Source organism: Lytechinus pictus, chromosome 18 (genome assembly GCF_037042905.1).
Source record: "Lytechinus pictus isolate F3 Inbred chromosome 18, Lp3.0, whole genome shotgun sequence".
In the NCBI taxonomy this organism is placed as follows: domain Eukaryota; kingdom Metazoa; phylum Echinodermata; class Echinoidea; order Temnopleuroida; family Toxopneustidae; genus Lytechinus; species Lytechinus pictus.
The window spans coordinates 1,508,961-1,653,139 of record NC_087262.1 but is presented as its reverse complement, the minus strand read 5'-3'; the positions used below and the strand labels follow the sequence as shown (position 1 = coordinate 1,653,139).

The 144,179-nt window shown below is 36.0% G+C and overlaps 2 protein-coding genes across 2 annotated transcripts; one reads left to right on the top strand and one right to left on the bottom strand.

The window, feature by feature from the left end:
• The first annotated feature begins 26,941 nt into the window (after window positions 1-26,941).
• On the top strand, window positions 26,942-45,818 carry LOC129281783 (S-adenosylmethionine synthase-like). Its single transcript, XM_054917706.2, has 8 exons — window positions 26,942-27,176; window positions 32,520-32,597; window positions 35,699-35,821; window positions 37,472-37,584; window positions 38,413-38,553; window positions 39,630-40,031; window positions 40,768-40,901; window positions 41,853-45,818. The coding sequence occupies exons 1-8, from the start codon at window positions 27,092-27,094 to the stop codon at window positions 41,953-41,955; spliced, it is 1,179 nt and encodes a 392-aa protein (XP_054773681.1). The 5' UTR covers window positions 26,942-27,091; the 3' UTR covers window positions 41,956-45,818.
• A 5,075-nt stretch (window positions 45,819-50,893) lies between these two features.
• On the bottom strand, window positions 50,894-126,485 carry LOC129281713 (extracellular matrix organizing protein FRAS1-like). The gene is made up of 60 exons (XM_064113368.1): window positions 125,107-126,485; window positions 124,670-124,916; window positions 123,954-124,037; window positions 122,169-122,273; window positions 121,004-121,061; window positions 118,587-118,720; window positions 113,893-113,982; window positions 113,302-113,449; window positions 112,708-112,845; window positions 111,633-111,773; window positions 106,853-106,996; window positions 106,363-106,503; window positions 105,672-105,812; window positions 104,859-105,032; window positions 103,026-103,166; window positions 101,909-102,052; window positions 100,558-100,722; window positions 99,813-99,956; window positions 99,028-99,171; window positions 98,137-98,277; window positions 97,458-97,598; window positions 96,470-96,610; window positions 95,333-96,012; window positions 94,347-94,506; window positions 93,048-93,226; window positions 92,182-92,304; window positions 90,550-90,805; window positions 89,554-89,823; window positions 88,567-88,966; window positions 87,529-87,824; window positions 86,848-87,038; window positions 86,014-86,250; window positions 85,165-85,345; window positions 84,077-84,265; window positions 83,159-83,278; window positions 81,900-82,204; window positions 81,209-81,349; window positions 80,222-80,470; window positions 79,546-79,638; window positions 78,194-78,344; window positions 76,752-76,978; window positions 75,414-75,681; window positions 74,638-74,718; window positions 73,866-74,035; window positions 73,175-73,298; window positions 72,088-72,299; window positions 68,438-68,585; window positions 67,798-68,003; window positions 67,377-67,533; window positions 66,931-67,131; window positions 66,338-66,525; window positions 65,558-65,641; window positions 63,013-63,932; window positions 61,879-62,006; window positions 60,829-60,989; window positions 60,137-60,249; window positions 59,495-59,661; window positions 57,355-57,560; window positions 56,540-56,686; window positions 50,894-56,022 (listed from the first exon to the last, which is right to left on the bottom strand). The coding sequence occupies exons 2-60, from the start codon at window positions 124,835-124,837 to the stop codon at window positions 55,462-55,464; spliced, it is 11,517 nt and encodes a 3,838-aa protein (XP_063969438.1). The 5' UTR covers window positions 124,838-124,916; window positions 125,107-126,485; the 3' UTR covers window positions 50,894-55,461.
• Between the last annotated feature and the right edge of the window lie 17,694 nt (window positions 126,486-144,179).

Sequence of the window (144,179 nt, the reverse complement as noted above, 5' to 3'; positions counted from 1 at the left end):
TCCCATCATGCTTTTGCATTACATAGGCCTATTTCGGAATGATAACAAAAAAGAATTACACTGATCCGAGGAAGGAGAGAATTGACTAAAAACATATATATATATTTCCCGGCGAAGGATAAGTTGCCTGAAAGGGGAAGAAATTTCGTTATAAAGGGCAAGCGATCAAAGCGAGCGAGCCAAAATGTTGTCCCCTTAAAAATGCAAATCTCAATTTGTAATAGATGTATACATGATATTCAGAAAATACTACTGCACTTTTTATTTGCTTTTCATGTTTTTTTCTTGGGTGTGAAAGATTTCGGGGTGCCATGATCCGGTTTTTTTACACCTTGAAACCTGGAGGGAAGATTGTAGACAGCAACCCTCCCCAACCGGAAAGTTTGGGGATGATTTGACACAGCACCCCCAACCGGAAGTTGTAGATGCACCCCACCCCCACCCACTTGTTATTAATACTATTTTTTTTAATCTCCCATTAAGCCCAAAAGCCTATGTGAAGGGCGCGCGCTTGCGAGAAGTACAAGCGCAAAGCAAGAGCGATTTGTCTGGAATTGTTAAGGTGGCGCTATTCATCACCCGATTTTATCCACATCAATTTTCTGCACTCATTCGAGTCGAGGTGAATGTGTACTTGGACCTTCTAAAATGTGTACCACTTGATCTATAAATACAGTGCCTTCTCGCAGAATTTTGCTTTGGCGCCCATAATTAGTGACATTATAATATCATGTATCCTGTATCAAATACAGTATAGAATTATATCGGTTCTAGGACAACTACCCCCTGGACAATCACCCCCCGGACAACTACCCCCCGGACAATTACTCCCCGAGGACAATTACCCCCCGGACAATTACCCCCCGGACAATTACCCCCCGAGGACAACTACCCCCCGAGGACAATTACCCCCCGGACAATTACCCCCCGGACAATTACCCCCCGGACAACTACCCCCGGACAATTACCCTCCGGACAATTACCCCCCGGACAACTACCCCCCGGACAACTACCCCCCGGACAACTACCCCCCGGACAATTACCCCCCGGACAATTACCCCCCGGACAACTACCCCCCGGACAATTACCCCCCGGACAACTACCCCCCGGACAATTACCTTCAGAAAATCCCCCCTTCTCTCCAGCATCAATGTTAGAATAAGGCGGGACCCATTGTAAGTTTTGGTTGGTGGCACAGGTTTCCGAAATATTTTCTACTTTATCTTACTTTAATAACTTTTTATTTCTCTTTTATGTTGCTCTTTCTCCTGTTTTCTCACTTTCTTCTTTTTTCCTTTTTTGTTTTTGTTTAGCGGCGCCTTCTGCATCATGAAAAATGGGGGGGGGGGCTTGCACCCGAAACCTCCCGTTTGGCTATGCATATATACATCAGAAAATTTGTAAACTGGCCCTCATTCTAAGTTTTCATAGAACAATTGAACACGATTATTCATAATAATCACATATGCTGAATATCCCTGATTCCAACTGATCTGATTTTTTATAATATTTATTTTGGGTTTAATTTCAGGTAAGAAATCAGGCAAATAGATAAAACGTAAAAAAAACACCTTAATAGGTAGAAAAATTGAAAGTCGATAACGCAACTATGAACACTAACACTGTCAAGTAGACCTATAAATCTGTTTTTTTAACAGTTCAACTAACAAGAAGCTAAGAATTATGAAACAATTGGTGCACATTCCAGATTAAGATGTGGCTTTATAACTTAATACAGTTAGCTAAAAAACTTTATGCAAAGATAATACACACAAGAACACCTTGTAAATTACAAGGTGTGTTTGTGTGTATTATTCTTGGGTGAAAGCAATTAAACATTAAAGAAGGAAATTAAGTACCAAATTTACTAAATTGTAAACAATATGACATAATCAAATACAGTGTTTTTTCTATACAAATTGGCAATCATGATAGTATACAATTCGTTTAAGGTGCATTTTAAGGACGGTTTGTAAGAATTTATAAAGAAGTAGGCCTATGCAAATCAAATAATGCGACCGAGCACCGTGAGCTGAAAATATTAATATTTAGACCATAAAACGGACATTTTACAGAGCACTTGAAAAATCAATTTGTAAATTAAAAAATTAATGAAAGCTCGATATCCGAGATGAAATATGTTTTGTATATTGACTTCGAAACTTGATATTTTAAGTTCCATATCAGCCTACATTGAGCATGATATTAATCTCATCGAAAAAGCAATGCGAGCGCGAAGCGCGAGCGGAAAATACTTGATATTCCGGTATGAAAATGGTGAATTTGAGCACTATCTAAAGCATTGTGTATGGAAATTGTGAAGTGGATGTGGAAAGCACTTAATAAATGATGCGAGTGTGAAGCGCGAGCTGATATCTTCATTATTATTTTGACCTAGGACCTGGATATTCTAGGTCTAAGGACATTTTGTCATCATATGAAAATGATGACAACTTTCTTATTCCTCTTCCTGAGCGCGATATGAAACATATGAAACTGTGATATTGTCGATATTCTTTTCTGAAAAGGGACAATTTAGTCATTAAGAATTCATGAAAATTTTATTATCATACTTATTAATGTAATAAGCCTAAATGAGTGAGTAAAATGTGTTGACACTGAGGCCTGAAAACTGGATATTTTAAGCATTTTTGTAATCATGAATAGGATATGTGAGTTGATATATTTTTAACAAAAATGCGAGCGCAAATCGTAAGACGAAATTTTTGGTAAACTGTCATAAAAGGGGGGTTTTAAGTAGTTTGTTATATAATTTGGCAAATCAAATAATGCGAGCGCATAGCGCAAGCTGCAAGTTATATTCACACCATAAAACGGACATTTAACAGAGCACTTAAAAATCAGTTTGTAAATCAAACAAAATTATGAATAATGTCCGAGCTGAAATATGCTTTGTAAAATCGACTTCAAAACTTGACATTTTAAGCTACATATCAGCCTATTTAGCAAGATGTGTATCACATCGAACAGGCTATGCGAGTCCGAAGCGCGAGCGATAAAATTAATATAGTGACATGAAATATATTTTTTTATCATTTTCCAAGTCATCCCCTGACCTTTTTTTTTTCACTCGTCTCCCTCTTATTTTAACTCTTATTTTTCCTCCTTTCTTTCCCCTTCTTTTTCTTTTTTCTTTCTTTCCCCCTTTTTTCTTCATTTGTTTTGCTCTGCCGATAGGGGGGGCGGGCCCCTCGCCCCCCCTGGATCCGCCTATGGATGGAGCTCAATTTTACAGCTTTCCTACGGCGTACGTTTGATTCCAAGATACTCGAGAATGCCTTGAGTACTTCTTACGTCAAACGTACGGCCGACGTATGACTCTGTGCACTCCCTTTGTCTATATAGGGGGTAATTGTCCGGGGGGTAGTTGTCCGGGGGGTAATTGTCCGGGGGGTAGTTGTACGGGGGGTAGTTGTCCGGGGGGTAATTGTCCGGGGGGTAGTTGTCCGGGGGGTAATTGTCCGGGGGGTAGTTGTCCGGGGGGTAGTTGTCCGGGGGGTAATTGTCCGGGGGGTAGTTGTCCGGGGGGTAGTTGTACGGGGGGTAATTGTCCGGGGGGTAGTTGCCCGGGGGGTAATTGTCCGGGGGGTAGTTGTCCGGCGGGTAGTTGTCCGGGGGGTAATTGTCCGGGGGGTAATTGTCCTCGGGGGGTAGTTGTCCTCAGGGGGTAATTGTCCGGGGGGTAATTGTCCGGGGGGTAATTGTCCTAGGGGGGTAATTGTCCGGGGGGTAATTGTCCGGGGGGTAGTTGTCCGGGGGGTGATTGTCCAGGGGGTAGTTGTCCTGATACCAATTATATCATGTATTCAAGGGATGGTCCGGACGGAAATTATTTACATCTAAATAAATAGAGTAAAATTCACAGAGCACAATGCTGAAATTTTCATCAAAATCGGATAACAAATAACGAAGTTATTGAATTTTAAAGTTTATCAATATTTTGTGAAAACTGTTATATGCACATTGTCATGAATGTTCATTAGGTGGGCTGATGATGTCACATCCCAACTTTTTTTTCTTATGTTATTACATGAAATCATAGATGTTTAATTTTTCATACATTTTGTAAATTATGTGTCTCCGTTATGATGAAATAAGTTGCGGCAATAAATACCTAATGCACTTAATCAGTTGTCAATCCAATTGTTTTAGTTCTTGGTAGAAAATTTGTGAATAAACCTAATTTCATATAATAAATACAAAAGAAAAGTGGGGATATGACATCATCAACTCACCTAATGAATATTCATGATGACATGCCTAGAACTGTTTCACCGGAATAGTGCAAACCTTTGTAATTCAATAACTTTGTTATTTGTTATCCGATTTTGATCACATTTTCAGCATTTTACTTTGTGAATTTTACTCTATTTATTGAGATAGAAATATCTCCAGCCTGGAGCATCCCTTTAAATGCAGTATAGATTATTATAATTATCACGTATCTATGAGGCGCCGAATGTACCAATATTATATAGAACAATTATTTGTTATATAATCATTATTTATTAAATAATAACTATTATTTATATATAATTTACATTTTATTTGTAAATAACTACTATTATATAAAATATCATTTCTAATTATTTATATATAATTCCAAGTAATACTTCATTATTTGTAAATAATAATAGTTCGACATTCCATTATTTATAAATAATGATTATTTGTTTTTCATTATTTATAAATAATGATTATTTGTTTTTCATTATTTATAAATAATGATTATTTGTTTTTCATTATTTACAAATAATGATTATTTGTTTTTCATTATTTATAAATAATGATTATTTGTTTTTCATTATTTATAAATAATGATTATTTGTTTTTCATTATTTACAAATAATGATTATTTGTTTTTCATTATTTATAAATAATGATTATTTGTTTTTCATTATTTACAAATAATGATTATTTGTTTTTCATTATTTATAAATAATGATTATTTGTTTTTCATTATTTATAAATAATTTGTTGAGTTTTCCATTATTTATAAATAATGATTATTTGTTAAATAATGAAAACGTCTACTTCATTATTTATAAATAATTTTTTCGAGTGCACCATTATTCTCATTATTTATAAATAATCATTATTTAATGTTCGAGTTTTCCATTATTTATAAATAAAGATTATTTGTTAAATAATGAAATATCTACTTCATTATTTATAAATAATAATTTTGTTTCAATATCCCATTATTTATAAATAATCATTATTTATAAACAATTTTTACAGTTTGCCATTATATACAAATAATCATTATTTATATACAAATAACCATTATTTATTAAATAATGCCATTATTTATTAAATAATGCCATTATTTATTAAATAATGCCATTATTTATTAAATAATGGAAAACTCGCTATAACATGCAAATGTGGGACCGCCCATGATATGAATATTCATGATGCGATTTCCTTTTTCGTGATTTTTCTTCACAAATTTTTGTCCATTTCCTCTTCATAATGACATTTCTTGAAGCAATTTTCTAGGGATATGGTCTGATTGTAATATTCTTCATTTTCTATAACTTCGTCTTCGTAGAAATATAAAAAAGTGTAATTTTATACGATTTTTCCTACAGTTCACAATCCCCATAGGCGCGCGTGTATCGTAGGGACAACCGGTGAATCGACGGAGTGCTCTTCATCGAAATACTACGTTGGTTGGTCCCCGGAAGTGGCGGGCGGAATTTAGCCCGAATCCTCGATGGAAGTCGATCAAGTGCATATGAGCTGAGAGAGTGAAATATCAGTGTACTTGTACAGGCCCTTCTACTTTTTATAAATATTTCTTGTTGCTTTTTTTGTTAAGTTAATTTTTCCTGGTGTAGAGATAAGTTTCAGTTCTAATAATGCACTTCAAATACATTTTGGAGTGTCTGTTTGAGGCGTTTGGGGCGATTTCACCCTGGCCCCAAAATGCTCGCAACGACAATACGGGGGCATGATGACCCCTAAATTTTTAAAAACTTATTTTTCTATTGAAAATTATCACAAAATTCACCAAAAGTGTGCACGAAAGCCTTCGTATTTCACTTTTAAAACTCCAAAAAGTGCTCAAATGACAAGCTTGGTCGCTTCGCTGTGTCGCTTTCAACTTGAGAAAGTTTACGCGTCTGCTCCCCCCCCCCCCCCCCTCTCCTCCGAAAGAAGCCTGGCACATTGATTTATGTATACTTCATTTTCATTATTTTTATCTCATTATCATGGCCTTACGCAGAATTTTTACCGGGGGGGGGGGGGGAGCAGCTAGGACGCGCGTAAAGTTTCTCAAAAAAAATCTTGAAAGCGAGACAGCGACGCGACCAAGCTCAAATGACAAGCTTGGTCGCTTCGCTTTTTCAAGATTTTTATGAGAAAAAAAAAATTCTGCGTAAGGCCATGATAATGAGATAAAAATAATGAAAATGAAGTATACATAAATCAATGTGCCAGGCTTCTTTCGGAGGAGGGGGGGGGGGAAGCAGACGCGTAAACTTTCTCAAGTTGAAAGCGACACAGCGAAGCGACCAAGCTTGTCATTTGGGCTTGGTCCCGTGGCTGTCTCGCTTTCAAGATTTTTTTGAGAAAGTTTACGCGCGTCATGCTCCGGCCCCGGCCCCCCTGGAAAAAATTCTGCGTAAGGCCATGTTGATAATGAGATGAAAATAATGAAAATGAAAGTATACATAAATCAATGTGCCAATGTGCATGGCCGTATACAGAATTTCTTTCGGAGGAAGGGGGGGGGGAAGCAGACGCGTAAACGTTCTCAAGTTGAAAGCGACACAGCGAAGCGACCAAGCTTGTCATTTGGGCACTTTTTGGAGTTTTAAAAGTGAAATACGAAGGCTTTCGTGCACACTTTTGGTGAATTTTGTGATAATTTTCAATAGAAAAACAAGTTTTTAAAAATTTAGGGGTCATCATGCCCCTGTAATTGTCGTTGCGAGCATTTTGGGGCCAGGGTGAAATCGCCCCAAACGCCTCAAACAGACACTCCAAAATGTATTTGAAGTGCATTATTAGAACTGAAACTTATCTCTACACCAGGAAAAATTAACTTAACAAAAAAAGCAACAAGAAATATTTATAAAAAGTAGAAGGGCCTGTACAAGTACACTGATATTTCACTCTCTCAGCTCATATGCACTTGATCGACTTCCACGGGCTAAATTCCGCCCGCCACTTCCGGGGACCAACCAACGTAGTATTTCGATGAAGAGCACTCCGTCGATTCACCGGTTGTCCCTACGATACACGCGCGCCTATGGGGATTGTGAACTGCAGGAAAAATCGTATAAAATTACACTTTTTGATATTTCTACGAAGACGAAGTTATATAGAAAATGAAGAATATTACAATCAGACCATATCCCTAGAAAATTGCTTCAAGAAATGTCATTATGAAGAGGAAATGGACAAAAATTTGTGAAGAAAAATCACGAAAAAGGAAATCGCATCATGAATATTCATATCATGGGCGGTCCCACATTTGCATGTTATAGCGAGTTTTCCATTATTTAATAAATAATGGCATTATTTAATAAATAATGGCATTATTTAATAAATAATGGCATTATTTAATAAATAATGGTTATTTGTATATAAATAATGATTATTTGTATATAATGGCAAACTGTAAAAATTGTTTATAAATAATGATTATTTATAAATAATGGGATATTGAAACAAAATTATTATTTATAAATAATGAAGTAGATATTTCATTATTTAACAAATAATCTTTATTTATAAATAATGGAAAACTCGAACATTAAATAATGATTATTTATAAATAATGAGAATAATGGTGCACTCGAAAAAATTATTTATAAATAATGAAGTAGACGTTTTCATTATTTAACAAATAATCATTATTTATAAATAATGAAAAACTCAACAAATTATTTATAAATAATGAAAAACAAATAATCATTATTTACAAATAATGAAAAACAAATAATCATTATTTGTAAATAATGAAAAACAAATAATCATTATTTATAAATAATGAAAAACAAATAATCATTATTTGTAAATAATGAAAAACAAATAATCATTATTTATAAATAATGAAAAACAAATAATCATTATTTATAAATAATGAAAAACAAATAATCATTATTTGTAAATAATGAAAAACAAATAATCATTATTTATAAATAATGAAAAACAAATAATCATTATTTATAAATAATGAAAAACAAATAATCATTATTTATAAATAATGGAATGTCGAACTATTATTATTTACAAATAATGAAGTATTACTTGGAATTATATATAAATAATTAGAAATGATATTTTATATAATAGTAGTTATTTACAAATAAAATGTAAATTATATATAAATAATAGTTATTATTTAATAAATAATGATTATATAACAAATAATTGTTCTATATAATATTGGTACATTCGGCGCCTCATACGTATCACATACATGTACAGTTGAGTATAATACCGTATATTGTAATACATCATTATAGCAGCTGCGCTATAAAGGGCGTTTCTAAAAAAAAAAAAAGGTAACCGAAGTTCAAAGGTCGGCTTTATCACGAATACATGATTAAATCTTGTAATTTCTATTCTACATGACTAAGTAACTCATCAAGTTTAATTTGACACCTTCCTTGCGTCATAATTGTCACGGGATATAGAGTTATGGTCAATCGAAGACGAAGGGTAGAAACCCACTTTTATCATGCACTGGGGGTATAATGTACAAGTACAAAACCAACATTGTTGTAAGGTTTTGGTTTCATGAGAGATTATCCCTGCAAAATTCAGGGATAAATGTCGAAATTTTATATTTATGATATAAATTCAGCAAAATTATATAACTTTATATAGATTTAAACTCTGTAACCCGAATGTATATTTATATGCAAATTACATATTGGCTTTAAAATAATAAACACTACCGTGGATAAGTATAAAGTTCATAAGATAATTGATCAAATCGGTAAGAATTCAGGACAATGTTTTTTATTAGTAATTTAAATCGATTCAGATTAGCTGCCTCTTTTATTACTCTGTCCAGAGAATTCTAGATTTTGGGTTCTGTGAAAAATACAGTTTCAATGCTATAAAAAAATACTGTTCTGCTTTTAGGTAAATGATAGTCATTTGACTGTCTATAGTATTATAAGAGTGCAAAGTATTAATTCTCACAAATTTATTTTGTATGACCTTAGGTACACTAGTTCTATCCAGCTGATACATGAATTGAAATAGTTGTATGGTACAGGTCACTGATTATATGGATACGTTTTGACGAAACAAACCATCCGTATGAGCTCTAAAGGGCATTTTGACTACCATTCTCAGTACTTTGTTCTGGAGTAGAAACACTTTGTTATGTCTCGTTTGAGAGGCATTTCCCCATGCCAGAATCCAATAATGAAGATATGGTAGAATTATTGCACAATGTAACATGGATAGTGCCTGTACTGGAAGAAAGTTTTTAAGCTTGTTGATGACTCCAATATTTCTCGCCACAGTAATGTTTCGCAAATATTGTTGATAAATTATGAGCATTTCACGTATTGTTATCAATAGTAAGACCTAAAAATACCGTAATTTATTAGCTTATATAAATGTATTATTATCATTATTGTAATTATTATTATAACTATCATTATTATAATTAATATTACTATTATCATTATTATTATTTTAAAAAGTAGCGGTGGTACTAATCGTTGTGGTAAGCATTTCTTAAAATATGAATAGAAAGGACGTAAAAAAACAGGTATAGGTTCTATATGTACTTTAATGATATATCAATAAAGTACATATATAACCTATACCTGTTTTTTTTTTTGTTGAAATAATGATAAAGAGTCAGATAACGAACGTTCATGTAATATAAAGCAAAATAGAAAATGCTATAAATGCAAGTGAGAATTATATGAGCAATTGAGAATTATAGGGTAAGGAAATAAAAGAATTGAGAGTCGGCATGGAGGAAGTATGTCACGGAGAGAGATAATTGCAGTGCTTTTGGTATGTTTACATAGTAAAAGAAAAATACTGAATGTCATTCTTACACTAAATAAAACGATATCATCACGAGAAGAAAAATGGGATTGGAAGAGGAAGAAAACTGAGGGGAAAAGAAAGGAGGATGAAGAAAACTGAGGGAAGAACAAAATTGAGGGGGAGGAAATTGATGGGAAGAAGAAAAGGAAGACTGAGGGGTAGAAAAAGAAGAAGAGAAAGAAAGGGAAAACTGAGGGGAAGAAGAAAAGATGAAAATTGAGGGAAGAAGAAGAAAAGGAGAAGAAAGAAGAAGGGAAGAAACAGAAGCAGGAGATAAAAAGGGAAGACTGAGGGGAATAAGAAGAGTCGACAATAAACAAATAAACAATAAGAAAGGTACTTGGCTAACGTGTGTGCTGAACATAATATATATATTTCTAATAATATCATTTGTTTAAAAGGAATGTACCAAGATTTGTGTGACCTCATACTATGAACTTTCAGTACGAGATATACCAACACTAGAGCTTGGCAAGTTGATCTTGTACTTTCCATCCCAACAAGCAGTTTGTGAAAACTGGTCACTTCTTGGCCTCCAAAAACATTCTAACCAATTTGCAGCGACTGTTAGCAGACGTCTACTTACAGCTGATGCGACTGGCAGTAGTTCTTGGGAAAGGAGGCTCAGTGAACAACATAACTACTTGTTGAAATCGAACGTTATAACACTAACAGTATACGTTGAAATATAACACAGATACCCTATACATATTTGAACATGTAGGGCTATGGGAAATTCTCAAGGCATACCGTGCGAGATTAGTACGTCAAATCCGACCGACTTAGCTATAGAGGGTAGTCCAGCTTTTTGCGCACTTGACACAACGTAAGTAAACTTGATGTTTGTAGAAAGGCAGATGAAAAACTACAAACAATGCACAAATTTACGAATAAAAAACCATAGGGTTAGAAAATGCGATCCTCCATGAACGCAATATCCTCTATCGCTGGCATTAGACTACCACGCGTCACGTACACACGTACAGTACAACACTACGTAGTGGTATAGTTCAGTGCATACATGTACCATTGTAGTATCTTTGACAGTATTTGATAAAAGCGACCAATTATTGTGTCCCCAAAAAGTCCAAATGGAAACAGATTTTAAATGATTTATAAAGGAAATAAGGAAATAATAATACATGGTTTAGTTCCATAAGGGAATTAAGAAGGTAAATCACCAAAATGTTGAACTAACTACGCAAATCTAATTGTTCTGATTATAAAATTTGAAATAGCTATGCGGTATATAGTATAAGACTTCTAAATATGGAAACAAATAAATATAAAATTCGCGTGATATATATATATATATATATCTTTTATTCATGTTTTTATCAATAAATTTCATATACTTAGCTGATAACCGAAATAGAAAGATTAAGTATTCAAATTTTACAAGGTATAAGTCGTTATGTGGAAACAGCATGTGATCTTCAGGGGCGGATCCAGCTTCTGCATATCAGTTTTCCCCCGATCGGCCGCTCAATAAAGTTGATTTTTGTTTTTTTCCTTGAAGGGGTTGCCCCAGTGGTGTAATGATCTCCAAAGTTGGATGGGGCTCGATACGGCGTATCGTGTAAAATTAATAAAAAGTTGCGAGCGAGCGAACAAAAATTTTGATATTTTTATTACAAAAATCAAAGTTTGTGATAGATTTTGACATAAGATTTGTAAAATAATAGGCCTATATTTCACTCTTATCCCTTTCCCTTTTTTTTCTTGGTCGAGAAAAATTGGGGGGGGGGGCAAAACGCCCATTTCCTACAAGTCATTTCTTAGTTTTATTCTTTTAAATCAACGTAAAAGTGTAATAATCTCATTAGCTCTATTTAAATACTGCGAGCGCGAAGCGCGAGCTAAATATTTTTGGAATTTCATGTATTTTGTCCTGAAAATTGAACATTCTGGGCAATGTTTGTGAAGCTGAACAAGATGCGTATGTAACTAGATAATTACTGCAAGCGCGAAGCGCAAACATAAATTTTTGATATGGGTTCTTGCTTGATCGAAAAGGGACCTGTTAAAGGAGAATGAAACCCTTGAAACCAGCTGAATCCATATCAAAGAGAAAAATCAAAGAAACATATTGTTGAAAGTTTGAGGAAGATTGAATGAATAATAAGAAAGTTATGAGCATTTGAATATTGAGATCACTAATGCCATGTAGATCCTCCCATTGGCAATGCGACCAAGATCCGTGATGTCACACACGTACAACTCCCTCATTACTTTAGTACTTATTTCACTTATATATTCTCACTTTTATAGAGTCTATCACAAGGTGAGGTGTCCTCTTTATGAGAGGACAAGTACAGAGGTTTCACAACATTATATCATTGATGAATCGTTTGTCATATGATTAGAATGAGCAAAAAGAAATGTTTTGGGGTATATTTTCAGTGTCCAAAACTGGACAACTCTCCCCTTTTGGACACTGAAAATGTACCCCAAAACATCTCTTTTTGCTCATTCTAATCATATGACAAACGATTCATCATTGATATAATGTTGTGAAACGTCTGTACTTGTCCTCTCATAAAGAGAACACCTCACCTTGTGATAGACTCTATAAAAGTGAGAATATAAGTGAAATAAGTACTAAAGTAATGAGGGAGTTGTACGTGTGTGACATCACAGATCGTGGTTGCATTGCCAATGGGAGGATCTACATGGCATTAGTGATCTCAATTTTCAAATGCTCATAACTTTCTTATTATTCATTCAATCTTCCTCAAACTTTCAACAATATGTTTCTTTGATTTTTCTCTTTGATATGGATTCAGCTGGTTTCAAGGGTTTCATTCTCCTTTAAGGACGTTTTGCAGTTAGCCATTAAGACGATACATATTTCAACTATTCAATAATGCGGCGCGAAGCGCGAGCTGAAAATTTTTGACATTCTGACAACTGACATTCTAAGCACTTTATGTAAGCATTAACTGTATAGGTCGATTGATGCGAGCGCGAAGCGCGAACCGAAAAAAAATTGAGATTTCAGAACTTAAAATGCGATACTCTATTCATGTTTTGTAAATCATGAAAAAAGACGGATACTTTGGTATCTTCCTGAATTATAAAAATGCGAGCGCAAATCGCGAGCAGAAAATTGTTGATATTTTTATCTGAAACTGGATAATTTTAGCACTTTTGAATAAAGAACAAGCTGCGTATCTCAATAAACATATGTGCGCGTGTTTTAGAGTTAGACATAATCTGGGCATTTTGAATACATTTCATTTTTTATAATGAAAATCAATAATGCGAGCGCGAAGTGCGATTGGAAAATATTTGATATACCGGTATGAAAAGGGTGAATTTAAGCCCAATCTAAAGCAGCTGTGTAGGGTAATTGTATTATAAAGTGGATGTGGATATCACTTAATAAAATGATTCGAGTGTGAAGCGCGAGCTGTTTTATTCTTATTTTGACCTAGGACCTGGACATTCTAGGTCTAAGGATATTTTGTTATCATAATGAAAATGATGACTCTCGTCCTATTCCTCTTCGTAAGCACGATATGAAACTTGTCGATATTCCTTTCTGAAAAGGGGACAATTTAGTTATTAGGAATTCATGAAAATGTTATTATCATATTTATTAATGTAATAAGCCTAATGAGTGCATGAGTGAAATTTGTTGACATTGAGTCCTGAAAACTGGATATTAAGCACTTTTGTAATCATGAATAGGATTCATGAGTTGATATATTTTTACCTGAAAAAGGCATTCTTTTTACGTGTTTTTTGGTCGCGCATGGTATCCACTCGTCAATGTAAGTGGCCCCCGGGTATATTTTTAACAATTAATGCGAGCGCAAATCGGGATCGAGACGAAATTTTTGATAACCTGTCATAGAGGGGGATTTTAAGTAGTTTGTTATAGAATTAATATATAAAGAATCTTATGGAATAAACAAAGACAAAATGTAGAGTCTAGACCTACTTGGCAAATCAAATAACGTGAGCGCACAGCGCAAAAAGCTGCATATTATATTCACACCATAAAACGGACTCGACATTTTACAGAGCACTTAAAAAAACAATTTGTGAATCAAACAAAATAATGAAAGCTTGATGTCCGAGCTGAAATATGTTTTGTATATTGACTTCAAAACTTGATATTTTAAGCTACATTGAGCAAGATGTATCTCATCGAACAGGCTATGCGAACGCGAAGCGCGAGCGAAAATTTAATATAGTGACTTTTTTTTTTTCATTTTCCAAGTCTTCCCCTGACCTTATTTTATTCACTCGTCTCCCTCCTCTTATTTTTTCTCTTTTTTTCTCCTTTCTTTCCCCATTTTTTTCATAGTTTTTTGCTCCGCCAGTAGGGGGAAGGGGGGGGCTGGATCCGCCTATGATCTTTATCCACGGGCGGAACACCCTATACCTTTCGCATTGGCATGGAATGCATAGGCGGATCCGGGGGGAGAGGGGCCTGCCCCCCTCCCCCCCCCCCCCCCCCTATTGGCGGAGCAAGAAAAAAGGGGGAAAAGAAAGAAAAAAAGGAAGGGAAAAGAGAGGAGAAAAAAGAAGTGGAAATATAAAAGGAGGAAGACGAGAGAATAAAATAAGATGAGGGAAGATTGGAATATGATAACAAAAAAATCTGTCATGTCACTATATAAAATTTTCGCTCGCGCTTCGCGCTCGCATCGCCTTTTACCCAATTTACATATCTTGCTCAATATGGAGCTTAAAATATCAAATTTTGAAGTCAATTATATAAAACATATTTAAGCACAGAAATCGAACTTTCATTACTTTGTTTGATTTACAAATTGATTTTTAAAAAGTGCTCTGTAAAAAAATTTGTTTTATGGTCTGAATGTTATCAATTTCTACTCGCGCTGCGCGCTCGCAAGATTTGATTTGTCAGGTACCATTATTTTCCTGTATTCAATAAAGTTCTAAAAATATCCCTATTCAGGTCAGCTGTAAAAAACGTATTAGCTAGCGCTGCATGCTCGCATTTTGATCAATGATTTATGTATATCTCAATTAAAATATTTAATTCTATAACAAACTACTTAAATCCCCATTTCATGACAGTTTATCAAAAATTTCGGCTCGCGATTTGCGCTTGCATTGATGTCGATTGTTGAAAATATAACTATTGAATCTTATTCATAATTACAAAAGTGCTTTAACTATCCAGTTTTAGGCCATAATATTAACAGATTTTGCGCTCTCATTAGGCTACTAAATTAATAAATACGATATAATCAAATTGTCCCTTTTTTAGAATGGAATATCGACAAGTTTCATATCGCGCTTAGGATGAGAAATAGGAAGATAATCATCATTTTATAGTTTATGATATTGATATTCATGATCATATTCTGACTGCCGAAAAATTAAATGATTACTTTGTTAATATAGGACCCCAGTTAGCAAATTCAACTATAGAGCCCACAGTTAATTCCGATCTTACGTATTCTTTCCATTATTTGCCTCAAAATATACAGTTTCATTTCACACTGGTAAATGAAAGTGAGGTATATAGGTATATTTTAAATTTACCAAATGATTAAAGCTATGGGGTCCGATTTCTTACCCGCTAAATTGATCAAATTAGCTGCCGAATATATCACTCAGCCCTTAACACATATAATAAACTTGTCTTTTATATTCGGTGAAGTTCCCGAAATGTGGAAAAATGCCATCGTGACTGCATTACACATAGGAGGCTCATAATGAACTTAATAATTTCAGACCGATTTCTATTTTACCGATCTTATCAAAGATCTTAGAAAGAAATTTTTTTTACCAATTGTACAATTACTTTAATTCTAATCATCTCTTGAATGCTTCCCAATCAGGCTTTAGGCCCCTTCATTCAACCATGACAACACTTCTTTCAATCACCGATGATTGGTTTAATGAATTTGATAACGGGAATATTGTATGTGCTGTAATGCTTGATCTGCGCAAAGCGTTTGACACTTGTAAGTCACGAATTGTTAATCAATAAATTATGTCAGTATGGTCTGGATAGAGTGTCAATAAACTGGTTCACGAATTATTTGAAAGGGAGGGGGCAGGTTACAATAGTCAGTGGCCATATATCACAAACTCGCCTTATCCTGGGTGGCAGTGGCGTACCATGGGTCACGGCATTGGGGGGCACCAGCAAAATTTTTGAGTCACTTAGTAAGCGCGCGAAGCGCGCTCAGTTGCCAGATATACTGACCTAATAGAGGCATTTTAAGGACAGTGCCATTAAACGGATATGTATCTCACTGATCAAATAATGCGAGCGTGAAGCGCGAGCTGAAAATTTGTGATATTCAGACCTAAAAAAAGGACACTATAAGCATTTTTTGTAATCATGATACGTACCTGTCTCGCTAAACAAACAATGCGAGCGCAAAGTGCGAGCTGAAATTTTTGTACTTGACCCCAAACAGGGACATTTTAAGGACTATATTTTAGAAATGGGAGTATACATATCTCACCATAGTCATCAAATGCGAGTGCCAATCGCTAGCTGATTTTGTTAGAATTACATCTAAACACACGAAGCACTTTTTGAAGTCATTGTAATCATGATTTTCATACGCATCTCAATATCGCGAGCGCGAAGCGCGAGCTGAAAAGTTAGGAAATTCAGAACTGAAGAGGGGCATTCTAAGCTAGCTTGTTTGTAGGAATTCACTAAGACCATAAGTAATTCATTAACCAAATGATGCGAGTGCGAAGCGGGAGCTGAAAATTTTTTATATTCAGATCAGAAAAAGGGACATTTTAAGGACTGATTTTAGTATTCATGAAGAGCAGACATATCTCACTAATGCGAACGTAAGCACGAACAGGAAATGTTTTATATTAAGTCCTTAAAATGGGGCAATCATTTTAAGAAGTCATGAAAAAGAAGCATATGTCACTACCATGACTACATAAAACAACAATAACTCGAGGTGCGAGAATTGACTTGAAAACGGGAGGTTTTAGTACAACAGGATTATATATCTCGTTTAAACAGACAATGCGAGCACCATGAACAATAAAGACATATGCCCTGAGCAAATTATGTTTCATAAAGTTAAAGGAGAATGAAACCCTTGAAACCAGCTGAATCCATATCAAAGATAAAAATCAAAGAAACATATTGTTGAAAGTTTGAGGAAGATTGAATGAATAATAAGAAAGTTATGAGCATTTGAATATTGAGATCACTAATGCCATGTAGATCACCCCATTGGCAATGCGACCAAGATCTGTGATGTCACACACGTACAACTCCCTCATTACTTTAGTACTTATTTCACTTATATTCTCACTTTTATAGAGTCTATCACAAGGTGAGGTGTTCTCTTTTTGAGAGGACAAGTACAGAGGTTTCACAACATTATATCATTGATGAATCGTTTGTCATATGATTAGAATGAGCAAAAAGATATGTTTTGGGGTATATTTTCAGTGTCCAAAAGGGGAGAGTTGTTCATCTGTGACATCATAGATCTTGGTCGCATTGCCAATAGGAGGATCTCCATAGCATTAGTGATCTCGACATTCAAATGCTCATAACTCTTCTATTGCTATAGTCCTATTTTACTCAAACTTTTGTTGATATTATTCTTTGATTTTTCTGCTTTTACAATAGCTAACTTGCTCCAAGAGTTTCATTCTCCTTTAAGAAAAAAAATGTTTCCTATGTATAACACAACATAATTATATCATAATATAGTATAACATTATGATGAACAATAATTCTTCTTTCCCACTAATGTTTCTCTTCCTTTCTTCCTCTTTTTCTCCCTTTTCCCCGTTTTTTTTTGGCCAGTCGATTGGGGGGCACGTGCCCCCCCATGCCCCCCGTAGTTACGCCACTGCTGGATGGTATTCCCCAATATGACGGAATTAGTGTTTATTTGCTTAAACAAATTATTCATTACATTGCTCATCCACTATCCAATATATTTAATCTCTCTCTTTCAACAGGCAAATGCCCGGATTCCCTGAAACTCGCAAAAGTAATACCAATTTATAGAAAAGAAGATTCCTCCTTAATCAGCAATTACAGGCCCATATCTTTACTACCATCAATATCTAAAATTATTGAAAAAATTATTTATAAACGACTCTTTACTTTTCTGAAAAACAATGATATTTTTATTCCTAATCAGTTCGGTTTTAGAGAAGGACACTCAACAGATTATGCCTTATTATATATGTACGACAAAATTATTGAAGCTTTCACCAGAAAGGAACATTCGATTGGAATTTACATGGATCTTTCGAAAGCTTTCGATACAATCGACCACAAAATATTAATTCATAAATTAAAGTCATATGGAATAAGGGGACAAGCACTATCCTGGTTTGAAGACTATTTACATAATCGACAACAATACGTACATTTCCAATCTCAAAACTCACAAAAACAAAATATCAAGTGCGGCGTACCACAGGGATCAATTCTGGGACCCCTACTTTTTATTATCTATATTAATGATATCATAAATTCATCCCCAATTCTAAATTTCATAATTTTTGCCGACGATACCAGTATTTTCTATTCCCATGCTAATTTAGATACTCTAACTCATATTCTTAATTCAGAACTCTCTAAAATATCCCAATGGTTTAAAACAAACAAACTTTCACTTAATATAAGCAAAACCAATTTTATACACTTTCGAGAAGCTAATCCACACTTACCAGCTCCCAATTTATCAATTGACGGTTTACCTCTTACTGAAAAGCACTCTACCAAATTCTTGGGAGTAACAATTGACTCCAATCTAACGTGGAATGAACACATACACAATGTACATACATCTATATCAAGAAACATAGGAATAATTTACAAATTAAAAGACTTTCTTTCTGAAAAATCATTATTGGTTCTATACAACTCCCTAGTACTTTCACATATGATGTATTGCAATATTGTATGGGGTAACTGTAGTATAACGAAAATAAACTCTCTTCTACTTCTCCAAAAACGAGCAATTCGTAACGTTACTCATTCGCATTATATTTCCCACACAGAACCTCTATTTCAGCGTTTAAATGCACTTAAAATACAGGATATTCACACTCTACAAACAGGTATATTTATGTTTAGATACACTTACAATAATCTTCCATCATTATTCCAAAATCTATTCAATTTAAATTCAAATATACATGCATATCCAACTCGCCACTCTTCTGATTATCATCTACACAACCCCAAACTTATTCTTGCTCAAAAATCAGTTCGCCATCATGGACCAGATACCTGGAATTCCTTACCACAATACTTAAAACAATGTCCCTCTCTTAACTCATTCAAATCATCCTTTAAAACATTTATGACACGCAAATACAATTCTGAATAATTTATGCATATATATAAAAAGAGTTCTACGGGTCTTGGTCAATTTTCAATTTTCTTGGTAAATTTTTAATTTCTATCTGATCTCATAAACTGTTACATCAGAAAATGAAAAAAGTTAAGTCATAGTATCAAACTTTTCTATCATTTCAAGCTGTATCCTGGAACCATTCAATAATTCCTAATTAATACTACCCCACACCCTCATATACCGACACACATACACGCACGCCCACTCTCAACACACACACACACTTATACAGTGGCGTAACTACGGGGGGGCATGGGGGGGCACGTGCCCCCCCAATCGGCTGACAAAAAAAAAAAAAAAAAAAAAACGGGGAAAAGGAGAAAAAGAGGGAGAAAGAAAGAGAAACGTAGTGGGAAAGAATACATTATTGTTCATTATAATGTTATATTATATCATAATTATGTATAAGAAACATTTTTTTTTCATAACTTTATGAAACATAATTTGCTCAGGGCCTATGTCTTCATTGTTCCTGGTGCTCGCATTGTCTGTTTACCGAGATATACTAAAACCTCCCGTTTTCAAGTCAATATACACCAAACTACCAAAAATATTTCCTCGCACTTCGAGTTATTATTGTTTTATGTACAATAGTATGCTTCTTTTTCATGACTACTTAAAGTGATTGCCCCATTTTAAGGTCTTAATATAAAAAATTTCCTGTCCGTGCTTACGTTCGCAGTAGTGGATTGGTGAAATATGTTTGCTCTCCATGAATTCCTAGAATCAGTCCTTAAAATGTCTCTTTTTCTGATCTATATATCAAACATTTTCAGCTCGCGCTTCGCGCTCGCATCATTTGGTTAGTGAACTACATATTGTCTTCGTGAATTCCAAAAAAAAAGCCTTAAAATGCCCCTCTTCAAGTCTGAATTTCCTAAATTTTCAGCTCGCGCATCGCGCTCGCAAGATTTAATTAGTAAAATGGGTATGTTAATCATGATTACAAGTGCTTTATGTGCATGTATAGATGTAATTCTAACAAAATCACCAAGCGCTTATGCATTCGCATTAGATGACTATGGTGAGATGTGTATACTCTTAATGGATTCCTAAAATATAGTCCTTAAAATCTTCCTGTTTGGGGGTCAATATTTACAAAAATTTCAGCTCGCGCTTCGCGCTCGCATTATTTAGCGAGACAGGTACGTATCATGATTACAAAAGATTTATTAAAATGTCCCTTTTTAGGTCTGAATATAGAAAATTTTAAGCTCGCGCTTCGCGCTCGCATTATTTGACCAGTGAGTTACATATCTGCTTAATGGCACTGTCCTTAAAATGTCTCTATTGGGTCAGTATACCTGGCAACTGGGCGCGCTTCGCGCGCTCATTAAGTGACTCAAAATTTTTGCTGGTGCCCCCCCAATGCCGTGACCCACGGTACGCCACTGCACTTATACATACACATAAAATTTTAAATATACATTTGCACACGCGCACACGTTTGCACATGCACAAACACATGCAAATACGTCAAATGTGCACATAATATCAGGCATACAAGGTTCTTGCATGTAAATATCGTATTAATAATATGTGTTTATAATTAATTTAAGTCAATGCTTGATTTGTACTTCGTTCTTTTTTGTCTATTTCGCTAATACGTTTTGAGGCCGCTACCCTAGTCAAGCACTGCTTATGGTAGCGGTCTCCAGCATTTTTTTTGTCTACTCAACAAAGTACAACTTATAATATTGCAAACTAATACTATCTATATACATTTTTGCAAATGAATGATTATTTGTATTTTTTTTTTTTTTTACAAAGAAATGTATCACTATTTTTTTCTTTATGTTGTACTTTATGTTTGTTAATTATTTCTGTTGGAAAAATGCTGAAATAAAATCAAATCAAAATCAAATATTGGGACCCCTACTTTTTATCATATTCGTTAATGATCTACCATCCATTTTAAAACATTGTAAAATTAGCTTGTATGCAGATGATACAATGGTTTATTGCTCAGGCAAAAGCCCCACTGAAATATGTTTAATAAGATTAATGAAGATCTAGAAAACATAAGAAAATTGCTGATTAAAACTAAACTACATTTAAACATCGATAATAGCGAGTACATTATACTAGGTACCAAACAAAGGCTCTGTAAAATTGAAAATGCTATGTTTCAGATAGAAATTGATAATACTCCATTACGTAAGGTAGATGAATGTAAATATTTAGGTGTTATTCTTGATTCTAATTTAACATGGCAAAACCATATTAATCATGCTAAAGTCTACAAAGAACTTCGTTGACGAAAAGGATATGATCATTGTTTATAATTCCCTGATAATGTCACAATTTTAACTTTTGTGATGTTGTATGGGGTAACTGCGGGTTAATTAATCAGAAAGTTCTTCAAAAGCTTCAAAATAGGTCTGCCCGAATAATAAATCGATCTCCATGGTATTCATCTTCCAAAGAAAATTTAAATAAATTAAAATGGGTAACACTACAAGAAAACAGAAGTGACAACATTGCTATAATGATGTATGACAGGACAAGCACCGACATATCTAATTGAAAGATTTTCATTTTCTAGGCATACATATAATACACGGTCAGGTCCACTAACTTTAAATATCCCCCAAGCAAAAACCGAATCTGGTAAGAAAACTTTCACGTTCAGGGGGGCTCAATGCTGAAACTCACTACCTATATTCATATGCAACAATGTAATACCACTACCAGTTTCAAAAGGGCTTTAGCTAATGTAAGGAAGTGAATCACAAAGGGATGGGTTGGTGGAGGGGGGAGGGGTATCTCGCCTTAGTTTGGATTTTTTTAAATCCTTTACATGATTTTCCACCCTTTATACCTGTATGCGTTATAACATATGACTTTTTTTTTTTTCAATCTTTATTGATCAAAAAATAAATCACAGTACAAATCAAACAAATCAACAAGCTATTTACATGATTAAACAGAGCAGCACTCACGTACATGTAGGTATATACTTGTCAAGACAGATACATAAAACAAATTAGATATCAAATCTCCACTTTTTAAAATGTACAGGTAATTTACCATTTTTCTTCGCCAAAACATATTCAATATCCTTAATACCTTTGATACGAGCTTTGAATTCCACAATATTGGGGTTTTTGTTATTAAATTTACAAAAGTGAACATAGTATTTGAAAGCAAGGAAAATGAATGTTAGATAATTATCACCTTGAATACCAAAAACCTTTACAAAGGGGGAAAGGATAATATTCGAATGTTGTTTTTGGTTTATTATAGATAAAAGATCATCCCATACAATGTTAACCACCGGACAATCACAAAATATATGTACAATTGTTTCAGGGTCTCTTTTACAGAATGAACAGTTTGGGGAATCTTTTCTCTTGATTTTAAATAAAAATGCATTAAGGGCAATTGTCTTATGAAACACCTTGAAATAAAATGATCTTAGGCGGCTATCAATAGTACTCTTAAAATTCAGCATATGTATTTTCTCCCAGTCTACTTTGTCGTTAGAAGGGCACGACTCTTCCCAAAAGGAAATACAATTATCTGGGAGACATTGATCGAAAAATATCGAGTATGTATAACTGCTAACTTTCCTTTTCTCTAATAATTTATCTACAACTTCGGAATGGATATCTAAATCTGGATTATTATGCCATTATAACATATGACTTAATGATGACGGGTGTTTGGAAGGGTGTATGGCGTGTATCTGTTTGTGTGTAAGGGTGAGTGTGCAGTGTTGTTATACAGGGTTTATCTCAGTAATTCAAATTAATCAATTTATAATGATCTATCTGAGTAGTATTTCACCATATAATAATGTTATATTTTCTGTATTATGCATTCATACTGAAGATATTCTGTATATTTTCTACTTCAATTATTTGTATCAACTTACCTTTTTGTATCATCACCTGGTAAGAATTACGATTATTGTGTTTTATATGTTATTCATGTATATTAAGATTGGGTGCCTTTTACTTTGTACATTTTATTCATGGCACGGCCCAAATGCAAATCAGACTCTGTATCTGTTTGGGTTTTTTACCGTGTGAAAATAAAATTTATCTATCTATCTAACTAGCTAGCTATTTTTCATATGATGACATAATGTTCTTAGAATGTCCCGGTCCTAAGTCAAAACTCAAAGTAATAATAATGAAGCTTATCAGCTTTTTTAAAGTGTGATCCATGTCCACCTCACTATTTTCCTACAAAGTGCTTGAAATACAGAGCTTATATTTACCCTTTTTCAGATCGCAATATCAAATATTTTACTAATCGCGCTTCGCGCTCGCCTTGTTGATTTCATGATAAACAAAAGGTATTTAGAATGCCCAGATTATAGGCGAAATCTGAAACACGCGTGCGCATGTTTATTCAGATATACGCAGCTTGTTCTCTATTTAAAATAAATGATTATCCAGTTTCAGATCACAATATCAAAAATTTTGTGCTCGCACTTTGCGCTCGCATTATTAATGAAGGAAGATTTCCAATTACTCATCCTTTTCATGATTTACAAAACATGAATAGAGTGTCCCATTTTTAGGTGTAAATCTCGTATTCTTCCGCTCGCGCTTCTCGCTCGCATCAATTGTTAAGTTATATTTTTATCCTTTTCACGATTACAAAAAGTGATTAGAATTTTTCATTCTTCAGGTAGAAATGTAAAAATTGTCAGCTCGCGCTTCGCGCTCGCATTATTTGATTGTTGAAATTACGTAACTTCTTCATGGCTAACTGCAAGCAGTCGTTAACAGATCCTTTTTTGATCAGATCAAAACGTATATTGAAAACTTCTGCGGAGCGCGAAAGTATTTTTTTCGTCGGATACGTACACATCTCGTTCAGGATCATTATACATTGTCCAGAATGTTAAAATTTTAGGACAAAATACATGAAATTAAAAAATAGCTTGCGCTTCGCGCTCGCACTTTTTAAAGCTTAGAAGTGACTAATAGGACTACCCCTTCAAAGAAAAAAAATCCACTTCGAGCGGCCAATCGTGGTCAATGGTGATCTTTTTCGCCCTTGGAAGTCATTATGAAGAGTGCAAGCACAAAAAAAACAAAAACAAACAAAACAAAACAAAATCCTCATTTTCAAGGGGTGGGGCACGGGCCGGATCCGCCACTGATGTCCACCATAACTCAAAGTCATATAAAAATTCACACAAAATTTGAACATGAACAGAATATATAAAAAGATGAAATATAATTCAGCTTTGATTTGCGGCGATTTTGGCACCTCTTTATCGAATCGGCGCCCCTATGTCAAAGTTGGTGCCCCCTAATATTAAGACCAATTTGGCACCCATCATTTTCGCTTCAACTTGATGCCCACTCTATAATTCAACATAAATTCGATGCCCCTAAGAATAATATCACTGATAGGCCTATCTATACAGACTAGTTTGGTAGCCCTGGCCCCCGGGGTCACTTTTGCATAAATAATTTACCGTTCCTGGGTCTCGTTATATTAATCCCGCAGTCAGTGCAAATATAGGCCTACCCTATTCTCGTTTCCGTGATTTGAGGGCTTATATTTCTTATTTTAGATGGCTTTGGTGGGACTCTATTCGTGTCCGCGCGTTCCGCGCTTATACCCACCCCCCAAATACGTACCTTTTTCAACAATTTACCAGGATGCTGTTGATCACTCTTCAGTCGCAGTAACCCCCCCCCCCCCCCGGCGGCTTGGGCCCCTGCATGGGTGCGATCCACTTGCACTTTATATTCGATCATTAGGGGGTGGCGCTTTGTATTATTACGTAGTCAGACGAATAGAACTTTCTGCGGATCGACACCATTGGGCCTCTGATTCCCTGAATCTAGATCCAATTTGCTCCCCCAACTTGACCGGGTAGATTCGGTATTTTCAGATTTAAAAAAAAATGGGGCGCTTACCTAATTCAGATAATGTACGTGGCCACACTCAATTTTGAAATTATAGTTTGACTCCCTTTACATGCTTTAGGTCAATTGGCGCCCCCTTATTTAATATAGGTCAATACCACATTTCCATAATTTGAACCTCCTACCCCCATAAAAATAGCCACCCCCCCCCCCCCCTCTCTCTCTCTCTCTCAATCTTTGGGGGTTAACATTTGATGCCTCCATGTTATTAAAACATCATACAGTTTGGCACCCCTCCCGTGCACAAGCTGAACATCAATATCCACTCGACGCCGCTATTTGAGTCCTCCACCCCCCCCCTTGTCTTCCTTTGACCGAGGCTCATTCTCCCGCTCATGCTTTTCCCCTCCTGAGTATTCCCAAGCCCAACCCAACCCCCCATAATGTAGAGATCGAAGGACGGGGTATGAGAGAGAGAGAGAGAGAGAGAGAGAGAGGGGGGCGATAGATGGAGATTCATGAATAAGATCAAAATGTCATTCATCCTCGAAGCCTCTAGCCAAGAAGTTTTTCCAAAACAGTGTACAAAAACGTAAAAATTAACATTATGATTGTGATTTTTTGCATGGTCAGCCCCCCCCCCCCCCCACTTTGAGAACCGGTCCGCGGCCCTATGATGAGCTCATGATAACGAAGGAGATCAAGACGTTATTTGAAAAAGAAATACAGGATTATTAAAGAAGCCACAAGAAGCCTTTATACTCGCACGATTTCACATCTTGTTTTATAAATTATATTTCTATTTTATGATTTCTATCTTGAATATATATATCATATATTTTTCTTCTTTTTTATAAAGACGTAATATTTATTTCTGCCTTTATTACGTATCATAATCCCCGCAAATTGTCATTGTATTTTTCTTTTCTTCATGCTATATTTTTACCAGTATTCCCAGTGCATCGGTTGGTTGGGCGGAGGGACCATCAGGTCACAGTGATTAATTTTACTCTCCTCTTCCCTGGCCACCAACTGATGCACTGGGCAAACTGCTATCGAATATTGCACGTACCTGTATAATTTTTATGTCATTTTATGTAATGATTGATATTGCTTTTGTAATCTTGAATGTTTGAAGTGCCGAATAAATAATAAATACATAAATAAAGCAAAACAAGTCATATCGTCCTCATCTAACTAAGCGCAATTATAAGGGCACTCCAACCTCGGGATCCAACTTATCATGCACAAAAGTGCTATATATCGGCGCCGCTAAAAGCTGATTTATCTTATATAATCTTATTTTTGAGGGGATGGTCCTATAATACTGAATTTCTAGTTATATATTTTCCTCTTTGTTCTTTTGTTTTGGGTCGCCATGGGGGGATCCCCACTTCGCCCCTGGATCCGACCGCCCACCTGCACATCCCCGGTCCGGTCCCCACCCGGGTCCCACCGGTCCCCCGAAGTTTGTTTTGTTAATTTTGTGAGAATTTCATCTCTATAGCATTGAGGCATTCCATGATTCTGTCAAAATTATTATTGATTTTATAAACTCTAGTCTCTATCTGTTTCTTCCTTCGACTTCACAATCAATATGCACCACTGCGCTGAGATTGTGCATGGGTAGCCTTGCCTGTCGACTATACCGTATACTGCATTGTGAGAATCGCATCCAATCACCAGTCTGTATTCAAGTCAGGTGACAGGCACAACACAGCTAAATGGTCGCGCGATTCTGTGACAGTCCTCTTTCACACGATTGCCTTCACCGTGAGAGGACACGCTCGCGCTTCACCTTTTTACCACAACAAGTCCTTCTTGTTATTAACGAAAATGGCTCAAGAAAATCATGTTTCATCTGTAGCTGAGGGAGACACCTTTCTCTTCACATCAGAATCCGTTGGAGAGGGACATCCAGGTAAGTGAGCCACCAAAACTCAAATATTTTTCATTAGATGATTTGCGCTGGAGCTTGGAAAATTGGTCATCCAAATTTCCCGGCTGGATCCGGGAGCGAAGTGCAACAATGGCCTGGCGCCGGTCGCTTCCCGGCGACGGACGTGTGATTGCCCTCGGCCTTGCAGCTTGCCTGGCCTTGAAATTATAGGCTTAGCTTGGTTTAAATTCAATCCAAATTTGTGCAGATTATTGTAAATTAGTATGCTTTATCAGCATGATCAGGCATGTCAGGTGTACCTTACTCAAGTTACTGTGTCTAGGATTAATAGTAGGAAAGCTTCAATTTCGATCGTGTCAATCTGCATTCTGCGATTCCCATCACATCACATTCACACTCACAGTGACAAACAAAGAGCAGAAGTCGGATAAAAACTTTCTGTTCTCAGACCTTCACTTCAGTCACAGCACTCATTCAATGAACAAGGTTATGAAATATAAATGTAACAGCCGGCAGGCCAGTCAGTTTGGGGTGGGGGGGGGGGAGCTCAAGAGTTTGGTAGGCCTAACAAGTTAGTTAGATCTAGATTCAATATAATGCTTTTTGCAACATTTCTTATTCTATCTTACTCCTTAAACTTAATTTCACAAAATAATATTTCAGCAATAGAATTGTACAATATATTTGCCTAATTTTGATTTAATTTTGCCATGTTGAGTTTTGTACTAGCTTGATAAATTATTTTATTAGATCTAGATCTAGAATCTAGACCTGTACTAAATTATCATGTTCATTGCCGTATTTCTTGCCCTTAATTCGAGGTTCCCTGCCCTTTATTCATCAATGCTGTCTATCTGTTAATGCCCACAATCATTATATTGATTATTATGGAAATTGAACTTTAAGATTGACTTGAACTGAAGATCTTTGCTGGGACAGGCAGATGCAGTACAACGGGTGAACACCCTACTCTTTGACAAATAGTGTATTGGTTTTAACATGCAGAGGTTGTGACTAGCCTAGAGGACTCTGTGATGATATTTTTTAATGATATTTTTATATTGTCCTTATATCACAGAGCCTAGACATGCATATGCCAAGTGAACTTAATACACAAGAAGGGAATTCCCTTCATATCACATTGTAACCATCCAAATGATCCAACAAATTCTTAACTGAAATTTTATGAAATTGCATACTTTATAACACCTAATGCTTATAAAGGTATGACAGTTTCCCCCCAAAAATAAGAAAAATTAGAGGTTTCTTACAAGACCGATCTCGTGTATCTATTCGTAAATACTGCAAATACTATAGGCTTGACGCTTGAACCACTTTGATATGATGTAGCTCTGATGATAACTAAGTGCCATTTTGAAGAACAATTCATAGATTAATTTAAAATTATGTTTTATTAAATAATGAAATTTTAATTTCAATTTTTAAGCAATTGTTAATGCAGGATTAGTTCTAATGTGGAAAAGAAACATGAGTTTCTGCATGCTGCTCTGATTGAGATGGAATCCATGTTTAGATTTATATTTCAACTTAAATGTACATATCAAATGGAGCCGAGCATTCCACCAGCTATGCTATGGGAAAATTGCATTATGATTTATGTTTGAACATTTGTACAGAAGAGGCAAGGGGTGTGATTTGGGCCTCTTTACTGATTATTAAAGCATCCCACATTCCCACACACAGTTTCATTCATTCATTAGAATTTGTTACAAATGAAAAATCAGATATTTCCACTCATAAAATGTTGCACTATGCCCTACTTTTTTTATTGACATTGTAAAATAAGGTCATGTGACATTTTCAGTTTAAAAAAGGTGCTTTTCTATTGCTAAAGCTATAAATATTTTTTGGAGTTATGTTTTTTGACAACACAAATGGGGTGAGTTCAAACATGGCTCGATGGACTTTTGGCAGAACTGCCCTAAGATCTGCCATAATAGTAGGCTTCAAGTAGATGAGCAAACACAGTGAATGATCATTGTTTGCTATGATGGCAAGATAAATCAATCTGGTTTAAAGCAGTTCTTAGTGACCTTTGACCCCTTAATCATGTGTCTGAAATCAACAATGCAGCACATTTTAATCCACATTTATGCTTTGAATTCATGCTGGAGGCCTTCAGTACAAAGACACCTTCTACCCAGTTCAAACACAACATCTGTGCATTGTTTTTAGCTGGGGTTACTTATTAGGATCAAAATGATAATATGTCCTTCCAAATTTTTGCTGGCTCAGCAGATATGTACATCTGTTTGTTTTGTGGTTAGTAAAGTTTGCAGCATACCAAGTACTATTTAAAGAAAAGTGGGTGGTTTATTTGCAGATTGTGACTGAAATTATGTAAGATGAATTCAGAATGGCCTCGTTAAAAACAAAGAAGTTAATCAAGCGGCTGTCAGTGTCGCACCTTGGTCCCATTGTATTTGTCATTCAATGGTAACTGCCATGACAACAATGCTCAACAACCAATCAAAATCAAGCATTCCATGGAAAGATACTATTGACTTCAAAGTTATAGTAACCTTTATTCAACAGGGCCCGGGTGATTCTAGCCAGTGTATGTTGATGTACATGTACGTATGGAAAGTAGTTTCCTCATTATCCTCGTTCTTGATCTAGCATTCTAGTCTTGATGGCGGTGTCAAGAATATATATGTTTCAAGAAATCATATATAGAGTAAAATTAGAAAACTGCTAATGGGGAAAACTGCTAACATTTGGTATGTCCTCAAACCCTGGCTTAAACATTCAGACCATATTGAAGCCTATGTTTGAGGACATCCCCTTAGGATTTAGATAAGAAAGATCTCCCTCTTTGTGTACCCTCTATATGGGTTTTGAACATGTACTTTCATTCATTGAATAAAAGCAACCAGAGCCATTGTACTTGTAATAGAGAGAGTTCAGCCAACCAGGTTTCAAGGGGAATACTAACATGGTGCAATTTCTTGTGAATTGGACTTGCCTAACAAAGCATTATGCGCCATGTTGGTAACCTATTGAAACCGGTCTTGCCCAAATTCTGAGAGCAACACATCTCCAGCAGTAACCTCTATGGGACTGCATACCAAGGAAGGTAGAAGTAGAACAGGGATGGGGATCAGTTTGTTCTTGCTGTCATAAGTGACCAATTACTTCTGTCCATTACAAATCAATATATTTGCTATTAAATGATGTGAACCTTCGTCATTCATGAATTCACTCTTTTCATCTTCGAATACAACAGGTATGGTCTTTAGGGTCACATGCAACGTTGAGCTCTTCTCTGCTTTTGTTGGCCATCTGCCAAGTTGGCATTGCAAAAATGTCAAAATTGTTCCTTTGATCTGTACAATTAGGTTGAGCCCCCGAAAGGAGTAGTGTGTAGAAAATACAAATAATCCATAAACTTTTCAATAATAATAGCCACTTCAACGTGGACATTGGACCTACTACGTTCAAGAAATGCTGAGTAAGCGAAGTCATGCATTGTTTTGAAAGCCTTTTTTTATCTTGTATAGTTGTATTGGTTCCTCTGCAGATGGCATTGACAGTGTGAAATAATTAAGTGAATATTAATAGATGTTTTATTTTAATGTATCCCATGCACCCATCATGCCTAAATCACTATCAGACTTGTCAATATAATAATCGGAAAGTCAACACCACTGGTATATTGAATATCTTGCCTCTAAATCACTTACATCTGTAAAAAAATTGACTATATTGAAAACAGGGGAGGCTGCCAGGTGCGTTGTATTCGTTTGATGGTGTTGGATTAGTGGATTAATTCATAAGAGCATTAAAAAAATTAACAGGGTAGCGTAAAGATTTTAACCAAGGAAAGGTAAAGAGATAAGTTACTTCAGAAGAATTGAAATTACATTTCGCTAGGCATTCATATATGTATGGATGGATCTAGTATAGAAACATCTTATGGGTTTTTCAGGTTCCAACTGTCAAGAAATGACATTGGAATTTGAATACTCCAAGGGACTCAAGTACTGCACTAGGAGTTAATACAATGGGTAAATAGTAGGCATGGCAAGGGAGGATCTTGTGTACACAAAGGTTTCAACTGTTTGATATACACCTATTTACATTTTCTTTTTCGTACTGATTATTCCACCAAATTGTGGAGTCATTGTTTAAGTTCTTTCTTGCGCAGCACAGTGACTATGTAGCTTACCATTACATGGCAGTTTCTACAACCAACTGCAAGAAATGAACTACATCTACATGTAAATGTAACTGAATTATTGGCATGAAATCTTTTTAATTTAGGCACACTATAAGGTTGCTTTCTTACAATTCTGTTCAATAGTTTACCATGGAATTTGATATGTATGTGCTGGTAACTGATGCCTTGATAAGTTTGATTAATAAGGCAGATCTGTCAACCAGTACGTTTTGGGCGTATTTAGTATTTTTTTGCAACCAAAATACGATAGTACGTTTTTTTTTTGTTTTTTTTATCGTAATTTATTGAGAAAAATCATCTCTATATGTCTCTTTTTCATAAAACTTACACAAATATGGTCATAAGATCAATGTAATTTCATGTAACTTGTTTTTTTTCCAATCATTTTGTTAAAAACAAGGTGGGATATACACATGTTTCAATGTTGTTGTTTTTTTATCTGCAAGAGCAGTGCACATTTTAGCTTGCATGCAGCTTGAGCGCCACGATGAGCGCGTGTGCCACACATTTTATTATGAAATACACTTTTTTGGGGAAAAGGACAGTTTTTATTATCACAGAATACAATTTTTCATTCCCAGAGGTTGGCAGGTCTGATAAGGCTGCTGTGTTGATGTCCATGCTTTAGGCAAGCACAGGGAGAGTTCCAAAATCATTTTGACGTTGAGATTGATTTCAAAGTTTTAGCATAATTTTTTTTGTGGTTCAATTTATTAACCATTTGGCAAGTTGACCCCAAATGGAATGAAGGCCAATGATGTCCTGATTACCAATCTGCTCGTCTCCTTGAGTACTTGATATGGAGCGTCCTCTTTCTGGAACTTCACTTCCAATTGACCTCTCCTGCCAGGCCTCCACATAAGCAGTATGCTGCTGCTAATGAACTTTCCAGATATTCCCACCATTGAGAAGCCATGATTAGCTCGGCAATTAAATGTTCCACTCTGAGCATTGTGGTCATAAGATAAAAGGAAACATTTTAGCTAACCAGTGGGCTCTTTCTTTTTTAAATTTGGTCTCGGCCTCTCTGGCTTTATTCCTTGATACCCAAACAGTCCAATCACAGACCAGGGAAGAACAATGCTTAATTCCACTTTAATTCATCAGTTGAAACAATAAAACCTTCACTTCTTCATGGTTTTTTTTTTTTTTTTTTTTTTCAGACAAAATCTGTGATCAAGTGAGTGATGCGGTTCTTGACGCTCATCTTGCTATTGACCCTAACGCAAAGGTCGCCTGTGGTAAGTAATACTTCATTTACAGAGTTACTATTTGTTAACAAAATATGACAGGAATGCAAAAGTTGAAAGGGGCAATTAAAAGGTATGAATTCAAGGCTGAAAAGAGATAAGGAAAAAAGAGGGGGCAAAAGAGCTACATGTACACTTTAATCATGGCTCAAATTTAGCAGTGGCCCGGGGCAACCAATAATGAGAGTCGGGCCACCAAATTTGCTTGGCGGGCCACCAAAAATATGAAATTGATGATATTGGTAGACCGATCAGGCCGGCGAGAAAAAAAGTTAGTGTGGAGCCTTGCTTGAAAAACCTAATATTGTATGTAGCTGAAGAGTAAAATAGTTGTATATTTGGTGCTGTAAGAGAGTGGTCTGTGAGTCATGATAGTAACCATTGTAAAAACCATTTTGATTTAGAAAACATGAGTTTAATTTGACTAATAACATTTTGAAGGTGCAAATTAAATTTTTTGGTAATAAGGTGAGTGTATTTAATGCCCTGACTCTATTTTCCTGTACACTTCAGTGCATCTGCTTGGATTTGGTGGTATGCCTGTCTGATTTTTCACAATAGATGTGTTCCAAGTCAATATGTTTCTTTGAGTGTACTCCACCAGTTAATATTCAAAGCTACACTTCCAACAGATGAATTGAATTCACATTAGGAGTGGAACTCAAGCAGTACATATTATCATTATGCTGTAAATTAAATCCACGATATTAGCAACAGCTGTTGCACTCACGAGAGCATTATAGATAAATTCATCCAATATAGATGGTTTAGCAGATAAATGAATAAATAACTTTAGAGCGATTTCTTAGGAAGAGTCCTTCCCACCAAACAATGTATTCAGGCCTGATGTATTTGTTTACATCCAAATACTGTGAATGATAGAATTATATGAAAATTTGCCAAGTCATGCAATGCATGTAGACCAATGCTAATACCATACTAAACTTTATTTCAAGTAAACATTGTTCCAAATATTTGCGCTGTACTAAATTGCAATGTCATGTCTGTTAACTCCAGTTTTCTATTAAATGTGTACTCATTTACTAGGCTTTTCACACTTGTTTTTTGTTTCTTACTCTTTAATATCCTTTGTCCTTCACAATTTCACTTTCTCACATTCATATACATGTAGAATTATTAGTCCTGTTCTAATGGCTTTATTAACCAGTGATAAGAAATTTCCTTTTTTTTTTCCATTTGAGCGTGCCTTGGCTTGGATGCGGCTATTCAATATGTCATGAATACTGCAGTTTGGATGTTGCATTTATGCCTTTATTGTTTTCTCTGCTTCCCACTAGCCCTGTTCTTTCTCTTTCCGCTTTGCACCGTAATTGTGGTGCTAACCCCCCACCCCCTCCTTAGCCCCTTCATATTTCCCGGGACTAAACAGGATTTTGCCTGTCTGAAAACCATGCTGGTATTTTTTTTATCAATATCATGAAGCAGTGATTGTTCACTTATTAACCCTCTAGCACCTACAGATTCCTATGCATAATGGCAATTACTCACTGGAGGAAACAATAAAACTGGTAATAAGTAGGCATTATTCCAAACAAATTGAAATATTTTTTTATAAATTTACTTTTGTTCATTACAAGTTATATTTATTTTGTAGCATAGGACCTGTTGAATAGAATGGTACATGACAAAGTTCAATCAGATGTACGAATATTGACCTTTGACAATCGTTTGCAGAGCGAGAAGAAAAAAAACAAAGTTCGGGTTTCAGCCGCCCCAGTCCCACGTCTTCAAAAAAATGTAAAGTATCACTGACAGAATACTAAAGTTTTCGCCAAATATTGGATCAAATATGTCAAAAATTAATTCCAACTCACATCTAGATGTCACTCTGTGTGATATCCAACGTTTTGATGAACATATAGCAAGGCCCGAGCTTCTTCGGCGAAGTAAGTGGTTTTCCGAGACATGGACGCAGCCATCTTTGCTGAGATTGACTGCGCAACGGTCTGGAACTTGCTACACACCGATGCATGTCAATCGGTTTTTCTCTATTATACTCAATAGGAGCATACACTTTTCTATGCAGATCTATGTAGCAGCCAACCTATACGATATGCACACGCAATATTACCACGGTAAATCATAGACAAGAGATACTATAGCGCAAAGAAAACGTACGGACGGTTAAGGGCGGTTCAGTGTGAAATAGGAAGGGCGGTCTCAGGCGGTTCAGGTGCTAAAGGGTTAAGGTCATGACATATATCTAGAATTTTTCACAGGTTGATATTTTATACTGGGTGTAGTATTGGCAACATATGGTTAGCCAGATGGTAGGATTCCTCGCATCCATGTATTACTGATTTCATCATCTTTCAAAATATTGTTTACAGTAGATTCTGAATGCTGATGCAATGTCTGATCCTTGTTCATATTTTCCATATGGAGTGCATGAAAACTAATATTTCATTCCTTTTTTTAGATTCTGAACATGACTCGTTAATTTCTTAGATTTCAGGTTGGCTTTCATGCCTTATCTACATGTATGATGAAATTATGATAATTAAAATTTTTCCAGCTTCCCATTTTCTGCTCTCCTCTCATTTGTAGTTCATTATGTTATTGTTCCAGTGAGGATCTAGCTCTGTTTCATGAAACATATCAGCGATTTTCACTTGCAAATTTGCTCTGAGCCAATCAGATGCAAGGATTTCAGCTATTATGATAGATATTCAGTGAATATCATAGGGTTTTTTGTTTTGTGAACATGTCAATAGGCATGACACTCCCCAGAACAAAGACACAAAATTTGACTGAGGAAATTCTAGGCTTTGCAATGATTCAGCATTTATCAAAAGAAGAAAGAAAAGATTGTGTTTGATTATTGGTGGGTCATCTCTATAATTTTCTAAAACAAGTGCCCTCCAATATGGCTCTAATCCAGACCGGGCGGTGAACTGATTAATAGTTATATGTCAGAATAATTAAAATAATTATTTAGTGAATTCATAAAAGCTGCTTATACATGTACATACACTGTAGTAAAAAAAAGGTTCAGTGTAAATATTCTGAATAACTAGATGTGATTTGTGAAAATGTTTATTATTTTTTTCAATTTTGTTTGTTTTGTTTAGAATGTGCCTCAAAGACCGGTATGATCATGGTGTTTGGTGAGGTGACGTCTAACGCCCATGTGGACTACCAATCGTGTGTAAGGAATGCCATTAAAGCCATAGGATATGATGACTCGTCTCAAGGTAAGATATACAATACTACTACTGGATATCAAATTTAAAAACAAAACTTAAATCTATTTGATAAGGAAAAATACTTATTATTACTACTGTTAGCAGATGTAATGGCTCAAATATTAATTGATATGAATGGATTTCAAAGGGCCTAAAAAGATCAGTTAAGTACGAATTAATCATCCTGAATTCACAACTCTTCCATTACTTCAATGAGAATGAAAATCCATGGCTCAAGTTAGCTTTTATGAGTTCAGAACATTCAAAGAATAAGATCGATGAAAGGTAAAGAACAATACGAAAGTAAAGAGCATCGGCATTAAAATCATGAGTGTTATGTAGATCTCCCATTGGCAAAGCGACCAAGATTTGTCATGTAACAGAATTACATCTCTCCCATTTGTACACTGAAAACATACCCCAAAACATCTATTTTTCCTCATTCTTATATAGAACAAACCCTTTGTCCATGATATATGTCATGGAAGCCCTATGACATCTCTTATGAAAAAAAGTGATCTATAGGCTTGATATAAGTCGCAATATAAATAAGATATGAAGGCAAGAATTCGTGGAGTTGTACCGCTCTGACATAACACATGTTGGTTGCATTGCAAATGGGAGGATGTCTACATTGATTAGTGATGTTAACACTCTTATTTGTTCTCAATATTTCATTCTCCTTTAGAGGTCAAGTCCACCCCAGGAAAATGCTGAAATGAATATAGAGAAAAATCAAACTAGCATAGTGCTGAAAATTTTATCAAAATCAATGTAAAATAAGAAATGACTTTTTAAAGTTTCGCTTATTTTTCACAAAACAGTGATATGTACAACTAGGTGAGTCAGTCGATGATGTCCATCACTCACTATTTCTTTTGTTTTTTATTGTTTGAACTTTTTATAGAGTTGACAATAAGGACCAACTTGACTGAACCATATATTATTAAACAATGCTAATTCCACATGTTCAGGGAGGAATTAATCGTATCACTTGACAATGAGGAGAAAATTAGAATATTTCATATAATAAAATACTTAAGAAATAGTGAGTGGATGACGTCATAGTCTCCTCATTTGCATACCAGCCAGGATGTGCAAAATTTAAGCGAAACTTTAAAATGTCATAACTTTCTTATTTTACATCCGATTTTGATGAAATTTTCAGTGTTATGTTTGTTGGATTTTTCTCTTTTTATTCAAATCAACTTTTTGTTGGAGTGGACTTGTCCTTTAATATTCAGGAATTTGTGTTTTTTCCTCAAGTCCTTTTACATTGTGACAGTTAAGAAAGTGTAACATAGAAGGCATAGACATATAATGGTAAATGTGTATTGTGTTGACAGAAGGAAAATATTGTTCCAAGTAAAGCTTTTGAAAAGGATTATATTTGAGTCATTTTGTGTATTGGAGCACATGGAGAAGTTATCATACAACATGACATTATACATGAAGCCAATTGGAAATCCACATTGGTAGAGCGATTGCAAAACATCTTTAATTAAAAAAAATCATGAATTTCTTATTGTTTATAAAATTTTGTTTAAAATTGTTTTCTATCTGCTTCTCTGATTTTCCTTTAATGTATCAGAACAACTTTTCATTTGTGTTGGATTACCTAATCTCTAAAACCCAAGTTTGTTTGGTTTGTACCATCAGGTTTTGACTATGATACCTGTAATGTGTTAGTGGCCATTGAGCAGCAAGTACGTGAGATTGCACAATCAGTTCACGTAGGAAAGGCTGAAGATGATATAGGTGCCGGTGATCAGGTAATAACACACAAGGTTGCATGAATTTTGGGGTGGGGTTGAAGTACTGCAGACCTGCCAACCAGTACGTTTTAGCCATATTTTATAGTACGTTTTTTTTTTTTTTACTAAATCGTAATTTATTGAGAAAAATAATCTCTATATGTCTCTATTTCATAAAACGTACACAAATATGGTTATTAGATCAATGTAATTTCAGGTAACTTGGTTTTTTTTTCAATCATTTTGTTAAAACCAGGGTGAAGATATACACATGTTTTAAGGTTTTTTTTCATCTGCAAGAGCAGTGTGCATTTTAGTGTGCATTTTAGCTTGCATGCAGCTTGAGCTCCGCGATGAGCGAGTGCGCCAAGCATTTTATTATGAAATACAGTTTTTTTATCACAGAATAGTTTTTCATTCCCAGAGGTTGGCAGGTCTGGAACTGAGTAAGCATTGATTTATAGGGTAATTAAATGGTTCTGTGGGGGGGGGGGGTAGCTGGAAAAGTATCCCAAGTTTCATTTTCATGGGTGTAACTGAAAATACTTCAGACTTCAGTGGTTTGTTTCAGTGATTCTATTTAACTTGTCTTTGAATTATCAATTGGCATGAAATGTATTTTACACTTGAAAGAATGACCAATTTGTGTTGGCTTCAGAATGTGAGTCTGTCCCACATATACAAATAAATGTCGGTAGTCTTGTCTAGATAGAGATCCATCTGTTGGAGACAAGAATGGAACAGTCCTCATTTTCATGGACAATATATTAGCAATTCGTTTATGTGAATGTTGAGACATAATTGTTGTAAGCGAAGATTATTCATTTAAATTTTTTTTTTCTTCAGGGATTAATGTTTGGTTATGCCAGTGATGAGACAGAGGAGTGCATGCCTCTGACTGTAGTGTTAGCCCATGCTCTTACACGTAAAATGGCTGAAATCAGACATGGAGGAGACAGAAGGCTTCGACCTGACTGTAAATCACAGGTGAGTTGAAAACTAGTCATTTATTGGTCAGTTTGACTTAGCTGTTTAGTTTACATCTGATTGCTCTACTTTGCGTTTGATCTCGTCCCACATTGTCTAATCCTACATTGTCTACAACTAGTTCAGTCCACTAACCATTTGGTCTAATTACCATTTAGCCTATCCACCAGTTGGGCTATAGGCCTACCCATTTCGTCTAATACCCACTTGGTCTAACACCACTTACTGTATATGGTTAGATAATTTATGATCCAAACTTTAATTTGACAAAGTGAAAAATAATGAGTAGACAAAGTGGAAATGTAGTGTAGACCAAATGGCAATTAGACCAAGTGAATAGTAGACCAAATGGGTTAGATCCATGTTGTATTAGACTATCTAAGAAGTAGACCAACGGAATAATAAATCTGTGAACAGCTTAGAAGAATAAAGTGCCCATGACTTCATCTCGTACATCAGTGCTAAGTATTTTTATTCTTAGAACTCTACATGTCATATCATCTTCTTATATTACAGCTGAATTTCTATTTCTTTACAAATGTTTTGTGTATTAAATTTGACATTTTTTACAGTTCATCAACTTTTTGAATAACGAATCCACCAGATCACATTAATCAATATTTTGACATGAGATTGATTTAACAGATCAAATTTTGACATTACTTTTTTCTAATGGCTACATCTGCAAAAAAGCCAGTTTTGAAGCTTGTCACCAGCTTTTACATGGACGTACAGTATATGCACAAGATTCTTGTCAGCCTGTGTAACAGAAAAGAACACATTTAGCATATGAAGTGTACTGCAATCTTCCCTGTGCTGAAGACAGTGTCAAGTATATCCCATCAACTCTAGTCATAAACTCAAGAAAACGATGGGAACCTGGTCATTTACAGAAAATTATGTACTTGAAAACATTCCAGCGAATACAATGCTCAAAAGATCTTGGTTGTTAAAGCCAAGTTCTATACCCTTCATAATAAATTAAGAGATTTATGTGTTTAAAGTATTAGTTGGAATAAAGATGTATAATGAAATGTTTTGATATGTTATATTTTTCATATTTTTTGTTCAAACAGGTTACCGTAGAATATAAGATGGACAGGGGAGCTTGTGTACCTCTACGTGTCCACACCATCGTTATCTCCACCCAGCATTCACCCGACATCACTCTACCAGACCTTCAGAAACTTCTCAGGGAACAGGTCATCGATGTCGTCATCCCAAAGAAATACCTTGACGAGAACACCGTCTACCATCTGAACCCCTCAGGGTCTTTCATCGTCGGCGGCCCCAAGGGTGATGCCGGCCTTACTGGAAGGAAGATCATCGTTGATACCTACGGAGGGTGGGGCGCCCATGGCGGAGGTGCCTTCTCTGGCAAGGACTTCTCCAAGGTGGATAGGTCCGCAGCCTATGCTGCTCGCTGGGTAGCCAAGTCTCTGGTCAAGGCAGGACTTTGCAAGCGTGTTTTAGTTCAGGTACATGTTACAAAAGGCTTCTGGATTACCCTACTCTACTACCTTTTGGGATTTGATAAAAGAGGCTGTCACCCGCTGGGTGTTTCTTAAAGCTCTTTGTAAAGTTATGCATAACTTTACACATGACTGGATCATGTTCTTATTTGCTTAGTCAACCTACATGAGGTATATAATATAATCCAAGAAAGGGTAACAGGTCGTGCGCAAAGTCATTCCTAACAGCTTTAATGAAACTTGCACAAAATCGTAACAAGGTTGTTTGATCAGGGCATCATCTTACAAAGAGTTAGAATTGATCCGTTCAACCTCAAGTATATAGAAATCCATCTATATTGTCAAGAAAACGGTGAATGTATGAATATTTATCATATCTAGAAAATATTTTGCACAAACGTATTTAGATGTTGACGTTGCTTGCTCTCCATAGTTGTGGGTGATCGGATCAATTTTAACTCTTTGTAAGACGGACCTTGATTAAATAACCTTTAACACTGTGTTTTTGTGAACGTTTCATTAATGGTCCATAACTTTAACCGTATTACCCATAACCAGGTCTGAAATTTTGATTTCTGAAAGCCAAAGGTCTTTGGCAGTGATCGATGACATATTTTATCCTATTCCAAAAAATTTGAGTAGGATATGCACACTTTTTATGATACATATTGTAAATGTTTGTAGGTTTGGATGGGTTCTTTGAAACTAATTTGTGTTTCTTACATGCATTTGTATCTCCTAGGTTTCGTATTCTATTGGTATCTCCGAGCCATTGTCTATCTCAGTTTTCCATTATGGAACATCAGAGTACTCGGAGAAAGAACTCCTTCGTATTGTTAAGAGGAACTTTGACCTCAGGCCTGGCGTCATTGTCAAGTAAGTCTACCTCCAAAAAATTGTTTTTACCAGAATTATTTGTATTGCTTCACTCCTCAGCATTTTAAAGTGAAATGACTTGTCAGAGTGCATCGTATATCATTAGTATTGTAAGGTTTTCTGGACTTGGCAACTCTTCTGACTTTAGAAGATGGCACAGCTTTTATTGACCTTGACATTCAAATTAGTATAATCCTTGGTAATAGTTTTCTATTCAAACATTTTTTTTATTCAGAAATTGTTTGACAAAAAAAATCAGAGAATATTTGATTTATTATGTATTTGTATTATAAGTTGTCAAGTTATTTTATGTTTTATTTGTTTATTGAATGCAACTAACATTAGTGTTTGGTGTTAGTAACTTGCACTACATGTATATGCGGATGTTCGGCCGGTACGATGCATTTGTTTTTTTGTTCATATGTAAAGTGTAAGGGCATCTGTAGAGAAATCCTTGGCAGTGGAAGCACCATGATGTCTTGGTTCTGACTCACGCGTTGCAATCAGAGGGTCATGTGTTCAAATCCCACCATGGCCTAGCATCCTCTGGCAAGGCGTCAATCCACACTTTGCCACTCTCCACCCAGGTGCTAATTGGGTACCAGTAGGAAACAACAATAATTTGGGTTGGTTTGACAAGTGTGCGCCTAACAGGCTATGAATCCAGTGACAGGATAATGATAATTGTGAAGCTCTTTGAGCAGTCATAGTTATCGCGCTATATAAAAGCCAGTTATCATTTATATTATAGTGGACATTTTTACTGTAATATTCTTCCCAGTTATAAATGTGAATGGTCCTGAAAAGGTGAAGATGATTGTTGACATCACAAGAACAGGCAGTGTTACAAAATGCCCGAATTGACTCAAATCACATATGTATTGGTAGTTTTCTTCTAATAAAGCAGACCAAGCCAACAATCTTTAAATTTTTATTTTTAATTCCGTGCAGGGATCTGGACCTGAAGAAACCCATCTACCGAAAGACCGCCACCTTTGGTCATTTTGGCCGTTCGGAATTCACCTGGGAACAGGCTAGGAAACTAGAACTCTGAGCAAGCCAAACCATTCTTGGTCTAACAGGACTTTATGGGCAGTATTGTCCCTACGGGAGTGAACTAACCCTGGACATAATGGTGTGTGTAGATAGGTACACTAGCTTCAGCTGGCTCCTCTTTGGAACATGTGGAAGAACGCAAATTTATATGTATATATTATATATCTGTATATTCTATCAAAAGTTAAATGAATCAAATTTCTGAGACAAAAGACTTGCAATTTCGAATTCCCTCCTTTTGGTGAAGACACAAATTGTTAATTTTGTAAAGATACGTCGGCACAATGTTGCATATTGACTAGTACAGCACTGTGATGATATGTTTACTAGTGCTATGATCATAATCTGTGAATATATGGATATTGACTTCTGAAGGTTCTTGATCTTCATCATAGGGAATATGACTGTCAATATTTGATCTATTTGATGAAGTATTCAACGTCATACACTGCACGCAATTTTCATCATTTATATTGTTAATATTTACATGTAACTAATAGTTGAAGTGTGGTGTCATAGGATCATATGATTTACAAATTTACTTTCAGAGCGTGTGTCTAGTTTCGGCACACATATGGAAAAGACAGTAAGATGACTATTTCTATTCAATATCTGATTAAATTATTGACTTTGTTAAACCTTTTGTGCATTTACAATATGCCTGTGAGGGATTGAAACAGTTTGGATGTAGAAATGAGCAAGATTTAGCACTCAGTATAAGAATTGGCTTAATGTAGTATTAACGAGTGCTGATTGTTGTTCATGGTTTGTGATGTTGAAGAGAGCCTCCAAGAATAGGGCTTAAATGACCCTAGGCTTGTCAACAAGATATGGTATCTGCGTCCTGTCCAAAAGCTCAGAGTCACGGGCATAACAAAAATTGTATGCTTGATACCCCAAACAAAGTTTCCTGGAGAACTGATTTTGACGTTCAAGTATGAGATGTTGGGTAACTTCAGAACCTCGTGCCCTTGATGTCACTAATGTGGTCTCAAAATACGTGCGAGACTTGCGAAAGGAAGAAAGCCAAACATCGCAGGGGCTCGCTCGCTCTTTGCTTAAAGTCGTGCGAAAAATTGGAGGAGAGATTCTGCCCTCACCCCTTCTCTGCCTTTTATGGTGAAGGAGGAGAAGGGTGAAGTGAAAATCCAGTGCTACAGTTAGTTATTTATTTCTTTATCAAGAGAAATAGGAGGTGACTTCAGTGTTTGTACTATGAAAGTAATTGAATCTAACTTCAGATAGTCTTCTAAGAATCCATTAGTCTTATGTTAATACCAAATTAGTGTGCAAAGGTTCAGCTTTAAGCTTAGCTTAATTTACCATTTTTATTTGCTGTATTAGCTTTTTGTGGATTACATTTTCACAAAGTATAGGAGCTTCAGCATTTTCTGCTTTTTCAGCTCTTTGTAATCCTTCACATCCCTGTATATTAATATGACTAAAAGTATTCATTTTATTGTGTTAATATTGATATGATTAATAGTATTCATTTCATTTTTACCAAGCTGGTCATGTAATTTGCATCTTAGTATTATTTTAATAGAGAATGTTTGATTAGTAATTCTTGTTCGATTAATTTCAGTCACTTTATATACTAGCAAAATAATGTGAGCGTGTTCCAATCTCATATCTTATATAGAGTACTATCAAAGTCTGAATTCTAATATTCTTGGGTGTGTCCAGCGAGGTCTCGTTGAAATAACTTGGTTTAAGGCTTTATTTTTTAACTTCCTTTACAAACATATAATTCTAATGTATAAAATTCTGTGGTGTATTATTCTGAAATACTAATATATTGCCATCTCAGTATGGTGATTGCGTTATTGATTTGTATCGGCATTTACTGAACGCATTGGTCTAAACAATATAAGTCTAGTAGCCAGGTTATCGTTCTTTGGTAACAGACCAGACACTTGGCATTCAAACGTCATGATTTTATTTCACGTTAATTGTGCTACCTCACTGTTCTTTTCTATTAGAAAAATGAAGTAGTCCACAAGTGGGGTGTTTCACAAATATTAAAGTGCAACTATAAAAACTGCGCACTTTATTCTCTGTGTGAAACAGAGCATCACTGCATTGGTGAGATCAATTGCTAGTTTTCAATCGTGGAAATGCTAGTAGCAGAGAGAAATGTACCTTTCGAATTCTTGTTGTCATTGCCGATTATAATGCACTCCTGTTCTGATGTTTATTTGTATCAGTATCAACTGCAATAGATCATGTTATGTTCATTTTTTAAATCAGTTTAATTTTTGAACATGGGGTATTCCAGTGAGTCTGATGATTTGCATAGTTATTGTTTACCGTGTAAATTTTCATGAAAAACAGATTAACTTCACTCAGTATAATACATATAGGAACCGGTTTTGATATGAAGTCGACCAGGACATTTAACAAAATGAATTTAACTCCACTGAGCCAGAAGAAAGGAGTGGCAACAGCATTTAAAATCTTTAAATGTGTTTCAGTATAATGTATGACATGTTTCTGCTAGTTTATCAAATTTAGTGAATTCTATTGCATTTTTTGGAAAACAATGGAAATAATGTACATAGGTGATGTTTTACCCACTCCAAGATATATAAAGCCCTTTGTGTGTTTAATTGATCCTCTTCTCTCATCAATTGAGGATTGATTTTCAAAACATTATTGTAAGACCTCATCTAAAAAAAAATTCCTTATTAAAAAAAAATTCAATTATATGCAGTGGCTCTTGCGTACCATTCCAAGAAAAGCGATGCATTTACAATCAAGAAACGAGAAGGTTTAAACAGCATTTAATGACCGTTTCTTTAAATAATGTTCTGTGGTCAATGTAAGAATCAGTACTAGCTGTGGGAGCTACAATGTACGTATCATCGGCATGAGTTGAGTAATCCCTGACATGTAACTCGTAGCATTTTTTCAGCTAACCCTGTGAAAAAGTAGCATGATTGATCTCTTGGAAGTCAATTTTTGTTGTCGCAAAAAGAATGGACATGTAAAGAGTTACCTGTAAAAATGCAAAGCGTTTGTGATTGAAACCATCCCAACTCTATCATGTTGTAAGTCCGTAAGTCTATTGTTTGAATATGATACACTCCTTTACAATAATACTTCTTTTATTATTATTTGAAACATGGGTGTGATACATTCCCACCACAATCCTAAATGTAGAATGACCATCTCTGTATGAAGACCACTTGCAGTAAATTTATTGGTTAAATTGAGCATCATCCCAGGAGCATACTTACACTTTAAAGTGAATCTTTTTATAATGGAATTACATTCCAAGTAAGCTGTCTCTTCTGCTCCTATTAGTTCATCGACCTTTATGAATGTGCCTTTGTACACGTTGTTAAGTTGTTATATCAAAGTACTGCTCTATCTGCAAGGCCAAGGAATATATCAATCTAATCAGATTGCTGATACCAAATTGTTTTTATATTGCATTAAGGCACAGGGATGATTGTATTCGAAGTGATTATGACCAGTGATGTGGGTATTCTTTGTGTAGCAATGATTAACCTTAATCAGGCTGGGCTGGTAGACCCATGGATGGGAGGGGTGTTGTGGACGCCACCCAAAGATGTTTCGCGCACAGTGACTCTGGATCGTTCTGACTAGACAAAGCTGGGGAGGGGTGGGGTATTATGTGTTGACACTGGTTCAACCCCAGCGGCTGATGAGAACGTTCCGGTGCCACTATTTTGCGCAAAATGTCCGCAATCGGATCAATGGCCAAGTTCTCAAGCGAGAGATCTGCCATCCCCAGCCTTTTTAGTGTTGGTGAATATCATGTTCTCACAGACAGAATCATAACCATTATCTTTTTATGTACATTTACAAATTAAAAAAAATACTTTCAAATGTGAATTTGATTTAATATGTGTTTATTCCACTGTACCGTTTGGTGATCATATGGAAGATTTGAGTTGAGTGCACTTGGAGAGATATTTCTGTATACTGTATATTTATAACAAAAACTGTGGTGATGACTAAATTGATGAATGTTCTCCACACTTTACCTCAAAAGATAGTTGTGTGCGAAAATGGCAAGAATCAGCATGGCAAAGATGAATATGGCAGGGGTAAAACAAAATACTGAATGTGTTAAATTTATGCATGACGTTAAAATGACCGACTAGTCGATATTAATAAATGGAGATTAACCAAATGAGTAAATATTTTATCAAAATTTCACATACGCCATGAATGAGAAAGTTGATTGCCATATACAGCGCGTCCCAAAAAAAATGTCCCTCTGACATACGGCTGAATTAATTCCAAAATATAGTATCATATTCAATTAAATGAACAGAACTAGAAAGCTCATTTCATAACCTAACTTCTATAAAAATTTCATCTGTCTCGCTTCAGCGGTTTTGAATACACATTCTGTTATGTAACAGTGGTATATTTCAGCCCATTCCGAGTTTGCAGCAATGCAGTATTTATGCACTGCCTCTAGCATGTTAACCCCCATTTAACATCCAGTATCTGAGCAGGGACAATTCCCTGATCTGACTAGGCTGATCAAATCACAAACATGAGCATGTTCAGAAGGGAATGAAATATCCATCATGAAGATTTTTTTATGATTGATATGGGGAATAGATGTATCAACCTGAAAAAAATGGATGAGTACAATAAGCTAAACAATGACGGACAAATCACAAGTGTAACTTTGCAAATTTGAACATAACCAGTGGAAATTGACTTTTTTAATCAAATAGGTAAATTAACTTGACATCAGTAACTTAATAACAAATTATTAATGCAACAAGAATGCAGTACATGTAGTTGAAATGAGTGAAACATTGAACAAGGCCTGAAACAGGCATGACCTATTGTCTCCACCAGTGTTGCATTTAACATTATCAAACTTGCAATGGACTGTCCAGCATTGGTGTAACATTTCTTGACCTACTAAACATGCTCAAGGTTGCGATTTGATGAGCTAGGTTTGATCATGGGGTTCATGGGGACTTCCCTGGTCAGATTAGGGAATTCCCTTGTCAGATTTTTGGAGGATCAAAGGGAGTTGATATGCTAGACAGTGCAGAACATACAGCATTGCTGCATGCAAACTTGGAATGGGCTGAAAAGCACCACTGTTACATAATATATTGTGTATTCAAAACCGCTGAAGCGAAACCAATGACATTTTTACAGAAGTTAGAATATGAAATGAACTTTCTAGTTCTGCACATTTAATTCAGAATAATACGTAATTTTAGAATTAATTCAGCCATTTGTCAGAGGGACATTTTTTTTGGGACGCGCTGTACTTTGAAATTCCACAAGATCATGATATAAAACACAAGTGGTATGGAAAAGAGGTCACCCATCTGATATGTAATGAGATAATTCTTTGTTTTTTTTCCATCTTTAATTAAACCAAGGTGATATCTCCTTGATTATACTACCATATGGGACTTTTAGTTCACCGTGAACATCTTTATTATTCTAAGAAGTACAAAAAAGTGGTGTGTGAGGGTGTGTTTGTGATGTCTTGGGCTTTTACATAATTCATCATCTGTTGATTTGCATGTTTATAACTACATGTATTTATAAGAACTTTAAAATGTCAAACTTGTCCAATCTGGATGACATTGTCCGTGTATTGCTAGTTTCATTGTTTTTCAGTCAAATCAGCTTGGTATTGATCGGGGTGGACTTTATTCCAGTAAACTTGATCCAAAAGTCACTAAATATCCTAGATGCTACTCCAGTCATTTGCAGCTTAGGTTGTCCAGGCCCTGGTAACAGAAAGATTAGCGATTTATTGTACGCTTGATTAATTGTACAATGTAGTCGATGCAATCAATCATAATTATATTCCTCTTCGATGTTTGCTAAGCTTCTTTTTGGTTGGGTGGACCTACCATTATTTGTTTAGGGGGGTGGGGGTATATGTACTTGGCCACCCCACCCCCCCCCCCCCCGAGTGTATGGGAGATTTTATGCCCCAGATTCAGGTTTTCCCTTGGATTTTCACCAATATCATGCACATATAGCATCACACCCATCAATAGTATGCTACATTAAATTGTAGGTAATACAATGGTCAAAAGCAATCTCAGAACTCTCTCATGAGATAGATTAAAGGTTGTTTACTTTTTGATAGCATTGTTGATACAAACCAACTGATCTTATTCAGCAAACTTATGAAATTGTCTTTGACAAAGTGACAATGACATGTCAGATTGTTTGTCGATCATAATCTCTTTGAGAAAAAAAGGGCCTTGAACTCATGAGATCGGCAGATATTGTGTTCCTCAGAACATAAACATATCCACTGGCGGATCCAGGGGGCACAGCCGGTCCGTGCCCCCTTTTGAGAGGCACAATTAAAATTTGTAATGTAAAAATGCTGTTAAAACAGAAGTGTGCCCCCCCCCCCCTTTTGAAAAGTGAAGACCTTTTTTTCTTTTTTTTTTTGCTTGTCATTTTTTTTCTATATCTTTATTCTTTGGTTGAAAACCTTTTTTTTATTTTTTATTTGTTTGCTTGTAAAATTTTTCCTCGGGGGAAAATGTGCCCCCCTTTTGGAAAATCCTGGATCCGCCCCTGAACATAACGCAAGATATTACTACCCCTAAATGAAAATCGTGTATTGAAAAAAGATTTTGGCAAAATAATTTAGTAGTAGTGTTGCTACACTTCATGTTAAAACAAAAAACAAAAACAGAAAAGAAAAACATTTGCCCATTTTCAAGGCCTTTTTTTGCCATTTGCTTTTATCAGTAATAGTATGCAGTAAAAAAAACAAAAAAAATGTGTTAGCCACCTCTAAAAGGCACACAAACCATTTGAACATATCAGCGTGACTTCTGTTGTTGAAATTAAAAGTAAATGTTAGCTTAAAGGCAAACAAATGTGCAGTGCTACTACGGTTGTTATACGGAGGTTTTTACCCGACTGCTAAGAAAGCACGAATGCCTGTGAGCAAGCAACCAGGGGACCAACGGTCCTCTCCGAAGGACCTGGTAATGAGGATAAATGCCTTACCAAAGGGCACTAGCGCACCACTTGGGAATCAAACCCGGGTCACCGGAATCCGAAACCCCCGCTCTACATACTGAGCAATCGCGCCTCTGGTTGCAAGATACCTTCCAGATAACCCATATAATTTGTAAAAATTCAACATAATTTCGTTCAGTGCCATTTTTGACCAGTTCAGATATCATGGGACTATATCAAAAGCAGAATAGCACCAAGCTACAGCGAAATCATATGATTGAGTGTCTCACAACAAATAGCATAACTTCTCATAAGGGAAAGAAATTAAAACTTCCAACTTGAGCTGGTCGATATTAGATATCAATTTTAGTCAATTATATTGCAAAGTCAGAAAATCCATTGTATATGTTCATTATTATGAACTGCACTTTTGATTTGATAGCAGAGGAAGGGAAAATAAACATAGGGCTTTTATTGGTGCTTGTAGAAAAGTGGATATTTGGGTAAAATAAGTTCTGTTGGATTTAAAGCAAAAAACTGTCATCAGTTGGAGATGATAAATTAGATAATTTCAACCAACCTTAATAATTATTATGGGCAAGCTTTCGTCCACTCTTTCTCAAGCCAATTGATCGGTCACAAAGTTTGCTGCCTGTGGTGGTCTGTACTATACCTCCTTGTTTCTTGATAACAATGTATCCAGAGTCTCTATTCAGTATTGGATTGATCTTTTTTATCCACAGTGATTCTTTCACCTTTCTTTTCAAGTCAATTACTTGGGCATCGTCCCATCCAATCTGAATATACATTGTCGCCAATCTTCGGCCTAGTGATCAATAGACATGGAGGTTGGATGAAGCTTAAAAATTATTTGATTTAAAGCAGTCCAGAACAGCATTTTGGTCAATAGTGATTAAATTTCCATAACTTTCGACCATATTCTGGTTATATCATGTTATTATTATTATTTGTTTGGCGTCACCTGTGCCTGGGAGGCGAAAAGCGAACTGAATCACTATGACCTGCAGGTCTCTCCTCCCGATATAACTGATTGGGGGGAATGCAGGTGGACCACTACACCGGGGTTTCCCCCTACTCTTATACGAATAGTGCAGTGGGTTCTTATCGTGCAAAGGTGGTTACTCTCCTCTACACAGGGCCTCCATTTAACGTCCTATCCGAGGACGTTACCGCGAGATATCAACTTAGTCATAAAACCAATATTGAATATTCAACATTTTTTCAATATCACATAATTTTGGTAATATCGAAATACTGGCCAGCACTACTTCAAACATGAAGACAAATACAAACATGCTCATCTCCCCCTTTCACTTATCACATTTGGTTTATTTCTTCTCCTTCTTGTTTGGTTTTGGTTGGCAACCAGTCAAGAAATGACTATTTTTACCACTGCTTTTGAAGCTTTTTTTTCTTTGAAAGGATGAATAGCTTCCCTTCATTCTTGGTCTACATGCAGTTGGTCTACGACTCAGATAGTCTAAATACCACTGGGCTAAACCAATTTTTTGGTCTAATTGCCATTTGGTCTACACTACAGTTGATAGAATACCCACTTAGTCTAATTATCATTTAGTTGATTACCCAGTTGGTCTAATTTCGCTTTGCTTATAATTCATTATACTTTGTCAAATAAACATTTCATAAACAATTCATCTAACCATAATAAACTATGTGGTATTAGACCAGGTGGATATTAGACCAAATGGGTATAGTCTGGCTGGAACTTAGACAATGTGGTAACTGGGCTAAATAGCAATTAAATGGTAATTAGGCAAGCTTGTAGTAGACAAAGGAGGATTAAACCATGTGGGGTGAAACAAACAAAGTGGATAAAGTGTGTGTAGACCAAAGATAAATTTATCTCACATTTTCCCAAACTTTCTCTTTACTTTTCTTTCTTTCTCTGTGCCATACCATAACATCACTCTACAAAACACCTAAACATAAAATTCATATACATGTTTTTCATATTTAATCTTCAGATGACCCTTTTTTATTCAAAGATGACTACACCATGAATGGCAAATAAAGATGCCGTGAGACAACAAAACATGTTGGCCCACAAAATTTGTCACATAAATTCATTATTTGACCAATTACAGCCATTCTTCATGATCTATAAAAATGTTTGAATATCATTTCTATAAGAACACCATAATATTATTTTTATAAAAATAGCATTTTCATTAAGATTCAGTCATGTCTTTACTGTTTAAAAATCGACTTGCTCTCTTGGAAATTATCAACTGTTTCTTGACTGAATATTCAAAGATATTCAATATCTATTTATCACAATTTGTAATAAAGACAATGTTTATTTACATGTTCAGCCTATAGACCTCAAGATAGCAATAGTTGTGACAATTAATGCAACATTACATACAAATCTCATGATTCAAGTCAGGTATGTGATCAATATCATCTTCACAGGGTTATACAAAAGGTTATAAATAGATTGAATTGAATACATATATAAATCACTAATAAAACAATTACAACAATTTTGTTTTTCTTCAAAATATTAGGGAAGACTACCACAGAAAGTTTGTCAGAATTTACACTTTGAAATTCCAGTGCCCTACTTCAAGCCAAAGTATCATAGACATGTACTCCTTAAAAGACATGGTATCTACAAATATTCCCAAGCAAAATAAAGTAAAAGAAATAGATTAGAGGCATATGAAAATCATGATACTAAATAGAATAGAGCATAAAAAGATCAAAACAAACAAAAATATTTTATCTGAGATTCCAAAATCTAACAGCAATTTATCTACCACAGTTGTATCAGTCAAAATAAGAGTTAAGAATTGAGATCTGCACTGAAACAAGGATAAACCACATAAAAATCTTGTTAACTGTGAATACCATGGCCCATAGCATTTTGTGCAGTGTATAGAAATGAGCAAGATTGTAGATAAAACATCTGCATTGATCGATGACTATCATATGGACAATATATTGAAAGGTTATTGGGATCTTTATGTACTAATCATTTTTAATGTGTGCAATGAAGCATTCGCTGGACCTCGTGTATATTCATCGCTTTGTACTGGGTAGAAAATCACACTAACTGACCAATCACAAACAGTGGATTCTCACACTCGTTATTGTCCATTGTTAATATTTTAGAGTTAGCCATAACGAAAGACGGCTCCCGATTGGTCTGTATCGTACTGGTAGCAAATACGAATTGAGATGCAAAAGGCTAACTCAAATACAAAGTGTAGTCTTTCCACATCAGACCCGATACATTACACAGCGGGTGGCCCTGACAAAATATCTTTTACCTCATAAATGTAAATGTTGGGTCAGCATAACTGGATAATATAATGTATTTTTCAATAAGACTTCCAAGAAATGAGACAAGAGATCAGCCTCTGGTTTACTAACAAACTTAAAGCATGTGCTTGCAAGTTAGAAATAAAAGCAACATAAAAAAAAGTATAATAATAAGCCACAAACAAATCTGATACATGTACCTGAGATAATTGAACATGAATTTAAATCTAAGATTACCAAAAAAACCACCAAATATAAATGACTTTGCTTTGGGAAATCAATCAAAATCATTGAATCTTTTCTCATGATAAAACTCTAAATTGATAAATTAGCATTCATTGTTTATAACCAACGTGAGAGTTGTAAGGAGATAAGAGTTAATACCTGCTCGAACATTTGATGTTCATCAGCATTAACATGTAGAAATAGAAGCAAACCTGATAATAAAACATAACACAGAAACGTGTTTGAGTACAAAATGAATATCAAACTCTTCTCAGTATTATCAAGAATAGTGTATTTGATAATAAATAAAAGATTGGAAAAAAAATAAATATGAGAAGTACAACATTAAGTGAATAGAGAAACATTGACTACACAGGAAAATGGCTATATTTTTTTTTACAATAAAAGCAGGGTTACAAACTGTATAAATTGTCAAATTTTGTTAGTATGTCAGCTATTGTACATTGTTTAATATTATTTCATTATAACAATATTGCTATAAATCAAAATTATAGAATAGTTGAATTAAACAAAAGCATACACCTATATTTCAGATAATACATTTTAAAAAATCATTCTAAAAATCAAGAAAAATCAAGTTTCATTTCGATTAAATTAATTTGTCTGTGTTTCCGATACAACATTATGGAAGAAAAGGAAAGAAGATAAAATAAATATTTTTCAATAATTGATCATTTTTTGTTGGAAATCAAATTGGTATATCGGGAGTTTGAAGTACTGATAAATTTTAACAAAGAGTGGATATTTGAAGAAGGTTGGAAATAGGAAAAAAATCTTAAAAGATGGGAGCTTAACATGTGTTTAAACAGTTATTTCATCACGATAATTATTTTTCTCTTTGTTAGAAATGGATACAAGAAATAAACATTATTTTACTGAATGAAAAAGGAAAATTGAATGACAAAGAATGCACTTACATACTATTACTATACATTACAGCATCAAAATCAAGGAAACATATTGCAATTGAGACAGACGACATCTGCATGAACTATTACAAAATTTAATGCATAGGGTTTGTTTTTCTTCCTGACAAAACATCTGTTGACTTTCAATTTGAGCACCATAAACGTACAAAATGCAGAATTTATCATACATCGTTCAAGGTCTGTAAAAAAGACTAATGAAACACTGATAGAAAGTTGGAAAGAAATCATACAACACTAAACATAAAATCTAAAAAGAAACATATGCAGTCATTTTCAAATATCAAACCTCATCTTCAGGCTGCTTTAGCAAGCATTCATACTTTTTACAATGTTTCACAACTAGCATATCATAAAGCTATTGAATAACTTAATCTTTGTATCTCACAAACTACATACATAAAAAAAACTGAATATGATATTTACAAGGTAAAGCACCCATTTGCATAGCACCATTATAACATTAGTCTTGCTTTCAAACAAGATGTGACAAAGGAGAGAGGCCACGCCTATCAATATTAAATATATACGTATCAACTTTCAAGCCACAATACAACTCAGAAGATACTCTGAAGCAAAAACATTTACAACTATCGGATAAATCACAACTTATAGATAAATTCTATTCTACATGTCAACTGATCTATAGGAATAGAGATATCGTACCATCAGTTCATTGTCAACCATGAGAAATCAGTTTTTGAAAATTTCAAGCGTCCTTTCGAGGTGGAAGCATGATTTTTGTTTATATCTTGATGAGTATTCATTTGGAAGTTGTACATCAAGCCATACATATACATAGTGATGTAAAGGATTTATTGCTTTCATCAAGAACACATTATTAAACCTGCAGCATTTGTTTGGAACATGGTATTGTCTGAAAGGAAGATGATAATGCCTTTGGATGCGCTTTGGTATCACCAGCAAAAACAATCCTCACAGAATGATGTCGGTAGTGGTGGTGATCTTGATAGGGAGTTTTTGCAACCATTAAGCAGACACTTTCTGGAACAATGAGAATCTATTGTCAAAAGCCGCCAATTGTGACAAAGCAGCCTTTGTCAGAAATCGGTGAATCAAAACAGCAGTGTTGTCTTGGACTCTGGACAAACGACATATTTGCAATTTTTCGTACGCTAAAAATGTTATGATGATCAGCTGTCTGTTTGAGAAATTTTCGACAAAGCAGTTCATTGTGATTTGAAAGGCATTTTCGATAGATGTTATAGAATCTGTCCATGTCACTATTGCAAAAACTCGCTATTATCTGATTGTTAAGAAGGCATAAATGCTTGTAAGCAAGCAACAAGAGGACTAAAGGCTTAATTAGAATATCAAAGAGACCTGATATTGAGGATGAATGCCTTACCAAATGGCAAAGCAAAACAAATGAGAATTGAAGGCGGATCACCAAATTGTGAGACCTTGGCTCTACCAACCGAGGTATCATGCATCCTAGAATTGGTCACAAAATGTATAAGAGATAAATTTATTGGAATCAAATTTTCAAAGTTCAGAAGTTTGCTGCAGCTACATGTACTTAAATAAAAGAAAAACAGCGGTAGAAAATGAAATGTCAACATGTAGGTTGAGCATACTCCTCAATTCGGAAGAAGTGCATAATAGCACACACATTCATTCAGAATTATATATAGTTGATTATTGAATAGTTTAAGTTGGGTCGAAGAATACTATTTCTCCCATGCTTGATCCACATGGGTAAAAATAAATGCAGCACAGATATCTCATGCAAAGAAGAGGTAGAAAATATATGATAAAAATCAATCAAATATCGAAAACAAACTCTATTACATCAAAGTAAATAAAGTACTATTCCAAAACCAAACCTCAAATTGATATTCCCATGCTGGCCAACCAAGCACTAGCTGAGAATCATAATCAGCAAACTACATGGAATCTTGAAAATAGAACTGAAGTTAACATTTTAAAATAAAACTTGGACAAGTTTGGCAGTAATCTATAGAAGGCAGATAATATTAAACTTTACTAAGCGTTTCAACAACTAAATGAACAAAAATAAGAGAAAAACATCAATATAATATTGTGAACAGGGGTCAAACTTCTGTTCCCCCCTCACCACTATTTTGACCCTGATATTTGACCTCTAAATTGACCTTTTTAACTTTGGCCTGCGACCTATTTAAGTTGTCAGGTTTGTAAATATTTAGAGTGCTGACTTTGACTGATTTTTGATAATCCATTTCCATCTCTTCCTCTTGGAGCTTTGGATACGCTGCTTTGACAGACGCAAGACTTGCTCGCGATGCCGCCCTGTCTCGGTTGTTCGGAAACAACTCTGTCGTCACCGCTTCTCTCCTCCTTCCCTGCTCTTGTCGCCTCCACCGAACAAATAATATAATGATGAATATAACGAGGACGATCGCTACTAATACTGATGCAATGGTTGTAATGTTGGAATCTATACCCTGATTAGAATAAGTTTCTAGTTCTTCTTTACTAAGTAGAAGAGGATGCATGTTGGTTCCATTTGGTGTTTTGGATCCTGCTGCGCGTTTGTTTATAGCACCCATCATAGAGCGTTTGTATCGTGGTGGTCCATCTGTAGGGCCGATGGTGTACACTACTTGCATGTACCACTGATGACCAGAGTTGACCTTTGGGTGTGAAAGAAACAAGACCAAAAAAAAATCATGTTTTGAGCTCAGCTGGGCATTTTTAATTGCAGTAGTGCATTTAAGAGGAATCATTTTATACCTGGCATGTCAATACAGAGAGGACACCTGAAATACGCTTTCTCCTAATGGAGGGATACTGGTGAGCACACACTGGATACATTTATGATGTCACAATAGAAAGCAATTGTCTGTACAATCAGGGGAGATTATTTTTGGAGGAATTTGAACACTGTAAATTCATACTCCTGACCCCTTTTATAAAGCAAACAATGCACAGATAGTGGTGTTGCAGGCATTCACCATGCAATGCAAAATCATCTTGTAAATACCCTTGAGTGCACTGTAGCACTACTAACACAGTAACAGATGTGCATTATCTTTTGTTTTAAAACCTGTTGGGAGCATGTCAGTGAATTTAAAGTGAAAAGTTTGGTCAAATCCTCTTGATTTCTAGTGTCACCCATATCTATCTAATTAACTGCATGTGATCTCTTACCTTGTATAACGGATCAACGTTCATTGTAAAGCCATCTACTCCAGGCATCTGACTAACAATCTTATAGGGTGCAGAGTTTCCTGCAAACTTGGCATCAAACGGGACATCGTTGAAATCTGGGTGGACAGCATCAGGGTTACCACGATCCTGGAGTGAGAGAGTAATTACAGAGTGATGGTTACTTCAAGAGATTTGAATTAAAACATTGAATTTTAACATCATAATCATTACATTCATTTTTATCAACATCATCATTTTCATCATCATAATCTTTATCATCATCAGCATCATCAGCATCATCATCTTTTTCATCATTATCATTATCATCATCATCATCATCATCATCATCATCATCATCATCATCATCATCATCATCATCATCATCATCATCATCATCAGCATCATCATCATCATCATCATCATCATCATCATCATCATCATCATCATCATCATCATCATCATCATCATCATCATCAACAGCAGCACCAGCAGCATCACCGTCATCATTATCATCATCATCATACCTTAATCATCATTATCACAAACCTCCTCATCATGTGCATCATCATCTTCTTCAGTCTTGTTATCACCATCATCTTTTTCATCATCATCACCGTAATAACCATCAACATCATCAGCAGCAGCAGCATCATGATCACCATCATCATCCTCATCATCAAGAAGGGGGAGAAGGGGGAAGAGGTATAGGAGAAGGTGGAGGAGTGAGAAAGTGAGAAGGAGGAAGAGGAAGAGGAGAGGGAGGAAGAAGAGCAAGGAGGAGGGGGAGGCAAAAATTCTTATAGATTATAACTCACCAGTAGTAGGAACCTTTCTTTGAGGTTAATATTGTTCTGCATACATCCGAACTGTGGCCCCTCTTCATAGACCGTACCAGAAGGATCATAGTATGGCACATGACCATCATTACCGGTACAGATAAAGAGTTTCTGGATCTGAAGCTTATAAGCCCGGTCCAGGTCCTGGTCTGGGTTCCAAAGCACTCGTCCAAAAATTGTTTGTCCTGCACAAGACAGAAAGAAATGAAGAATATTAATGCTTGAATTTATCAATTGTCATATCATGAAGATAAGGTGTCCTAAAATTGTTTGTCCTATAAAAGACAAAAACATTCATTACATTAAATGATTTTTTTTTTAATGGTCATAAGCCGAAGATAAAGCTAGGTGTGAAAACTCTTAGAATTCTCATCTCTTTTAAAAGATTGTTGTTGTTGACTTGGTCAAATATTATCATTTCACAACATCTTCAAAATGTCACTTCAAATTCAAAGTAGAAAAATATGATACATGTATCTGGGAATGAATAAAAATTGTACTGATTCATCCTTTTACTTAAAGAGAAGAGAGTATGGTATGGTTGTGTATTTTTAGTATCAAAAATCTGTCAGTGCAGTTTTCAACTTCTCCCATACATTCTTAATTGGGCTCTAAGCTAATACACTTTACCATTGAAAATAGATGCCTCACTGAATGAAAATGATATGTATATAATCACATCAAACTGTGTAATTTCAAAGGTCATTATGGAACAAACATGGAGTAGTGTGTGCGCAGCGCTTTGTAAAAGCGCTATATCAAATGACCTTTGAATCGGAATTCTTAAAGAGCCAAAATGCTTTTAAGACTGAGAAATGTAGGTAAAGATTTATGTCCACAAACTTTGAGCTCGATGAAGGAAACAATCTTGTGAATAGAGAAATATTGACAATAAGGAAGCTAACAAATTAATCAAGTGCAACTTTAAAAATTCACAAATTAATATGCATCCTAATTTATTTGTAATTGGTACAAAAAAGGGTACAAATTAATTAAGGTCTGCCTATGGTACTGTCAGAAAGACCCGTATCAAGTTTACGATTAAAATTATTTTTTTATTATTGAAATGAACAATTTTATCCTTAACCGAAAGTATTCAGCATTCATCAACCTTGAAATATTATATAATTTCATTACCTCATTATAGTCAATATGGTGATTGAAAGAATAGAATGGGTACACAAGTTATTTCTTAAACAAATCTTACCCACAAAACTAAGTAAATAAAATCTCATTTGAGTTGCACGCAAAGGTACTTCAAAAGACATCAGACTACCTAAGTAAACATTGCTCAATACTCCTTAAGAGTAATGTGAAGTTTAATGACATCATTATTTAAACTGGTTATACAACGAGACAACCCCTGCTTCTCTATATTGTTAGAAACTACAAAACATCCACATACGTTCTGCTGAGCAAGCGTTTTTCTACAGTTGGAATATGGTTCATATTTTACATGTAGGCATTCATAGCAATCACGATGTTTGCCCCCACAAAATATACATACATGAAATATAGCGGTACTGTTTACATAACCGTTAATGAGTAGGTCAATAGTTTGTTATATAAACAGGTAGGTAAAAGGTCAGTCGTTGTGATAGCTTGAACTTCGGGGGAGGATTTCATTGAAGAAATAGTCACTGATTCACACTGATTATTTGTTATAAGCTACTGAAATTCTTGCATGTGATTGGCTCAAAGAAAATAACTCAGGGAAAAACACTATTGAATCTTTCATGAAACACTTTATGTGATTGTTTCAACTTCTGATGTACATTGCTGAATCATCATTTATTGCTAAATCATCACTATTTGTCATACAAGTAAATGACTTAATCTATAATATGATCTGATATCAATTGAAATTGCAAGCCCTTGCATTGTTTTTATATGTCTACATATTATGCAGTCCGCTTTTCAGAAGCGAAAATACATGTTTTTCATATGACCCTCCTCCCAAAAACCCAGCATAATTCGCTGAGATACAGTCAGATTATCGTCATTGCCATCATCATCATCATCATCATCCTCATTACCATTATCATCATCCTCATCATCACCACCATCATCATCATAATCACCACCATCATCATCATCATCAATATATGGAAATAAATACCTTTTGAAAATGCTCCCTTATAATCCATCTCTCCAAGTGTCATGGAAGCCTCCACAGGATTCATCATAAAAACTTTTTCATTATTCATCAAATGAAACTCTGTGTTTAGAGAGTAGACTACCGGTACTGGTCGGTTAGTCTGCTGGAAGGCGATAGGTACTACAAATCTGGGAACAAAGAGGGAGACATTCAGAAGAATTATTAAATAATGAAAACTCTATCTGTATTTGTAAAATACTTATAAAGATGCAATATTGTAGAGCACTTAGAGACCTCTAAACAATAAGCATTAGGTGCTAAATAGGCAAGGCATAATTATCGTTATGACGTTTATTTTCTTGTTTTGCATTCACATATTTTTATGATTATTGATCTTGATCATGCTAAAAAAATCAGCTCCAAAACACATGCTCAGCACTGAAGAAAAATTTATTTTAAAATAAGTGTAAACCAAAATTTTGTGTGGGCAAAAAAAAAAGACATTTGCCGAGCCCATATACAGCTCTTTCTTCAGAACTTTTTGCTGTATCAGGCACCTAAAGTATTTTACAGTGAGTGTACCGACGATGGAAAATGGGGTTTGGTTCTAAACTTGAATTCTTTTTTGGTAGAAACTGTACGAATACATATCCTTGTACTCACTTTTCTGGTGGATGTGCAGTGCAGACTATTGGCATATCAGGAGCGACATCATAAGACTGAGTAGGGGTCACTGTGCATGGTATCAGCTCAATGATGTAATCACCGGAATAATCCTGAAAAAAAAAGATGAAAGAGAAAGATTAAAACAGGGCTTTCATGCAGTATGAGCCAATCAAATGCAAGGATTTGAGTAGTTCAATAATAAATAAATAATATAGGATTTGTATAGCGCATGTTTCCACCTTGCTAGGTGCTCAAGGCGCCCATATATTACCCCGGCTAAGCTAGACTACCGATTCAGTTGCTCACAGCTTTTTGAGGAATTTCTTCCTGCCAGTACCCCTTTACCTCACCTGGGTTGAGTGAAGAATGATGTGGGTAAATTTCTTGCTGAAGGAAAACATGCCATGGCTGGGAATCGAACCCACATCCCTCTTATTGAAAGACGAGAGTCTTAACCACTAGACCACGACGCCCCTGACAACACTGACAACCATTTGTTTAGTCATACCTTATTGGTAATTGGTTTACAAAATTTGTTATTTACATTGAATTCCTTTCATTGTATTCAACATTACAAACATTCCTATTCATGTATAGACATATCAATAAAATCTCAATCTAACTAACCACCCAACTCTACCCCCCTCCCCCCCCCCCGACCTCCAAATCATAGGTGAGACCAAATTTACCTTTCTATTATAAGAACTTGTGGCTCTCCATAGCTGTTGTGGACTGTCAAAGGTTCCTTCACTCCATAGAAGCTCCAAGTCAAAAGCTACACCAAGCTCAAGGGGTGGGACTACACGTGATTTATAGTTCTCAAGCGTGTGGTGGTTGATAACAAACAAGCCTGACAAAATAATGGAGAAGAAAGATCATAATTGTTGTTGCTGTTGTATTCATCATTTTAATTATTTCTACAATTTATTTGAGAAAGGCAAAAGAAAATTCACTGTCAAACAAAAGTACAATGGAACCTGTATTAAAAGTCCTGTCTTTAGTGGCAAACCATATTGTCTCTCATGAATTGTTTGTTCTTTCTTTGTGTAATCATTAGCAAGTTTCTTTTTGACTTTTTAGTATTTTTTAAATATTTATGTATGTATATATCCACAGGTGTGACAACGGCTCAAGCACCTGCTTATATTGTCATACCACTGCATGTCTGCAACCTTGATATAATCAGTTATGTAAATGATCATAATAATACATCTTTTTATATAAAAAGTAACATATTTACTTTTGTGATGGTCACACTATCTACATTGACATGACATGCAGAAACGAATAAATAAATAAAAATAAATGAAATCTATGATATAGAACATGTATGTAAAGGCTTTTCTGCTTCAATTTGGTAACCTTTATAGCCAGGTTTGATAGTACACTTGGAAGAGAGTCTTATTATCTAACCCCAAGGGTCTTAAAATACTTTTAAAATATTAGCACAAACTACTTTTCCAGAGTTGCACGGAAAGTCTTAACATCATTTTGTCAATGAAAATTGTAACTTGTGACATGAAACATCCCCCTAGGGTCACGACTTTATGATCAATCATCAAAGTGTTGCAAGCTGCCAGAGCAACTGGGGACAACTTCTGACACGTAAAGTGTATAATGCACTCGAAGCATCTGGGGGATTTATCATTCAGGTACCACAAGCTTTAAAAATAAATGATCTTTTGCAGATTATAAATGAAAGGCTTTCCAAGGAGAAAGCTTGGAAGGAGTTAGCTTACCTCTGAATTTTGTTGTTGTTTTGAAATCAATAACAAGGTTGCCATTGTCACCTATCCATATCCTCAAGACCTGCAATCTACCACTCAACACACTCTCTGTCTCCAAACCGGTTCGCCATAGAATTGTACTAGAAAGTGAAAATATAAACGATATATGATACACCATATTGCAACTACCATTCACACTTTGAAACGGAAGTTGATCCTATAATATGCACTCCTTATGCTAGTCACATAAAAAACAGATTCAAAATTGACCAATGATATGCCATTTAAAAACATGTAACATCTTTGATTGGTCAAGAACCGGTTGCATTGGTCTGACTGCAGCATTGTATATACAATAATACACAGTTTTATTGCTCATAAAATGCTTTTTTCTAGTGCAGTCTGTTTTCACCTGATTGTACAATTAGGTGAAAGTCATGAATGATTACGAACCATTTAATCATAATGTGACAATACATATTTTCAGACCTTTGTGTATTGTATAGTGTACAAATATTCATCAGTATACAAATAGCGAATAGGCATGAGTGCGATGGTGCGAGATTTCGCATGAGGTGAAAGAAAGATGCTCTATTCAACGAGGCATGAGCCGAGTTGAATAGAGCGTTTCTTTCTTTCACCGAATGCGAAATCTCGCACCATTGCACAAATAAGAATATTCGCTATTTGTGTTGTACAACGCCTCGGAATTTAGCGAAAATATGAAAAAACAAAGAGTTTATCCCTAAAGTAATCTATGAAAAGGGAGCAAAAATACCGAAAGCAGAAAGCAAAATCCCACTAGCGCACATGACCATGGGCAGCCTTGCGCATTTAGCCAGCTGGCTTGTACGCGTATTGTTCATTTTTACCGAGCGCAATGAATTAAATCGTATTGTGACGTCACCTCCTTAAGCCGTGCAACGGTACATTTTGGATGGTACGTCTTTTGTGCAACGGTACGAATGTTTGACATTCAGCCTCCCAATTGCTCGCGTACAACAAGCTAAGTAGGCGTTGTACAATATACACTGTCTCCATTGTATCTCAATTATTTAATTTTTTTCCAAAGGGGAAAATCATATTGAAATTAATATTAAAAATAAAAGGAATTGCAAAGAGAGTGACAAAGAGAAAGACACTAACCTGTAGAAAAATGAAAACTCCATCTCAGTACGATGATCTAATGAAGCCCAGCCAGTTGGAGCCATGACATAGATGTAAGACACATACAACGGAACAGTCACCGTCAGGAAACTCTTATCTCCATCTCGTACCTCGAAATCCGAGCTCACAGCGCCCCCACACAGGTCTATGAGCTCAGTCATGTGATAGTAAGCATCAAACTGCCAGGTGCAGCTCTTGAGGTTCAGGTTCTTGTAAAGCTGTAGCGTTCGTTCCTCTCGGACGTTGGGGTCGAACTGGTAAGGATAATCGTATCCTGGCCCCATGACCATGTTGTCATAATCGACCTGATCAAGGAATGAATACTCCTGAAGGCCACTACCATGCTCTGTGTTGATCAGGTTAGAGCAGATGTGGGCGGATCGGTAGACGGGTTCCGTCAGAAGGAAGCGGATGTTATGTATGGCGATGGTCGAGACGATCGGCAACATGCCATCCTGATGCGGGACCTCAACGGAGACATGTAAGGTGTTCGGGTGCTCTTCTTCTTCCGGTCCGATGTACTGCAGATTGGCGATGAACGACTGCGCCTGTAGTCCCCGCGAGACACCGGCAGTAACGGGTGTATGGCAGATGCCGTTCTCCGTCCCAATGGTCACTATGTTGCTCCGCAGCGGAACACCGGGACGCCCTCTCATGTCGTATGGCTGGGCGACGCAGCGCACCTGGAAGCGACGACTGAAGTAGATGCTGTCCAGGACCTTGTGGTTCGAGCTTGAGAACGGGGTGGTGTCGACGATGCGCTCGAACGGGGATCGGGTGCCGTCATTGTCCAGCGGTGTGGATACCTCCCAGTTGTAACGGATGCTGGTGATGTTAATACCAGAATCAAGACACATGGAGCGTGTCATGGAATACTCCGGAAAGTGTGGGTCACAAGGCTGTAAAGGTCAAAGGTCAAATGTTAAATTGGATATATATAAGTTCAAGTATGATTTAGAATTTATTCAAACATATTATTCTATCCCAGTGAAATGAAACTGGGAGAGGATTTCATCAATTTATATCTTCCACCAACTTTACTTGATTTTAAATGGCTGAGAAGCCGAAAGAATTACCTTGGTAGCTGTCAGATAATACAGACTTCATACAACAAAACATCCAGCAAGTCCCCTCATGAAATCCTCCCCAGCATATTTCACCAATTAAAAATCTTTGTATGTTTTAGTTGACATACATAACCAGCAACAAACCATATTCCCAATATATCAAATTACAGAAAATCATTGTCCATATATAGAACACTAATATGACAAATATTCAAAAGAAATTTCATACATGATTTTTTTTAATAAGACACAGTGAAAATAGGGGCGAATGACTGAGATTTCCATTTTGCGATTATAAAGTATACAGAAGAGTACTGTGAAGAAGAACAAAAGGCACGTATCTTTGCTGTAAAATTACACAATTTAATGGGGGATGAGAATTTTTGTCTGATCACTGAGAGGACCTAAGATCTAATGTTTGCTGATAAGTGCTTAGGTTTACTGTTTCTTGTCACAAATGTATTTTCTTTGGAATAAATAAAACATGCAAAAATACACAACAATCATACAAACCAACGGAAGCCATGGAAAACAAAATGCATGGAAAGCTCACAAGGCACCATTACCCATCAACTGAATGCAAAGAATGGGGGCTCACATGTTTAAGTGACTAAAAAATATATATATAAATGGTAAAATGCAGTTCTTATTGGACCATATGTAAATGCTTCAGTAATCTAAAATTACTGAAACATTTACAGCTACATGTACAGTATGTAACCATGAATTGAGAATTACAGTGATATTAAGCACAAGCACAAACCTACCTGTATACTGTTGTCCGATTTGTTAGTTTTTAAAAATGTGAATAATAAATGGAAATGTTAGGCAATGAAATCAAGTTATTTGGTGAAAATGAATCTAAAAAATCATAAAATAAGGGAGATGCTGTAGCACGACATTCTATGTTATTATATTATTAAAATTAATTTGATAGACAGATAGTGTTAGTAAAAGGATTTTACCAGAGCTTCACTGATTATGATATGAAGACTTTTTATCATTAATTATGATACCACCCTCAGTTAAACTGATGTGTAAAACCACAAAAATGCTTATTCAACTTTTTTTTAATGTGGATCTGATAAGAATCCTAAAGTGACCATCTAGCTAACACATAGCAGATTACATGCTTTATATATAGATTTACAGTCAAATTCTAACTCCTCACTTACATTTGCCTCATTAATTAATTATACCATTCTGTAGATTATGTAGTGGGTGAAGTGGATACCAATTTTTATTGTGGTTGTGCAATCAATGATCAAGATCTACATGTATGGCAGTCTTTCCAGCCTCTAAAATGCAATCTTTTAAAGATTAATTCCAGAATATCTTTAATTGTTAGTTTCATTCAAAGACATATCATAAAAAAGTCTCATTGGAAAAGAAATTAGCAAAATCAAAAAGCTCTTGCTTAGCAATGTTGTAATAAGAGTAAAGAAATGAATACTCACTGTGCAGCATACAAGAGGATATCCTGGTGAAGGATCTATGTCAAGAACCGTGCCAATATTATCATAGTCCATTAGAGATACAACCTTAAGAGAAAGAACATGAATATTAACTTTGTACTGCATAAACTATGTCATCTACAATCTTTAACCCTATAATGTCTGGGGGCAAGGCTAGTTCACTGTACACTAACTCTAATTGTGCATATAATAACATAATCAATAGCCCCATGGATTATTTCATAAAATTTGACTACTAAACTTGCTAGATAACTTCATGAGCAACATGCATTGCTGATTTTCAGGACAATTATGGGTTCGATGGTCAAGGATTTTTGTTGTTCTTCTTCTTTAGGGGCGATGAATCAATCATAAATACTACCCATTTTGATCAATCAGTGTAAGTGATCACATACAAAAGAGCTGAAATCCACAGAGCTACCATACTTTTACAAAGGGAAGAGCTCAATTAACCTGAATCAAGCTGAAAATCAAACCAAACACACTGAAATCAGCTATACAGCTTCAAACTCTCACATCCCTGTAAAATGGAGGTACTTTTTAAATAAAGTACTTATGCTTGGGAGCCATTAGGGTTGTTCAATATTACCAAATAATAACGCAAACAGGGGAGCATTCCATAAAACAAATAAATCAGTGACTTTCACCAACAACTGTTATAAGCTACTGAAATCCATGCATCTGATTGGCTAAGAACAAATTAGGCAGTGAAAATCACTATTTTGCATCATGAAATACACCCAAGATTAAACTGAATCGTACCACTGGTGGAGCAGGAAGAACAACACTGCCTGCCGCCTCCTCGTCGATCACAGTAACCGTTGCCATGGAAATTGGTCCTAATAATGCATTGTCCGGGTCAGTTGGTCCTAGGATGACAGAGAACGTCTCATGCCATTCCATATCTTCATTGTATAAGATCTCCACCTGTATGTCTATTGATAGGACACCTAGAAGAAAAAAAAAATCCCAGAAATCAACTCTAACTTTCATAAATTGCATACATGTCCATGTACTGATTATTGTTCAAATATTTGGTATACTTGTGTACATATACACACAGACTCATGCAAACAAAAAATGACTGGTAAATTCAACAAGCTGCCTAATTTGAATATGCTACAGAAGGCTTCCAAAGCATAAAGATACTAGATAAACATAAGACATATTTTTCTGACCCGGGGGGGCGTTTCATGAGGTGTTAACAACAGTTGTAACTTTCCACTATGCCAACTACCATGGTAACAAGGCTTAGCAGCCAATCCCAGTCAAGGTTACCATGGTGGCTACCAAGAGTTAGAATAGTTCTAAGTCTTTATGAAACAGGCCCCTGTTTTGAGAGTGAGTCAACCTACCTGGTTGAAAACGAAGGACCTTAGAGTAAGGTTCATAGTCCACTCCAGACTTGGCTGACCCGTCCCTGGTACTACACCTGACACTGGACGTCCGATTCTGATCTCCAGTACGGATGACCTTGATGTCCACATAGTTGTTCAAGTCTTGACCGCTCGGTTCTCGGACGCTGTAAGCCATCCGCTCAAATTGGAGAGTAGGAGCTGTGGGGAATAGACAATTTTAAGAGTAGCCATCAGCCGACTCATCCAGAACAAACTTCCAATCCATATTCAAAATGTTCCAATAATCAAAACATCTTGATTCATTATTTTCCAAAACTTCCCTCTTTCAAAATAAGTCTGTTTTTTGTGGGGAATACATTTGTTTTAATCAGTCAGCCGACCTGTGAGCTTTAAAACTTATATATAAAGCGTCCTTCTAACTATCATCACCATTACACGCTTACCGTCTTCACTGTCCGTCACTGTAATTAACGATGTTTTGTTCTCTCCAATTCTTGCATCACAAATATCACTTCCATACGGCAGAGTAAGCTTGACAAGGAAGGTCTCATCCGGCTCATAAGTACTGTCTTCAACGAGTCGTACAGTGCAATTCTTGATCTGTCAGAAATATCAAAAGAAATAGTGATCAATTATTCAATTTATTCTCATTATTATCTACACAAACACAGGGGCAATTCATAAAGAGTTACAACAGCAGTGTATGGTAACTTTAGTCAATTTGAGTCAATTTTACCTGCTGGGCCTGAAAAGGAACCAGAATATGTTAAAGTCCATAAACCCTGAAATGAAGCCAGGGCCTGAAATTAGGCAAAATCCTCAATACTTGTATCTCTGACATACAATACCTTTTTAGGTTATTACCTTTTCTCCTGGAGCAAAGACTATCCTAAAGTCATCTGTATTGAGTCTTTCATCGTAATCCATCATGACTTGAGCAGTCTTCTGACGGGTAAAACATCTGACAGATGACTCATAAGAAAGATCACCAGTCCTTATCACGGGAACATGGACCACACCCGTCTTCTCTTCAACGCTCACCTTGGTCGTCAGGAATTGCATTGTGGGTACTAGCAAAGTAAAAGATTATCAATTTGAGCTTTGGAATATAAAGCTGAATCATAAGAGCACAAATTCTTTTATCATAAAATAGCAACTCTCCCCTAAATGCCCTTACTTATAGCTAAACAAAATGAAATTGTAAGAAACATGTTAGAGGGTCAATTGGTAGTTGATTAGCATTAATAGCATTTACTAAAAATGGCATTTGTCAAATTCTGTACTACCAACCCCAAAATGACCCTTGTGACTTTTGAAAAGTGAAATATTTGTCTTTGAAATGTTCTCACCCGTTCATCGCTATTATAGATCAATACAACATCTTCACACAAATTTTCTTGCTCGAACTGGTTTTGTTGAAAAGTTTGGCATTTAAAAAATGGGAGTTACTTAATTTTTTGTGTTTATATTGAGTGCTTTTAATATAATTTGTTTCATAACATACCATCGTCAGAGGAATCATTTATGAGTATAATGGCCTCTGATGGGGTTCCTAGCATTGCATTCATCGCTGAACTCAGGAAAACAATAAAGGTTTCATTCCCTTCTAGGTGAGGACTGGCCGAGTCATCAACGATGGTAATCCGACAAACCTAGAGATAAAATATTAAAAGAAATAATTATATCTCATTTCATTTTATTCCATTTAATTTATTTTCATATTGCTTGTTTGACATTTGTTTCACATACACAAAACAATGATGCAAAATAAATTACAGACAAATATATATATATATATTCATATAAAAGCTGAGATAATTCAATTCAATTCAACATTTATTTCCAAAGATAAAAGCATTGATACAAAAAAATTGATTTAAAAAATTTAACAATAACAATGGAGGTTAGAAACTCTATAAGCACAGAGCTGCCAACATTGGGATGATAGAATCCAGTAGATTTCGCGGAGGTATGATTTTGTGAGGGAGCGGCGGAACATTGTCCCACGGATGGGAGTTTTGGGTAGCAAAACACATTAAGAAACATTTGATAGTAACCGACGGCTGTCTAAACCATCAAAAAAAAATTCCGATAGATTAAATGCACATTAGAGAGAATTCATGAATTGTCATTGACTAAATATACACTTCAGGCAATACAGTAGATTTTTTAAATATTTCATAAAAGAATGCATTCAACATGAAAATACCTTAATTGGCCAGAGGGGGAAGGGGCTGCAGTAGTGGCAAACATGGTAAATGAGCTTTATAATAAAATTATATGTGGACTGTTTAAAGTCTCAGAGGGATTCCTGTGAAAATTGTCACACAGTCCCATTCTGCTTGAAAAGTATCTTTATACTTCGACAAGTATTTTGTCGTCTTGGTCTTGGATGACTCCATCTCCATGATCTCCATGGTCACTGGCGATGCGATTGTAGTGTGGATGAATCGGGACGGGGCGTGCTTCGCACAGCTCAGCCAGCAGCCAAGCGCCAGGCTAGCTCACTCACGAAAGAGAAAATGTTCGAATCCGATCAACTCAAGTGAAAGTAGGCGAAAAAATCTCCACTTTGCTTCTAATTCTTCAGGATTGTCAATAAATTATTCCTGAAACTGAAAGTCGGGGGGTAAAAGTAATCCACTTGTTAATCCCATCGTTGATTCCCAGTTTCAGCTCGAATAAAGCGCAAGCAAGCTTACGAAAAATGCCTCGCAGTGCTCGTTAACTTTCCTTCTCGGAGCTGGCACAGCGCGGCCGGCCGGCTGGAGCCGCGCCGGGGCGCATCGGGGGCCATGTGCATGGATTACCGCTGAAGAGTTTTCATCACACATTGCAGAACCCGGAAATAAAATAACTTGTTAGACTACTTCACCAGTCGTTCAGTAAAATTATCTTCATTTACATGGGAAATCAATGTACGATTATACAAAAATTGGTAGAAGTTACTGGGTAAAATGAAAATGTGATAAGGAGGTTCCACGTGGGTGTTAGGGAGTTGAACATGTTAGACTCGTTAAACAGTCGTTTGTATGAATTTTACAATTTAACAGCTAAAAATCCTGATTATCCGGGAGATTTTGGCATGGGGTCGGGAGAACGGGAGATTGGATCGCAATCCAGTATTCTCCCGCAGGATCCGGGAGACTTGGAAGCTCTGTAAGCAGTGCACAAATATGAAAGCAATATATTAATATGAAAGCAAAAGTAACAAAAATAATATCTAATATGATATTCGATTTAAAAACCTCAAATAAACTGAGTGAACTTAACCCTCAATCTCCCGGGGTGTTTTGATTCTTGTCATTCCCGGGGGGGGGGGGGGGGGGGGCCATTATGGCCCCCCCTTAAGATCTCAGCCGTGGATTGCGCGATCACAACGAAAAATTTGCATGATGGTAGAGAATGACGTAATCTACGCAGTTGCATTGGTAAATTTCACTGAATTCATATATTTTCATTTCATATGAATTAATTATGCTAATTTATTCATGAAATCATACTCTTTGCTCTGATTCACTAAATAAAGCTCCTAGAATGCTATATTCTTTAAAGCATTCCTAACAATTGTGAATGAAAAAAATTCTGGTACCAAGACCGATTTCTTATGTATTTTATTGTTTTTTAAATTTCTTATGTATTTCTTTGTTTTTTTACTTTTTGTTTTTATTGTTTTTTCGATGGAAATTGTTCCAGACTTAATTCTGATCATAAACAAGGCAAAATTAATTAAGTTTAATCATTAAAAGTAGAAATAATGATACATTTATGAATTTTGGCCAATTACACAATTTGCATTGGATTTGTACATGAAATCACGTTTATGAGCAATTTTGGGTCTGACATGCACTTACATAATGTTGCGTAATGTCGTAACCGCGTACCCTGGCGTCACAAATTTGGTCTCAAAATTTGCGCGAGACTTGAAAGTAAAAAGTCAATGAGCGGCGAGGTCAAAAAATTTTGCGCAGCAGATATATCGCGAAAATTGTCGAGGGGGGGGGGGCATAATGGGCCCCCCCGGGAGAATTAGGGTTAAAGGGATGGTCCGGGCTGAAAGTATTTATAGCTTATTGAATAGAGTAGAATTCACTGAGCAAAATTCCGAAAATTTCATCAAAATCGGATAACAAATAACAAAGTTATTGAATTTTAAAGTTTAGCAATATTTCGTGAAAACAGTCGTCATTAGGTGGGCTGATGATGTCACATCTCCACTTGTTGTTTTGTATTTTATTATACGAAATTAGGTTTATTCAAATTTTTTCCTCCAAGAACTAGAAAAATTGGATTGACGACTGATTTAGTGCATTAGATATTCATTGCTGCAACTTATTTCATTAGAAGGAAGACATACATGTACTATTCACACAAGTATGAAATAATGAAAAAATTATGATTTTATGTAATAACATAAGAAAACAGAAAGTGGAGATGTGACATCATCAGCCCACCTAATGAATATTCATGACAACTGTTTTACCAAAATATTGCTAAACTTTAAACTTCAATAACTTTATTATTTGTTATCCGATTTTGATGAAATTTTTGGCATTTTGCTCAGTGAATTCTACTCTATGTATTAAGATATAAATATTTTCAGCCCGGACCATCCCTTTAAGTCAGCAGCTTGAATCATGGGGTCAAATGAAATCAGCAAAGATTAATAATAATCCTAAGTTTTATATCACACAAATTACAATTAAATCTCTTAGCACTCTGAAGTGGTAGAATGAAAAAGAAAGAAAAGAGAACACTATTGGAAACTATCATTACATAAATTTCAGACTGAGAAATACCTACAATGCATTATCAAGCAAGAACATTTGAGGTTCAATCATCTCTGAAAAAGATCAGACTTTAAAAGATCAAGAGAAGAATTCTTTAATATCATCAGGAAGTTTATTCCATAGTTGAAGGAATAAATGTTAAAGTGCTCTTTGCCCAAAGGATATTGTATATACATTAAGGGGGACTTTCTGGAACTAGTCTGAAACTTGTTGACAAGCTGTTGTAAGTAAAGAGGGTCTAATTTATGCCCACGTTTTAATGAGTTACAACAGGTCTGCTTATCAATCTAACTATCATCTCCTTTCATTTACAGCTTCAAGATTAAACTATGTGAAAAAAAAATAGGATGATATTGTATCTCACCTCCACGGTCTGCTGAGGGTTAAAGGTCAGCATGTTGGCATTCGGGACAAAATCTTGTCCAGGGGCGGCCGACTGAGGACTGGTTGATTTAGGTGCACACCAAACCATTGAGGTGTAGGAGAGGTCGCTGCCATGGCGATAGACCTCAATCTCCACTGTCCCGGCGTCCTCTCCAAACACATAGTTGGAATGGCCAAAGAAGATGGTGGATTCTAAAATGAAGGGAGTGAAATATTTTGATGGGTCAATTGAGGGATTTATATTTTCAAAAAGAGAATGAAAACATACATGACTTATATAAACATTGGTACTAGTATTATCTACTTGTAGCGTTAATTTGTTAGTGAAATGAAAATGATGTCAGTGAAGGAGTATTTATTCGCTTTTAGAAACATAAGGTATAGATTTGGGTGATAGCAGCGTCTGCACTAAAGACACACTCGATTTCATCTTGAAATGAATGAACAGGATTCTGCTCTCAAAGGTAACTTGTTTCCTGCACACCAACACTACACTGGGTGAATTCAAGTTTAGTGTTGATATTGGTGTTGTTATTAGGTCAATTTGAATTTCAGTACAGCACCAAAATTAAAATGCAGCTGGTACAGGGACAACTTTCACGGGGAGTCGAGATTTCAATAATATGACCTGGATAATTTTCATGAACTCAGAATGGGTTTTGGAGCTAGGGTCAGCTATCTAAATTGTGCTACTGACACCAACACCAGCACTTACACCAAACCAGAAGTCACCCTCTATGAGCATATGATCAAATCACACATCATATTTTGTGTGCCTTGCCACTAGCAGTTACCATGACAACAGTCCGCATTATTTCTCTGCTGCACTTGTAAAAAAAACATATATATAGTGCACACAATGTCAGATGGAGGCCTAATGAACGCAATTTCTTGACGGGTCCATACTATTATACAATAATTTAATACAAGTTGGTTCACCAACCACAAGTCTCAACAGATTTCGTGATCAATAAAATATGCAATATAAAAAGTGATATCAGGCAATTTGTTTGAAATTTGACAAATGTCTCAGAGACGTATAGTAGACATATAGTAGTGTATCTCACCATCATTAGGTCCATTGATGATAACACTTGCTCTAGCCTTCCTTCCAATCCTGGTATTATACGATGGCATAGATAGAACTATCTCAAACTCCTCCTCCTCCTCATATAGCGAATCATCAATAATCTAATAACAAATCAAACATAGATATTTTTAGTCTATAGAATACATGTATGCCCAAAGAAAGGGGAATAACAAACAAAATATGTGCTTCAAATTCTGAGAAGCGTTTCATGAAGTGTTTTGCCATCAAATTTCGCCAACTAATTTGCTCTCGACCAATCGGAAAACAAGACTTCAGTAGCTTATAACAATGGTCAGTGAAAAATAACTCACAAAAATCTCTGTGAAAACACTGCCCCGTTCACAAGCATCTTCTTGAAATACATTTATTTGCACCGGCAAAATAGCATAAATTATGAATATTTTGGAAATGCACATTGCATTGAAAAGAGATGAATGCTGGCACAACAAAATCATTCAAGTAACATGATATACTTAAGAATCAATCTGACAATTTGACATAAGGACAAAGCTGTAGGATTCACAGAATTACCAAATACTGTATTATAGAGTCAGATCATTGGGTTCATTGGCACTCTTTATTCTGTGTAACACATGGCATATTGTATGTTATCTTCAGAGCACAAAATGTGATCAAATATCGAGTCTCACGACATTACTAAAGCATACCTTAATATCGCACGATGCAGTGTTGACTCCTTGAGGGAAGACTACTTGATATTCAAGGGCCATACCTCTAGTCTTATAATCAGACCCTGATTCAAGCCCAGTCAGACTGCTCCCTGTAGCTGTGCGGGGTACGGTGAAACAGATGGCAGATACCGATGTGCTTGCATCACCTTGGTGATAAGGATGATAAAGAAGAAGGAATGTTTAGTTCGATGTAAAAATAAGGTGCACTCATGAATAGGTAAATAATGTTAATGTTAATGTTAATTAATAATGTAATATGCTTCAATGTGAAGCAAGCAGTCACCTTGGAGCCAAAGGGTCAATCAATTATGTATGTCAGACCCTCATACGTGGGACTTTCCTCAAGTGATTTGTTGTTTTCTAGTTTCATACGAAAAGTTGTAATGCTCTCAAATCAAAATTGCTTGAATAGTTCTTAAAGTGAGGTGAAATTGGCAAAACAAATGGGGATTGGACAATAAAAAAGGTTGATTATTTTATGGAAATGCCAATAAATATTCATACAAATTTGAATTGATGGCTTCTCTATGAATAAACTAGTCTTCCAGAGGAACAAAGTTGAATTAACACAAACACATTTTTAAAGCAATTATTATAATACAATAACTATTGCATGGGCATAACTGGTCTCCTGAGTACAATAAACAACTTCTTATGTCCTCGAGAATCAATTTCCTTTCGGATAAAATTTACGTGAAAATTAATTTCCTTTATTTATTACTTTTTAAAAAATGACAGCTATTCTTACCTTTCCTAATGACTGGAGCGAAAAGGAAGCCAGCGCTTTCATCAACATGGTATTCCAGATCTGCAAACTCAATACTGGGTTCTGCATAAAAGAACAAAGAAGAAAATGATTACCGATTCCCATTCATTAAAATAGACCTCAATTCTTGATTTTTGTGAAATCTTGACCTACAAAAGGAGTTAAGAAAAAAAAAAAGATATCAGTATATATGAATGCAATACATCTGGGTTCTTTTCTTTTTTCAAAGAAAGAAAATAATTCTATATAAAAAATAATGCAAGCATTGTTCTAAATAATAGATGAAGGTTGGCAAACGTGACATTAAGATCATGAGCCATATAAATCAGAATTGTCTTGCAAATGACATATTTCCAAACAAAGTCCAAAACATTGATAAAAACACAAGATCCTAATCAATATCGCAATGAGTAAGCAAAAGAATGTGAAAGGAGGAAATTTTAGTTAACTTTCCTGGCTAAAAGTGTCTCAAATACTTAATGAATATGCGACGAATGTAATAATCATCTGTGCATGCACTGGCGGGATCTCTTGTAATCTCTCCAAGAAATTAATGAAAGAAAATAGTATCATTGGATTTAGATAATTAGACTAAAGAGATGCTGCAAGAAACTAACGTTCAATATCTTAGCAAGCATAAGTCATCAAATCAAGCAAACGTCCATTGATTAGATAAAAATTTGTAGTTGATTTGTGTTTGATTGAAACTTGACTTTCTTGCTATGCCCAGTAAGGAAAAAGATTAAATGAATACATACCATCTTCAATATCATTAATTGAGACAATAGCTCTAGAAGGTTCCCCTAGCAGTGCATAGGCTGGTGTGCTTAGTACAACAATGAAATCTTCTGGTCCCTCAAAGATCGCATCATTGTTGATGATGATAGTACAGGTCTTGGTCTCCTCTCGTTCTTCAAACTGGACCTGGCCCGAGTGTTCAACGTAGTCGTTCTGGCCCTGTCGTGGGTTTGCCCGGGAGGAGGAGGTAGCGGAAGCGGGCTCGGTACTACAGAGGACGATGGCATACTACCAAAATAAAATGGGAAAAGGGTGACGAGCATTTGTCAGCTTGTATTCTCTTCTATTTCTTTATATCTCCTACATTATCAGACATGTTGTAGTTCAGTCCCACCCCCCATGCTCCCTCCCCTTTCCTACTCAAATATTTCAAGTAAATGTAATTCCAGCCAGAATAATGGAAATATTCACACATTTTGCTCTTTTAGTTGAAAGCATCACAAATCAGAACTCAGGAGTCATCACTACATACATGTATTCGATAAATTCTTGGCATATATTGAACAGCCATAGAGAATTCATTAGATGTGAATGAGAGGGATGTGGGTGTGAATCACACAGCATTTAGAGCAAATTAATAACACTCGCATCCTCTGGCAAGGCATTTATCTACATCTGCCACTCTCCACCCAGGTGTAGTAAGTGGGAACCAAGTAGAAAGAAATTCCTTGAATGCTGGAGCACCCAATAAGAGTAGCCATACTAAAGATGGGGCAATAGTATGCAGTTCTTAGAAACATTGTATTCAGCACTACATATATGTTGCATATTATTATTATTACTATCATTAATAGTAGATGAATTGTGTTTAGCTCATGCGGTATCAAGACTATCTGAAAAGTATACCAACTGCTTGTAGACCAAATGGGTTTAGCCTAAGTGGTGTTAGAATATCTGAAAAGTAGACCAACTGCTTGGAGACCAAATGGGTTTAGCCCATGTGGTGTTAGAATATCTGAAAAGTAGACCAACTGCTTGGAGAACAAATGGGTTTAGCCTAAGTGGTGTTAGAATATCTGAAAAGTAGACCAACTGCTTGGAGACCAAATGGGTTTAGCCTAAGTGGTGTTAGAATATCTGAAAAGTAGACCAACTGCTTGGAGACCAAATGGAATTAGCCCATGCGGTGTTAGAATATCTGAAAAGTAGACCAACTGCTTGGAGACCAAATGGGTTTAGCGCATGTGGTGTTAAAATATCTGAAAAGTAGACCAACTGTTTGTAGACCAAATGAATATGAACCCAATACCAGAACCACTAGTCCAGTCATTACTTAAGTTACCACAGCAACAGCATACCTGATTCACATTGCCTGTCCTTTTCAGTGTAACACTAATGGTTCCTTGTGTCTCGCTCACGTTGTAGTGTGATTTCTCAAAGTGGATGAGTGACCAGCGGATTCTGTACACCGTTCCGATCACCATGTTAGGGTGTGTGTCGGAAACGTCGAATACGAAGCTATCGCTGGTCTCAGACTCAGAACCTGGTGTTAGCACGTAGCGGATCAAACCGTTGTTAATGTCCTCTGTAAAGAAATTAATAACACTCTGTGAAATATCAAGATCCTTTTCTGTCCTATAATATTTTTTTACAATCATGAAAGAATTATGGACATATTTTTTTCAATCGTAACCAAAATATATATGTAATATGAGATTTACATTAATATGCGATACAAGTTTGGAGTTTACCTGAACCACCGGGCTTTAGAGTACCACAGACCTGCCAACCTCTAGGAATGAAAAACTGTATTCTGTGATAAAAAAACTGTATTTTTCCCCAAAAAAGTGTATTTCATAATAAAATGCTTGGCGCACTCGCTCATCGCGGCGTTCAAGCTGCATGCAAGCTAAAATGCGCACTGCTCTTGCAAATGAAAAAAAAAACATTGAAACATGTGTATATCTTCACACTGGTTTTAAAAAAATGATTGAAAAAAAAAGTTACCTGAAATTACATTGATCTATTAACCATATTTGTGTACGTTTTATGAAATAGAGACATATAGAGATTATTTTTCTCAATAAATTACGATTTAGTAAAAAAAAAAAAAGTACTAAATACGGCTAAAACGTACTGGTTGGCAGGTCTGGTACCAATGTGTCAGTCACATTTTCCCCCCCGCATTTTAGCATTTTTAACAACTTGAGGCAGAGCATAAACATCCACAGTCAAAATTGTATGGGAATCGGTCCATGAGGCCCATGCATGGCTGCATGAATACTTGTAGCTATACTTATCCCCCATTGAAATCGGTGTTCCAAACAATGATAATTGACAATGATTTAAACGGGGATATTAAGAATTCATTTGGCCATACATTGGGCCGTCATGAACCAATTCATGTCAAAGTTGGTGGGTGGAGGTTATTCATGCTCTACCGAAATATGGTCATAAAAATGCTGAAATGTACAAAGAGATAACTGATAACATCACACTTTGGTACTCTCTTGGAACTTTTTCAAAATAGCTGTTTTGTTAAAGTGTAGAACATCTCATAACGTCTGATAATGTACATGAAACACTTATTAAGTTGTACAAACCAATGCTTTCCTGTTCTATGCAGTTATTTTCCATTGTATCTTATACTTGTTTGGGGCCACTGGTGATGATCTCTTTGCTTCTTAAGGGGTCTACACCTTATGTATCAATGCCTTATTTAATTATACACATTGTAAATAATTATATGCTTTTGTTTTTACACATGAAGGTGAAATAAATGAAAATGAAATGAACATACCCTGAGTAAATGCAGCCACCGGTGTTCTTGGAATCAGAGTACTCTCTAGGTAACCATGCCTTGGGGGTGTGGTGACGGTGTAGACTAAAGACCGGTCGGCTGTGTCTGTGTCCATCGTCTGGAGGGTGCGACTCGTGATCACACCCATAGCCTGGTTATAAAGATATGAATGAGTATTCATTCAAATCTTATTGTCCACAGTATGGAAATGATATTTTTTCACATTAGCTTAAAATCAACTTTACAACTTGTATATGTAATCGTAGATAATGACATAGACAGTGACAAAGAAATTCTGCAAAATAATGAGAACAATAAAATAAGGACTTTATCCTGTTCTCGATGATTGCTGGAAAATTAAAAACATGCAGTGGTGAGAAAGGACTTCACACTTCAGGGGGACAAAGGAATTCAGAAAATGTGAACACTTACAAACCTAACTGGAGAAGATTGTGTGATTTCTGTTTTCATTCTATTTCTAGTAGTATTTTTGCTTTGCAAGCATCATTCAAAGTTTTTATGTGACCAATGGTAAGTTCTGCTTGTCAGGTGATTCTCTTAAATTTACAATAATGTAAAAAAGGTCAGCCTGTTCTCTGTTACCAATTATACAGTGCGTCCCAGAAAAAACTAAACCGAGATTTAGCGATGATTTATCATAACTTAATCACAAATACAATAGATAAAAGACCTACCTATGTAAAGCTTAGAACCTCCTCTTTCATCTGATGTTACTTAGATTATTACTTATCCACGCATGAGTGGAAAAAAGTTATGTTCCCTTGAAATAATGCTTGTATTTCCATAATTTCATTAAATAAACGTGTTTTCACCAGTTTCCCACAGAAGCTATCGCATGGTTAACAAAAGACTTAATGCATGGCTGATCGTCAACAAAACGGAGTGTCGAGTGAGGCTGAACGCTAGCCTGTAAAACCTCTTCATATTATGAAATTATTGAAATTCAAGCCTTATTTCAAATTTCAAATAACCAGAACTTTGTTATTTCTTGACCATTTTCTGTAATTGAGGTATCAAATTAAAGAGCAGATATTGAACTTTTTAAAATTGTGGTTTTCTTTTTGAAACCCAGATACAGCCTGCCTAATGAGTTTTTGGTATCCTTTCTTCAAATTGTTTTTGCTCACTCATGCGTGAATGAGAAATAATCCAAGTAATATCAGATGAAAGAGGAGATTCTAAGCTTTACAATGGTAGGTCATTTGTCTATTGTATTTGTGATTAAGTTATGATAATCATTGATAAATCTCGGTTTCGTTTTTTGTGGGACACACTGTACAATGTATAATTGATCTTAAGATTGATATCATCAATAATAATTCTCAACTTACCCTATCATCCACATATTCTAGGTATGAGAGACCATTGTTAGTGACAATCCTTGGTGTACCATCATCTACTGGCATCACTGTGATGTCAAACACCTGATGGAAGAAAAAGAGAATAATAGAAATTATAATTCAATTTTCACAACAAACTTTCTCTCTCAAAAAGATATCAAATCAAATAAAAAGTCAGAAAAACATCAATTCTTTCATGCTTATTCATATCTTACTATCATATACAACAAAGATCTAAAAATGAATTTAACATGGAAATTGAAATACAATATTCCCAATCCAAGAGATTATCTAGACCTTTTATTTTCTGTAAGTGCCAAGTTCAGTATAGACAGATCCCCCGCCAACTGCACGATCACGCCCAAAAAAGAAAAAGGGACACGGAACACCTCCGGCAAAATTACTATTGAAAATTTTTGTAAAATCATGTTTTGGGGCAATTTTTGTTTTGACATGCACTTACTTACACTAAGTGTTGATCTACTTTGGAACTATGGGCCCTGGTGTCATAAATTTGATTTTACCAATTTCACAAGATAGAAAGAAGAAAAGTGAGGAAACATTGCTGTGAATCGGACATTTCACCCGAAGCATCAGGGGACAGCTTGGGAGCCACCTCCACCTAGTTAGGGTTAACACAAATCTTTATTTTGCCATTTCTGCATACCTGTGGAGCAGAGGTTGTCTGGAGCTCTGTCCCCTTCTCAATCACAAACATAGGATTAGTGCCGTCCGAGACCATGAACTGGAACTGATCCGAGAGTGTGTTAGAGCCGTCATGGTTGTAGCTGATACGATTCTCATATATATCAGCCATTGAGAAGGTGAGGGTCGGTGCATAGCGTACATTGTCCAGGGTGAAGTCGACCGTCCCGTGGGTAGGCTGGGTGAACACTGTAAACATGATATGGTCCTCCTATTCAACAAAAGTTAAATACATTGAATGCAAGCAAGTACCGAGAAAAATACTTATTTTATCTATATATTTTGTCAATACTGCACCAAATTTAGTCTGAAAGCAAAGTGAGAGATGCAAAGAAATGCTAAGTAAACAGAACTTTCCAATATTGGTCCAAATATAAAGGATGAAAAATTGATGTAAAAACTATTGCAAAAATAATGCTCCCATAAGCGCCATGCTAAGAAGAACCAAAATATGCATGTCCAGTGTTTCTTCCTCATAATTTCCTGAAACAGATATTTTCTTATAATACAATAATAAATTTGCCATTTCATCCTATTCAATGCAATCCAATTCAATTCAATTCAATTCAATTCAATTCTATTCAATTCAATCAAATCAGTTTAATCTAATGAATATCAATTTCATTCAAATGAATTCATTTACTTGAATTTGAATTCAATGTTTATTCAATATAAAAGTCTCTCATTAATTGTCTGAATGGTCATGTTTACCAAGAGAGATTTGACTTTCAAACTTTGTTTTTGTTTACTATCTATGGCTAGGAGCAATATGAAAGGGAAAACTGACTTATTGTTATAAATGGGCTAATAATAATATTTAGAGCGTTTACAAATAACGTGTCTAAAATCAAATGTAAAATAGAAGATTGTCATTATCATCATCATAATTATCATGGAAGAGTTAATAACACAGTGAAAGGTAGAAAGTAAACAATAGGGGATGACTTACAGAAGTGTCTAGATCGATGGCCTTCAGTTCAAATTCAGTGATGGTCTTTCTAACTCCTTCCTGTACACGCATCCCAAGATTAGATACCAACGGAAGGGAGTCATCCACAGGACTGATGTTGATATAGAATGACTGTGTCACCTGTAAGGAGAAATAATTTCAAGGAAAGATAAGTTATTTGGACGTACTAAGAATATTCTGCATCTCTTATGGGGAGTGCTTCATAGAGAATCGTATGAGTGATTTTCACTGACGATATTCTTTCCTGAGCCAATCATATGCAAGGATTTCAGTAGCTTATAACAGTTGTTTGTTTCTTGAAATGCACCCCTGTTCCTTATCCTCAGGTGATTATGATGATCAATAATTTATCCTCACATATTATCATTATGTTCCCAGTCTGTCTATGCAATTGTAGACAAAATTTCTTTTCACTATTTTCAATGTTTCTTCTTTTCAATTTCATGTCTCTGGAATGCTTGTCCACTGAAAATAAGATCAGAAGATTCGCTTAAAACATCAAGAAGGGTCTACAATCCTATTTGTTTTCATTAGACCAAACAGGTATTAAACCAAGTGTAGTGTAGACCAAATGACAATTAGACCAAATTGATAGACCAAATGGGGCTAGTCCATGAAATATTAGACTATGTGAGAATAGACCAAGTGGGTATAAACCAAAAGAACTTACCTGGTTGGTGCCATCATCCACAGTGAATGTAAAACTATCCATCATATTTTCATCAGGACTAGTGTGGACATAGCTTATTGCTCCAGCAGCAAGATCTGCTTGGGAGAACTGAGAGATTCCTGACCCAGGGAAGTCCGAGTGCTCCACCCGGCCATAGTTCGGTCCATCAGTCACGTAGAACATGAGGTTACCCGGGATGCTGTCATCGTCGGTGGCTGAGAGGGTCTCGGTGGTGATGGTGCGCGAGGCGCCCTCTTGAACAGTGAGGGGTTGGTTGGCCAAGATGCGAGGTGGGGTACGATCCTCTGTTAAGGAGATATACATCAATCAGTACCGTACAGGGCTGCCAAACTTTGGATGAGCAAATTAGTATTCTGGGTCCCGATGCATATAAGTTACTATTATGGCAACTTCACCATCCACTGGTAACTTGCATAGAATCCTTGATTTTTATTGGCTGTCCAGCATCATTACCATGGTCAGTTGTGTATGCAGGGGGGGTTACAGGGGTTCAACCCCCCCCCTTAAATTTATGAGATACCCACCCCCCCTAAAATTTTCTTCTTTTTCTTGTCAATTTTTTTTGAGGTACGAAACGATGTAAAATTTGTGGAAGACCTTTCTTTTTTTTCTTTTTTGCTTGTCAACTTTTTTTGGTAGGAAATGATGACCTAAAATTGGTGGTAAAGACCTTTTAATCTTTTTCTTCTTTTTTTATTGCGTACGCTACTGACCATGGTATTTACCATCAGAAGGTAAAGTAATCATAATAGTAACTTTTATGCAGCGGGCCCAGTACGTTTAAAATTACCAGTATCAAAATTCATGTTTTCCCAATTGACCATATTTCATTTACTTATGAAAGATACATTGTGCCTTCATTCATAGTGAGATTCCTATTTGAAAGAAGAAAATCAGAACCATAAGACCCCAACACACCCACATATAAACAAGTAGTTAGAGTCACACAGGTATCAGCTTTCATGGGGGAAAGGATTATTCTTTGCAAATACCAGATTTTGTGAAAAAAAATGAAATCACCTGTAAAAATTCTGGATGTAATTCTTTGGCTAAGCCAGCTTAGCTTCGGACAACTGTCTGGCCTAGGGAAGTTGCGATAATGACTTTACCAAAAGGAAATTTCCAGTGGCATTACATATCTTCTGCTAGTCATAAAAATAGTTCTACTTTGGGTGATTTACATCCAAATGGTGTTATATTCCCATGATAACTGATGATTCTGTGGATAGTATACATACCTAGTACAGTGATGATGAAAGATTGATCAATGAGATCATTTCCTTCAGGGTCACTGATGGTAAACTTGACAACAACCGTTCCAGCTGGTTCATTCAATTCATGGACATACTGGATATAACCTAGTACAAAGAGAACAAAGATTGCAAGAATTATTACTGTAACTTCTGAAGCAGAGTTGCCAACCTCAATTGTGAAAAAAAAAAGATTCTTTAATTGCTTCTTATCCTATTTTCAAGCCAAAAATCAATTTTTCTTTCAAATTTTGAAAAACATATAAAAAAATATTCATTCTTACAAGTTTCAAAAATCCTATTTCTGGGGAGAAAATCCCTTTATTGTCACTTTCCTGTTAAAAACACTACTATATAGGATAAAATCCTACTGATTGGTGGCTCTGATGAAGGTTTCAATGACAAAGATGAATGAGTTTAGATGTTTCATGGTACACCATATATTCTTCTTGTGGGCATGTGTTAGTCCTGAAAAGGACCACCCAAACTCGACGTTTCAACAAGTGTGTTCTTGTCGTCTTCAGGAGAATGTTCTACTATTAGAACTATTACTACCTGATGAATAACATACTTTACAATTTATATTGCATGTATCATGTCATAACAAACTGTGAACTCCGATCTAATTTTACTGGTTACTACAAGCTGAAAATATTGATATCTAAATAAATAGAATGAAATTGAATAACCAAAATGCACCAAAAAAATCAATAAAATCTGACAAAAAATATCAAAGTTTTCTTAATTCTAAAGTTTAGCCATATTTAGAGAAAACTGTTATATGTCATGTCCCCACATGTAAACAATTAGCCAATCAACTTGAATAATTTCAGTAGCTTTAAACTGAAATGACAATTTTTTTTATTACAACAAGTTTCATGGACTGTGCCCGAGGAGACTTCTTACCATTGTTGATGTCGTTTTGTCTGAAGGAATTCTTCTGAGAAGCACTACTGATGTCAAACTGCTTGCTTGGGGTGACAAAGCGAAGCTGACCAACGTTGGGGTCTGCAGCTACCGTGAATAGAAGCTGGGCATCTTCGGAGTCAATGTCTGTGGCTCGTAGGGAATCTGGACTGATTGTTGTAGTTGAACCTTATAAATAGACAGACAGAGATTCCAAAATTAAAATATTTCCTCTACAATCGCCAACAATCACCAATTTCTTACTCATTTCAAAACTTTGCAAAATTAAAAAGATAAAAGACATTTCACACTCAAAATAAAAATTAATGATAAAATAATTGATGTACTGAAAAGTTGCCATTTTGCATTATGAAACAGTGATTATTGTTTTCAACATGTTGCAAAGTTTAAGTGATTAGCTTGAAATAAGCTTTCATTCAATAACTGTAATACAGAGTGTGCTTGGTATGGTTTTCACTTTTTCAGTATATTTTTTCACTTTCTAACTATATTCAATTTGAAACATATAGCATTCAGCTAAAGAAACTACACAACTGTTTACTAAAGGAGACATTGTACCTCTATGATTTAAATGACAAACATAAAACCCACTTTAAAGGTGTGATTGACTGCAACGTGTGTATTAAGATTGGATATGGAATATCAAATAGTAAATTGTATTGGAGTGGTCATCTGAATATTGATATAAAACATTCTATCGATTATTATCATTCAAATTAAAGTGAAGGTCAATTCAGATACCAATCATAGCCTCTTTAACACATCCTCAATGAAAGCAGATAGATCTTAAAATGGATGAATGAAGATACATATCATTTGATTTACACTACTCTCATAGCTCCTTTTTCGTAAAATATAAAAGATAATTATATTTCAAATGGATAATAAAAGTCCCACATCTCTTTTTCTCTAATGCTAATTACGTACAGCCAACCCAAGGGATTTTCCCCCATATATGCAAGCAGCTTGTGACATGCATTGATTCACGGATTTGTGTGTGTAGTCTGCCCATTCATAAAAGTGTCTTCCTAAACTATACCGGTAGCACATTAAAAAATGTTTCATACCTATCTGGACCCGGAGGCCTGTATTGGTAGCCAGCCTGGGTGTCTCATCGTTGACAAGGCCTATAATGACATGGATGTCTTCTTGAGCCGTGTACAGTCCATCCGTTAAAGACAGTCTGAAAGTATCAGCGTTAACGTCCGAGCCATCGTGAACGTAGATGATCAACTGTTGAACAACATCCTACAAACAATAGATGAAAAATAAACAATATCATTTTTTGGATAGATCAGGAGGCAAAGAGTGAATCTTTGAAGAGTTTTTTCGACAAAAATGTTAAAAGCTACTGAAAATCCTGGAGAAATCAGAGTCTACCTTGGAGCCATCATGAACATAGACGAACAACTGCTAAAGTCAATAGATGGAAAGAGAAAGCAATTGATATCGCTGCTTAATATTCTATATTTTAAATAAATACCAGAGGAGGGAGTCATTGAGAATTTTGTAAGTGAAAAATGTTATAATCTACTGAAAAATGTGAAAGTATCGGAATTTACGTCAGAGCCATCATGAACATAGATGATTAACTGCTGAACAACACCCTACAAGCAATAGATGAAAAAATAATATCACTGCTCAATATTCTACATTTCAGATGGATACTAGAAGAGGGGAGTGATTCATCAAGAATTAGTCAGCGAAAAATGTTAAAAGCTACTATAAATCATGAAATATGATATTAATAACAATAATAATAATAATGATAATTATAATAAACTGTTCTCCCAGAGGGTCCTGCTTAATATAATTATAGTATCATTATTGCAATATGTACACAATGTTTAATCTATCTACATCCCTATAAAGCACAAACAGTGATCAATAAAAATTGTCACCCAAGTAGTACTTACCTCATAAGTGAAAGTGTCTCCTACCCCAAGGATCTTGCCAGCGTAGATAGGATCCTGGATGAAGTCCCTACGTCTTAGGTTACCATGCTGAGGGTAGTTTACTATCTCAAAGAGAAGATCCTCTGTGGGTGTGTCCAGGTCACGAGCATAGAGGGTTACATTGGCAATGATGACACCCTCACCCTCGGGTACGAAGGCCTGCTCGGTAACGATCACTGGCTCTTCATCGTTCACGAGCTGGTGGGAAGAAAAAAGTTATGTATTATACTGTAACAGAATGGATTATCAATAATTTGATCATTGCAATCATCTTCTCCCTCATCTCTCACTCTCTTAGTGGATATTGGTCCCCCTTCTCAATCTTCTAGAATTTCTGTTCTTTTACATCATCACTGTCATCACAATCGATCATTCCCATCACCACCACCACCATCATCATCATCATCATCATCATCATCATCATCATCATCATCATCATCATCATCATCATCATCATCATCATCATCATCATCATCATCATCATCATCATCATCATCATCATCATCATCATCATCATCATCATCATCATCATCATCATCATCATCATCATCATCATCATCATCATCATCATCATCATCATCATCATCATCATCATCATCATCATCATCATCATCATCATCATCATCATCATCATCATCACCATCATCATCATCATCGCCATCGTAATCATCATCATCATCATCATCATCACCACCAACATCATCACCATCTTCGTCATCATCATCACCACCACCACCATCATCACCACCATCATCACCACCATCATCGTCATCAAACCCAACAATCTTCCCTCACCTGGATTGTTATATTGAATCTCATCTGTGGTGATTCATTCTCCCCGTCGGTCACATGAAATAGGAATCCATCATGAACAGGTTCAATGTTATGATGTCTGTTGTTCACGTAAAAGATGACACCATCAAGGATATCCTGTACCCTGAAACTTGTGATGGGAATGCCAGCGTTGGACTGCTCTGATCCAATACCTATAAAATATGACATAAGTACAGAACATGAGACATTCATTAATTTATTTGCAATTGACTGTCAATCAAAATCATACAGTAAGATAACAATATAATAATATAATAATAGCCATTTCATTTAGTTCGTAATACTAAGTTTTTTTTGTGCTTTGGCCATAGATAGGTAAATTTATATTGCTAAGACAAGCTGAATATGAGCTTCACTAAAAAGAAAAGACCTGGGATGAAGGATTTAATGAAAATACAACTTGCCCCTTGGATAGGATGTTAAATTGAGGCCCCATGTAGAAAAGAGTCACAACCTTTGAACACTACCAACCCACTGCCCTATTCATATAAGAGTAGGGGGGACCATGATGTAGTGGTCCACCTACACTCCCCAAATCAGTGATATCAGGAGAGATTCACTTTACTTTTCACCTCAAAGGCAGAGGCGATAGAGGAGAAGAAAAAGAAGAATGAGAACAAAGATATGAAAGAATAAAATTACCAGCACGAATGTTCTCCACATATCCAAAATTTGGCAGGGTATCCATGATGATAGAGAGCTGAGTGACGCGGGTATCGAGATCCGTCGTACTGAGATGAAGGTTAGAGATGGCTTCCCGACCTCCTTCCGTCACCAGGAGCTGGGTTGGTAATGTCACCAGAGGGGCAAGGTCATTGACAGGAGTGATAGTCACCGTGAAGGTCTGACCTTGAAGACTGTTCCCACTGGTGTCACTCACATTGATCATAATGACCTCACTGATTGGCTGGCTCCCTATCTCACCCTCAGAGACGTACCTAGAAGAAAACAAATGATCAATTTCAATTGGCGTAATTTATTTCCGAAACTATTTTGAGTGAATGAATGTTTGACCACTGTTGTCTCATTGAACTTTATAGAATGGTTGCAATTTGATTCATGCTTCATATTTTATTCCCAGACAAAATCAATAAATAAAACCAATGAAAAGTATCTGAACTTAAAATATCAAATGAGAGGATATCATCTTAGCTCTCTGGAAAAACAAGGTCATGAAGCATTGTGGGTTACGCGTCAATGATCACAGAAAAGTTTGACAAGATGCATTATTGTAATTTAAGATTCATAATCATTCATGCATGACTAATAGCAATTTACAACTGATTAACAATTGATGTGATTATATGAAAGCCAGCTTCTTCCCAGCACACTTAATCTTCTACTTTTACAATGTTTTTTTATGTATAGTGCATCAGTAAACTGTACCGTATGAAGAATGATCTCTAAATGATTCCATGACCAAAGAAGAATCAAAGGCTATTATTCCATCATGAATCTTAGTAAAACTTCCTAATAAGCTATAATTAATTCTTTGTATTTCCTTGCCACCTCCTTACCGAATTCTTGAACTAGCCTAGTCAAATTTCAGCATGGTCAGATAATGAAACAGCGAGAGAATTTCTACTTTTCAGTAAAATTTTTAACAACATTTGTTAGGTCTAATCTTCCAATTACAATATTTCGCAGATAAATAAATGCTTAGAAAGCTGTTCACAATACCTTATTGAGTAGGAATTGATATCAGTCTGTGTGAAGGATGACCCAACACCAAGATCCTCATAGACATCCCCGACAACTCTCCTCTGGAGTCGTCCATGCTGGGGTTGTGTCCTCAGCTCGATGGTGATGCCATCGGCTGGAGTATCATCATCTTCAAAGGCCAGATTGTCGTGGGTGACCGTGACCTCGCTGTTCTCCGGCAGGTAAAGCGAGAGGGATGCGGTCCGGCTGACGAACGGATTGGTGGTATCAGTGAAAGTGATGAGGATGGTACCGGTGAGCATGGCTGTATGGCTACCATCGGTAACGGTGATCTCAAAGCTATCTTGGTCAGTGGCCGAGTCATCATGAACATAGTGTAAGGTGTCTTGGACAAGCTGGTTGTAGGTGAAGGTGTTGCCTGGGAAGTGACAAGAACAAATGACATCTGGAAATAGTATTTTCAGCTCAGTACAAGGCTTAAATTAATCCACAGCCACAATGGCTATGGCCATGGATGTCATATCGATTGACCTCTTTGCCCTTATCACTGGCCTTGGAGATAGATCACGCCCTCCTTTATTAATTTTTTACCATTTGTGCTGTAACATAGAAATGTGCCCTACTGGAAAAGTGGACTTACCTTATAAATATTGGAATTCAAATGAGCTATGCTTCTTGTGATAACAGCTCTCCTGCATCCCTCAACTGATTTGTTTATAATGATATCATAGGAGAGGAAAACATGGCTCTCACTCTTCATGAGGGTCTAGCAAGAAATTTACAATCAATTGAAAAAATCTATTTGAGAGTCTCCAATTCAATAATGTCTTACGATTCATTGCAAATTTGCAATCGACTTCTAATCTGCTTCTTGAAGTAACGAGTGTAAGCTAATTTGCAACAGCTACAATTGATATACTAATGGTACAATTGCAACAGAAACCTTGCGATCGATTACAAGCGTTTTCTTGCATCCCCTCCCCTCAAGGTATTTCATCAACTGACCTGTATCAAGGTTGAGAGAACTAAAACCACTCTGGAAGAGTGTACCATGTCTTGGACCTAGAGCCACCCGGTAGACCAACTGCTCTAGCAGGGTGTCCAGATCAGTGATGTCAGCAAGGTATTCCCTCACTGAGACAATCCCTCCTCGGTTCACCTGGAAGAGAGGGCTGGCATCTCTGAAGACCGGTGGAGCATTGTCCCTCGGAAGAAGACTGATGGTGAATGGTAGTGGTCCTATTGTGTTAGCTGATGCATCTAACCCATCAGAAACTAAAATGAAGGAGTTCAAGAAACAATAATGGTCAATCAAACAAAAATGATAAATTAATTTCAGTTCTGACTGGTTTCACATGCTCTCCATCCCCTCTTCTGTTATTGCACTTAATTTTTGCACTATTGTTATTGCATATTGTATTGTTCATTATCATTGTATTGATCAGAACTATTTTGCTTCCTGGGAATAAAATAAAATGAAATAAACACAAAAAACATAGCAAGACAATTCCTGGGGAGCATGAAATAACTTGTCAGACATTTTACCTCACAGTTACCATTATAACAATCAGACACCTGTGCTTCTCAACCAATCAAATTCAAAGAAAGTTTTCAGATTATGGTTTTCTGACAATTTGTCAGAAAACAAAGTTGATGAAACTCTCTCCTAAGGCGCATTTAACAAGGTGTTTTGTCATAAATTTTCACCAACATATGTTGCAAGCTAGCGAAAATGCTTGCATCTTATTGACTAAAGGGCAAATTTGTAAGGATAAATCACTAACACGAAACTTGTGATGATAAAAATTATGACACCCGACTGTTCTTCCCTCAGCAAGTTCCCTCAAAACATGGTTAATGTACGACTACAGGCATGGGACAATCCCACCGCTGCCACACAGAATACAAATGAACTCGCATTCTCCACACAATCAACATAGATTGCACTATGACCATTAACAATACTCTGACAAATCAACCAGCGCTCCTGGATGAACTCACCCGAGAACTGGAAGGTCACATCCCTGGAGACATGGCCAACCTCAAGAACGGACGGACGGTAGAGGATCCTACCAGCATTCACATCAGCCTGGGTGAAGACCGTTATTGGTAGGAACGGAGCATCACTGTTGACAATAGTCCCATCCCGTTGGCCGAGGGGCGTGGTAATGTTGTAGAGGATGTTGCGATCAGGGCTGTCAGGGTCGGTGAAGGCAAGGTACTGCCTGGAAAATGGCGTCAGCTGATCTTCGAGCACCTATTTAGATAACAAAGTTGTGAAAAAATCATTAAATCAATTCATCGCAACTCCCGATGTGTTTAATTTTTTTTCATTTCATTTCATTTATTTCACATTAAAAACCAATACACACAATTACATAAGAAAGAAACGGAGATTACTCGATGTATATATAAAAGAGAGAGAGAAAAAAACATACAACAAAATTAAAATACGATGGTAAATAATGTGACCAGGGCCCCGGCAGAAATGGAGAATACGAGAAGGAAGGAGAGGCCCACCCCGGGAGCACGTACGGTCAGAGGCATTAGGCACTCTGGCCGTGACCAACTAAGCTCCCGGAGTAGCTCTCTCCTCCAAAAGACAATGTTAAAGTGCATCCCTGCATCCCTGATATAGCTCTTTAGTAATCAAGGAAATGAGATTTCAATGTACATGTATATAATGATCTCATTGAACTTAATACCACCAACCCCCCCCCCCCCCCCAAGTCAGATCATCATCCATTGTACATGCAAACTTGGATCAAGTTTGAAGTTAAATAATTGAATGGTTCTATAATGTTTACCAAAGATAATACACAGTGCAACAAACTTTTAGTGAAGATTGTACACAATTTGTGCATTTCCCAATAACACTTTGACTCTACATATCATAGTTTAGCTAACTGAAGAGCACCACATTGTGTTTGATGGGTTATGTGATTCCCTTTTCAACAATAGGAAGCCGGGGTAATGATAATAGTAGGGCCCACTGGGAGAACAGTTTTCAGAACTGAAGTGGCTTCCCTGGGTAAATATACCTATATTATTATATTTATAGGAAAACATTGTCAAGAGCGATTTTAACAGGGTTCACTAACATTTTTAGAAGTACATGAATGTAAAAAGAATGGCACAGTCCGCATTCAGACAAGATTTCTCAAAAGCTTTAGCAAATTGAGTCCTAAACAAGTTTTGTGCTGTTCAAGCAAGGTTTTCACCGAGTTGTGCGAATGTCATATGTACCACTGATAAACTACAAGCTAGTCAACGTACACATGAATACATAACCAAATGCAAATAATGTGAATGTTAAAAGAATCACAAACTAATTATCAAGAACTCTGAGGCTTGCTTAAGACATTTGCATAACTTTTGTGATCTGACTACGGATTTACAAGACTCTGTGGAGAGTTTGCCAACATTGCACAGGTTTTTTAAAACTCCTGCACATATGATTAAGCTTTGGAGACATGTTTGAAAACAAATCGCGAACGAAGCATCTTGGGACGCATGAAATGTGACTATTGGACTTTTTACATTAATGTCCTTCACAAAATGTTCCAGAGTCTTGTGAAAATCGTACTTAAGTATGTGGAACATCATATAGAATGATAATGTGAGGTTACTTACAGGCATGCCAAGAGGAGGGGTAACCTGAGGAACCAGTCTTGGTGGCTGATCATTACTAGGCATGATCTCAATGTTGAATACCTGACCCCTCAACATGTTAGGAGGCTCTGCTGAATCAGACACCTAAAGGGAAAAAAGATAAAACAAATAAGGCACTTGTCAAAGGTGTGTGTCACATCTTCTAGCAAGAATACCACTACACAGGCACAATGCTGAATCAGAAGAAAAATCCATAAATAAGGCATGTTGTCAAAGGTTTATGTCCTGTCTTTATGCAGAAATCTTGCTATACAGGCACTGTGCAACTTATTAATAGCAGCTTTCCCGCATTCTGCATTGATTTGCTTACATTTAAGGTGAGAATTTATCACTGAAAGATGGTTGAGGGTTCTCTGCAAGAATGACATGCGGCTCTGAATTATGACAAGGTGTCTTATAACTATCATACCATTGTAGACATTTGAATAACTGATCACTGGGTCCCTTGACTTCTGATCATAAGACTCAAACAAAAAATATTACCACATCCTGTAAAGACGTAAAGGCCTAAGAACTAAGGACTGTTATGCTAGTAAGGCTGGCTTGGTGGGGATATATTCATAGTGCCTTGCAAGACATTGCCTAAGTCAGAAATGGAAGCAATAGTAGCAGTTCTTTGTCCCCACGAAATGAATGATTTGAACTAGAAACCAGACAAAGACTAGGTATACAGAATACTGGACTCTGCAATATCCACTAGCTTGGTAAAGGGACAACCCGGTTTCAGTTGGCAAGAGGTTAAAAGTAAATGCATGGATACCATTGAGTCTTCCATTAACTATGTCGTTTAATAGAGTTGTTCGTAACTTAGCATTGTTTGGACTAACCTCAAACATAAAGAAGTCCGAGAAAGCTTCGGCACCAGAGTTCTTGTAGTAGATATAACCTTGATCGATATCCCTCTGGAGGAAGGTTATAAGAGGTTTCTCCATGACCCCGTTGCCAAGATCTGTCCATCCATCCGCTACCCCACCCTGGGTTACAGGAACGATCATCACGATGTCACCTAGATGAAAGAGATAAAGGAACAGAGGTTTTGTCATTCCATTTCATCAATTGGTGATTTCAGATCCAGTGTTGGTGTTGGAATTTGGATTGCTTCCCCTAGCTCCAAAATCTATTCTGAGTTTGTAAAACTGATCCAGATCACATTATTGACATCTCAAAAACTAGTGAGTGACTTTTCAGGACCATCTTCATTTTATGTTTCGTGATATACTCATGTAAAAATTGACCTAACACCAACACCAATAGGTCAACACTGAACTAGAAATCACCCATTATCCTTATCCAATGCTGCTATGACATTTTGCACAGAGCATTGCAGAATGTGCAAATACCACTGGTCCGGGTCACCAGTCATTTCGATAGCATGTGTTTATATCCCACTGCTGCCACCAAAAGAGCAAATTAAACACATTGGACATGCTGCATACCATGATTAGGTGTCAAGGCTGTACATTGCTGAACATAGCTGACCATAAACATACCGCATATTAGTGTGATCCATTGCTCCTTATCCCCTCACCGATTTATCAATCATAACTCTCGTTTTAACGAAAACATGATAAGCAGTCCAAATTCATTCTACTTGAAGCATTCCACTAGTTGAAATTAAAACCACGGGCTGGGTCATCAGTCTTTTCCATGGTGTGGGTTCATATCCCACCACTGCCACCAAAAGAGCATTGTGGCCCAGTGGATTAGTCTTCAGACTTTGAAACAGAGGGTCATGGGTTTGAATCCCAGCCATGGCGTAATTTCCTTCAGCAAGAAATTTATCCACATTGTGCTGCACTCAACTCAGGTGAGGTGAATGGGTACCCGGCAGGATTAATTCCTTGAATGCACTGAGCGCTAAAAGGCAGCTCAAGCTAAAGCCGGGGTAATAATAATAATAAACAATGCGCCTCTGAATACATTATTTTTTAGATAGATGGCGCGATATAAATGCCTATTATTATTATCATTATTAAAGAAGAAATTAAAGACTTTGGACATGTTGCATGAAGTTATACCATCTTTATCATTAGGCACCCGGGCTGTACTTTGCTAAACATAGCCAACCATTAACATAACATATCATGGCGTGGCCTATAATAGAGATGAATATGAAAGTGATTTACCATGCCGAGGGTTGTCTGTAGGAGGGATCAGCGTGTATATAAGTTCAGAGTCCGGAGAATCAACATCTTGAGCTCGTAGGTGATCACTTGTAATGAGTAGAAGACCGCCCTCTCTCACCGAACCCTGAATATTGTTCACTAATATGGGACCGCGGTCATCCTGTAGGAGATAATATTGTTTGATGCATTATTACTATTTATGTACATAATTACATTTATGTCCAAGTTTCATGAAATACATGTAGGTCCTTATACTTCTAAAATGATGATGACATTTCAATTTTGATGTTGACGATGCTATTGCCGTTGGCAAAGCAGCGCCTACATCATGTTCTTGCTCTGCATGCAAGACCAAAGAAAATATTTTAGTTTTATATGTCTATGTTTTTTTCAATCCTTTTGTTTTTAATATCTCCTTGACGAAATTTGATAGCGACATTATTAAAAAATTGATTTTGATCAGTAAGAGCCAAAAAAATTTACAAACAGTTGTGCTCACAAGTTAGTGAACCCACCCCAGAATGCACTCCTTCATGTTGAATGTAGACAACAATGCAACAGTGTTCGGCAAGTCCAGAGAAACAAACTTTATTGGATGTAATATTGTATCATCTGACTTCACAATTAAATATCTAAAACATAGCAGAACTTGAACACTTTAAATGTGTTCATTTTCTGGTGGGGTTCTATAACTTTTGAGCACCACTGTACATAGATGAATTTCAGCTTGACATTATTTTTGTACATGATATTACATTTTTGAGCAAATTATGGTCTGTTGAGAAGGTACAAAATCAATTGAAACTTTATACCCAGTACACTACCCAAGGATCACAAATTTGTTGTCGAAAGAAGCACATAGCAAAGATAGCTTAAGTTACTAATCCATCAAGCAAAAAAACATCAAGGAGGGACCCATAATTTAATTCACACTCAATATCAAACATATTCAAACATATAAAATGTATAAATGCATATTTCATTACCCTGGGGATAATATGAATATTGAAGAGAACATTTAGGATGTTATGACCATCGGAAACTTGTAAGACGATGACATCATATTCTGTCTCACTCCCATCGTGGACATAGTTGATATATCCCGATCTCAAGTCATCCAGACTAAACTGGCGAAGTCTTGATCTATCTGGAAGGCGGATGAGCTTGCCGTGCTTTGGGCCATCGATAACCGAAATGACCACCATGTCAGCGTTGTCGTCATCGTGGATCTGGAGGTTCTGACCTGATGATAGCTGCCCGATTTCGCCTTCGATGACAACGAGGGGTTCGTTCCGGGTGACGTACGGAGCGTGAGGCGAAACAATGATGATGCCCACGTCCTCGGGTTCTGAATAAAACATGCGATCGCTGACTTTCACGGTGACATACCCATGGAGCATTTGCTTCGCGTTATGCGTATACCTCACTTCACCAGCCACGAGCTCTGGGTATGTAAAAGTATCACGAGCTTCCATGATGACGCTGTTTCCACGATCTATCTTAACAAGTTCACCGTTTGTTGGTGGGCTGACAAGAATGAAGAGGAGATTGCTGTTGCTTGTGTCAGGATCAAAGGCAGTGAAGAATGAAGTATCTAAGACTTGTATACCTCCGATACCAGTCGTGATAGAACCGTTCACATATAATGATGGTGGGTATAGGTTAGCTGTGAATAAGAAAAGAGGAAATAAAATTAAAATAACAAATGTTTGAACTACACTCAATTAAGGATTTCTTGTTGAAGATAAATCTAAAAGGTATGTTCTACAAAAATCCACAAAATTGTGTTCTTCAAACCCATCTTAACTTATTACCACAAAATAAGTCGGGCTTAATGCAAGATTGAACCATTTCAAATGGGAGTAGTATATCTTCTAAGGAAAGTGTACATTAAGAACCAGGCCACATTCTCTCAAAGGGATTTTCTAATTTAAAAAAAGAGGCCAAAACCTCTGTAATGTCTTTGTTTATCAAAATAAAAACATATGTTTTGACTACTTTATATCTTTATAACCTGTGGGTTTCTGCACATTAATGGTAAAAGTTTGATTCATTCAAATATTATACTGTCAATCATAACTGATTTATCAAAAATTGTTTGTTAACAGAATACACTTCCATACCTTCACAGATGTTATTAAGAGGGTTGGCATAGTAACCATCCCCACAATCCTCCACGCATTGGCTCCTCAGAAGATAAGTACCAAGCATACAGGTCACACATTCTATGGGAGTCACACAGGCTACACAGCCAGCAGAACACTCTGCACAATATAATGAAAATAAAAAAATGAAAATCCATATTTTATTGTTCGAAATTGAAATCTGAAACAGAAATACTCTGAAAATTCATTTTGTCCCAACCGATCATAGGCCAGGCAGCCACTGTGCAGCGCCAGATCGACGTTGCTCCGTAACTTTAATCGCTGAACGCCAAACAGGGTAGCAGCAATCTTTCACAACTTTTGGTCTGACGCGGCGGGGTTTGAACTCCTGACCTCCCAGTTGTGGGACGGACACACTACCAACTGAGCCATCACACCGGTAAAAGAGAATAATAATAATAATAATAGATGGGACTTATAAAGCACCAAATCCACTCTGCAGAGTGCCTAAGGCGCATTGAAAGAAAGCGAGAAAAGGACGTTTTCAAAAGCAATGATAATTAAAGAATTAAAGAGAAGGTATGAAGATTTTCAGTTACCCATGTAGATGAAGTAGTCCTGAAAAGGAGTGCTGTGAAACATTTTGGCCGAAGCTCCAAAAAGTACTTTGTCTTGACTTTACATAGCAAACATGATAAGAGAGGAATCATACTCTTTTTTTCTGGGTGGCGTTTCATAAATCTGTTCATGATTTCACATGACATTGCATAAACTTTACGAACAAACTGTTCTTGTGTTAACCCTCAGTTGACTGGGGAGGATCCTTGACAAATTCTGTGTCTATGAAACACCAATCTGGTCAGAAATGAGCAATGAAAAACTGCATTAACAGCTGTAGACAATGGTCACAGTAGTCCTTTTTTCCAAGTAAAAACTATTGATAGCTAAAGAGTCTAATCTTATACAGAGTGAAAAGATATTTTTGACAGGAACAAATTGATCTTACCAATACATGTATGCGTGCCATAGTCACTGAAGTATCCTACTGGACACTGCATCACACACTGAGTATCTAGGAGAAGGCGAGGTGGCTGACAGGATGTGCACACACCCGATCCTCGGCAAGTCAGACACTCATCGCCACATTCTAAACAAAATGATATCAATTTTAGGGTTACAGTTTACTGATATGAAACTAGAAACCAGAATATATGTATTAATAAAAGTAAACATACAGATCATGGTTGTTGTTTTTTCCAATAAATCTGACATCAACTTTTGATCTAACAATTTTCTGATTTGAATCTAGAAAATAGAATATACATGAAGACGAGTAAATAAATACATCAGGGTTTTGGGGATGATATATATATATATATATATATATATATATATATAGTAAGGTTTTAATAGAAATCCTGAAAAGACAGGTTTATTTTATCACTATCAAAGGCAGTTAGTCCTTTTTCACATGATTCAAATTAAAAATATTTCAGCTTCTATTTAGTTATTACTGCAGTATTTTGTACAAAAAGTTATTGCCAGAGCTTTACAGACTCTTGTCTTCTGACAAGTTGTCAGATCTGACATTTTTCCTTGATGCCATTGGCCGAGAAGCCCAAGTATCTCACTGTTACCATGGTGACTATCAGATAAAAGAGACTTTGTTCAATACTGGTTCTTACCTCTGCATTCCCTCCTCGTTTCATAGTAGCTGTCTCCGCATGACGTGACGCAGGATCCATCCCTGAGCTTGAGACCATCCATACACTGGGTACAATCGTTAGGTCCTGGGCCATTGCAGGAGTTACAGCTCCAATCACACTCTACAAGACAACAAACATTCATCCATGAATAAAATACATTGAACAAACCGTCGTCAGTCATCCAAACCGTCATATCACACATACAATGTACCGGTACAACAGTGCAAACCCATTTCTGAATAAAATCAACTTCTAAGTTTACTATAATTTCCACACTTATTGTAGTTCCTCAGCCTTACAATATTTTCATTGCTAGAAAAATACATGGTTGGAAAGACCAAGACAATCGCTCGACATTGGTGGTTTTTTTTACACAAAACCAATATTTAGAGAAAACGTCGCTATAGAGCTACACGCTTGTTAAGTTTAGTTTGAGTTGTTTAGATTTTCCCTGTACAAAACAACAACAACCCTGACCGCGATTTAAATGTGCGTGATCAGTCAAAACGTTGTATCACTCTTTCACATGCAAAGTCAATGCAGCGCAGATACAACAGTTTGACTGCGCATTTGCATATTCAGTACACACAGCTGTTCTTTCCTTTGCTACAGTACACTTTCCTATGGGATTCGCGCGTTTTATCAACAATTTGTATGGCATCGTCATGAAAATCCCCACATCTCTCAGAAACTAAAATAAATTGCTGCCTAGAAATTTGATCATGTACAGAATAGGACTTGTACTTTCATTTTCGGCAAAAATCTTGGTGAAGGCCATCACAGGGATTCAAACCCACGACCCTCTGTTTCAAGGTAAGGAGACTGATCCACCAAGCCACAACACTTCCCAACTTTGGTTGAGTTACTCACCTCTACACAACCTTGTGACAGGATCTAGGTAGTACTGTTCAGCGCAGACCGAAGAGCATTCACCAAACTGAAGGACGTCTGTAGGATCCCGACATACAAGACACTCAAAGGCATTCACGCACTCTAGGCAGTCTATGTTACAAGCTGTGGAAAATATCATGAAAGGAATAAGTAAACATTAATATTAAATATTATACTAAAATGTAAAGGGCTGTATTCTTCAAGCCATGGTTTAGTTAAAGAAAACAATTTGTATTATAAAATGAAAAGCAAAGGAATATTCAATGAATTTAATAAAATAATTTTGTGCTTGATCAATGTCATGAATATTGAAGGAGTAAGATGAACCTAGCATTCCATGGAAGTGTGAACTAAAATTTGTGTTTAATCTGAGGTACATCTTATCAGAATACCACACAAATGTTTAGTTTCCATGTATTACCCATATAAAGTATTTACCACATATCATTTCAGGTAACACCATGATGCATGGGTAATTCCATGAAAAAATCAACCTTTTTTATCACATTTGACCCTCATTTTTCTAAGTTCTTATTTCACTTCTTGAAGAGTAGCCCCAAGATTTGCCAAAAACAATATTCAAGATATCTTGAAATCATTACTATATACAACAGAATGATAATTGCAAATAATTACATAATTCTTGGTCATGCAAAATATAAATGGCCCTTCAAATGAAAAAAAATTATAAAGTTTAGCAAAGATCACCCTTATGTGGAAACAGGTCCCCTAAAAATAAAATCATTTCCTATCATGTGTCTTACCTTTGCATATACCACCGTCATTGTAGTATCCTCCGTGGCATTCCAATGAACACATACTAGTGTGTGTTAAAACATGACCAGCATGACATGAGGAACAGTCAAAGACACCTCCTGATGTGCATGTCCTACATGATGTGTGGCATTCTGAAAATAATGTTAGGATATATTAATCAATTAATAGAGAAGTAAACGATAATCTATATTCAGATACTCATCTACAAACAATGTCAAAATTGCGTATTGATCAGTTGAGTAGAAGAATGGAGATATAAGCATGTGCCACAATCTGTGACACAGGCATTGTCATCATCCTCATCATTAACATCATGATCAAGATCAAGATCATCATCATCATCATCCTCATCATTAACAACATCATCATCATCATCATCATCATCATCATAATCATGATCAAGATCATCATCATCATCATCCTCATCATTAACAACATCATCATCATCCTCATCCTCATCAACATCATGATCAAGATCATCATCATCATCATCCTCATCATTAACAACATCATCATCATCATCATCATCATCACCACAACCACCATCACCCTCATCATCATCACCATAATTCTTCCCCATCACTATCACCACTATCATCACCATCATCAACGTTACCAACACCACCACCTCCTCATCATCATCAACATCATCATCATCATTCCCATCATCATCCCCTTCGTCATCATCATCATTTTCACCATCACCATCATCAACAAAATTCCTTTCTTTACCTTTGCACATTCCAGAAGGATCCAGAAAGAATCCAGTACCACAGTCTGAGACACAAGTATCACCTAAAGGGTACTGACTGCCACTACCCCCTCCTGAACACTGAAGGCATCTACTACCTTGGCCCTCTGGGTTGGCAAAACATGTACCACACTCAGCATTGCACTCTGAAAGAAAAGGAAAACCTCAATTTAGGAGGGCTATGATAAGAAAAAGATAAGATATGAAATACTGTTTTAAAAGTTCTTTAACAGCTTAACCTCAATTGTTAATCTCAATATCACGCCCATATCACACAATCCCTCTAATAGATTTTATGTTAATGAAAGATATATAATAATAATAATAATAATAATTAGACTTATATCGCGCCAAATCCACTCTGTAGAGTGCTCAAGGCGCTTTTTAGGAAATTATAAAAGAAATTAAGAAGAATTGAACAGAAATGTTTTGAGGTAATGTTTAAAAGTTTCAGAAGTCAAGCATTGTTTGATGTTTTGAGGGAGGCTATTCCATAGCTTAGAGGATGAGTAAACAAATGATCTTTCACCCCAGGTTTTGGAAATTTTGGGGGTAACAAGAGAATTGGAAAAGGAGGAACGTAAAGATCTTGAAGGGGTATAACTTTTGATAAGTGAAATAAGGTACTGGGGAGATGAGCCATGAACACAATGAAAAGTTAACAACAAAATCTTGAACATAATACGCTGTTTTACAGGGAGCCAATGTAAGGATCTTAAAATAGGAGTAATAGGTTAAACCTATACAGTATTTGCTGTTGTTGTTTTAATAAATTTGATGTATATATAATACTGCTGTGAATTTTAATCTTGAGCCCCCTTAAATTAACCAGTATTAGCATTTGGCCTTATTGCCATTTAGCACATTCACCATTTTGTCTAATTTCCAGTTGGGCTACACCCATTTCATCCAATATCCACTTGGTCTAACACCACTTTGGCTATATGATGAGATGAACTGTTTATGAACCAAGTTTTCATTTGACAAAGTAAAAAATGCTAAGTATACAAAGTGGAAATCACACTGACCTGGCATTAGACTAAATGATAATTAGACTAAGTGGGCATCAGATTAAGTGTAGTGTACACTGAACCGCCACTACACCAAATTGGTAGTAGATCAAAAAGGTTAAACCTATACAGTATTTGCTGTTGTTGTTTTAATAAATTTGATGATTTAACAAGTAAGTCATCAATGCCATGAACTTTGAAAAATCTGTATAAAACATCCTGCAAATATCAGAATTATGATCATTATAATTATTTTTATTATTATTAAACTATCTGAGAAGTAGACAAACTCTACTAAGTGAAAATAAACTAAAATGCTGACCTTGGCAGATTCCGAGAGAGCCTGGATACTGAGATGAACTACAGCCAGGGGTACAGATACCACCCTGCAAGGTATCAGGACCATTACAGGTGGCGCACTGATTAGAGTCGGGTCCACTGCAAGTTGCACAGCTTGGATGACATTCTATACGGAAATGAAGGATGGTATCATGATCATTTATGTAATCATTAGTAACTGTATGTCATCAACAGCATCATCATCATCATCATTCATCATCATCATAATCAACATCATCATCATTATCATCATCTTCATTATTTTGATTGTCTTCATCATTATCTTCACCATCACCATCATCAAAGACTCTATGACTATTATCAGCATCATTACCATCACCATCATTGTCATCATCATCATCATCGTCATTATCCTCGTCATCATCATCATGACCATCTCCATCGCCTTCATCACCAACATCACCTTTTTCACTCTCCTCATAATCATCACTTGCATTATCATCATCACCATCATCATCACCATCATCATCATCATCATCATCATCACAATCATGATCATTACAATTATCACCATTACCATCATTATCATTATTATCTAACTCATCTTTATCTCATCTCATTTTTTTTCCCCGATAAAAAGATTATCCAATTATTAGTCATACAACGTTCTATGTACATACTATCATTCAATGACTGTTCTTCCACTCCTATAGACCTGCTTTTATTCTGGGCCCTCGAAACAAGCTTGGTGATCGATCGTGGGACTTATATTTATGATTGATAGCAATGGTTAGTGTGTACGATCAAATGTACTATCAACCTCGTGATCAATCGCTAAACTTCATGATAAATGGTCCTGTTCTTTCACTTTTCTTCAATATTTTTTTTCATGTATCACTGCTTTAACTTTAACTTTTAAGTTGATTTGATTTTGATTTGTTCTTTCCTTCTGTATATCAACAAAATATGGAAACACAAATATAACAAAGAAATGTTGACAATGAATCAGAATCATACATCAATAAAATCACTTGCGGAAGACAAACTGTCATTGTAAGCAAATATGCTTGAGAAGATGACTAACCAAAACATATATTGAATAATGTAATGATCTTGAATGAGCAGAATGAATGACTTACCAACACATATCCCACCCACATCGACTTGTCTCTCATTGCAGCTCCTGACACAGTATCCATGGTTTAGAATCAGTGGAGGGCGACATGACAGGCAAGCATCGATAGGTGAATCGGAACAGGTCAGACACGATGGATTACATGCTGGAAGATAAAAAAATAATAATATTAAGTTCAAAGTTCATACAGTTTTTTTTTACACATTCGCATACATGTACATAAAAGATGCCAAGAACATCATTAGAGTAGGAAATCACAAAGCATCAGAATACAAATTATAGTAAAATATAAATACTTTGATCGTAAAAGAACCTCCTAAATTATTACAAAAGATTATACAGAAAAAATATATAATTCCTAGAATGTGGGGAGAGCAACAAAGGTCCAAGACGTATCGAAGCTGTTCCAAGAGCCATATGGTTATTATATCCTACATGAATCAATGCTGCATAGTAATTGGTTCAAATAGCACAAGACCAAAAATATTCTAGCTATGATGATGAAAACCTAACGCTCATGATGAAAACTTTCTTTGCCGTGATGTCAATGATGGAAAAGTACGCTATCCATTACTGATGTTACAAATCATGCAATGTCTCAGAAGGTCTAGGAAAACTTTTCTTCTAATAAAAATTCTTATAGAAACGTAATGATATCGGTTTCTTCGTTTATAATGATTATCGATGCATAACATAAAGCATATATTCACCTCTTTTTATTTCAGGTGATGAGGCATACATATCACTTCCAGGGGCCGCGGAACGGTTTTCAAAGTGGGGGGGGGGGTGACCATGCAAACAAGGCAAACACCAAGCGTTGTCTCGCCTGCATGTTGCAGTCATGAAGTGACTGCATGTCAAAACTATAGGTCATGTCATTAGTGGAACAAACAGATAAGGTCATGCCATCAGAGGAACAAACAGATGCAAAAAGCATCCGAACATACGGTACCAGTCAGATATCTTTAATACCTGTTTCGAAGCTATAGAAATTTATTGTGTGTACAACACAGCACAGTGCCAGCCATGGAAAGTTCATTGACCTTTGACCTTAATCAAATTCAACTCACATTCGAACTTGACCTGCACCTTCAAGAGAAGGACCTCTTGTATGAATTTGGCAATCCTACCTCGAAGATATAAAAAGTTAGTATGTGTACAACACAGCACAGTGCCAGTCATGGAAAGTTCATTGACCTTTGACCTTAATCAAATTCAACTCACATTCGAACTTGACCTGCACCTTCAAGAGATGGACCTCTGTTATGAATTTGGCGATCTCACCTCAAAGCTATAGAAATTTATTGGGTGTACAACACAATTGTGCCAGTCATGGAAAATTCATTGACCTTTGACCTTATTCAAATTCGACTCATATTCGAACTTGACCTCTGCCTTTAGGAGATGGACCTCTGGTATGAATTTGGTGATCCCACCTCGAAGCTATAGAAAGTTATTGGGTGTACAACACAATTGTTGACGACGACGCCGACACCGGAAATAGTGATACCTATGTCTCGCTCCACTACGCAAGCGAGACAAAAATCACAATCCTATGGTAATTTTTACGTTTTTTTACACGGTTGTGGAAAAAAGTGGGGGGCTGAAGCACCCCAGCCCCCCCCCCCCCCCTCCCCCCCGCAGCCCCTGACTTCCTTGGCAAGCTGGTTGTACTCAATATCTTTCTCAAGCGAAGCTGAGGAAAGATAGCTACATCCAGCTTGCCTACTTTAATAAGAAGGTTCCATAAAAGGGCATTAATCTACATGTATCTCATTTTAAATCCAACCAATCATGTTTCAATATTTTCTGGAAAAGTGACATCACAATTACTTACGCAAACAGATGCCATTTGCACTGGGGAAGTATCCCTCGATACAGGTGGGTGAACACGCCCCTTGAACCTGCCCCCTGAAAGGTGGTCTGCTCTGGACCATCTCTGTGGCTGCCCTACATGTTGTACAATCTGATTGGCTAGGACCTTCACATTGATGACAGGAGGGGTCACAGCCTGAATAAGTTTGGAGGGAGGTGAAGAAGGTTTTAAAAGATTTAGTTTCAAAACAAAGAACATGCAACATAAAATTTGTTGATATAAAGAAATACCACTTTGCAAGCATGAACGATTTTGGGGTAAATGTATTCGAAGTTGGCCAGATTCAAGGAAATAAGAAAAACGGGTACATTTAATTATTGAAGTTAATACATTTGGTTTGAAGTTCACATTCCATATAGTTCTTCTGTAAACCAGGGTATCTTGGTATACATAAGACCACACTTATATAAAAAACAACAAAATTATATAGGATTATCTAAATACCATAAATTTTTTCAATGTTAACGGTCGTATAAGAGAAACTAATAGATTACATCACATATTGAAATTAAACTATCACATACATCAAATAAATCATACAAAATCAAGTGGTTTCATGAAATACATGTATTACATTAAAAAATTAATTAATTTCTTGAATAATATTTTCAATCTTCGAACAATAATTGGTCTCAAATACATTCCATGCTTACAAAGGTTATGTTCACCTCTCAATCATTTTCCTGTGACCTTCGAATCGTGTATTTCAAGCATGGTTTTTTTCTACTGAAACAATAAAACACAAAAATAAATACCAAATCTCTTTAAACTCACCTAAACATTGTCCAGCTTGGTTAAAGGTTCCAGCAGTGCAGTTGGCGAGGCAGTAGCCATTCATGAGGACTGACTGACCAGGACATTGGGTGCACTGGTCAATCCCTGGACCGTTGCAGGCAAGACAGGCCAATGAACAAGCTAGAAAGATGACATGAAACAAAAAAATGCAATAAAATAAAGTCCAGTTAACAAGGATTTTACTTGAAGAGGAGATATACATCAAAATGAATCATACGTCCACGGTTGTCACACTTTCTCTTTGCCTTGATTTCAGTTTCTCTCTTGGTTCCAAAAACACTTAATATACAAAAAAAAATAATATGGAAAAATATTTTGAAACACAAACCAAGCAAATCAAAGTATCAATTTGTGTTTACAACTATTCCATTAAATACATTATTCATATAAAGACATATCAAATGCAAATATATATAATTAAAAAAATAAATAATCTGTACAAGTAAGATATTTAGCTTTGATAAGCTAAATTGAAATTGTTAAATAGCCTAAAATACCGAATTAATTGGCATCAATGCCACTCTCATTACTGTGCCCTTTCCTACATGTATTTTTCCTACATTTATGTTTTGTTTATTCTTATGTAATCAATGCCATCTTTCTTTCTGCTTTTCTCATTCACACTTTGACCAGAATAATTCCTCCTTCTTTCACTATGTGACTACTATACCTTCACAATGTCCATTGCTCGATTGATAGTATCCCAGGCTGCATTCATCAACACAGACGCCATCTTGCAGGAAGTGATTCCTAGGGCAGGTCACACACCATGGACTGTCTAGAAAGCACAACTGACATGATGGGTCACAAGCTGTCAAGAATTGGGGAGAAATTGACATTTTTATTTTAAATATGTTGTTATATTGTTAATTTAAGTTCTTTCCTTTTTTATTGCACCTGCTTGCTTCTTTAGATTATTGTTATCATATTTTATTATATACTTTTATTACAAAAGTAAATAAAAGGCCATATGGGCCAATTAATCCCACAAAAAAATTGATGAAATAATAATAATAATAATATGAACATTTGTAATGCGCCGGTATCCATCATAAAAAGATGCTCATGGCGCAATAAAGAAAGAAAAGAAAAGGAAAAGGAAAAAGAAAAAGAAAGGAAGGAAGAAAGAAAACCTACTAAAAAGAAACTCAAATACTCACGATAGCAATGATTTTCTCTTCGATAGAATCGTCGACCACACTCAGGCACACATCTATTGTCTTGTATCATATGACTTGAGTTTGAACATGTTATGCAGTCTGATGCCTTAGGTCCTGTACATGCAGCACAGCTTGCATTGCATTCTGGGGGAAAATAATAATAAAATTACATAGATATCAGTGTTATTCAGTCAAAATTACTTAACTGCATATTTCCTTAAATCTTGTTAAAGTTTTATCATAACATTAAGTATTGTTTTCATCTCCGCCTATTGTTCTTTCTGACATTCATACTTCTTTTATGTACCATCTTCTTTCGGTGCTCCCTCCTTCCCCTATATCATACATGTATATAGTGCTATGTTTTGCTATTATCTGTATGTTTATTCAAATTTTACTCTGTACAAATTCTTGTAATTCAGACTTTGGCAACTATATGTATTTCTAAAAATATAAACCAATTATCTATCTATCTATCAATCTTTCTTTCTTTCTATATACATGTATCTCTGTATGTATCTACCTATCTATCTATCATCTATCTATCTACCTATATATCTATCTATATATCTACCTAGCTGTCTTTCTATCTATCTATCTACCTATCTATCTTTCTATATATCTCCATATCTATCTATATAATACATGCATGAATGTGGGTTCTTTTATATATTTTTGTTTTCAAAATGTATTTTTTTTCTCTAATGTTTGACAGGATATAGAATAGACTCGATTGACAAAGATTGTAAACATTTAAACCACACATACCACAGCTGAGTGTAAGCCCACACAAAAACCACTATTATCTACATGCCACATGGGACATACACTGAATAGACAAAAGTACATGAAAGTATCTGGTAAACATCTCATGATGCGTAGGAACATGAAAAAAAATTCTTTATATTTTATTTGTTTTTTCCAATGACATCAATATTTACAAACATGGCAATCTAGTAATTATACAATTGTTGAAATAACAAATAGTTTCATCGTGGTACCAGTCAAATCAAAGAACATACATGTATATATGTACATAATTAACAAACAAAAATAAATTGAAGAAAAGTCAATGAAGGCTCCTTAACTTCCCTATAACTAGCTCCTTTTTTATTCTTTCTGATAAAAAAAGAAGAGGAAGCTATGTTATAGTGAAAATTTTGAGCCGTTAGTGATTTTTATTCAGTTTTTATTTTTATTTTTTCCTGTGACAGAGAACTTATTTCATTCTGAGTTCATGAACATAATCATAGATATTAACTTCTTAATATTCTTATTTATTTGGGAGACAGAAGAGGATCACAAATAGAAACACATTGAGACAAAGTATTAAGGAAAATGAATGTTAGGATAAAGAAAAACAGATGTTAGTATTAATATACATGTATAGAAGCAAAACAGAGAGAAACATTGAGAGGTATAAGAGGAAATGGAAGATAACAATTGCAGTTAAAACAAAAACAGTAAGAAATAACGATCATAAAAATGTAGAAATAAAAATTAAGAATGAAAATTGTATATAATGTATTACAAAGAGTTGGGGAAAGTGAAGTTATAGAAATGAAAAGAAAAGAGAAACAATGAGAACAATGGGAGGATTTGGAAGATAAAAGACCTGCAGTTAAAACACAAACAGTGTGAAAGAAGGATTAAAACAAGGATGAAAAGGATATATTATGAATAGTTGAGAAGATTGTAAAAGTAAAAGAAAGAGACACTGAGAGGAATCACAGGACATGAAAGTCAAAAGAACGTCGCAGCTAAAACAAAAACAACGAGAAAGAACCAGAAAAGGGTAGACAAAAAAGAGGAAGAAAAGGATATATTATGACAAAAATATATCCATGTGGAGTGATGACTTGAAACCATTCATAAAAAGGGTGGATTTTGGTTGTAATTGGAATCTTTACCAGAGAATTGAGACATCTTTAAAGGTTTAGGGGTCTTGTGATCCTGCCAATCAATGCCAAAATAAATGTCATGGATGTTTTGTTTTGTATTTTCGCATGCTCCTCTTCTGAAATCTCTTTCCCTCTTCCACTTTGCCTTGTAAATGTTGTGTGGGTGGTTCATCTCCTCCCACTCTCCCCTAATTCTTACTCAATTTCCTAAGGCAACAATCACCCACCTACCCCCCCCCCCCCCTCACAGAAATTGACAGTCATTCCCCCCCCCCCATCCATCTCAAGTTTTATGAATCTATATTTTATTTGTTTCGTTTGTCTTTGTTACACACCTAGGCCCATATTCTGCAGTCGGGTTTAACTTAAACTCAGGTTTAAAGTTTTGGTTTAAGTATGGGAAGCCAAAAGTATCAATTTTTTTTATTAAGTTGTATGTTTCTTATGTTTACTGTGCTCTTTCCCGATTCATTGATGGTGAAGACAATAATCTTTTTATACTTCCTAGACAATTATGAATGATTTGAGAGCCAAATGAGCTGAAGTATGATATCTCTACTGTTAGTGATTTATGTAACAATTGGCTCTCCATACTTAAACCACAACTTTAAACCTGAGTTTAAGTTAAACCCGACTTCAGAATACGGGCCCTAGTGTATTTCTTTTCTTCTAATCTACAATCAATCTGCACATATTTACAACCTTTCCTTTGAATTTCCACTCTTCCTGTCTCCTCCTTTGTATTTCATGCTCTGCTGTTTTCTTTCTTCATTTTACCTTACCCCTTCCCCCACTCCATTCCCTTATTCTTCTACATGTATCTCCTCCGCTGTAAACCAAGTTCTCCTACTTTCTCTCTTAATTTTTAAACTCACCCCTTACCCCACCCCCCTCTTCAATTCATACTACACACTATCCCGTTTACTCTCATAAGTTAACCTCCTTCACCCCCCCTAACAAAAAACCCACCTTTATCTCTTTATCTTTCACTCGATCTACCACTTTTCCGATTGTTCTTCTTTGACTATCTTTACACCCCAACTATCTATCTTTCAGGTCATTCTTTCCCTATTGTGAGTATTCAAACCCCTCCCCCATCCCTCCCTCTCTTCTTTCTTTCTCCATATCTCTCCTTTTAGCACTCTTCAAATTGTCTTCCTCCTTGTACCCCCCCCCCCCCACCCAGCAGGTATCTCTCACTCTTCCTCCTTTGTGGATCTTTCCCCTCTCTTTTGTACCCCCTCCCCCACCCAGCAGGTATCTCTCACTGTTCCTTCTTTGTGGATCTTTCCCCTCTCTTTTGTACCCCCCCCCCCCCACCCAGCAGGTATCTCTCACTCTTCCTTCTTTGTGGATCTTTCCCCTCTCTTTTGTACCCCCCCCCCCACCCAGCAGGTATCTCTCACTCTTCCTTCTTTGTGGATCTTTCCCCTCTCTTTTGTACCCCCCCCCCCCCACCCAGCAGGCATCTCTCACTCTTCCCAGTGTCTTCCTTCTTTATGTATCTTTCCCCTCTCTTTTGTACCCCCCCCCCACCCAGCAGGCATCTAGCAGCTTTCACTCTTTCTCGTGTCTTCCTTCTTTATGTATCTTTCCCCTCTCTTTTGTAACCCCCCCCCCCCTCCTACCCAGCAGGCATCTCTCACTGTTCCGAGTGTCTTCCTTCTTTGTGTTTCTTTCTCAGGTCACTTCATCCCTTTTGTTTATACTTCATACCCTCTCCTATTTCCCTACCTCATCTCGTTAAACCCCCTCTGATCCAACAAGCCAGCCAGACTTCCTCTGGGTAACCCCATCACACCCTGAACACACAAGACCCAGTCAAAACAAGCCCTTCAACCGTCTAACCATGGCGGATCCAGGATCTTTTTTTTTGGGGGGGCTACTTTTTGCAAATTACTGCCTAAATCTGCAACACAGGATAAGCTTGACATTGCAATAAAAGGGGATTTTTTAGGCCACCTTATTCAAGTTCCCAGGGCTATTTTGAGCATTTTGGGGGCCCCTATATAGCCCCTGTCTAAGTATTTCCCTGGTATATGACAATTTTATCTGATTTAGCTATATTTATAAGCATATTCAATGGACAATTCTCACAATAGACAGGGGGTGTGTGCCCCTTGTGCCCCAGCCTGGATCCACTCCTGCATTTAAACTTGTTTTTGTCTACATCTGATCACCTCAATTCTTGGCCAGCGTGGGATACTAATTAATTGAATCAAATAATCCATAAATCAGCTAAAATAGGGCTGACTGCGAGTACTACAGGGTATAATTATTCTACTGATGTATTTTCAGATAAACATATTGCACCTCCCACCTTGTAAAATGATTTCTGGCAACACTAAATGGGATACAAGGCTCAGACGAAAATATTTTACATGAATACATAAACTTCAAGACAGAACAGTATTAGGTTAAGATATCTCCTACATGTATTAACAATCACTTCATTGATATATTGAAATTTCAATTCTAAAAAAAAGTACAATGCACAAACAAATCCTGCAAGTTTTAAGTGTCTTTGGTTATTTATCCTAATGGGGTGTTCTAAGAAACTCACATTCAATTGCAAATCAATCATAAGTAACAAAATCAAAAGTAATGGACCCTTATACAAAATTCAGTTGCAAATGAATGCAAATCTACAACAAATTTGCATCTAATCAAAGGACTTGCCCTTGATATTTGGACTTCCGCTTGTCAAGAAAATGGAAGTAAGTTTCTTGCAATACCCCCACATGTCAAAATGAAGTGATAGTTTGAATCATTTCTGAACTTGGCTTTATTGTTTTGTTGTCAAATTTTCTATTTTTGATGTTTATACAAATGGAAAGCTGGTACTACAGTAAATAATTTTTGAAAATGAAATAAAATACCTTGACAAGTGGTATCAAACTGAAAGAAGCTAGGTCCGCAGTCAGGAACACAGCGCCCCCATTTGAGCAGGTCGCCATCCCTGCATGCCGTACAGTGGTATTCCGTTCCACCAGAACACATAGAGCAACTCTCATGGCAGGCTACAAAGGGAGAAAACAATATATGATACACTTATCAAAGCCTGTCAAAACCTTCAGTATATCTGTATTTAATGCTATTTTCCAATTATGATACACTTTAATTCATTATTATAACTTGTTTCTCACTAAAAGTTTGATATTTTTTTCATTTTGTGCTTTATCTTAGAATAATGATTACAATAAACAGTTCTTGTATATAGCGCATATCACATTATGATTACAACATCTCTATTCGAAGGGACTTGGATATTATTACCCTGGCTTTAGCTTGGCGGCCATAGTTACTTCAGTGCACACGCGTTTCAAGGAATAAATTCCTACCAGGTACCCATTTACCTCACTTGAGTCTAGTGCAGCACAATGTGGGTAAATTTCTTGCTGATCGAAGGAAACACGCCATGGGAATCAAACCAACATCCCTCAGATTGAAAGACGAAAGACCTTACCACGAGACCACGACATCCCAGCAGAATGGACATGCCAACAAAGACATTTAATATAATATAATAATAATCCGTTTTTTATATAGCGCTTAATACATCGGAACGACGTGTCTAAGCGCTTTACAGATATATTATTACCCCGGTCATCAGATTCAATCAGTCATTCCCGCACACAATGTGTGCACATCCTCCACTCCCTGGGGAGTATTCCAGTCAGTCGCCGGTGAGGCGCGCACAGTACTGGACAAGCTACAATGACTTTCACATCCTACCGGGTACCCATTTAGCACCTGGGTCGAGAGTGGCAAAGTGTGGATTAACGCCTTGCCAAAGGACGCCAGACCGCGGTGGGATTCGAACACACGACCCTCTGTTTACAAGGCGAGAGTCAGAACCACTACACCACGGCTCCTCCACCATTTGCACATTCGTTGGAACTCTTCTAATGGTGATGAATGAAGAAGCAGTCTGTAATAAACCTCACTCCTTACCTTGGCAAACCGTCTCAGATGCCTTGAAGTAGCTCGGTCTACAAGCCGAGACACACTGACCATCTTGTAACAATCTCCCTTGCCGACATGATGTGCAGCCAGTTGAATCACATGATATACATTCTACAGGACATTGCACTGTGAAAAAAAATGATAGTAATAGATCAGTGTTCAGTATACAGAATGTACCAGTCCAATCACTACACCTAAATCACAAAAAAACAACTTTGCAACCTTACATCAATATCAGCCTAATTCCATAACCAACTTTGCGCCAAAAAGCAGCTTTAATGGATGTACCACATGATTTTGTTTCAATGTCGTTTCCCTACTCCTATACAACATACTGTCATATAACGTGTGACGATAAGCTCAGCATGAACAGTGCCAAGTTTTTCTAGGAGGATTAAATTAAATTGGATTTTTTTTTAAACCAACTGTTGGTCGGTTCATATTTTAACCAACTGTGTGGTTGGTTAAAAAGATTCTGAGAGTGCCAAGATAGTTTTAAGCATGGAGCAAAAAATTATAATTTGTTCTCACATTCTTTTACCTTTGCGGGGAGATGGAAGTAAAAAAAAAAAGTACACTTACCGACAACACATTGGGGGCAGCAAGATTGTGGGCTACTCTGAGGCACTGTGCCAACAGGACAAGGGGGGCAATCAACTCTAAAACAGCTAGCTAAGCCATCCATACAGTTACAGGTCCTACAAGGATCTGGTTGCCATGTCTCATCGGCCTATATGAAGGGGTAGGGTAGATCAAGGTGGTAGAATGGGGATAGAATGGATAGTTTATCTCAGGAAATAGCCATCATGAATTCTTCATCATTTAACAGCTAGGTCATTTAAGTGAAAGCCATGGTACATTGTTGTATACCATATCTATAATTATTGCATCATAATTATCATCATCATCACCATCCTCTTCCTCATCCTTTTCCTCCTCTTCCTCCTCTTCTTTGTCTTCCTTCTCATTCTTCTTTTTCTCCATCCCTCATCTCTCCTTTCTCCTCCCTTTTTTCTCCTCCTCTTCCTCTATTTCCTCATCATCATCATCATCATCATCGTCATCATCACCATTATCATCATCGTCATTCTGATGTCATTATCCTCATCATCATTGTCCTCGTAATCATCATAATCATCAAATGTATGAGGAAGGTGAGTGGCGAATACTTACAGCATATGTTATTCTGTTATGTATGCAGTATCCCTGAGATATATGGCACTCCGGACAACATCGGCCGTGCTTGTGAACTAATGTCTCACCCTGTCATTCAGGGGGAAAAAGAGAAAAGAAAATGATTGATTATTCAAATCAAATTAATAATCAAATATAATGTGAGAATTCAAAACTTTCTTTTCTCTAAAGCTGCTAATTCCCTCTGAATTAGATTAATGTGCATTGCAGAGACCTGACCAAGGTTCTATAATACAAAATTTTATAATTAATTTATAGCATTAATTTATAATTAATAGCAATACCCAATCAGGATCATTGTGACTTGCATGCTTTGTTCAAAATACGGTCCAGGAACCAATCAGAGTGGTTCTTTCATATTTGGAAACCGTAGTGTGATAAACATGTGGCCTGGGTTATATTCTCAAATGCCACATTCAAATGTGGCATTTCATGACAAAATTACCCTTCTATCTACTGAAAAATCCAACAAATTGTAAAGATTACACTTCTTGAGTTGAATCTCATGTATTCTAAAATTTAATATGAATGCAATTATTTTCAAACTTATTTGGTACAGATTAAAAGCACAGATAGGACAAGTTGTTTATTTTCAATCTGTTAATGCATACAAATTCCTAAACCACAGGAAAACCAAAGCAAAGGAAGGTTTTACACTCTGATGCATTTGATTAAACATAAAGGGGAAAAATCTCATTGTTTCCTCTATATCATTCTCGTTATTTAATTCTATCCAAACGTTTTGATTCCTCTAGCAAATTTGAGGCAGTAAAAATTACAAGGGAAATTAGATTATGCTTGGGGGGAATCCTTGCCGGAGAAATGATGTCAAAATCATGTGACTTTACGGAAACTTCATTTAAAATGGCTTCCACATTTACGTCAGAAAAGGTAGGAGTTTTGATGTTTTGTGTATATCAATGACTCAGTGCTACGGATTGATAGTTTCACAAATGAAATCCAAATATGTAACATTGAAATAGTTTTCACTCTTGAAGATAATAGTTTTGTATACATGTATGTAAACATCATGGTTGATAACTTTTATCAATGCACTGCTCTGTATGGAGTGTTTGCCATGAGTGAGTGATTTCAAATCTTTAATAATGATATATCAATCTTTAGATTTATCTCAACTTCATACTAATAATCATTACAATAATCTATTTTTGAATAGTGGCATATACCATAACAACATCTCTAAGTGCTTTATATTTTTGTAGGTAATCAAAGTGATCAATTTCTTTGTTCAAAGGATCATACTGTTGTACAAAGTAATAGTAGGTTCTTCAATTTTAAAGCAGATATCCAGCTTTCAAGCAATCAAAATAAATCTTGACCACAGAATTTGAGTCACTCTAAATGACTCAACAAATCTTGCCCATATGAATAGAGATTTCAATAAAAAGTTGTGAAGACAACTATCTATATCAAGTAAAGGTGCAGTAGTGTAGTAAACAAAACAACCACAACAATTCAGGCTTGGGGGGGGAACAAAAATATAGAGACCTTTGATAATGCCAAATATAGAGGAAGCTTTCAATTTGTGATTTGAGGGATAAATTGGAACTGTTTAGACTAGACTGAATCATTTAGGTGGCTATCTCCATAGTTTCCTCTTTCATGTTCTCTCTGTCTGTATCCTTGTCTCTGTCTCTCTTTTTTGCTATCTTTATCTCTCTCTTTATTTTCCTATGTAGCTTTCCCTTAAATTACCTTAGATCATTATATCTTCTACCACTCCATCTCTTCATTATATCGTTCTGTCTATCTCTCAATCTCTTCCTATCTTCCCTTTCTGTATGTATTCTATCAGTCTCTTTTTTTCTCTCTCTCTCTCTCTCTCTGTCTCTTTATATATCTTCATCTCATCATCTCTTCCCTGACCATTTTCAGTCAATATTTTTCTCTCTGTCCCTCCAACCCTTAATCTCTTCCTCTTCCCTTTGTCCGTCTTCTGTCGGTCTCTGTCCTTTTATCTATCGATACCTTCATCTTTTCCCTCCTATCTTCTTTTTCTGTATTCTTGATGATCTCTTTATGTTTACCCTCTTTGTCTTCTTATCTCTAGGTCTCTTTCTCTGTCTCTTTCTACCCATTTATCTCTTCATATCTTCCCTTCCTATCGGCTGTCTGTCTTCTGTCTTCTCTCTCTCTCTCTATCCATCCATCTATCTCTCACTCTCTTCATATCTCCCCTTTCTTTCTTCTGTCAATCTCTTTCCCTCTACCTCTCTATCTCTCCATCCCTTCATCTTTTCCTGTCTCTCTCTTCCCTTTTAAACTGTCTTCTGTCAGTCTCTTTCCGCCGCTAGGCAATCCAGGAAGTGGAAAAGAACAGACTGTCACACAAAGGTCACTGAGTGAGTAATAGACAGACGTTCATGAAAACCGGTAACAACAATGAGTCTCTGAATTGCCCTACAGCACTTGTTTATTGAATGGTATTCCTAACAGATCATTACCGATGGGTTTATGGTGATTTATCAAATGATCTAAAACCACATCTTTTGTTTGATATTGCTACATGGAAGTATAATGATTACTATACATTCAACTGTAATCCATTCACAATTCACAATGACTATCTTTGATAATATTTGTTATCTCCTTGCCTTCCCCTCCCTCTGTACATTTCTATTAGATCTATTCCGGTAGCATAGTGTGGTATGAAAGTTTTACAGAAGGAATACATTTCGGTTTTTTAGATTTTTTATTCTTTTATAAGTCAAATGTACAGAAATTGTTCAAACTTCCAAGAAAATTTTTTTTTTTTAGAATATATAACTTGGTAAATATTTATATAATCAAGCTCAGATACGGGTCAGATTTCAACCAAATTGTGGTCGTGGTTGAAAAGAGAAGTTGATTTTATAGGAGCATGATTGAATTATAATATGGAAAGTTAATGGGCATGTAGAAGATCAATGGATTGGAAAGTAAATTACACCAGCTCTCTAGAAGCCGGTTAGTAACAAACAAAATATACTCTAGTAATTTCAACAGCGCTTTGCCTTGTAAACTCACCTTATTTCTGTTACATAGAAAGCATCCAAAAAAAAAAACAAGTGGAACGCCTTTGAAAACTACTTTGAAAACTACTATAAAATAATCATTCACAAAAACACCATTCATATAATGACATAATACCACGTTCATTGACCATAAATGACATTTGAACGGTGACTTAAGACTTGTCAACTACACCCATGTCCACCTTTCATTCACTCTATCCATAAACTTTCAAAATTATGATGGCAATTCAACAATTACCCCAACATGGCCTAAGTTTATTGACCTTAACTGACCTTTGACCTTGGTTTTGTGACCTGAAACTCACAGGGGATGTTCAGTGATACTTGATTACTCTTATATCCCAAGTTTTATGAACTAGATCCATAAGCTTTCAGAGTTAGGATGGTAATTCAACAAATACCCCCAACACGGCCAAAGTTCATTGACCTTTTACCTTTTACCATGGTCATGTGACCTGAAACTCGTACAAGATGTTCAGTGGTACTTGATTAACCTAATGTCCAAGTTTCATGAACTAAATCCGTGAACTTTTAGAGTTATGATAGTAATTCAACAAATACCCCCAACTTGGCCAAAGTTCATTGACCCTAAATGACCTTTGACCTTGGTCATGTGACCTGAAACTCAGGCAGGATTTTTACTAATACTTGATTAACCTTATGTCCAAGTTTCATGAACTAGGTCCATATACTTTCTAAGTTATGATGTCATTTCAAAAACTTAACCTTCGGTTAAGATTTTGAAAATAATTCTCCCAACATGGTCAAAGTTTATTGACCCTAAATGACCTTTGACCTTGATCATGTGACCTGAAACTCAGGCAGGATGTTCAGTAATACTTGATTAACCTTATGTTCAAGTTTCATGAACTAGGTCCATATACTTTCTAAGTTATGATGTCATTTCAAAAACTTAACCTCAGGTTAAGATTTGATGTTGACGCCGCTGCCACTGCCGCCGCCGCCGTCGGAAAAGCGGCGCCTATAGTCTCACTCTGCTATGCAGGCGAGACAAAAACCAATCTTTATAATTTTTTAAGCAAAACTTACTGACAAATATGATCAACAAAAGACATAGCAGCTCTTAGATTCTGTACTTTCATATTACACAACTAGGGAGTCAGAATGTTCTTTTTTTTTTACTGTCAGTGGACTGGTGAAATAAAGGAAAAATGCAAAAGAAATTCAATGTCAGTGAAGACTATGAATATCAACCATTCTAAGTTACTCTATTGCAGTGGAGTAACAAAAAGTAGCAAACAGACAAAATAAAATAGCCGTGCCAACACAACAACGTTATAATGTTATGGGCCAATAAATTCAAGCAAAAATTTTGAGAAACCCTGCTCGCTAATCTTCTGTAGTCCTATTTGATTGATAGTTCCATTTAAAATGATGATATCATATGAAATTTGAATGACAATTAGTTCTTTAACTGATCGAAAGTATTTTGCTGTGTGATTGTTGAATGTTTTTCGTTATTTCAAAGGTCCATCTGCCTGGAAGGAATTGTACTGGCCAGTCTAACAGTGAGTTACCAAGGCTGCCCGTCACCGGTGGACTGATCGGTCAACTATCCACAAGCCATATAGGCCTATGGCCTTATTCACCATGATATATCTGAGGGTTAACACGTACCTCTCTACATTCTGTCCTGGAACATTCGGCTGGATAGCATGCTATCAGACCTTCTTGACAGAAACAGAACTCACAGTCAGTCACATTCCACATGTCACCTGTGTACCACCGAACCCCGTCAACATCACAGGTAGCTGAAACAAAAGGTCAAAGGTCAATGCTATCATTTAACAAACTTTCCTCACCCATTCTCTTCTATTACAAAAACGGTTTCTTCTTTCAGCCTTGCATTAAGACATCCAAATTGACAAGTACATAGACACAGTTCGTGTGGGAGAATAACTCATAATGGTTTCAATATTTCAATGCTTAAAAAAAGGTTACTTTTTTTTCTTTCAGTCTAAATTACATTAAGAAATCTAACTTTATAGGTAGCTGAAACACAATGTCAAAGGTCAATGCTATCAGTTAACAAACTTTTATCATCCATTCTCTTCTATTATAAAAAGAAATTTCTTCTTTCAGTCTGGCATTAAGACATGAAGTACATAGATAATGGTGTCAATATTTCAATGCTTAATAAGGTTCCTGGGTTTTTTCACTCGATCAGTCTAAATATATTAAGAAATCTAATTTGAATGGAAGCTGAAACACAATGTTAAAGGTCAATGCTATCATTAAAAAAACTTTCCTCACCCATTCTCTTCTATCACAAAAAGATTTCCTTTGGTCTTGCACTGGGAAATGTCAATGTATATAGACATATGGGGTGTTTTAAGAAATATTGCAATCAATTTCAAATTCATGTTGCAATTTTAGAAATGATAGATCAATGTCAGCCAAAGCAAATCAGTTTACACTCCTTGATAGAAGCTGAGCAGTGATCAACTGCAAAATTGCAATTAATGGCAAGACATACACCGTATGACTGATCTGAGGACTTCAAATAGATTTGCAATTGATCAAAAGTTTCTTGCAATGCCATATAAGAGTGTACGGGCACTGAACTGATAAGCTGAGCTTATTGAGTTTAATATGCCATTCATTATAAATACATAAAAATAAAGATGCATACATGTAGTTGAAGGGTTAGATTAAGGTAGCACTTTATGCATTTCAAATTATACTAACAGGGGGAAAGGAATCTAACAATCATTAGATATTTTTTTTTTTCTTCAAATATTGGAAGGAATATCATTTTATGAAAATAAAACTGTTTACAAATCCTCCTCAATTGCATGCTTCAAGCAAGTGGTTCAGGAAATAAACACAAAATGGCAAAGGTATTCCAAACCCATTTTAATCCATTATCTCAACTGCATAAGATGTTTATAAACATATTGGATTCAGGGATGTAATTCTCTGAGGGATTAGTTAATTCCTTGAGAGCGATAAGCCAGCTTTACCATCTTCCAATCCACCCACACATTCTCAAAACAATTCTTGTCAAACTTCTTAAACTCAATTTTAAGTTTCAATAAATCCCCAAAAAGGTCAATGCCACCATTCCACTTCATTACTAGATTCTATGAATGTGTGTGCATGTCATTGGTCAAATTTTGCAATTATAACATAAAAATTTAGACACCGTTCTCACTACCTTCCTAAAACTAGTTTACTGGAAACTAGTTTAGAGAAAACTAGTTTAACGTGTAGTGAAAACGGTCGAAGCGATCTTGGAAGCGATCTTCCAAACCGGTTCAGAAAACCACCTCGCGATGTAGATTTCAAGATCGCTTTGCCTCGTTAAACTGGTTTTAGCGTAAGTGAGGACACAACCGTTCTTCGGGAAGCAATCTTCACACATTTTGAGCGCGCTACTCTACACAACAGGCGTAGAATGCCTACGCTGCGATTTCGAATTTTTCACGCGAAACGTGTCACCCCCACTGAGAGCGTTTCCATAGCAACAAGATCGCTTTTTCGTGAAGTGATTTTGAAAACCACTTTCGTGTGATCAAGTGGCCACGCTAGCAAAGCAATCTTCCAAACTAGTTTCCTGAACCAGTTTCCAGTAAACTAGTTTTAGAAAGCGTAATGAGAACAGCCTCTAATTTTGATTGGATGCCCAATCAGAATAAGATATATCTGAATGTATGTTACATTATGTAACCACTTTCTCAAGCATAGTAAGGACTTAAAAACTCAGGATATAATCATGAGGTGCTGAAAGGTCAATTTCAAAGAAAAATAAAATCATTACTACGAAAGGGCACTAGATACATGTACTCATAAATCAAAATGAAAATGTTCATACATAATAATGTTTGGAAGTAAAAATATTCAAAGGCTGCTATATATTTAAGATTGGTATATTTGATGATTCTCAAATAATTCACATTATTGTCACTTTACCAAAGATTTAGATGGGGTAGTTCTATGTTTTGCTTGTCTGGTTTTACTTTATATCTGTTCAAATTATATAATTTTCAGCCTGGAATATCCTTTTTAATTCTTTTCTGGCTTCCTTTATTTACCTGCACTTGATACACATTCTGAACAGCACTGGTCATCTCTACGTATCCTTTTCTCTCCCTAAAAATAAATTTTGAAAACAAAGAATAGAATGAAATTTATATACAACAAAATAGTTATTGCCAATGTACAAAAATTCATTCAAGAATATGATCTAAAAATGAAACGGTTAATTCATCAGGAAACGTCTTTGTTCTACATTTGTTTTAGGGTTTCTATGCCATGATTCCAAAGGCATGAGGACAATGAAGATGCTGCAATATATTTGATACGAACACAGGAAATGGGGAGTTACATGCAGTCACGGCATGAATATCATTTTAGGCAGGGCCAACATTCCACTTGATACATTCTACATCCCTGCACCTCATTATTTTATCTTCACACCTGTTTCATATCGTTATCACGCAAGAGTTTATATGGTTCATTATTAAATGTTTGCATCATATCTGCAAGTGCCTCATTTTGATGAAAAATACATTACTCATTTTGGTTTGAGCAAGGCCCCAATGAAATTTGAAAGCATATGGATGTAAAATGATACACCTTGTAAGTGGGTAGTGTAGGTTTCTAAATGAAATAACTTATTGTATTAACTAATGAAAACTTAATTCATGGTGTTTTACACTGTTTTTGACTCTCTCAGGATTAAAGATAAATGAAAGTAGTTGCAGTAAACACTGATTTCATGAGAAAGTCTGGAAAACCAAGGTTAACTGTCACTAAACCTGGTTAATGAAACTGAATTTAACTGAACTTGATGAAATCAAAATATCAAAGCTGAAAAACCATCACACTGAATGTTACCAACACAGATAAGCATATGTGGGCCACTAGTTGCTTGGAAAAAAAACTCAACATTGTGCTTGAAATTCTTGTTTGTTTTGCTGATTTCTCAACAATTACACAATTTCTTCAAGACTCCTTTGGCGCATATTTCTTATTCATACATAGACACTTGGGTTGTCATTTAATTTTAATATGTACAAACTCACTTTGAAATTGTTACCACAACTAGCTTTTACCTTTAGAGCGAAGGAGTCATGTCAAAATAATGGCGCCCACCTTACGGGCATGTATTATGGAACGCGCAAGTTGAGGAATGAATAAAATTTAAGCAAGACTTGAAATTCATAAGCAGCAGATAAAAGATGACTATTAACTTACAGGTGCACATGGGAGGTTGTCCACACAGGTCTCATCAACACAGCTGACTGAACCGCTTTTACACAGGCAATGTGTACAGACCCCACTCTTCCACGTTTGACCATCCTAAATAAGATTAAAGTACATAATTTATCAAACTTCAGTAGATGACATTATGTAGGGGGTGGGGGGTGGTAGAATATATTTTTATTGTAATTTTCATCTCATGCGAAGATGTGGGGAATAGAAACGCATGTGTGTAAACATGAACCTTAAATGGAGGGAGGGAGAAATACATTGGCCGTATTCTGAAGGTTAAGACTATATTGGCGTTGATTCGGCAGACTCATAACCATACGATAAGGGCAAAGATAAGTAATTTTAAAAGAAAATATAAGATATTTTTATTGAATTGTTACATTAATAGGTAAATTCAACTTATTGCAGTTACCCCCCTTCTCCACCCCCCCCCCCCCTTAATTATTATTATTTTTTTTTTATTTTTTTTTTTTTTTAATTTTTTTTTTATTTTATTTCTTTTTTGATGTAGGGTCTTTCTTTTCTATTTCTATTAAATCCAATAACTGGTTTCTTTTTTTGCAGTATACAAGGGATCAGCCTAGACAGGCCAATGGCTTATTGCTGATCCCCCACATCCACTGCTACTTAATGTTATTCACTCCTATCTGTCCACTTTTTTACAATTGATTTATCTTGTATTTTTTTTGTCTTTGTTTCTATTGTGTATATTTGTATGAATATGTTTTTATATTGTATTTGTCATTTGAATGTTTTTATGAGAGATGTGAAATAAATGAAATTGAAAAAAAAATTGAAAATTGTTTTGTAGGCTTTTAATCAGACTTCAAATCATGGACTTTGAAAAACTGTTCAAGGCGAGAATCGAACCTGCGTCAATAACCTTGACTGCAGTGAACTCATAAGAGCACGTGCATCGTTTTACCGATCGCGCCACACCAGACGAGCTGGTCGACACGTTGTAAAGTACATTATATTCTGTTCCATGAATGTTCATGGGGCGTAGTCTTACTAAATAAACCCTATTGGGCACTGAGTCTGCAGAATCAACGCCAATATAGTCTTAACCATTCTGAAGTCCACTATAATTGAGGCCATGACCTAACTCTGTGCTAAAATTATAGGAAGCCATATATCAACATTTTGTTCATATTTTATATTCCTTTTTTCGTTTACTTCTTTTGCTGTATTGTTTCTGTTTTGATAGTGAGGGGAAATATTTCCATTATTCTTCCCAGACATTTCTGAATGAACTGAGCACCAATGTGCTGAAAAAGTTGAACTTCTACAGTGAGAGATGAGTGTCACATTATGGCTACTCAAAATCAAACCAATACCAGGGTCCTGTAACACAAAGGTTAGCGATTGATCGTACGCTAGATTTTCATGATTGATTGTACATTGTAGTCAATGGAATCAATCGTAGAAAAAATGTTTTAAAATCATTGCTAAGTTTTGAGTTACGGGCCCCTGGTTCAGAATACAGGCCGTAACTCTCAAGTAAAGGGAGAGAAATACACTTCATATAAACTTGTCTTGCAGGTGTGTAGTGGGGAAATAGAAATGTATGTTCAGTATGGAACATTTATCTGCGAGTGAGCTTTATACTCCAATTCATAAAAATTATTAGATGAAAAGGCAAGTAAAGTAAAAAAAAAAAAAAGACATACATCATATGTAAACTTAACTCGCAGATGTAGGGGGATAGTAAGACATTATACAGGTATACGTAATACGACTCTCAGAAACATGGACTTATAGACGTACCTGGTAAACAGCGCCATCTACTATACATGATCGCCCAACGCATTCCGGACAGCATTTGCCTTCCGATACTACTGCTTCTTCATCCTGTGACATAGACAGATTCACAAAGTAATGTTCATTGACATTTGTTATAAGCTATCAAAATCCTTGCATCTGATTGGCTCAGAGCAATCATGTCAGTAAATATCAGTGATAACTTGGTAAATGAAACATTCCAAGAACATGACAGCAATTTGTAGATATACAGTATAAATCTACTTATATATCAACCAATATTACATTTAGGGTTTTAAAATCTTATGATTATCTTTATAGGTCCATATTTTCACTGAAGTCTTATTTCTTATCTACCAGTTTATTTCAGCATATTTTTCATGAATTTCTTTTGTTAACATCAAACATATGCTATTGTATAAATTGAACCTGATGTTTCTCTGTGTATTTTCTCTTAAATTCATTTTGTAAGTTACCTTTAATAATAACAATACATAACATTTATTTACTACTGGTGTTTCTAAGCGCACTGTGTTCTGTTTACCTTTGACAACATTATTCTGTTAGCTTTAAATATTAATCTATTCTTTAATTCAAACATTGAACGGATTTTACTGTATGACCACATATCGCAGCTCTATGGTTAAAATCAAATTTAAGTTACACTCATTTACATTATGGTGATTAAAAATACAATATACAATAGGAAACAGAAATTTTACCTGAGAACAAATTAATGTTGGGCAATCTGCAACATAGCATTGTGACTGGCCATTGTTACATACACACTTAGCACATTTGACTGGTGACCACTGCTCTCCATCATGATAGCTGACCCCTCTATCAATACACGATCCTGTAAAGGAATGAGAATCAATACCAGTCTTCATACTTTAGAAATGTACAAGCTTGTGATTGTGATAATAATGATAACGGGCATTTATATCGTGCCATCTATCTAGAAATAATCTATTCCATACAGGGGTGTGAGTGGTCACAAATAAAAAGATCTGAAAAAAGCTGAAGAGTGTTGAAAAAATCTGAAATAGAAAGAGCTCCCATACCTTTTGTACAGAGGAAAGCCAAAAATAAGCAGAAATTAAGCTGAAAATCAAAACCAAAAAAATCTGAAATCAGATAAAAATCTGATCTCTCACACCCCTGATTCCATAGCACAATATTTATCATTACAGATCAATAGAGTCACAATAATCATGATGAAAATGTTACAAATTAAGGGGAAGATTGTATCATGATATTTATATTATATTGGATGGCTCAGAATGGAATACCAGAAATATTCAAAGAGTTCGGGAAAATATTTCACGAATCGCAGATGAGTGGAATATTGGCCCTAACGAGTGGAATATTTCTGCTAATTCATGAAATAAAGCCATCCAATATAATTATTATCATCTATCCCACCCCCCCCCCCCAAAAAAGGGAGCAATATGATTGAACAAGTCATATCACTTATCACATTATGCCATCATCACTTCAAAGGATCAAATTTGGTCGTTGAAATGCAACTTGCATGTAGTTCATTATGACATCATTGAGTGTAGTTGTGCTCTATGCTGCGCATCGCATTGCTTTCATTGTTGTACGCGTTGTATATTTCACGCATTCGCGCACGCGCCCTGAACTGTTGAATATGCTCTCATATTCAATAGCAAATTTTGTACAGGAGCATATGGGATATTGGACGGATTTCGGTCCTTTTTAGGGATACGCTCTGATACTGCACGGGCAATTCATGCAGATCAAAATACGCGTTTTTAATGCATTGCTAAAACACTCTATATAGATGATATTAATAATTATAGCACATTCTCCAAGTTTAAATAAGAAATCTTATCAGGTCCACATCCCTGCCCTGAATCAAATCATGGCACATGGTATCAGATAAGTGTCTACACCACCAGGGTTGCCCAGAAGAGACAATTGCCTGTTTTGCGAGACGCAGAGCTCCAAATATCTGTCACCATTTTCTCCTTTCTGGGCGGAAGAATTACTGTGCATACTCTATGAAATGTAAGGAGCTCTCACAGATATGTTTTTCCTTGTGCAATCAACTTTGACTAAAATGGCCTATCATTTTTTAAAATACTCGTTAATATAATAAAGGGTTATAATAGACCTTATGCAATGATGTCATTAGCAATTTAACAATCACTCATGATGCCATATAAGAGGACACACATGACCTTGCATCCTTTACAAGTGATCGCTCAAGACTGAAGTCAATAAAAATGATCTTATGATCATGTATGAATATCCTCTAGCAACCTCGCTTGTCCTCTGAGTGAGGGCGTGCTTCGGTCTGTGTGACATCATGTGCATATTAAGGTCTATACAAAATATTTGAGATGACATACTTCCTGATCTAATACAGCTTGGACAGCATTCCCCATCTGACTGGTATAACACCTCACCCGCTCTACATTGTGTGTTGGGACAGGTTTGGTTCCGACACGTCACCTGACTACTTATACAGAAACACGTTGAACACGGCGAAGGGCTCCATTGTGAATTATGCTGTAAATAACAAAGAAAAATAAATCAATCACAAAATTTGTACAATTTCTATCAAGCAGCTTAGGCAGGTTTTATACAAATTTCTTATTTTGTCACTATTTAAGCAAAGTGATGGACTCAACTGAGATTTATACTGTAATAAGAGAAAAAAGATAAAAATCACAATAAAGAAAATTTTTATAATATCGTGATCAAATAGCTTTGCAATGGTTTCAAAATTTCATATGTTGTCAATGTTCGAGCAATATGATTGGCTCCATTGAGAATATGCTGCAAGAGATAGAAAATAAAATAAGGACAATTTTTTTTTATATACAGGTATAAATAAGGACAAAATTTGCAATATTGTGATCAAATAGCTTAGCTGGGGTTGCAAACTTTTATATTTTGATAATGTTAAAGCAAAGCGATGAACTCCAATGAAAATAGTGCTGTAACAAGAGGAAAAGACAAGAAAACAACAAAATTGAAGAAATTTGCACCATTCCTATGTAAATTCTCTTATTTTGTAAAATGTCCTAGCAATGTTATGACCTTTATTGAGAATCATGCTGTAACATGAGGAAAGACAAAATATCAAAATAAGAATTAGATTTGCAGTCTTGTTATCAAATAGCTTTAAGTTGCTAGGGTCACATAATTTTCTTTTTAATAATATAAGAACTATTCAAGCAAGGTGATCTACTCCATTGAAAAATCACGCTGTAATACAAGGGAAAGAGAAAATTACGATGGCGACAACATTTCTCTCAAATGGATGAGCCAGGGTTAAAACAATCTACCAGCCCTGGTTTACCCATTTCAAAGAGATTTACAACTCAACTCTGTCATTACCATGGTAACAGGGATCAACAGCCAATCACAGTCAAGGTTTCCTTGGAAGTTAAAATTAAGGCAAAGTTACCATAGTTGTACAGTAAGTCTTTATAAAATAGAGCCTCGGATCCAGTCGGCTGTATATTTTCATTGTTCTAGTTCACCTTAGCCCTAGACTATTTGATGGGTCATGAACACTTTTACGTGAAGGTCTTGCTCTGCTGTAGGGTCCTTAGCCCCTGAACCTTCTCCTTCCTTTCCACATTGGCATGCTAATAGCATCACAACTGCTGTGCTAACACTTCGTTTATGTGCAGGGTCAGAATACTGCCAAACAAACTGTTGGATATTGGTTTACAATTTGGGGAAAGGATCCTTGGTCACACAATCCCTGCTTTGTAGAATATAGCCTTCGCAAAAACATCAAACTTTTATTGGATCTCAGATGGATCTTTTAAAAAAGAAATCTGCTCAAGACCTTTTTATTTTCTTCTTTACTGTCTATATATGCCTTGAACAATCTACATAGTGGATTTGGTGCTTTTTATCAAAGTAAAATTATTATAAAATGTTCATAGCCCACCCTAATAAAAGAAAATGTATCTCTATAGTCAAAGTGTACTATATCTTGATATTCTAGCCTGTTTTAGTCCTCTTTGAGGTTAATTTTGAGATTCAGGAAACCCATCTCTGTCAGTACAAGTTGGGAAATTCTGTGGGAAGTGAATTTGGGTTATAAAGCATGATAATATGAATTTTCAGGCTGATGGAGATGATTCTATTCGGTGTGAAAAGGAGTTTGGCGAATCAAGCTGGTTCTTGCAGTAGGATATAGTAAAACAGCGTGTTTTATTCACATGTTGAATGTACTGTCATTACATTATTTATGGCACTGTATATTGTCTATTTATGCCAATTAATGCCTACAATACTTGAATTAGGTCCATACTGTTTTTATTTTAAACTTTTATATGCTACACTATAGACCTATCTTATTATTTGTATCAAAGAATCATAATCAAATGTAACATATAGGCCTATTGTTGTTCATACTTTAATGTTTGTACTCTCATATCCCAAGAGGGGTCCACAGCAACGTTGGGTCAAAGAATCAAATTCTACGAAATTCTACAATCTATTTTCAAAATATTATTGTGCTATCCTGTTGCACTCCTCACAATACTTTAAAGAGAAGGATTCTATACAACCAACCCATGGGAGCGGTCCCGGGGGGGCCACTTTCATTCACGAGTGGATACCATGCGCGACCATGGGGTCTCGAAAAGCACCCTAAACACGTAATTTCCATATTCTGCAAATGCACCCCTTAACAAGTATTGGCGTGTGAAACCATACCCTTAACAAGTATTGGAAACAAAACGATACTCTTGGCAAATATTCCCTGAAATGAACCCCTAAACAAGTACAGGAATGTTTTATTGTTACGGGTCCTTCGGTCGTCGGCTTTACCTTATTTGGTTTAGTACGACCCCACCTTCCACACCTCGCGCAAATCGGACTCTAAACACGAAGTGTTGGGGCAAAATGGACATCCTTTATAAAACATTTTAATTTTGTTTTATCATTCCCGCAAATTCGACCCTAAACACGTAATTTTCCTAGCGAAATAGACACCCTTTTTTCATTATTTTTGTGTTTTTGACACCCTTATCACGTTACGTACGTAACGTGCCCTATCGTGAAAAGGACATCCTTTTTACGTGTTTTTTTGGTCGCGCATGGTATCCACTCGTCAATGTAAGTGGCCCCCCCGGGGGAGCGGTTCATGAAAGAACTTGTTGGACGTTTCATTCGGACAGTTACCATAGAAACACTGCTTCTCAGCCAATCAATATCGAGGAAAGCTGTCAGATCTGACAAGTTATAGGACAGAAATGTTGATGAAACCTCCCAAGATCACCCATCTTTTATCAGACTACCAAGGTAGTCAAGAAGACCAAAAGATAGTTCTATCGGGATATGACAAGTTCACTTGCCACTGATCCTGACCCAAATAGGCCTACTTGACCAGGGCACAAGTGCCATAATATCAAGTGCTTTCAAACCAACCTGATCAACAAAATATTAATGAATTCATAAGAAATTGTTCAGGGCTCCAAATACCCTATTGATATTCCACATTCTAACCACCCACATTGAGTGAGTTCTGGAAGATATGAGCAAGCTCAGTATGGTCTGAGTAGCAGGCTAGGTGTGCAATTCATAATAGCAAGCTTGCAACCTAACTACAACACCCTGCCAAACATATTCACTAAGATACATGTATTAAAGTTCTCAAATTGTCTTTCAATTTGCAAGAATACCCGCGACCTTGAATTTCCCTATGAAAGTTCTTGTAATTTTGACAAATACACGTACCTACTATTCCGCACATATATCTTCTGTGAATTTTCTGATCTGGGTAGATCAGGGTAAATTTCCCATTCGGACGATACCTGGTACTCTTGTTTTTCGAGTCGTCTGAAAGCACCTACTGATATGCTCTTGTGACATACCATAAATAGGCCTATGAGTATAAGATTGGATTATTGGTTCGCCTCAGGGAAATACTGACAGGAATAATATTGATAGAAGGAATAAAATTGGATTTGTCCAGCTACAAATTGAGGAGTTTAGGACAGGCATCGTCCTCTTTTTTTGGTAAGAGATCACAAGTCAAGTTTATATTTTATCACTATACCATACTACACTCAAGAGAAGGAAAGAATAAACTCTTATCACACTCACATTTATAGATTAAACTTTTTCATTCACCATCCAAAATACATTTCTTCCTGACTTCCTCCTTTCATTTTTCTAAGCTTATGGGATGATCTAGTTACCTTGTGCTCTACAGGGCATCCAAAAAAATAATGAAACCCAGAATTATCTTTGCTTTATTAATTATCATCATTATTTTAAAGAAACAGAACTTTCTTTAAGTATTCCTCGGTCAATTTGTTTGATTGAGGTCTCAAATTGCAGATCAGATATGGAAATTTCAAGAAATTGAAGTTCGGATATCACCTGCCTTGACTCTTTCATTTTTTTTCTTCAACAGTTCAACCCATGCATGAATGGGGAGGTTTTATGACATTTACTGGCGACAATTGCTCTGCTGTGAATTCCACACACTAATGGAGTGACCAACTTCCACCCTGGATTTAGCACTATACCGTATCCTAAACCTAAAATAAAACCCCATTGCATCCCTAACCCTATATCTTAAACGAAATAAAGCCTAGAGAATTCGTCGCAGAAGCAAATGTTGTGTCACCGAATGGGGAATCATTTTAGCCAAACTAGTATCAGATAAAAGTGAAGACTCCAAACTTTACAATATGTCAACTGTCTATAATATTTGTGATAAAGTTAAGATAAAGCATCAATAATTCTTGGTTTTGTTTTTCTAAGGATGTACTGTAAAAACATCGACCTTTTCAGGCATTTCTGCACGGTCTTTCTTCAGTACAAGCAATTCCTATCTCAACATCTATGAATTGCATCCATGTGATAACCAATCTGGAACACAAAGACCCGCTTAGTTCTCGAGAGGTGCTCTCAGACCAACTTGAAAACAAAGAATACCCGCTATTCTCTTATAGGAAAATTCACCGATCTGCTTCGATAACAAGTATATTTACCCAGGGTAACCACTTCAGTTTCAAAAACTATTCTCCCAGCGGGCCCTGCTATTATTACCCTGGAATTAGCTCGTCTACCTTGGAGCTCAAGCATTCAAGGAATTTGTTCCTACCGAGTACCCATTCACCTCACCTGGGTTGAGTGCAGCACATTGTCGGTAAAATTCTTGCTGCAGTAAAAAACACCAAGGCTAGGAATCGAACCCACATCCCTCAGATTGAAAGACAAGAGTTATAACCACTAGACCACAATGCCCCCACAACGCCACAGAGCACTTGGGTTGCTTTGCATGTTGTTTTGCAAGTTTGAATTGTGTGCCTCAACTCCTACTCAGACCATATACTGACCATGATCATAACTTTAATAACATAACCAAACAGTCTGGTTCAAGTAGGCATGAATTAGGTTGGAAGACCTATATATCAGGTATTTTGATAACTTAACAAGTTCTCATAAATTTTCAGGTATTCTGATGATCGAGTCGGTGTGAAAACACTTATTTCCCATTTTTAGGGGAAAATGATTTGATTATATTCCTATGTAACAAAGCAAGGTGATTTATAAGGGCAGGTAATGAGATCACATGAATGGAACATAAACAACTGATCCCTCTGTTTAGAGCTTTTGAAAGTAGACCATATGGATATAATCATATACTATTTCATAACTAGGTCAACCATGAAGTCATACTCTAGATTCAAGAACTGATTTTAACATTAGGATTGCTCTCAAATATTTTCAAATGGCTATACAATTTTCAAGTAAGAATTTTTTTTGAATGGCAAAAAATGAAATGGCAGTTACACTTAAACAGATTAAAATTAATGTCAATTATTTGCCACAGACTACATTGTTGTCATCTGCTTCATAAAAAGTGAAACAAGGTAGAATGTTATGGCAGTGTTCTGTGTTTTGTGATCTCTCAAATTATTAGCGTTGATCTAGGGCCTTGCATGTTGCCATCTGGAACATGGACAAAATGAAAGTGTGTTGCACTGTGTAGTTAACATATTTGGTAAAAGTTTGTTGCTCTGTGGACTATTTCACTTATCGCAGCAAAGAAAAGTGTAGACAAGGGCATATCACCAATGCATACAAAGTAAGCACAAGCATGCCCTAATATCAAACAGATGCACGCACCCAATAGAGATGGTCTCCATTCATTAATTTTTAAAGAGAGATATACTCTTTCTTTCTAACTCATGATTTAATCATAAATGTGTCTCGTACACAGTTAAAATGCAGTTTAAAATTCTTCTACAATGCTGTTTAGTACAGCAGTTGTTGAAATGGTTTAAACAATTGTTTTGCGTCTTAAAAACAAAGTTGAATTTTTTATATTTAATTATCAATTAATTTAAGCATGGTGTTTTAAATTATGAAACAACTCCTGTAAGTTTCATACAGTAAACATTGTATACGTTTTTAAATAGTGTTTTTACCGAGTAAAATATATAATCATCCATCAATTAGTTAAAGCAGAAAAGACACACAATCGATCACTGAGCAATATGAAAGTATAAACTATCTTTCCTCACTTTCGTTTAAGACAGATAGATACATCAAAATCACTTAAAAACACACTTTGTTCAATCACCTTTCACCACTAGCAATGATTTGCTTTATCATTTTATATCATATTGGATGGCTCAGAATGGGATAGTTAGAAACATTCCCCCAATTAAGACAAATATTGTATGAATGGTAGGCGAGTGCAATATTGACCCTAACAAGACAGGTGGAGTTCAGTATTTCTTTTATCCCACAAAGAAAAGCCATCAAATATCATAGGTTCAACAAAATAACTGAATGGAGCTGTTTTTACTCACCCCAACTATTTCTCCTTTATATTCACAGGATCCTGCACCAGACGCACACTCTGGACAGCATTTATTGGCTGATATTCTTAAAATCTCTCCCTGTAAAAAGAAAATGAAAATAAATAAGAAATTAAATTCTTTTGTTAAAGTATAAAACCAAAAATAGATAGGACTAGACTTTCTAAAGTCCCATACTAAAGGAAGTCAAGGGAAGACATGAAAGTGTAAAAATGAGCAAGATTGGGGGGGGGTTGACTGGCAATAATTTGAATTCTGCTGGGAACATTTAAAAGTCTTCAAAAAAAACTCTGCTTGTTGGTCTCACTCCATACACTTTGCCTCCAATTGAGCTAAATATCAATGTCCAATAAACTCTTTAATTTAAGGGGTTTATTGGAGCTACTGCATTTACCTTGCTATGCACAAGTCCAAGACAAGTGCAATATATGTATATTGTAAGCTAAATGGAATAGGTCTACTTCTGATAAATCAAAACAGGGAAGCCATAAAATATACAACAAATCAAAAAATTGAAGTGCAATTAGTATTGTTAACATTGAATAATAGGAGATTCAAATAAAATCAATGGTCATTCAGAAAAGTAGATTGACAACAACCATTGAGATGATACAAGAGAATGCCTGCATCACCCCTCACCCTTCATACCCACACCCCCCCCCCCCCCAACACGCATAAAAAATTGCTTGAGTTGAAAAATAAAACTTCTCCCATGCTGTTTTGCAGATAAATTCCAGATGAGTGTTAAAAGTTGAAAAGGCCCATGGCCATGAACTGATTTACTCGCTATAGGGCAACACAAAACTGTTTGCAATTACTACAATATCCCCAATTTCATACAACCACAATTTAGGGGTCCTTACTGAAAAGTCCTTTGAGAAAGTCTGGATCTGCTTGGAAATAAGAGTAAGCATTGATCATTGACCACTTTCTAACCAAGAATGTGGAAATATCCAACCTTAGTAGTGGAAAAACTTGCATTCTGCAGAGTTGGGACTGTCCAGGGCCCGGTATCATTAAGCTTAGTGATTGAATGTAGTGCTTATTTCTACGATTGATTGCATTGGGTATTATGTATGATCAATCATAAATATCAGCCCCACGATCGATTGCTAAGCTTTATGGTACAGGTAACACAAAGGTTAGCGATTGATAGTACGCTTGATTTTCATGATTGATTGTACATTGTAGTCTATGCAATCAATTGTAGAAAAAATATTCTATGATCATTGCTAAGCTTTGTGTTATTAGGGCCCAGGTCTGTCTCTCCTTTTGATCTTTATTGGAATCGGGTGGACTTTTTAGCTTGGGCATGCAATGATGACTAGTAGGCCATTATGAGTGGATGACTTTACTTTCTTCACATTAAATATCTTTGTTGCCTGATCTAACTACGTTCCACTCACAATTAATCATATTCGATTCTACAGAATAATACGTCAACATTTTACGTAACAGTTTACATTACATTTGTTGGCAATTTTTTCTCTTTATCAGAGAAGCTCAACATGCCATCGGTCAGGTCACCCTCACCTTCCCCCCCCCCCCCCCCCCCCCACACACACACACACATTTACATCTTGAATCAAACTATACTGTGAGGAAGAATTTAAACAACAATGCTGATTGAAATGAAAATTAGATTTGTGAGGAGGATGAAATGCAGATGTGAAATGGTTATTTGAATTGTCCCCACAAATTGGTCTCATAAATCTTTTCGGAAGTTTTAAGGGTCATAGGGTAAGTCTAATAATCCCTCAGACCCTCACCTATGGTCAAGTTGACCATGTTTGCCCAGTGTGAGATACCTTACCAATATGGAACAATTCAAATTTGGCTTCTGGTACTACTTATTATGGTTCCCTGTTTGTCATCTAGAATCAGTAAGAATGTATTCAAACACAGGTGATGTTCATCATCTGAGCTGTTGTATAAGTCAGTGTTGGGTAAAATATATTTCATAATATTTTAGCAAAAAAATCAAAAGTCATATTCTAGAGAAAATTTAATTTACTTGCTAAAATCCACTTTCCCTTTGTTACAAAGATCACTATTCCTTACACTGCTAAAACCAGGGTAATGGTATAAAGTGCTTAGAAACATTTATATTAAGCACTATACAAAAGCATTCCCTTGTCACAAACTAGACTAGTGGTCTAGTACTGCAGTAATGCTGATTCTCGCCTTCAATCAGAGGGACGTGGGTTCAAATCCAAGGCATGGCACAATTTCCTTCAGCAAGAAATTTACCATAATTGTGTTGCACTCAACCCAGGTGAGGTAAATTTGTACTTGACATGAATTTATTTCTTATGCTTTAATATGTTCTGTATAGAAGCTTGCCAGGGTCAATACTATCCACAGACCCTTCAGAAGTGCATAGAGACATCTGATGATAAAGGCATTACATGTGATGTAAGTGCAGAATATTATTATCATCAGTGGTAAAATATTATCATTATTATTATTGCAGATTCAATACAATGCAAGCACTACTAATTGGATTCAATCCATACCCTACCTCTGGGCTATGTTCCTTTACATTCTATATCTACATTTCCTGTCATTTGTTCATTCTTGATCTGAAGGTCTACCCTACAATGCGAAAGATATCTTTGGAAGTCTTTACTAGGTCTCTGAACCTTGAGGGCAACCAAAATATCCTCTTCATCAAATAAGCTGCCTGGACTATTAAATTCAGAAAACAAATTGTGTCTCCCATAAGCGTAGAGGTTAAACCATTGAAGAACTGATTGCTTTATTAAGAAGAGTTAGTATTGATAATCAAAACCGCTTCGTCTAATTGTGGGTTTTGGATGGTAACATAAAAATATATTGATGGTCATTCAGTTTGCAGAGTGATAAAGGTCAAACGATCGAGGGAATATTCCATTATTATCTACACTGATCCACAGTAGGTTTAATACAGTGTCATGCCTATTCGTAAAAAAATGATGTAAAATTTAGTAATTGCGGCTCACTCTACAAGGAATGCTACTTTTTTTATAATTATTTTCTAGATTTTAATAATCACAGCAAGGTCTTAATATATGCATTATAGCATATTATGATTCATAATCATTCGTGCGTGACTGATCACAATTTGCAAGTAGACTGTACTTCTCTCTTTCATATGATATATAATTCATTTTATTTTTTGATGGCGAATTCAGGAATTTTGGGGTTCCAAGATAGTTCATCTTCTCATTTTGCATTAATGTATGTAGTGTACAAATAATTCTTGTAGACACTGTACATTTATACATTATTCAATGTGTTTGCGGTTACCAATTACCACTGATAATTTGTAAATGCTAAATCTTATCCATCAGCAGAAAACAGCATACAATGCAACTGAAAATAGAATTATGAGCCTTAAAAAGTTTGAAGGGACATAAATCACTCCAGTTACAAAAGATGATCACAGAAGTGGAAAAAGATCAAAATGGTAGATACTCTATAGAAAAGTTCTAAGAAAAGTTCATAAAAAATGAAATGTAATGAATAGAGAAGTGCATTATCCTCAGGGCATACATGTACATGTACAGGTAGATACAGTATCTTAGTCCATTCACGAGGTCTCCATTAACAAAAACAGAATTGTACATTAAAAGCCAGAAAATATAATCTCACAAACTCTTATGCCATGGTAACTCAGTCGAAAAAAAACTCCAGACTTACTAAGACTACATAGCTAATTACTCCCTTAATTTGAGAAATATACTAAAACATTGCTGAAATCTTTGTGCATTACAGATTCTATTTGTGAAAATCTCAACAACAAAAAAAAACCAAATTGGGTACTAGGGGACTCCCATGCTCACACAGACACTTTTAAACTACCAATGTTCCATTTTCAAACCATCATTCTGACATTCTAGTTGCTTTGAGTCCCTTACATTGGAATGTTGCCCTACCATACCTATACATCACTCATCATTAAAAAAGCAACAATGTCAATCCACAAAGTTCATGACATTTCACTTCAAATTTGTGAAAAACCATGTATCACACCTTTAACTCCATAAATCTGAAAATTGGCTTTAGATCGTGTGAATCGGATATTACTTCAGTCATCTTATTTCAATCCTTCACAGTTTGAAAGGTGAATAGGATATATCTGATTCATATGACACTCATCTTGCTCTGTGTGATCACTGATTTCTTTTGAACAAGATTGCCGAAATGACACACTTCACTGTTCACTTCTGTATAAACCCTTCTTCATCTTGTCCTCCCTAGGGGATACCAGTGCTAAGTACAATGATCATCTACATTGCAACTGAAACATACGTGATAAAACATTATGGAAATCAAGAGGTCTTTTTAACTTAGTATATTCAAATGATGTGTTCAGCTTTCATAGATTTAAGACTTTAATAAAGGGGTACTCAGGGCTAAAAATATATATTTTTTTACAAATTTCATCAAAATCTGATGACACATAGTGAAGTAATTGAATTTTGAAGCTTAGCAGTATATCTTTAAAACGGTTATATGCACATCGGTATGAGTATTCATTTGGTGGGCTGATGATGTCACATCCCACTTTCCCTTTTTCTTATGTTATTACATGAAATCATAATTATTTCATTTTTGTCATACTTGTGTGAATGATGTGTCTTCCTTGTAATGAAATAGGTTTCAGCAATGAATATCTAATGCACTAAATCAGTTGTCATTCCAATTTTTTTGTTCTTGAACGAAAACATTTGAATAAACCTAATTTCATATAAAAAAAATACAAAAGAACAAGTGGGGATATGACATCATCAGTCAGTTTGTTCAATGAATATTCATGAAGACATGCCTTGAATTGTTTTACCGGAATATTGCAAATCTTTAAAATGCCATAACTTAGCAATTCCTAGTCCGATTTTGATCAAATTTTCAGTGTTTTGTTTTTCTGATTTTTCTTTATCTGTTCAAATCATTTTATTTTCAGCCTGGAGTACCCCTTTAACAATATGTCACGTCAGTCGGTACAAAAACACCCATAGCAAGGACGTTTTTGTGCACATGCGATGCGTAAAACTGTGCTGTTAAGGGCATTCTTGCATCCACACAGCAAATTACCCATATAACTGAGGGTCACGGCACTACCATCAAATCAAGATGTCACATGAAACCAAATTGAGAGCCAAAATCATCCAGATACAGAAATTTATGATTAATATAAACTTTTCTCTCTATTCATCCCAGACTAAATACACTCCATTCATGTTTTTCTTTTCTTGTCTATCAAAATAAACACGTTTCCAGATGAGGATGTCAATTTGTAACTAGCAGGCAAGATTAAATATTTATATTCTATAAACATCCTGTCACATTAAAAGCCCAACTTTCCATAAAAAATAAAGATTTTTTTTCTTGACACAAACCATTACTGCCTCCCCCTTCCTAACAACAAAGAAAGCCCTGTTTATTATCCCTAATTGTACGAGGTCCAATCATATTTCTAAGATTTATTTGAAGTGCCCTGGAGGGTTTACTCTAGTGGTTCATAAAAAATTCCAATAAAAAAATGATTGGCATAGCATTAGCTCATAACATGGTCAAGTTTACCCTTCATATGTATGCATTTTTAAACCCAGGACTACAGTATCATATATTTTCATTTTTCAAATGGATAAACTCATGAAACTTAGACGAGGAGGAGATAGGATTTTTCTACACCATTTTGTAACAATTTAAATCAAACTTTTTGTATATTTCCTGAATTTGAATAGTTAATTATTGCAAAATTGTGTCCCACAGGGTACACATTTTTTTGTTCAATATTATTCACAATATTTTTCTGATTGTTTTTAACATGAAAGGGCAAATTTAACAAGACTATAATCAATGCACATGGCACTTTATAGCAGTATGGCTAGAGATTCACTGTATATGATAGAGTAGTCTTCAGGCACAGACTCTGATTTTAAACTTTAATCAACAAATGGGTCTTAAGTCTTGACTAGCACAACTACAACTTCTCATATCAATTTCCTAAATGAGAAGGGCTTTTTCTGCATTAGTCCCAGTCGGGAACTTTGGGCTGCATTTACAGACCACTTTCCTTCAGAAAAGGGTGCGCAAAGCATTCTAGTTCTTGAGTAGTCTGCAGGCACAGACCCTGATTGAAGCTTTTGCCAACAAGCTTGTATCCACAAAAGACTAGCACATAAAAATCTTGCAGTATCAATTTAAGGGACTTTCTCTACACAAGTCATTGGCATGGACTATAGACTGCATATTCAGACCAGTTTCCTTGGGCAAGGCATTTGCACAGCAAACTAGTGCTTGAGTAACTTGGAAGGAACTGACATACCCCTTGAAAGTAAACCCCATCAAATCCATAAAGCGCCATACTCCAGGTGGACTGACCTCATAAATGTCAAATCAGGGTCAAAAAGTTAATCTGCTGACAACAAAGGATTGAGTAAATCAGCAAAGTATTTCTTTTCAGATGATTTTGTAAATTGTACCCACACTACCTTAGCTCAACTATATTGCTATACATTAGGCGCGACCAGAATCTCTTGTAAAAAGGGGTTGTTTTTTGCCAGTTGAGACGAGATACGACGAGCGTGATGCGTAAAAGTTGTCCGAAATATAAACAAGAAACAGAAAAAGTGTATCTGGAAATTGAAGCAAAAACTCAAGTATAAAAATTGTGAATTTGTGAGTATCTTTTTCCCGGATATGGTCTGGATGCCACTATAAAATTTCCTTAAGTTCCATTTTTTAAAGGAAATTAGAAGACAGGTGAAAATGGGGAAGCCTAATAAGGCGGTGCTGCACCAGCCCGAGTTTGCTCAATCTTGACATTTTAGCCCGATCAGCCCCCTTCACGATTAATCTCAAGATTCAAGAAACCCCATCTCCACCAGCGCAAAAAGAGGCATTGATGCATTATGGTCTGACGCCGTGAATAAATAATCCCAAGTCGAATCTCGAGTGCATCTGCACCTGCGAATTAGCGTGATAATTCATAAATATAATCCTAAGTTAACTTGGAATTGCAATCTTGAGATGAATCCAGCGTACTATCGCGATTATTGCGTCTCCATTACAAAAAATCTCAAAATTGTTCAGATCGGGATAATTTGCCAGATCAAAAATAGTGCGATTACATGTATTTCAAAACTCAGGCTGGTGCAGACAGGCCTATGGGGTATACACAGTAGTTAAGAAAAGCACACATGTAAGTTAAATTCTGTACAGCAGTAGAGTTATATAAGTATAGGCCTAGTTAATTGCATTTTAATACATTTTCTTTCATTTTCTTTTAATAAAATTTTTTAAAGGGGACATTATATTTTTTGTCTCAGCTAAGCCACTACACAGCAAACATGCTGCATAAAAAGTTATTCAATAAAAGTTAGAATTTTAGTGTAAAATGAAGATTGCATACACTTTGAAAGTTCAGTTGTTTTTGTCTATTTTAATGGCTTCTATTATGATTAAGTGGGTCTTCTTAAAAAGTGCATCTAGTTGGCCCTGGGGATACCTAAAAACCAGTTAACCATTACCAAGGAGCCAAACAAGTACTTGACCCACAAAAAGCTTATTGATTCCTTTTCTAACAGGGAATTAACCTTCTCCTTTAATTGAACTTCATGATAATTTACATGGTACTGTGAGCATGAATGGAGCAGCATGCTTTTTCACATTTTGATTTTTCATTTTAAAGGGCAAGTCTATGTCCAAACAAAAGTTGATTTGAATAAAAAGAAAAAAAACAAGCTTAACACTGAAAATTTCATCAAAATCGGATGTAAAATAGGAAGTTAATATGACATTTAAAATTTTTGCTTATTTCTATAAAACAGTTTAATGTATATCCTGGTTGGTATGTAATGATGTCATCCACGCACTGTTTCTTTTGCATTTCATTATTTATATGAAATATGGAATATTTCAATTTTTTCCCCACAATAATTTGAAACATAATGTGACTCTTCCCTGAAAATATGTAAATGCCCGTCAGAGGTATATTCAATATGCAAAAATAGAAATATCAAATATAATTCATACAATAAATTAAAAAAAGAAATGAGTGTGTGTGTGACATCATCAAATCTCTCATTTGCATATATTACTGTGCTATATAGGTTCATACTGGCCCACATGTTTTGTGAAAACAAAGCAAAAGTTTACAATATGTCATCACTTTCTTTCTTTTTTTTACATGTCGTTTGTATGCTTGTTTGATTTTTCTCTATTGATTCAAATTAATTTTTGTTGGGGTGAAATTGACCTTTAAGAAAATGTAACAGTTAAGCAAAACTGTCAGTAGAAATATTCACTTTGTCAGGCAATAAAGCTAGGTAGCAATGGCTCAAGCTTGAGTAAGATTTCTTTTTGCCCCCCTATTGAAGGAAACCATCAGTTTCCCCTAACTTTGAAAGCCTTCCCGAGCATAAAGCTCATAAGGAAACCCTAAGTAACTGGTGAAGAAAAGGGGCTTCAGAAAAAAAAACTGTTCTGGCACGTCAAGCACGTCTCGCTTCCGCCTCTCAAAAGCTGATAACATTTCACGGAGTTCACTGAAAAGAGATGATCCAGAATATACAAGCAGATGTGTGGGAGAGGGAAATAGTGTGCATGATGGGAAATATCTTGATTGATGGTGTGAAACATTGCGATGTATCCACCTTCATGTGACAAAAGATCATTTTGATTTAATATAAGATAATAAATAAGTTGTTAACTTACAGTAATCCATATAAACATCATAAGTATTTGTAGCAATTCTACTTTTTCATTGCAAAAAAAAGGTGTGCCGATAAAGACATAGGCCTACTTTTGTGACATATCAAAATTAAATAAAGCTGAAGTGAATAGATTACCATTGACATTGACACAATAATGTCACATAAATCAAATTAACATATTTTGTGAGCAAATATGTTTATTTCATGTGAAAGTGTTGGCCAAAACATCCATCCTTGAACATTCTCATACAGTAATTGATTGGCCTAATTAAAAAATGGTTTCACTAAAAAAGTGTGGCAAGGGTGTAACAAATATTTCCTCTTTAATGAGGTAGATCAGGGAAGATTGGAAACAGTGTTTGAAAGTTGGATGTCAAACACCTCTCTCCATCAAAAACGAAAACTGTTTACCCGTCTCCAAAAGTTAGAAACATTTCAACTGTTAATTTGCACTAAAATGATTATTAGGATGTCATTATATTTTTTCAAATCAAGGCAAAACAAGTGCTTTGTTACAGTAGCCAGATTGACCTTAATAAAACACCTGATTTTAATTCTTATTCAATTTTGAAGGGGTAAAATGTGCAAAGCCTAATACCTCGGTCACATTTGCTCCACGGCAGCCATACGGCGAGTCGAAAGCAGCCGTTTTATTCATTTTCATTTAAACCACCTATGTAGCTGGTACAAAAAAAAGTTATAACGGCTGTTTTCGACTCGCCATACGGCCGCCGTAGAGTAAATGTGACCGAGGTATAAGCAGCCCTAATTTTCATAAAACTAAAACTGACAAATGAGGCGGTGCTGCACCAGCCCAAGTTTGCTCAGTCTCAAGATTTTAGCCCAATCGGCCTTCTTCGCCATTAATCTCAAGATTCAAGAAACCCCGTCTCCACCAGCACAAGAAGTGCAATTTGTGCTTGAGCGAGGCATCGATGCATTATGGTGTGACGCCATGAATAAATAATCCCGAGTGCGTCTGCACCTGCGAATTAGCGGGATAATTCGTAAACAGCGCGATATTTTGCAAATAATCCAAAGTTGACTTGGGATTGCAATCTCGAGATTATAAATCCAGCGAACTAGCGCAATAATTGTGTCTCCATTACAAATAATCTGGAGATTGTTCAGATCGGGATAATTTGCCGGATCAGAAATACCATGATTATTTGAAATTTCAGGCTGGTGCAGACGGCCTTACGGTGCCATCTCCATCTTACCTGTACCACACAAGTGTACATCTCTATCCCTACTGCTATCACAACAAAACATATGGGCCTCAGCTTTCATATCAGATCTTTTTCAAAATACAGACTAAACTACCCTAATTTTTTTCTCACTAACACAGCAAACAGATATTTCTATAGGCCAGAAGTCATTGGTATTGTATATATTTTTATTTCATGAATGATACTTCCTTGGGTTTTTATTACTATAATAAATAAATAAGTTTAGAAGAAGTCATTAAAACTAAATAGATTCTTTACTACATCAGAGTCAAAATTCATGACTTTGCCATTGCCAGATCATTAATACTTGATTAAACTATTGGCCTATATTATCATTGTTGCTCCCAAAAAAGAATATTCTTTGAAATGACAGATTTGAAGCAGTATCTTCAAGATGGCCACCCAACTCGCCATCTTTCAAGTCTGCTACCTCATTAGCAGCTAACGATCACTTCACCTAGAAATCTGTTACACTTGACAGCGGCCGTGGAACAGGGGGGGAGGGGGCGGCTGGGTGGGCTTCAGCCACCCCTCCCCCATATTTCCAAAACCATGTACAAAAGTGTAAAAATGACCACATGATTGTTATTATTGGCATGGTCAGCCCCCTCCCCCCTTTTGGCTCAGTCCCCCCCCCCCCCTTTCACAACCACTTTGTGGCCCTTGATCGAGTCATGAAATTCAGGGGCAAATCTATGCAGATGCCCATGTGGATTTCTTTCTCTATATTTTTAAGAATTGCCCATTGAATTGAACATATATGTATTAAAATAGCTCAATCTAAGAAAATTGTGATCTGTACCCCGTCTTTTCTTCAAATTTACTATTTGCACCCCCCCCCCCCCCCATTTATTTCAAAATCCTGGATCTGCCACTGAACTTGATAAACACCATGATATCTATGCAGCAGGTTTTAATGTGAACAAAGGGGTGTAAGGTTAGACTTTTGTATTTTTTTTATTATATCGGGATGGAAATGTGTTCTGCTTCTAAATAAAGGCATTCAATTTTTTTTCTAAACTTATCACTTCAGATAGAATCTTGTTTTAACAACACTTTATTTTTGTGAATAAACAACACCAGCCAGCTCGTTAATTTTTCCAATAAATAAAATTAATCGATTTTAAGAATTCATGAATATGGACAAATGAAAAAATTTTGTTATGAGACTAAAGTACTAATGAAGTATTAATATGAAAGAATAATCTTTCCATCATACTTCAAACATGACTTCAATTGACCTGAATAGCTCCATGTAATAAACCCCCATCCAGTATGATAATGATCTTGTCAAAACTTGTCCACTTTGATTTGATGCAGGCAGGAAAACCATTTTGTTCTGTTGGTCACATTTATGCTGCTCAGTGTTGACGCCCTCTACGTTCAATGGATGCAAGCAGATCAATATGGCTGCGCACTTGCACTAGGATTATAACGTTTCAGGCCGACAAATTCAAGCAAGAA

What these genes read in the sequence shown, in the direction of transcription:
- LOC129281783 (XM_054917706.2), top strand. Translation starts at nt 27,092, where the DNA reads ATGGCTCAAGAAAATCATGTTTCATCTGTAGCTGAGGGAGACACCTTT. An exon ending in CGTTGGAGAGGGACATCCAG is followed by an intron (nt 27,177 to 32,519) that starts GTAAGTGAGCCA and finishes TTTTTTTTTCAG; the next exon opens with ACAAAATCTGTGATCAAGTG. An exon ending in ATATAGGTGCCGGTGATCAG is followed by an intron (nt 37,585 to 38,412) that starts GTAATAACACAC and finishes TTTTTTCTTCAG; the next exon opens with GGATTAATGTTTGGTTATGC.
- LOC129281713 (XM_064113368.1), bottom strand. Translation starts at nt 124,837, where the DNA reads ATGAAGACTGGTATTGATTCTCATTCCTTTACAGGATCGTGTATTGAT. An exon ending in ACAACCTCCCATGTGCACCT is followed by an intron (nt 121,062 to 122,168) that starts GTAAGTTAATAG and finishes ATTTATTTTTAG; the next exon opens with GGAGAGAAAAGGATACGTAG. An exon ending in CTGCCCCCAATGTGTTGTCG is followed by an intron (nt 112,846 to 113,301) that starts GTAAGTGTACTT and finishes TTTTTTTCACAG; the next exon opens with TGCAATGTCCTGTAGAATGT.